The 101448-nt window shown below is 33.9% G+C and overlaps 16 protein-coding genes and 1 long non-coding RNA gene across 28 annotated transcripts in view; 8 read left to right on the forward strand and 9 right to left on the reverse strand.

Moving 5' to 3' along the window:
- Positions 1–256: 256 nt before the first annotated feature.
- On the forward strand, positions 257–3466 carry LOC123225115 (GDT1-like protein 5). The gene is made up of 12 exons (XM_044648982.1): positions 257–531; positions 636–704; positions 790–849; positions 942–989; positions 1240–1331; positions 1405–1441; positions 1547–1594; positions 1910–1978; positions 2153–2197; positions 2274–2335; positions 3016–3088; positions 3178–3466. Exons 1-12 carry the CDS (start codon positions 502–504, stop codon positions 3244–3246), a joined length of 702 nt encoding a protein of 233 aa, XP_044504917.1. The 5' UTR covers positions 257–501; the 3' UTR covers positions 3247–3466.
- A 177-nt stretch (positions 3467–3643) lies between these two features.
- On the reverse strand, positions 3644–5569 carry LOC123225113 (sugar carrier protein C-like). The gene is made up of 4 exons (XM_044648979.1): positions 5434–5569; positions 5010–5332; positions 4291–4926; positions 3644–4217 (listed from the first exon to the last, which is right to left on the reverse strand). The coding sequence occupies exons 1-4, from the start codon at positions 5567–5569 to the stop codon at positions 3783–3785; spliced, it is 1530 nt and encodes a 509-aa protein (XP_044504914.1). The 3' UTR covers positions 3644–3782.
- Positions 5570–6938: 1369 nt separating this feature from the next.
- On the reverse strand, positions 6939–9013 carry LOC123226347 (sugar carrier protein C-like). The gene is made up of 4 exons (XM_044650850.1): positions 8878–9013; positions 8464–8786; positions 7400–8009; positions 6939–7360 (listed from the first exon to the last, which is right to left on the reverse strand). Exons 1-4 carry the CDS (start codon positions 9011–9013, stop codon positions 6939–6941), a joined length of 1491 nt encoding a protein of 496 aa, XP_044506785.1.
- Positions 9014–9519: 506 nt separating this feature from the next.
- Positions 9520–15227, forward strand: LOC123226477 (thylakoid membrane protein slr0575-like). Its single transcript, XM_044651003.1, has 9 exons — positions 9520–9911; positions 10657–10703; positions 10779–10881; positions 11243–11329; positions 12649–12732; positions 13897–13950; positions 14622–14702; positions 14838–14883; positions 14995–15227. Exons 1-9 carry the CDS (start codon positions 9645–9647, stop codon positions 15066–15068), a joined length of 843 nt encoding a protein of 280 aa, XP_044506938.1. The 5' UTR covers positions 9520–9644; the 3' UTR covers positions 15069–15227.
- Positions 15228–16546: 1319 nt separating this feature from the next.
- On the reverse strand, positions 16547–19785 carry LOC123226476. 3 transcript variants are annotated; one of them, XM_044651000.1, is made up of 5 exons: positions 19442–19779; positions 19317–19364; positions 18922–19224; positions 18650–18831; positions 16547–16944 (listed from the first exon to the last, which is right to left on the reverse strand). In XM_044651000.1, the coding sequence occupies exons 1-5, from the start codon at positions 19665–19667 to the stop codon at positions 16741–16743; spliced, it is 963 nt and encodes a 320-aa protein (XP_044506935.1). In that variant the 5' UTR covers positions 19668–19779; the 3' UTR covers positions 16547–16740. The 3 variants fall into 3 exon arrangements, with proteins under 3 accessions (XP_044506935.1, XP_044506936.1, XP_044506937.1); XM_044651001.1 differs by having other exon boundaries at positions 19317–19361; positions 19442–19775; XM_044651002.1 differs by having other exon boundaries at positions 16905–17042; positions 19442–19785.
- Positions 19786–22012: 2227 nt separating this feature from the next.
- Positions 22013–27183, reverse strand: LOC123226481. Of its 4 annotated transcripts, none has more exons than XR_006504331.1 (4): positions 26823–27183; positions 23173–23348; positions 22926–23050; positions 22013–22737 (listed from the first exon to the last, which is right to left on the reverse strand). It is a non-coding gene; the product is annotated as an uncharacterized LOC123226481 (long non-coding RNA). The 4 variants fall into 4 exon arrangements; XR_006504332.1 differs by having other exon boundaries at positions 25989–27183; XR_006504330.1 differs by having other exon boundaries at positions 25567–27183.
- A 2346-nt stretch (positions 27184–29529) lies between these two features.
- On the forward strand, positions 29530–30980 carry LOC123226474 (protein rough sheath 2 homolog). The gene has a single exon (XM_044650997.1). It carries the CDS (start codon positions 29674–29676, stop codon positions 30778–30780), a length of 1107 nt encoding a protein of 368 aa, XP_044506932.1. The 5' UTR covers positions 29530–29673; the 3' UTR covers positions 30781–30980.
- Positions 30981–33389: 2409 nt separating this feature from the next.
- LOC123226480 (small polypeptide DEVIL 3-like) lies at positions 33390–33973 on the forward strand. The gene has a single exon (XM_044651008.1). It carries the CDS (start codon positions 33685–33687, stop codon positions 33835–33837), a length of 153 nt encoding a protein of 50 aa, XP_044506943.1. The 5' UTR covers positions 33390–33684; the 3' UTR covers positions 33838–33973.
- Positions 33974–41770: 7797 nt separating this feature from the next.
- LOC123226475 (transcription factor CYCLOIDEA-like) lies at positions 41771–43391 on the forward strand. The gene is made up of 2 exons (XM_044650999.1): positions 41771–43034; positions 43136–43391. Exons 1-2 carry the CDS (start codon positions 42008–42010, stop codon positions 43213–43215), a joined length of 1107 nt encoding a protein of 368 aa, XP_044506934.1. The 5' UTR covers positions 41771–42007; the 3' UTR covers positions 43216–43391.
- Positions 43392–53737: 10346 nt separating this feature from the next.
- LOC123226479 (cyclin-B1-2-like) lies at positions 53738–57025 on the forward strand. Of its 2 annotated transcripts, none has more exons than XM_044651006.1 (4): positions 53738–53983; positions 54299–54399; positions 55307–55404; positions 56332–56711. In XM_044651006.1, exons 1-4 carry the CDS (start codon positions 53858–53860, stop codon positions 56406–56408), a joined length of 402 nt encoding a protein of 133 aa, XP_044506941.1. In that variant the 5' UTR covers positions 53738–53857; the 3' UTR covers positions 56409–56711. The 2 variants fall into 2 exon arrangements, with proteins under 2 accessions (XP_044506941.1, XP_044506940.1); XM_044651005.1 differs by lacking the exon at positions 56332–56711 and adding an exon at positions 56753–57025 and having other exon boundaries at positions 53742–53983.
- An 885-nt stretch (positions 57026–57910) lies between these two features.
- Positions 57911–61379, forward strand: LOC123226473 (probable translation initiation factor eIF-2B subunit delta). Of its 2 annotated transcripts, none has more exons than XM_044650996.1 (7): positions 57911–58511; positions 58600–58734; positions 59112–59461; positions 59559–60303; positions 60403–60499; positions 60593–60647; positions 60912–61379. In XM_044650996.1, the coding sequence occupies exons 1-7, from the start codon at positions 58043–58045 to the stop codon at positions 60972–60974; spliced, it is 1914 nt and encodes a 637-aa protein (XP_044506931.1). In that variant the 5' UTR covers positions 57911–58042; the 3' UTR covers positions 60975–61379. The 2 variants fall into 2 exon arrangements, with proteins under 2 accessions (XP_044506931.1, XP_044506930.1); XM_044650995.1 differs by having other exon boundaries at positions 57913–58511; positions 59106–59461.
- A 492-nt stretch (positions 61380–61871) lies between these two features.
- LOC123226478 (transmembrane ascorbate ferrireductase 2-like) lies at positions 61872–64424 on the reverse strand. The gene is made up of 4 exons (XM_044651004.1): positions 64158–64424; positions 64016–64064; positions 62512–62711; positions 61872–62430 (listed from the first exon to the last, which is right to left on the reverse strand). The coding sequence occupies exons 1-4, from the start codon at positions 64299–64301 to the stop codon at positions 62128–62130; spliced, it is 696 nt and encodes a 231-aa protein (XP_044506939.1). The 5' UTR covers positions 64302–64424; the 3' UTR covers positions 61872–62127.
- Positions 64425–68326: 3902 nt separating this feature from the next.
- Positions 68327–74982, reverse strand: LOC123226482 (protein decapping 5-like). Its single transcript, XM_044651009.1, has 8 exons — positions 74649–74982; positions 73007–73107; positions 71848–71919; positions 70705–71619; positions 69660–69728; positions 69144–69314; positions 68916–69026; positions 68327–68745 (listed from the first exon to the last, which is right to left on the reverse strand). The coding sequence occupies exons 1-8, from the start codon at positions 74803–74805 to the stop codon at positions 68596–68598; spliced, it is 1746 nt and encodes a 581-aa protein (XP_044506944.1). The 5' UTR covers positions 74806–74982; the 3' UTR covers positions 68327–68595.
- A 4053-nt stretch (positions 74983–79035) lies between these two features.
- Positions 79036–86087, forward strand: LOC123225042 (protein CROWDED NUCLEI 1). The gene is made up of 8 exons (XM_044648890.1): positions 79036–79626; positions 80279–80488; positions 81421–81674; positions 81803–82073; positions 82165–82248; positions 82844–84948; positions 85180–85351; positions 85534–86087. The coding sequence occupies exons 1-8, from the start codon at positions 79399–79401 to the stop codon at positions 85762–85764; spliced, it is 3555 nt and encodes a 1184-aa protein (XP_044504825.1). The 5' UTR covers positions 79036–79398; the 3' UTR covers positions 85765–86087.
- A 3136-nt stretch (positions 86088–89223) lies between these two features.
- On the reverse strand, positions 89224–92326 carry LOC123226536. Of its 2 annotated transcripts, XM_044651061.1 has the most exons (4): positions 92000–92326; positions 90027–90454; positions 89744–89825; positions 89224–89602 (listed from the first exon to the last, which is right to left on the reverse strand). In XM_044651061.1, exons 2-4 carry the CDS (start codon positions 90394–90396, stop codon positions 89470–89472), a joined length of 585 nt encoding a protein of 194 aa, XP_044506996.1. In that variant the 5' UTR covers positions 90397–90454; positions 92000–92326; the 3' UTR covers positions 89224–89469. The 2 variants fall into 2 exon arrangements, with proteins under 2 accessions (XP_044506996.1, XP_044506998.1); XM_044651063.1 differs by lacking the exon at positions 92000–92326 and having other exon boundaries at positions 90027–90685.
- Positions 92327–93553: 1227 nt separating this feature from the next.
- On the reverse strand, positions 93554–99949 carry LOC123224845 (isoprenylcysteine alpha-carbonyl methylesterase ICME-like). 3 transcript variants are annotated; one of them, XM_044648571.1, is made up of 11 exons: positions 99171–99938; positions 98948–99019; positions 98507–98576; positions 98339–98419; positions 97586–97660; positions 97170–97271; positions 96948–97085; positions 95996–96061; positions 95742–95885; positions 94612–94702; positions 93554–94042 (listed from the first exon to the last, which is right to left on the reverse strand). In XM_044648571.1, exons 1-11 carry the CDS (start codon positions 99358–99360, stop codon positions 93881–93883), a joined length of 1191 nt encoding a protein of 396 aa, XP_044504506.1. In that variant the 5' UTR covers positions 99361–99938; the 3' UTR covers positions 93554–93880. The 3 variants fall into 3 exon arrangements, with proteins under 3 accessions (XP_044504506.1, XP_044504505.1, XP_044504507.1); XM_044648570.1 differs by having other exon boundaries at positions 98948–99024; positions 99171–99937; XM_044648572.1 differs by lacking the exons at positions 93554–94042; positions 94612–94702 and adding an exon at positions 94722–95260 and having other exon boundaries at positions 98948–99024; positions 99171–99949.
- A 1138-nt stretch (positions 99950–101087) lies between these two features.
- The window catches only part of LOC123226571, a 3828-nt gene continuing 3467 nt past the window's right edge, over positions 101088–101448 (reverse strand). The window contains exons 9-10 of one of the 2 annotated variants that reach the window (XR_006504348.1): positions 101327–101448; positions 101088–101292 (exon numbers count right to left, since the gene is read on the reverse strand). The exon at positions 101327–101448 is cut by the window's right edge and continues 125 nt beyond it. Coding sequence is in view for 1 of the 2 variants with exons in the window: in XM_044651116.1 (XP_044507051.1) it covers positions 101421–101448 (28 nt within the window). In the remaining variant the exon portion in view is untranslated. The other variant, XM_044651116.1, reaches the window with a different exon arrangement.

Here is a 101448-nt window from a genome sequence, read left to right on the forward strand (position 1 = left end):
AACTCTGGATTTATTTTCAGAAACCGGAGATGTTGGAAAGTGGGATTAGGTAGCCTTCCTCATATATTAACGCCCTTATATGAGCCTCAATCCACTTGTTAAACCCAAACTTGAAACGAGTAACATGCCTGTTCATTCCTTCCCTCACATACCAACGTCCTCAGATAAACCTCAATCTTTTTTTTAAACCTTTTACATGTCATATTTTTTTGGTCTTGCCTTCCAAGGTTTTGAATTCTGATATTTTGAAAGCATAAACAATTATATCCTGAAGTTTGATTCTCCCTTACAGCCATGTGAACGCTGACTTTGTCTTGACATTGACGTGTTGCTCCACTCATTCTCGTACTAACAATAAATAATGCTAATTTAGTATTTCAAGTGAATGGGTCTAAATTATATTTGTTGTCACATCCTCTATATAAAAAATCGGAATACATAGCTGAAGAAAAGGCTTCCAACAGGTGGGTGGGAAAATCCTCTTCTACATTCTGCTGCAACATGGAAGAGATGAATTTGTCAATGTTGCATGTATGCTGCTTTCAGAACTTGATTAGCTTCTATCTGAACTGATGACTGTTTAGTGTTTACCTCTTGATTTATATATTTGTTGTTATCTGTTTCTCTTTGCACAGGCTTTCACCAAGTCCCTTGCTATGACAGTGCTTTCTGAAGCTGGTGATCGCACATTTTGTATTTCTGCTGTGAGTTTGTTTTCTAATTCATTTAAATGCCATGTCTATACATTTCTGAACAATAGCTGACATTATGAGAATATTGTCTTGAAAGATCTTGGCCATGCGCTATCCGAGGAGGAGTGTGTTTCTGGGATGCCTGTTCTCTGATATAGTAAGAATATTGCATATGTATTTTGCAGTCAAACAAATAATAATCTTGATTTTCAAGCTTCTAACATGGTATATGATGTGACTGTCCTGTAGGCAATGACTATAGTCTCTGCACTAATCGGTTGGGCTGCTCCTAATCTGGTAATAAGTAAGAACAATGCTATTTGCATCTAATTTTAAGTACCTAAATAAAATATTATTATGTAAGTTGATTGGAGAGCACAAAATAAACTTTATGCCGAAAGCTTATACACATTATCTAGGTATCCAATTAGGTACTCAAAATTGGGTGCAAATAGATTTATTGAATATGTAATGGTAATCTATGTTTCTGTTATTCATTTGATTATGCCCATCTGGGAATTGAATCATTTGATATGGAACTATGCAGATTTCTAAGACTTTGACTCATCACATAACAACCTTTCTCTTCTTTGTCTTTGGACTCCAATCTCTCTGGGGAGGACTCACTGAAGATGATGAGTAAGTACATTCTGTTAAAATAAGGTTCCTGGTTCTGTGACAATATTGATCACAAATTTGTTTCCTTTAACAGTGACAATGAAGAATTGACTGAAGTTGAAAAGGAACTGGTTGGAGTTTTTTTTTTTTTTTTTTGTGCTTTTTTTTCTCTTAAAATTTATTGCATTGGCTCAATGTAGATGCCTTTTTTTTTTTTTTTTTCTGAGATGATCCAGGATGCCGATTTGAAGGCTAATACTGAGAAATCTAAAGCAGCCTCCACAGTAAGTCCCTTGTAAACTTCAAAATAACAATAATTTCATGAACTTGTTTAGTTGATTTTCTTGATTCATCATGCAACATGTTTTACTACATTGCCCAATAACACAAGATATATACCAGAAATTGCATATGACCTTTTTAATAAGAGAAATGTTATGTATATCTAGTTTTGAATACCCAATTAAAACATGATGATACATAATCTAGATGTCTAATTGAATAGTCGTAACTGGATGGAGATAGCATTGCCTTTTCAAGATACATAATAACCTATTTTGTGGTGTTGCTGCTGCTTATGAATTGAATATGTTTTCCAGGGAGATGAGGATCTGAAGAAGCACCAGAAGCCAATTCTCACTCATTTCTTCACACCTGTATTTTTGAAGGTTCTTCATTCTTTTCTCCATTTTTCTGTGCCAAGCCAATAAACTGATTTGTAATTACAATGGCAAGGCCCTGTACAGAATGATTTGCAACAGAATTGCGCAATGTGAAATACAGAATTATAATAGCAGAAAACTAAATAGATCAGTTACTAAATTTGGCCTTTTCTTACACAGGCCTTTTCCCTAACATTTTTTGCCGAGTGGGGTGACAAAAGCCAGGTTCTAGTCTTAACTGTTAAATCATGAATCATCTTTGCTTCAAGGCTAAATAAAAATATATTGGAATTTCTTGCAGTTAGCTACAATTGGATTGGCAGCACATGAGAATACTCTAGGAGTTGTTCTTGGAGGAATAACGTATGCTTTTTCATCTTGCTGAACCGTTTTTCCCTTTCTAGGGATGGCATAGGATCAAAATATCTATTTGACAGTAACTGCAAGCTATTCTTAAGATAGTTTTTGTGACATTCTGCTATGGAACCGGTTCCTGTCAAGATATAACATACGCTTTTTTCATCTTGCTGAAACTGTCTTTCCCTAGGAATGGCAACAATATCAAAATATCAATTTGATAGTAACTGCAAGCTATTCTTATGATCTATAATCCGTTTTGGACACAGTTTTACATTTTACAACCAAAAACACATATTTACAGTTTAAGATATTAGGACCATAGACTTAGATCTTAAGATCATATGCAAGATAAAAGATCTAAATTTCACATTAAAAACTCTAGTGTAAACTTTATATGATTTGTTTTTCAATCTTAATAATTAGTTTTTGAGTCAGTTGCAATCATGTAACATTACAATATTTGCACTGCCCTAAAAAGGAGCTAGAATACAATCTTAACCTTAAATCTTATATCAGAAAATATAAACTTTTAGTATAGGTTTATATTGAGTTTTGACTCTTCAACCTTAACAAAGTTCTTGAAGTGTAATGAAAGCGATTTAAATATTTAACTAATCTTATCTTAAAATTAAAAAAAAAAGGGTAAAATTCTTAATTATAATTATACTTGATTAATTTATCAGCGGACAAGCAATTTGTGTAGTGGCAGCTGTTCTTGGAGGAAAGACCTTAGCATCAAGGATTTCTGAGAGACTGGTAATTTTCTTCATTTTTACTCCCTCTTTATTCATCAGTTTTTACATGTAAAGAATTGCTGTTTGATGTCAGTTTTGTATTACTTGTAGGTCACTGTTTTAAGTGGAGGTCTCTTTCTGGTTTTTGGTATCACTAGTTATCTTTCTCCTCCTGCCTGATCCTCTCTATTCCCTCTTAAGTGCCGCAAAGAACTTCCTTCTGGGTTCAGATCAGTCTCAAAAGGGGAAATAAGCTAAACCATTCATTTCTTTATTTACTTGGTCTGAATTATACATCTGAAATTCTTGTGTGCTCTGGCTAAGTGACTGATTCTCATTATGCTTTTCAGTTTTTAGCGAGCAATTTTAAATATGTTGGAATTGGCCACCACTTTGTTTACAAGAAGATTTTTTATATGGTTTAGTTTTGTTATGTGAGTCTAATAGAATTTGAGTGATATTTTTGGTAATTTAAAATTCTTTATACACGTAATTGTGTAATAAAAAAATTTTGGGCAAATAATTTTATTGAAAACAAATTATGGGTAGTGGAATGAAAATGGAAAACTACCTCTAATTAATAATTAAAAAGAAACAATTACAGGAAAATATAAGGAACAGTGATTTTGTAAACTTGAGAAGAAGAGTCAAGCAGCTAGAACCAAAAAGTGACAAAATTATTCCTGAAATTACCAAATTAAAATTCTAGTTGAACTTCAGAGTTGAGTGGGCTCTTCAGGCACATAATGCTTCCAAAACCAGTGTTCTCTCCATACTCTCGACATCTCTTCAATGGGAATGTTCTTGGTCTCCGGCAGGAAGAGATAGATGTACAGAGTCATTATTCCGACGAAAAATGCGAAGAAGACGAACAGGCCGAACTTCATGTGACAAAGCATCAACAGGAACAGCTGCGCAATCAGAAATGTCATAAACATGTTTACACAAGCCACAATACTTTGCCCCGCCGATCGAATCTCCAGTGGAAAAATTTCGCTCGGCACCAGCCAGCCAAGCGGGCCCCATGACCACGCAAATGCAGAAACATATGCGCATATGAAGCTCACCAGAATAATTGCATACCATTTTGGTAAATCAGTTACTTGACCCGTTAACCCGAATTTCCATCCGATGAAACCTGCCACCAGGCCCTGCATATATGAATATGAACAAATGAAAACCTGTCGAACCCAGAAACAAGATGCAGTTTTTGTTTTTAATTACCTGGAATATGAACATTTGTAATCCGCCTTCAATAAAGAGAAATCTTCTGCCCCATTTATCAGTTCCATAGATGGAAACAAAAGTTGCCAACATGTTGACAATGCCAGTGATGACTGCGGAGAAAAGAGAGGCGTTGTCTCCAAACCCAATTGTTTTGAAGAGCACTGGAGCGTAAAACATGACGACATTGATTCCAGTTATTTGTTGGAAAAATGGAATCAGTACGGCCATGACTAAATGGGGTCGATAATGTCTCTTTCGAAGGTTCCTCCATGGATGTTTCACTTGCTTCGATGCTTCACTGGCTGCTAACAAATCGTTAAACTCAGCTTCGATTTCCTTGTCGGTTAAACCGCGGATGCGCCTGAGCATTGCCCGAGCTCTTTCTTTGTCGCCTTTTTCGAGCATGGAGTTTGGAGTATTGGGAAGACATAATGCTGAAACGAAAATAAATGCGGCAGGAACCATGGCTCCGCCTAAGCTGTAGCGCCATCCTTGACCGCCTTTGATCTTTTGACTGAAATAGTTAACCAAATTCGCCACAAAAATGCCTATCGTGATTGACAATTGGAAGACTATATTTAGAGATCCACGGTGCTTGTATGGAGCCATTTCTGAGACGTATAGCGGCACAGACTGAAACAATTTGCCAAGAAAATTAATCAACACCATTGAAATCATATATGAACTTTCAACGAGTTTGGAAGTAAAATATTTACCTGGATGGAAAAACCAACGCCAATGCCCAGTAAAATGCGACCCACAATGAGCATCCAAATGGCTTCAGCGAAGGCATTGATGGCTGCCCCGGCCAAAAAGATCAAACCGCCGAGCATCATGGAAATCTTTCGCCCCAACTGTCTGGTCACCCATGATGCAAAGAAAGACGCCACCAGCGCAGCCAAATACAAAGAAGAAGTAAACGAAGTCAAGTAGAAGTCATCAAATTTGCAGTATTGATTGGTCGATTTATCCAAGGCCTCCTTGTGGTAAACAGATGGGAAAAACTTCATCAGAAACGGCGCCATAGATGTCACCCCACCTAAAACCATCCAAATTAAAAGATACAAAAAACCAAAAGGTTTAAGTATAACACATCTTGACCCATGAACAACTAACAGTGATTGAAGAAATCTAGCTTACCAGAGATACCAATATCATATCCGAAGATCAAGCCACCAAAAGCAGCAACAATGCAGGTGACCAATACATAAGAAGTAACGTTACCAGGGTATTCTTTCCCATTCTTACTACTCTCAATACCGAAGCCTCCAGCCATATATATCAAAGGAAGCAATCCTTAAGCGAGAGAGTGGTGAAATAAGAGGGGGTTTGTGTTTATATAGATCCAGGGATTTTTAGATAAGATATGGGAAGTTCGTAATGAATTTTGAAAATGGTAGTTTCCTTAAATAATTCAACAGTTTGTTATTGATCATATTAACTAATTAGTTTGTGAAAATCTAGGGTTTGTAAATAATATATCATTGAAAATCTTTCTCCAAGATACATGGACAAGTTGGTAGAAGAACAAGTCAAGGATAAAGACTTGATATTCATGGATAACACTTAATAGATTTTATCCATATCTCTTAATTAAATTCATGGTTATGTAGAACACTTACCATAAGTCTTAAATTATTAATAATAAACAAAAGTGGGATGTTCCACTTAAATTTTAGTAAGCTTGCACTATCATTGAGTATTACATCCTTAAAATATTAAGTTTTTACTTAAACCTAAGATACATATTAACAGATTAACAGTTTGTTATTGATCATATTAACGTATCAGCTTATGAAAATCTAGGGTTTGCAAATAATATAAAACTAAAATTTTTTTTCCAAGATACACAAAAAAGTTGGTAGACGAACAAGCCAAGGATAAAGACTTAATATTAATTGATAACTTTTAATAGAGTTGATCCATGTTTCTGATTAAATTCACAGTTATATAGAACACTTATTATAAGTTTTGAATTATTAATAATAAAAGTGGAATGTTCTAATTAGGTTGTAAGTTTGAGTTTCTTTACCTTAGTGAGCTTGCACTCTAACCAGAGCATTGCATCTCTAAAATCTTAGGTTTTACTTAAACTTATGTGAGTATCCAATTATGGAGCCTAACATAATTTTTTAAACGAAACCAAGTTCAAATCAACTATTCCCATTTCAAGCTTACAACATTTTGATTCTTCAACCTCAAGCTTCGAATAAATCCTATTTCTTATTCTTCAGACTTGAACTTTATATTAATCTAATTAAACTAAACTTGAATCAAACAATACTATAACTCTAGTTCTAATAACATAAAATGTGGGCAGGGAATAATTGAAAGATTATTTTGACTACTAAAAAAATAAGTAATATTATGGCACATATGTTTCTTTAGTTTTAATTTAAAATCAAAAAATCACTCAATGGAATGATACTTATACATATATAATTTGAATTTTGTTTAAAAATATCAGCTCAAATTGAGGAATTTAGATAAGGCCTCAGCCTTAAGTTGAAGTAATCAAAATATATATAAAAATTATCAGCTCAAATTAAGGAATTTAGATAAGGCCTCAGTCTTTAATTAAAGTAAACAAAAAATGAAGAATGAAATTAACTACAAAAAGAAATTAATTAAAACTAAATTATCAGCTAAACTTGAGGATGTTCATCGGGAATGAATCTCTTCCAAAACCAGTGTTGTCTCCAAACCTGTTGCATCTCTTCAATGGGAATGTTCTTGGTCTCAGGCAAGAAGAAGTAGATGAAGAAAGTCATGACAGCGACAAAAAACGCGAAGAAGATGAACAAGCCGAACTTCATGTGGCAAAGCATGTTGAGGAACAGTTGAGCGACCAGGAAAGTCATCAGCATGTTTACAGTGACGACGACGGTTTGCCCGGCTGACCGAATCTCCAGTGGGAAAATTTCACTCGGCACTAGCCAACCCAGCGGCCCCCATGACCAGGCAAAGGCAGCGACGTAGCAGCAGATGAAGATCACCAAAAGAATTGCATACCATTTCGGCAGCTCGGTTACGTTTCCGGAGACTCCGAATTTCCATCCGATAAAAGCTGAAACCAGAACCTGGAAAATGAACAGTTGAATTCCACCTTCAAGGAACAAAGCCCTTCTGCCCCATTTATCTGTACCATAAACTGAAATTAGCGTTGCCAACATGTTGATGATACCAGTAATGAGGGCAGATCCGAGAGAGGCTTTGTCTCCGAAGCCGATTGTTTTGAACAGCACAGGGGCATAAAACATGACGACGTTGATTCCAGTTAGCTGTTGAAAGAAGGGAATGAGTACAGCCATGATCAATTGGGGTCTATATTTTCTTTTAAAAATGTTCCTCCATGGATGTTTCACTTGCTTTGAGGCTTCACTGGCAGCCAATATGTCGTCAAACTCGGCCTCGACTTCCTTGTCAGTGACGCCGCGGATGCGCTTAAGCATGGCTCTGGCCTTCTCTTTATCACCTTGCTCCAACATGGAGTTTGGAGTGTTGGGGAGAAATAATGCAGAGACGAAGATGAATGCGGCAGGAACCATGGCACCGCCCAGACTGTAACGCCATCCGTGGCCTCCTTTGATCTTGGAAGTGAAATAGTTAACCAAATTGGCAGCGAATATGCCTATTGTAATGGCTAACTGGAAGATAACATTCAGAGAACCACGATGCTTGGCTGGAGCCATTTCTGATACGTACAGTGGGATTGACTGCGATTGAAATTAATCAACAAGAGTAAGAGTTACCGATGTATATATACCTTCATGTATGTATATGTATACATATGTAAGCTCATGATGTAAATATCAATTCAGGATTTGAGTTAGAAATCTTCGACTCAAAACTGAATTTTATCAAAAAAATTTTGATAGCAACCCAATCTTTCAATTTTGTGGTTAACCAAACAAACCCAAATTGAACTTTAAAACATGTCAGTATATATGAAGGATGCAATTACACACAATCAGTAAGAATTTCAACTGAAACAAATTCTGTTGATTCGATTTAGTTTTGAATTGCGTTGGATTAACATAAAAAACTTATATAAAAAAAATTTAACCATAACCCGAATTTTCCCTTGTTTTTTTATATTGGATTAACGCATGGTATTGAAGATTGTCAATATCACATATTTGCAGTACACTGAGAGAGTTATAAATTTACCTGAATGGAGAAACCAACACCAATACCCAGCAAAAGTCTACCAACAATAAGCATCCAGATAGCCTGAGCAAGAGCATTGAGAAGAGCTCCAATGAAGAAGATCAAGCCGCCAAGAAGCATGGACATCCTTCTGCCCAATGTCCTTGTCACCCTTGAAGCAATAAAAGATGCAAAAAGGGCAGCCAAATATAGAGAAGAAGTAAACAGAGTCAAGTACTTATCATTAAACTTGCAGTATTGGTTGGTAGATTTATCTATGGCGTCCTTATGATACACAGACGGGAAGAACTTCTGCAAAAAGGGTGCCATAGATGTCACCCCACCTGATAAAACCAGAGAAAAAAAATTGTGGTTCGATTAAAATAGATTAAAAAAAAAATAGATTCATAATTTTTATTATAGTTGAGGCCTTACCAGAGATGCCAATATCATATCCGAAGATCAAGCCACCGAAAGCCGCAGCAAGGCAAGTTACCATTACATAAGGAGTGAGGTGGCCGGGGTATACTTTGTCAGCCTTACTGACGTCAATGCCAAAACCTCCTGCCATCGTTATGGAGACAGATGGGGAGAAGACGAAAAGGATGAAGAATTAAGTGATGGGAACATATACATCTATATATACGTGAGAGAAAGAGAGAAGTAAGCAGTGTTTTAGTAGGAGTTCAATGACTTTTTGGTCTCCAGGACAAATTCGAACTCTCTATTTGTGGCTTTTTTAGCCAAATCCAAAGTATTATCCATTGCATTTATGATTGAATATGTGTTGAACAAGAATTGAAATTATATTATAAATCTTTTTTATTCCGATTAAAAAATATTGTAGTTAGAAAAAGAATTGATAAGTTTCAGACTATTACGTTAAGACAATTAGACAAAGATTTCACCCTGTAAACTTCTGAAGATTGAAAAAAAAAAAAAAAGTTTGATGGGTGAATAATTAACTTTTTTAAAATTGAGGGGTGAGACTGTAATTTATTAAACCTTGGGTGGGACATGTATTTCGCCTTATATTAAATATTAATTTAATATTATTCTTAAATTTTTAGCATAAGCGCAGCGACACGTAATAAAAATTTTGGCGGTTGAGGGCTGCGAAACTGTAGCCTCTCATTCATTCGTCTTCTTCAAAGAGCTGAAGCTCATCATCATCACTCCACAGAGAAACAAAGAGGGAAGCAATGTCTACAAAAGCACTTCCATTAAGGATAGCATCAAGTACTTTATATATTCATCATCATAATCACGATCGTCGCTTTGGTCTTCTCAATCATCACCGTTGCTTCCTCTTTACACATCCCCCTTCTCCGCCTCCTCTTCTCGCTGGTAAACGACACCGTATTAAGCTCACTTTCGTCTCCACGGCTGCGGATTCAACTCAGCCTTCCTCAGCTCCAGCCTCTGCTGACAAAGCAATTGTTACCGATGATGAATTCTCCCTCGCTAAGGTATGCCTCCTGTGTGGGTAATGAACTCCTTTTTTAAAATTTTTAATATAGAACTTGAAAACTGTGAGAAGAAAAGAATGGCTTGTTTTTTAATCTGAAACTTTAATACTTGTTTTAACAACTTGAATGGTAACTCAGTAGAGAAAACTCGAAATATGGATATCTCATGTTATCAGTACGGAATGTCGATACTATAGAATGAACTTCATAGAATTTTAGAAGATCTTGTAGTTTGTGTTAGTGGTGTCTTTTCAACTGTAGGACTCTCCGGCGTACAGATTAAATAATTCTCTGCTTTGGAAAACAGAAATACAGAAAATCTTTTGAAAAACTTTTAACCTGAAGTTTGAAAACAAAATTTGAATATAATCGTAATTAATTAATTGAATTTTAAATTATAATAAAAAGTTGTTTTGGGGTTTTTCAAATACAATATTATCTCGTTTATAATAAGTTTGTTGTAAGTTCTTTGGAGGGATTGGTTTAAATTATATCCGTTGACATCTGGTTCGTTTGATATAAGTAGGTCTTTATGCCCAGAAGTTTGTAATAGATGATTAAAAATTCAAGTTTTATGACACTTTCCCATAATTCCGGGGAGGTTTTATATGGATATTCTGCTTGTATCTTTGTGAGTCTAATGACACTTTGCCTCATGGAAACTATCTGGTTGCCAAACTATTGAGAGTTTATTACACTGAATAATCGTTTCTCAAAATTTCTGGGTTTATGTAATACTTTGCAGGTTTCATTTGGTGTTGTTGGACTAGGTCTTGGAATCTCCCTCCTGTCGTAAGTGTTATTTTTTGGGAATTTTTTTTATTCCAAAGTCTGGGGATACTAAAATAGTCACTTTGTGACCAACAGGTATGGTTTTGGGGCATACTTTAATATCCTCCCTGGATCTGAGTGGTCAGCAATAATGTTGACATATGGCTTCCCCCTTGCCATTATCGGAATGGCACTTAAGGTAAAAGTTTCTAGCATATCTTTAAACACCCTATAGTTACTCATGATTCCTTGAGTTGCATTTAAGAGTATGCCAGTGTTCATAATATCATATATATTATCATCCTTATCAGTGAGGGTTAACTGTTGCAGTTAGTAACATTTTTCTGTATTGGCATATTTTGTTTAGACTTTGCATGTAATGCTAAATTGTTTTGTATGTAAGATTGGTTGTATCCATTTGTCTGTTCAATGTTAAAATGCACAAGAAAGGCTTCTTTCAAAGATTTAATAAGTATAACCAATTTTATGGAAGTCTACATCATTAAGGGTTATATTTTATTTTTTCTTATCAAAGTATAGCTCTTTTTAATTTTATGCAGTATGCGGAACTCAAGCCAGTCCCATGCTTAACTTATTCAGATGCCCAAATGTTAAGGGAAACATGTGCCACTCCCATCCTTAAGCAGGTAATTTTACCACTCCTGATTACTTCATCCATATCAATAATTTAAGCAAATAATGCCTGTGTTATCGTAATTAAATATTCTTTGAGTATGAGGCTATATTATTCCCATCTATGGACTTTTTCTAGTTTTATATACCACCTAACAGGATCTAGTGCTTCTCATGTACAGGTTGATATTGACATCCTTTAGCAATCTTTTGATTGTATGCTTGCTTCGTCATGGTTATTTTCTTCAGCACTTACATTTGTATAGCAATCTTTAATTTATGTGCTAAATACAACCTCATGTTTCCTTGTTTCTAGCCATGGAAAATTTGGAGAGCTGTAATTGATTGATGGAATTCAATGCCTTTATTCCTAGTTTACAAAGATAATATGCGAAGAGAAGAATTGCCCTACCCTTTTCTTGACAGATTTTGACCTCACAAACATTTAGGGTTAAGCATGATCAGTTTTCAGGATGGCTAGAGGTTATTTCACCTGGTTAAAATTACCTCATTTTTTTTGGTTGGGCCTTAGAAAAGTGATACTAAAATGTGTCTATTTTGAAACACAATTTTATACTTATTTACACCTGATATGCATTTGCCAAAAAACGTCTGTTGTACATTTCAATTTCTAAACCAAACTACAAGGTCATTAATTGCTTCCTTCATGTTTTTGAGCTCTGTAAATGAATGTTGCCTGCAGAGCCATTAATAAGTAGCTCTGTCCTTCCATGGATTTCCTCTGTCAAAGTGTGCTCTCTTTTTTTATAGTATTCCTTCATGATGCTAAATTCGAGAGGATAGCAGGGAGGAGTTGCTTGTGGAAAATTGAATCTTGCATATTTTAAGATACCTTTTGCTGAATGAATTTTTTCAAACAGAACAGTCTTGATGTTTAATGATGATTTAGAAAGGATAGAAGAAAAATAAAGAAACAATCTTCATAGCTTCACCTTGCCTTGTGTATCTGTTGATGTAAGATAATTTTGTGCCATTAATCATTTTGATCTCAAAGGTTCATGATGATCTTCCAGCAAAACCCATTGTATAAGTTGGATGAGTTTATTGATTCTCAATGACCGTTGTGCCTATGATGAATGATTGTCTATCTTGTCCATCCTTTTTTTTTTTTTAGTATTGTTATTACCTGTTGTCCATTCTCACTCATAAAAACATGTCTGATTATGTGTGTACTTATATGTACTATCACTAGATTGGGCAGGCTGCATGTTCTGATCTTGGTGTTTGTGATTTCAGATTCTCATTATCCTCAAATTTGCTTCATTACAGTTATGATGTTTGAATTAAATTAACTTTTGATATTTTTTATTAGGTTAGGAATGATGTTATAAGATTTCGTTATGGGGATGAGCAGCATCTAGATGAGGCATTGAAAAGGATATTCCAATTTGGTCTGGTATTATTTCAACACTACTTATGCTGCTTGATGTTTGTTTCTGGATTATACAATTTGCCAATAAACGAAGCTATTTAGACAGAAAATTTCTTAATAACAAAAATTTTCTATTCAATGACACTAGTTGACTCAGTAATCAACTACTGTCTTTTCTTTTGTGCTTCAAGTTCAATAATCTGGTTTTTACTGTCAATTCCTATTCTTGAAAGAAATAAGCAAAATAACCATCCTTTGTTAAATCCTGTGTTTGAGAGGATCAAGTTTTGATTTGAACTATGGAGAGAATTGAAATGAAAACGATTGAAAAGCACTGTCAACAAATTGGCATCAAGGGGTTGGGCCAAACCTAAAGAAAGCATGGCCTGCAATTTTGTGGGTCATTCCATAGGCCTATGGGGGTAAGGCTTATGAAAAAAATTAAAAAATCAAAATTATCTAATATAGCGAGTCAGCTCGCTAAAGGCCCATGGAGGCACGATCTAAGGGGCCCTGGGTTGTACCCTGCCCAGGCCTTGCTATCTTGGCAGGCTCACCACGGTCCATGAGCCTGGCGGCCGTGCCAAAAAGGACATGGCCCAGCCTGGCCCATCAACATCTCTAATCAACAAATAGGATGATCTAAATTGGATACCATGCATTTGAGAGGATCAAGCTCTGTTGAGAGACAAATTCCCATTGCATTTGAAATTGACTGAAAAGTATTTGCAGGAATCTAAATTTAATTCGATACGTTTTTAATGATGGGATGATTGTCTCTAATAAAAAAATATTTGCAATTTAGTGTAGTGTATATCTATCTTAAGGATGCACATAACTCCTGTTTACTGTCGATACTTTCTACTACTACTATAATAACCTTGGTGGATTTTATGATTTGAAATGAATGCATCATGACAAGTAGGTGGGGGTTAAGGAGGGGAGAGGGCCTTAATTAATTCACAGATTGATGTACCAAGTACAATGTTTTTTCCATTGACACAACTTTTTTGTTTGTGTTGTTAGTCAAGTCTTGCCCCAATGATCTGAAGTAAGACTGAGCCCTTGTAATACTTAATGACATATCATCTTTATGGCACATTCTGGTGTAAATTCCATCTCTCTTGCCATTTGAATAGTGATTTTGTGCTCTGACGCCAGGTTTTTACTTTAATCTTATTATTTTAGGGTCGAGGAATTCCCCGGAGGAATGCACCTATTCTACAAATGATTCGCGAGGAAGTACGTTAATTTAACTTGGATTTATTTTCAAACAGAGAATGTGGTGGTTGTCATTTCTCACAATAAAGCTGCAAAGTTGTTGATTTCTATGTGATCGTCGTTATATGCTTTTCATCAATGATATTGATATGTCTCTTCTCAAAAATAAAAATAAAATTCATTGTATTATTAGGAATATGTTATCAAGTACCACATGATATCTTATTATATTATCTTGTATGCAAGAAAAACTAATGAAGGATGTGCTTGCTTTTGGTCATTTAGTCATCTTCTATCTTAAAGCAATCATGCACTGGAGATAGATCGAGGTCCTCAAATGTAGAAGATGTCTTACGATATTTTTCCGTTTCTAGCACTAATCTCTCTACAATCTCACATGAGTTCATTTGAACAGTTGTCTTGATCTCTATGATTCCTTTTTAGACCATTCCAAAATACTCTATGGACAAGCCTTACTGAGTTCATTTAGGCATTTTCAATTATAGAGCAATCATGAGATGTAAACTTCTTGCACCTCGGACTTTTACATGCTATTGCTTCTACTTCTCTTATACTTCTACAATTGTCTCAACAAGAAACATGTGCAACTCACTTGAAGCCATTTGAAGCTCAAAAACTCTTTTCAAGGCTACTCTCTATTAGCTGTTTTCTTATTTTGTTACATGTCTTAGGTCACAGAAGATGGTAAATACTCTCTAGTCTTGGTGTTTGAGGCAAAGGCTCTGCAGCTGTCAGATTTTGAGCAAAGACAGGTAAAACACAGCACAAAGTTGCAGCAGCACTGCTTCAATTATTTGATGTGATCTTTATGTGAATGTTTTTCCCACCTTGCAATAGTGAATAATATAACTGCATACTAATTTGTTTATGCTATATAATGCATTTAGGCAAAATTTGCTTCATTCTTTGGGCCGGGGATTACAGCTGAAGTTGGTGAGTTTTAGATTTTAAGTATAATTTTTGAAGAGTAAAAACGTGAGAGGTTCTTAGAATTGCTAGAAGCCACATATTTTTGCGGTCATGCTGACTAACATTTTGATACAGGGAAGGGATCAGAGAATAACCTTTATGAAGTTAGACTTATTTCAAACACCAGCCCCAATGCATCACCTGCCTGATGTGCATGTTGTTTCGTCTATTCCTGCTACCTGTATTGTCTTTCATTCATTAACGTATGCTCCTATTGCAAAATTTTGTGTATGTATATATAGATTCAATGTGAAAGACATTTGGGTGTCGATATTAAATTTTGATTATTGAAAGATTAATTTGTTGAAGGTTTGATATGAACACTGAGGAAAGGGTTTTAGTCTCACTATCTTATGCAAAAGAAGTCAACTAGTTTCAGATTTATGTTTCATTTTATGGAAAGAACCCATTAGGATCTTTCAGCTTTATGAATAATTTTATTTAGTTTTATTAAACATTACTGATCAAAAACAGAAATATTTCAATAAGGTATTTTCACAGTATCAAGGTTATGCATAAACTTATCATTAGAGTGTATAGCTTACACAAAATATTGTGAAAATTAGTTGGTGTTTTTGTGCCAGGAATAAGATATGGACAACTGAACTCTTGATCCTTGGCTTAGGCAACTTAAGGGTCTAGGGTTGTAATCAAGCTGAGTTTTGCTAGGCTTGAGCTTAACAAACTAAAGAGTTGCAGGCTCAAGCTCAAAATAGTAACTGAGAAATTCGTCAAACTTCATAAGTTCTATATTTATTAATTATTCTCATTTTTAAAGTAAAGAAACATAATATTGAGGTGTTAAGTATAAGATATTTTTAGGGGTTTATTAATATTATAATTGGAGCCACAAGTTCGTAAACTCACCAAGTTGAACAACAATGAGTTCAAATTTAGTTTGAGTATAACACTTGAGTTACTTAATTCAATAATAATCGAGTTAAGTTGTAAGTAGTTCACAAGTTGTTTAGCTCATTTGTAACTCTAATTTTTTTGTAATTGTTTGTCTTATGACAATTGATAATTTGGTTGTTATTATTATACATCCCATTTGATTGATTAATTTGAAGTATATCCACAGAAATTAGTAGCTATGTTGATACTTTTATTACAGCGATTCTTGACAAGGGGTTTACATTATCATAAAGGAGTTTGTTATAATCTTAATTGTGTTTTTAATACTTTTTTCCAAACAATAAATGAAACTAAACAAACACATAGATGAACAATATCAATAGATGAACAATATCAATAGAGAGAAAATAGTATTATTAACAAAATAAATAATATTATGAATAAATAGATCAATCGCAGACCGAATTAGAGCTTCTATTCAAAATTAATTTGTTCGAACTGAGTCGTGGATTTGGGTTGAGCTTAGATTCACCCTGAGGTGAATTTGATTTTAGAGTGATTTTCCTTTAAAAAGCCTGAGAACCTTTCATTTTCTCTTTCCGGTACCACCATTTTGAGATACGATTATTTTTTTTTGGGGGGTGGGGGTGGGGTGGGGAATATGTGATGTGAGCAAGAAAGAGACCATGAAAGAAAGGGAAGAGAGCAATTAAAAATGGGGGTGGGGAGCAGGGACCTTTCTATTTCTAAAGCCAAGACAAAAGCATGCACGTGAAGCTAAAAAGTTGTCAGCCATTTTCACCATAACAGCAACAAAAACAATACAGAATATGCGTGCTACCTCTAATTAAACAACCACCACCATAGAAACAAAGTATCTTTCACCTCTGCCACATCATGATTGCTCTCATTCTCCCCAACAACACAATTCAATCTTGATTTTCTCTGATATTCGTTTAATTTTATTTAACACCCTTTAAGATGAGGAAGAAAGATACTATGTTTGTTTCTTCTTGGTTTGTGTTTTTCTCTATGCCTACTTCTCATCCATGACAAGCACCCTCCTTGCATACTGCTGCTGCACCTGCACCCAGCTCTTTTCTTTATCTGCATATCTTCTTTATGATCTGTTTTTGGTTCTTCTTTATCTCTTGTTTCTGTCACTTCAACCTGCACTCAGTAACCAACACTGACATCAATATCATGCTTGCTTCCTACCTTTATATGCTTTTTTCATATTTGAATGAATGTCTTCCCCACCTTATTTGCTGCATTAAGAAACTATAATTACTGATCATTTCATTGAAAATATATGCTAGAAACCATATTAAGACTCCATTAATCCATTGTAAATCTAGAACCACATCCCCCATTCCACCTTTGAATGACATGTGAACTGGTGAAGGAAGACTGGTAGTACAAGATCATTTTCATGATAGTTGTCATTTCTTTTTCTACATTTTCTGTTGTTGGGACTTTTAGTTCACACTATAGCTAGAAGAGTAGCCTTCTCTGTCTTTACAAGAAGCAAATTCACTTAAGTAGTGAGCACCTGAGAGTGCCTGAAGAGTTGTAGACAACTCCAATGGCAACTATTTTTGTTCTTCTTAATAAAAAATTGTACTATGTATCACACTACTGTATCTCAAAACCATGAAACAGCACTGTTACAAACATCTCATATTCTCCCTTTATCTACAGGCAGATATTACAGTGACTTAAATTATCAAGTGTCAGTGTACAGAATTGGTGTGTTTTCATTGTAAATGGCAAGTGTATGATGCAGCATCTTGTCTATTGCACGAAACCTTCGCCTAATGATCAGAGCAATTTGCCCTGGAAGACTTAACTATATATGTTGGAAATAATTCAGAACTCTAGGTAGTAATATCACTGATATGGCACTTCTGATGAGAACCCCAAAGAACAATAATGAAGCAACAGAAAAAGTGAAGAGTTACTTTGACCAATTTCAGGGGAGAATCATTTAGCTTCACATAAAACAAAGAGAAGGCAGATAACACATACATGGGTTTAGGGAAAGAAAAAGCAGGGGAATTCATAACTTGGTTTTGGTTTTTTTTTTTTTTAATTCTTCTTTTTATGGATCCCAAGTGGGTTTTGTATTATACACCTGTTTCTTTCATCTCTGAAGATTGCTTCATTGCCTGAAAATTTGATTTTCAAAAGCAGGGAGAAACAGAACTAGATGTGTTGGAAAATAGGCCACTTGGAGGGTGAAAACTTCGGCATTTTTTTAATTACAGAAACACTTGGGGCCCAGGTACGCATTAGGGAGTGTTAAATTTCTAGTCCCCACAAAGCAATACAGGTTCCATTATTTGTAATGCCTCATTTTGGCCTTGTTTTGGAACATTAGAAGGTAGAAATATCAGGATGTGCCCATAAAACATAGGGACCAAATTATCTACTATTGTTTATAGTCCCCCACCTCGGAAGGGTATTATCAGGATTGCCTGATTCACTATCTTGAGAAACGCATACCATTATCAATAAGAGAAATATCACCATATATTTAGCTAGATAGCAGGAAAATTATACAAGTACTAAGCATCTTCATGAACACAGGCAGTTCTGTCATTCATTGTTGCCTTAATGTTATGCATAGTCTAATCTAGTGGACAGAAGGCAGGCTTGTAATGTCTGGGAACTATAAATTTGACCTCTAAATTAAAACTTGCTTGAAAAGGGAACCTGCAGCAAGTTTCAGAATCTTGATTTTGCAACTAAAATGGGGTAAAAAGTACAAACCCATCTGAATATTTAATGATGAGGTGGTGTTTGCCTTGAGCTTGAATTTTTTGTTTTTTTAATTGCTTCATGTGAAATTGTTGATGAAAAAAAATATACATACCTCTTCTTCATATTTGATCTTTGCATTAGAATTAGTTGAATCTCCACTGGCTTCTGCTTCACAAGGCTTTAATGATTCTTCCATGATTGAAGGTATGGAAGCAGGACTTGCACTCACAGAACTGAGATCCTGTTGTATGCTCTGAGTCCCCACATCTCTAGTCATCCCCTCCATTTTGCTCTCTGAAAAACTAAATATTTTCTATATTTCAAGTTCTTGAAAAATTGAAAAAGAAGCACCAAAACACGCAAGTGTTTGGTTAAAATTATGACCTGGAATTGGAGACTGAGCAACATCTTCTTCTTGCACAGTGAAAGAAGAAGGCCTGTTATTAGTCTGCACAATTCGAGAATGATGAGTGGAATTATAAACAAGTGGAGCAGACATGGTAATTCTGTTAGTGAAATTTCGAGATGATCTTCCACTGAGTGTTTTTGCAGACAAACACTCCATTGGAAACTCTCCTGAAAGAGGGTTGCATATATACTTCTCAGCTTCATTCCACTTTGAGTTCAAAGCAAACCCATCAGGAGATAAACACTCCCAACTATTATAAACCGTCCTCGCCTGCAATGCTGCAAAAATCACCCAAAAAAAAAAATAAAAATCTCCATGATCATCATCCTGACTCATCCTTCTTAAAAGAGTTAAGATTTATGTTACGTACCTTTGAGAGCAGTGGTGAAAGAGTAGGTTGATGGATCAATTTCTTCTGCTAAAAAGAGAAAACAGAGGCTGAGAAAAGGATTGGAATAAAGAGAGAGAAGAGGAGCAGGAAGAGGAAGAGGGTACCTCTTAATGTGTAGCCGGGAGAAGAGGCAGTGCTAGAAATGGTGAAGTTTGATCTAAAAGAAGGGGCGTCTTCTCGAAAGCTTCTGATATGAGAAGCAGAAAACCTTCGAGAATTAGCGTTGTCGCGAGAGAGACGAGCCTTGAGAGCCCATTCTCTCAAGTTAAAGTCAGGAGGATCGTATTCGTGTCGGTGTTCATCTCGTCGTTGTTCCATGATAGAGCTCATGAATGAAGTTCTATCGACGCTTCTAAAGTTTTTTCACTGCTGTCCTCTGCTTTCTATTTATCGTCTCAAGATTGCGCTTTTCCCTTCTCACATAGGCAGGCAAGGACTCTTTCCCACCTCTCGCCTTGGTTCGAATAGATAGAGTGCCACTTAACTAACATAATAGTATTTAACCCAGTGATTTTAAATTTAAAAAATAATAATTATATTATTTAATTACAAAGTTATTATTTTAATTTATATATATAATTTTATTTAGTTTGATAAATCTAATTTTTTACCTATCATTTATTTTTATTAATAAAAATTTGTAAGTAAAAGTGTTATAACTTTTATATAATATTAATTATAAAAATAATATTTAATTAAATAAAATTTTATTATAATGGTGTGTGATGCAAATTCTTGCCAACTTTTACGGTTGTTAGGACTCGAAGGGATTGACTTGAGATGGCTAAAATGCCTAAAACATCGATCCGATATAGTTGGTTATTATAAACTGTTATTAATTTTATTTTTGAAAAACAAAAATAAAGAGAAAATTATATAATCAACCTTATATTTTATTTAACGTGAAGCTCTCTTAAAATTAGAAAATACGATGATCCATCTTTAATCATACACACAATCGTAAAATTTTGAGTATGAGGTTTGATTTCATAGATGTCATTGTAGAGTTGTTTTCAATATGGGTTTGATAGGAAACTAAACAAAAGCTTCCTTCAAACCCTAAAAAAAAAAAAAAATTGTTTGTGGATGGAAAATAATTTCTTTCTTAGCTTAAATAAATAAACTAAACTGAAATGATACTTTTGTAATTGACTCGAATCCATCCTTTTTCTTGACTTAAATAAATCAGATTTGATTTAAAACTCATTTATGACAACTTAATTCAAGTTTGAGGATTTAATTAACAATAAAACTATGTGTACCTATTTTTGGTATACAATTTGTGTACACAGATGAGGTGTTATCATGTGATTAGATGTTTCTTTATCATATGATGACACATGTTTTAAAATCACATAATTATATGATGACACATCACTGTGTACATGAATTGTATATCAAAAATGAGTACACATAGCATTGCTCATTTATGAATGACCCTTTATCGAAGTTATTTTCCTCTAAAAATTCATTTTTATTTTTTTAAATAATTTTTTTTCTCTAACAATTTATCATATTTTTCATTGATATTGTTTATTATCTGAGTTAATGTAAGCTCAAATTTAAACACATCATTTCAAATTCAAATCGAATTTAACTTATATTTTATTTAAACTTAGTTGGACTTAAATTCACCTTTAAGTTTAACAAGTATCAAATTACACATTTTTATAAATTTATAAACTTTTTGATTTCATTATATATACCTAGTTTCGTATAGATAGAAAACTTGTGGGCTTCAAAATAATTATCTAATATCTTTTAACGTAGACCAAACATTTGTAAATTAAAATTACTTTAAAAAAATATGGTTTGAAAAATAAGAAAGGAAAAAAAAAATAGAGTGGAGGGGGACCTCCTTTGCCAAGAAAGGCATACTCTTGCACATGCATAAATATCAATAAGACACGACAAGAGTTGTTTTTCTTTGTATCCTCTTGCAACAAATTAAAGTTTCACTCATTCTCAAAACCACTTGTCTTTGTCTATGGGCTCTTCTTCCTTTTCCTCTTCCTTTTGTAATGTTTTCCATCTTTGTATTTTTGTTTAAATCTATACTGTGATTCATGAAGCTAAAAATAAAATATCAACATCGAGAGAGAGAGAGAGTACTTATAGAAGTAAGGGTAGAAATGGGTTGATTCGAACAAGTCAATTTTGAATAAGAATTTCAATTCAATTTGATATCAACTCATTTATTTGATAATTATGTTTATTACATTGACAATATTGTTCATTTCGTTGAAGGACAATCCTTCGGTGATACTAAACACTAATATGAACAAACTCAAATTAGGATTATGGATTTAATTTAAGTTCGAACTGATTTTGAGTTTTGATAAAATCCACCCCAGTAAGTTGTCATAAATTAATCAAACTCATGAGATACTAAAAAAAAGTTGAGGCAGCTTTCAATGTTGAAGCATGTCCCACCAACTTGGAGAGTGTCAAAAATATACAGCAATGTGAATTCAAGGATAGATTCAAGTTTGAGCTGAGCCATATTAGGACCAATTCGAGCATAATTCAAATTTATAATATTTAATTTGAGTTCAAGCTAGTAAAAACTGTCATTAAAAGGTTGTTAACAGAGTAAGCATTATCATCATATGGGTAAACAGTATCACCAGAGGGATGAATAAATTAAACTTGAGCCGAGTTCAGAGTCTATCTCAGTTTGAAAGATCCAGATTCTGTCCCCAAAATTTCTATTTCTGCAAAATTTGGACTCAGAATACCTAAACCCCAACTGGGTAACAACAATAAAACTCCAGATATTTACTATGCTGACCAGTCAGTCTAAATCTCTTCTTGAACTTAATAAAGAGTGCTAAAAAATCCCACAATGTGGCAAGTTGGCACTTGGAGAATATGCGAATCCCAATCAACAATAGATTCAACAAAAAGAAATCAATGTTTGAACGCCGGAAGGTGGCAAACAGAATAAATAATTTTATTTCTTTTGGTTGAACTACTGTCAATTTGATTCTAATCCCAGTAACCCCATTTTAATGGACTTAATCGAAGTCAGAAAGGAAACACAAACATTACAATTTAGCAGAAATCAGTAGCAGAATAAATGTTGACGGAGTTTCAAACACTTAACTGGCAGCAGAACATTGTTTCAAGCTTGTCTAAAATCTTTATGACATTATGATTTAGCAGTTGGTGTCACGATCCTTTGACAGCCTAAAGATCATGGCACCTGCTCGCTCCAAAAAGACCAAAGAAACAGATGAACCAACAGCTGAAAAGTTCACAAGTCTACAGCAGGTTTGTCTTTTGACTCATAAAAGCCAGGCTGCTAAATGGAGGTACCAGGGTTGTTCAAGAAGTTAATCTTCAGGAATCGGAATTCCGTCATTTCCTGATTTGCACTCAACTTATCCAATGATTCCGTCTAAAAGACAAGGATTAAAGGTTCAATAAACTTGAATATGCAGTTAGATAATTGAAATTATAACTACCATACTCCATAATCTGCTCTGGTTTAACATATTTCCTTCATAGGAGGCTCGAATCTTGGGTCCAATTTAAAGATGCATAAAATAGTTTTCAACTAAATAAGAAATTAAGAACCATATATACCTCCAAGAGACCAGTGTGCTTGAAGCCTTTTTCACTATTCAACAAATAAGACATGTGCAGCTCAAAACTCAGAAACATAATAACAATCAATACCACTGTAGTCAGCATGAACATGTGATCGCCAACTGAAAGTCAGGCTATGATGAGTCAGGTTCAGTATATAGATAGATTTACACTGAAATAATAAAAATATAAAAGATTTCATAAAATACTCACAATGAAAAGAGAACATTCAATTAGGACTCACCCAAACTGTCATAATCATCCAATATCTCCAGGAACATAGATTTCCTGCTTGACAGAAATAAACAAAATCAAAAAACTTAGGCAAGGCAATGTGGTCAGCTTCCTTGCTCCTAAATGCCACAAAATATTCACTCCCTTCACTGGAGTCTTGTCTGCATTTAGTGGACCTCTGCATTACTGCAAGTTTGAATGAACAACCAACTTTAAAAGACAATGGAAAACCAGGATTTCATGGGTATACTAGCTGATATGACAGATGCATTTTTAGTTATGTAGTAATGACAGATCATGCAAATTTCTCTTAATTGTCTTTGCAGAAATGACAGAATAAAATTAGTCAGGAAACCAACTAACAAATAGAGAAGAAAACACATAAGCCAGCTTCTATCGAAAGAAATTTCTAATTAGTAATTTACCATCTAGAGGCATCCTTATGACTCAAACGAAATAACAACACCTCGCTTAAAATTAGTAGCACTCATTTACCAGTTCAAAAGAAATACCTATATACAAATTATCAGAGGAAACCACAATAAAAAATATATAATCTTGGCGCAAATAATGCAAAAATGTCTATTGAAGTATAAGTTAGTTTCCAAGGTTACAATAAGACAACATTGAGACAATTTTGTCACAAGACATGGAGATACTGATACTTAAAGATGCAACAAAGAGTTCCATGACTAGAGGCACTTATATTGATCATAAAGACATTAATTTGGCTAATCCAACAGCAAATATGGCAAGCACACAAAACAAGCAACAATTTTTACTTAAAGTGTTTTAGAACAGTTGAAATAAAATGGAAAGAGCTCTTGAGAGGTGATATGGAAAGGATTAACATTGGGGAGCATTGATGGTTGGAGGAGACACCTTTTTGTTTGTTATATCCTCATTACTTGGCTTAAAACCTTCCGCTGTCTTTCTATTAAAGTCAGGAACTTTTATTGCTTTACTCTAGGAGTAGGAAGTCGCACAACATTCTTCACTTATTAATCAGCTAATGTATCTATAAGCAGTTTGAACAGAGACAGCAACCTAAGGAAAGTTATTCCTTGGGAAACTTTTCATGCAAATCAACCAGCCAATCCTTTTGCTCAGTTGTCTAGAATGATTTGGAAAGAGAAGTTCCAAGCAATATTCAAATACTTTCTTGGGTAACAATTAATAAATGTGACCTAGTTTAATAAAGAAGTCTAATTATTTCCGTGCCCTCCTTGTTGAGTGCCATGCATAAGTGAAGAGGTAAGCATTATTCACCAATTCATCTTTTGCACTCTCTCTGAATTTGTGGTATAATCTTTTCTACACTGGCAGGCAATAAGCCTTACAGGTTGCTCCAAAGTTTTGTCCGTTTTGGTAACACATGGGAAACATGCACAGATAGTAAACTGGTTAGCCATTACATTCCTGCGACTGTCAAGTTATAGTTTCTCTAATTCAAGCATAGGTGCAGCTTATCACCCTAGTAAGTAAAGAAAAATTCTCCATTTCATTTTCAGATACCCAGTATCCACAATCAGTCATCTCTCACTCTCTAAAAATGTTTTCTGAAATTAGGCAGCAAGGTCATAGAAACCCAAGAGATTGCCCCTCCCTTCTCTGTCCTAATCCTTGTAAAGAGTTTTGGATCTCAGCTCTCCTTGTGCTCCCCACAGTCAACTCATAATTGGTTATTTTAACAGGTCATTATCATAGTATTCACTACATATGGTATGTTGGCCTGGAATACAGTATTGCAGAAGTGAAATTCCAACCTACATTATAGGAACTCAAGTATTAAATACTACTGCAGAACACAGTGAGACAAATGAATCTACATAACAAAAATTAGAAAACGGATATCTATGCATTTCAATATGGAAACTTAATTGTTGAGAGTAAGGGAAGAGGAAAAAGCATTATGAACCCTCATTAGAAACAAGTAAAAATCATGCAATAGACCAATGATCACCCTGTAACCTGAATTTCTAAGTTCTTAAGTCATAATTCTAAGTCCACAGGTGGACTGCAAAATTCCCAAGGCATATGCTAACATAAACTCAAGCAAGAATCTTGCAGAAAATAAAGTGTAAACATAAATTAAATTGCAGGAGCAAAACTCAAAGATACAGAGGACACCAAACCCTAAATTTATGATCTAGAGTAAGAAATTCATTCCACTCTTTTAATTGTTCACCTTTGTAAACTAAACTAATAGACAGATGATTATCACACAAGTCATCAAATTGCTGTGTTAAACATTAACATTGCTAGGTTCCTCACAACATATAGTTATGGCATTACAACTCTAATTCACCCAACATTAACTAATGATCTCAGAATGAAGTTTTTCTAGTAACATATATTTGAAAATAAATAAAGAACTAAAACTAAGGCATACACTAGAACTCACAAACTTAACAGAAACACAATGCTCTGATCAATCCTCCCCTCCACGCGACCATTGCAACCAATCTCTTGACTTGATCCACCAAAAGTACCATCCCCGATTACCCCATTTGGAAAACCTGATCCTTGAATATTCTTCACCCTCTTCACTTTCTCTCTAACTAAATTTCTCGAACTGAAAGCCCGAACTCCATTTTCCTCTCCCAAAATTATGAACCTAGACGACAAACACATAAACCGAATTGGCTTACAACACTCAATCACAGTGCACCTCATCTACTTCAATCTCAACCCATCATCAGCATCCATCAACTTCTCACCAAAAACCCAAATTCTAGAGCTTGAAAACAAGTACATTGCAAAGAATTTAACCACAACCATCAGAGACAACAACAGCAAAAATTGATATTATGGTAAGAAAAAAACCATTCAGTTTCATTTATGAAGATAGGAGGAGGAAGAGTTTCAGTCTGGTCCTTGTCTTTGGTTTCGTTTTTTAATTCCATGCAAGTCCTCAAGTTTTGTACTTTGACGATTGATCATTAAACTCAACTCAGGCTGAGTAGATCCGGTTCCAAGATCTGTTTTAAAGTGAATCTCATCCTTGATTTAAACCTCGACTGGTTCGATATATACTGTAATTCATATTAAGCGTTTGAATCAACTCCAACCTTAAACTCCCTCAGCTAAGGAATTTATGAGGAGCTGAGTTGGCTCCTACTTTAGAAGAAAGGAAAAAAAATAGTTAATTTGGCATCCAAAACTAAGAAAAGTTCACCAAAATGTCTCTTGCAAATGCATTTTAAGAGATTTTTTTTCTCATTTTAAAGGGAAAAAAAAAAGTTAATTTTACTTGCATAGTAATTTTGAAAGGAAAAGTTCACCAAAATCAGCATTCTTCCAAACACACTAACATGTTGCTAGTGATTTTTTCATGCATGCACTGCTTTCGAAGTGCTTTAAATGTTGCTAATTGCTATCACTCACACAATCTTCATCCTCCTAAATCAAAATATGGCAAAATACTTGCTCCATCCTCTATTTTTTCAAGTCACAGATACCCAAAACAAGCTATCATCTCACAATTTGATCAAGAAAAAAAAAAAATATGGCAAGAACCATTGACGTTGCTCATAGATTCATCAATCAATTCTACATGATGATCCAACCAGAAATACAAAGAAAATCTAGAATCCCAATCTGGGTCTTTTCTTCTTGGTGTTCCATTTGAATTAGTGTTGTCATGGGATAAGAAATTACATAAAGTCTAAGCGATTTGAACAGGAACATGCAGTTGAGTGTAGAAAAGTGGCGATTTGAGTGGTGGAACAGAAGTGGGTGGTGATTTGAGTGGAATAGAAGTGGGTGTCTGAGAGAATCGGGGTCCCACGGATAAAATAATTGAGGTGAGAATGGTGACAGTCAAAATCACAGAAATGGCCCAGTTTCAGTGTTTATTTATAACAGGCATGGCATACCATTACCACTAGCTTCTCCTCTTATTGATCATGGAATAATTTACTAAAAATTCCACAAATTCTTCCCCCCTCGCTCTGTGTCCAGTGAAATTAAGTAGTTCATATTTCAAACTAAATCTTTTGGGTTTACCTTCCACGAATTAAGTCTTGTCTGAGTTCTGCGAGGAAGGAACAGCCGGAAGATAAACCGACTTACGGATAGAGATGGCAATAGACCAAGGGACAAATGTCTTAATCCCAACTTTGTTTTTACCGGACCATTTCCTGTCCCACTCATAGGGATAATAGGAAATTCTTATCCCCTCTCTAAGGAGACATTTTCCCTCCCCATCTCCTCCCCTTTCCAATGAAAAAATTCCACTCTTTCATTTTTCGTTTTAAAAAAATAAATTATTTATTAAATATAATAATTTAAAATTTTAAAATGTAATTTATTATTTAAAAGTTTAAAACTCAAATAAAAAGAGATCAATTTAAAGAGGATAGACCAAAAAATGGGTTAAGTATATTTATCAACAAACTCATATGTATAATTTTTATATATAAATAATTAAATATTATTTTATTTTTAATTATTTAATTATATAATAATGTATTATTATTTTTATATATAATTGTGTGCTTAAATTACGCAAATAACACTGTCCTATCTATGTTTCTCATTGCGGGTAGAGTAGTCATTTCGATGTCGATTTCGGAGACCCGAATTAGAGGGCCTAGTTAGATGGTGGAGGCCCAACCAAGCCACAAACAAACACAATCCTCTGTTCCAGCAGATCCGATAATTGCGTTGAATGGTCTTCTTTCGATTGCCGCTTCTATTTCATAACCACGCTCGCAATGGGCAGTGTATGACACTTGCTTCACAAAAAATTGAGGACCACCTGGAAATGTACAAATAAAATAGAAAACCCAGTAACAAGATCCTCTCAAATCCCAACAAGTCGAAAATTTCCACTTCGATGTGTTTTTTTTTTCCCCCAGAGAGTGAAACAAGCAGCTAAACAAAAACCCAGTATTCGAGGCAAACAAAATTTCCTAATCATTGTACACGTACTATTCACTTTCCCTGGACTGTAATATTCTACATATACACAAGAGAAAATAAAAATAAAAATAAAAATAAAAACCCATTCTTTTATTTAAAATTTCTCTGCTGAATATGGCAGATTGGCATCTTTCTTGTCACAAGCCAAACTAACTAGCTTGGCTTAGCAGCAAGCATAGGCTGAGTGAGAGCCCTGTGTCCAACTTTGCTGCATTTTTTTCACATAATTGGGTGTTTTGATACAGTGTCCAGTCATGTCCACTCCACAATTTCTGACTCGTTTCTGATCCCACCAATGCAACTCACCTCACCTTTTTTTAAACCTTTCTCTGCCTCTCTCTCTTTCTCTCTCTCTATCTCTCTCTCTCTCTCTCTCTCTGCCAGCTTCATCACATTCACACCAAACAATGACAATTACAATCAAAATCAAATTGAAATAATACCCTTTTCTCTCAGTTTCTTACTCTCTTACCGAACAAGCTCAAACTAAAACCAGTCTCCCGTTCAAAGCTCTTATACCACTACCGGTTTCACCATTGACCATTCCCTAGTACCAAATAGTCCACCCTTAGGATAGTTTGAATGATAAGCTAAATGATACCTCATTTAAATTCTCAATTTATATAATATAATAATTATAAAATTAATCATTAAATTTAAAGTTTTACATGTGTTAGTGTAATCGGTTCAATAACATAAAAATAATGTGATTCAAATAACATTTTTCTATAATAATAAAAAAAGCTCAAGTTCAAATATGGGTCGAACTCAAATATGGGTTGGTTTAAACTCAATTTGAATTTATAATAACTAGCTCAAGTTCATTCACATGAGCTAAAAATATCATCAGGGATTCAAATCAAAATTTGACTCAAATAAAATAAATATCAAAATTAAATCGAATTAGTTTGATTTAGATCAAACCCTATACTCCGTTGTAAGTAAACTCATTAATGGTAGCTAAATAAACCCACTAAATTTTGTTAACATTATAGTAGATTAGGTTACAACAAACACAAGGCTTTTTATTTTGATTAAGGTTTTGTTTTATTTTTCTAAAAATTTATTTCATTTTTCTATTTAAGTTTGCTTAGTATTAATTAATTCATACTAGAAATCAAGTAAAGGAACAATGAAATAACCCCTAAAAAAACATATTCTTCTTTGTCATCTTCTTTGATGTCTGAGGTTATCATTTGAATCATTCTGAACTCAAAAAATTTGAGAGAATCCATCCGGATTTGAATTGAGTTTATTAATATTTGTTTGGATTCGGTTCAAATCCATCGCTATCAGAACTGTAGGTTTTTTTCAGTGAAAATTGTGACTCACGCGCGAAAAGAAGCGCGTTGGGTAACCATATTCCAAATGAAAGGACCTCAAGTGTGAGGGGGGATCTCCTCTCATCAGAACTTTAAAGCCAGCTATCGCCACAGCAAATCCGTCTTTAGATTGCAGAGAAACCTCTCTCTCTCTCTCTCTCTCTCTCTCCCCCTTAATCTTTAGTCTTGAAAATCCTAGTCTACTACACCAAAGATGGATCAGTAAGGATGCCAAAACCCCACAAGGAAATGATAACGATGAGATGAAGGAGAGGCAACGTTGGCAGCCAGAAGAAGACGCCATCTTGAGAGCATACGTGAAGCAATATGGCCCCAAAGAATGGAACCTGATTTCTCAACGCATGCCAAAGCCTCTCAATCGAGACCCCAAGTCCTGCCTCGAACGCTGGAAAAACTACCTCAAACCCGGCATAAAAAAGGGCTCTTTAACGCCGGAAGAACAGTCTCTGGTTATTTCTCTTCAAGCTAAGTACGGCAACAAGTGGAAAAAGATTGCCAGTGAAGTCCCCGGAAGAACCGCTAAGAGACTCGGCAAGTGGTGGGAAGTTTTTAAGGAGAAACAGTTGAAACAGTTGCATAAACAGAGACGAGAGTATTCGGATCAAGAAGGGAATGTTATTCAGGTTACTTCGGCGTCGGTTTCTTCGCCGGAAAAAGTTGCTCAGGGAAGGTACGATCATATTTTAGACACTTTTGCAGAGAAGTACGTTCAACCTAAGCTTTTTGCATTGCAGTCTTTGAATAATCTGAGTCCTGGTGGTATTATCATGCCTAATATGTCATTGCCGGATCCTGAACCGGTTCTTTCACTTGGATCGGGTCCTTCAGCAACTTCCACGAATGTGCTTCCTTTATGGATGAATAATCATAATACTTGTTCATCTTTGTCATCAACTTCTTCTACAACCACAGCTTCTCCTTCTGTGAGTTTATCCCTTTCTCCATCTGAACCTCCTGCTTTTGACCCGGTTGACATGATCCGGTTCTTTCCGGGTCAACAAGTGGGCACTCTGATACAGTACTGCAAGGAGCTTGAAGAGGGTAAACAAAGCTGGCTGCAACACAAGAAGGAAGCGACATGGAGACTGAGTAGATTGGAGCAACAACTGGAGTCAGAAAAGGCAAGAAAGAGAAGAGAAAAAATGGAGGAAGTTGAGGCAAAGATTAGATCTTTAAGAGAAGAAGAAATGGCGTTTCTGGGTAGGCTCGAGACTGAATATAAAGAACAGTTAACCAGTTTGCAGAGAGATGCCGAGAGCAAAGAATCAAAGTTTATGGAAGCTTGGTGTAATAAACATGTCAGACTGGTTAAACTCGTCGAGCAAATTGGGGCTCACACTGGCCAATGAAATGGATTCTGCATCCCATCAAAGGACATCGTTTAGTTAACCATAATTATATATAAATTAAACTATGAAGCTTATTATTGCATTTTGGTTCAACTTTTGACAAGGGTTTTATGTAAAAGAATGATCCTTGATTCTGAATCCTTTTATACTAGTACTACTGTTTGTCTTTATTTCACCATTAATGAACTTTTTTTTGTGAACTGTGACGCATTGTATGGATGAAAGTTAGATGAAACTTGAAATAAGCTCACAGAAGAGAAGAAGGTGAGGTGAGGGGTGTATAGTGTAGTGTCAAATCGTTGTTACATAAATGTTAGGGAAAGAAGGGTTTTGATTTGAAGTATGTATGGAAGACATTAATGGAGGAGAGAAGGTTTAAAAGTGAAAAAAAAAAACATAAAATAAAAGTTGTAAAGATGAAAGAAAAGGGGCTGAAAAAAGTGGAGGCAGGGAGGGGGAAGCGCAGACAAAGATGCTATGCAAAGGCAATGCAATGCTACGTCTCATGAAAATGACTAGTCACTGGACGTTGGGATAGACTGTCACCCCACACCACCCCCCCTCTTTCAAACCTTTCAGGCTTTCACTTCCTACGCGCATTTGACATTCCTCTCTCTTCCTCCAACTTTTTCACAATGTGCGGTACAAGACTTAATAAGAGGCGGATTCATGTCCAACCCTATCCCATGATTAATACGATCAAATTAAACTTGAACAGATGTTTTAGTTTTGTAGATCAAAATTTGGATTCAAAGACTAGCCAATGTTGCTATGGTGCAGTATTGGAATCATTTTCCAGCCATTCTTCTTTTAAGGGACTTTGTTTATCATTCAAGTAAACATGAGTTTGAATTCAAACTCAATGTTTGGATTTGAGTTGAGTTTGAATTAACTCTTGCACAATTTTAGTTTGGTTTAAATCCATTGAAATGTTTAGAAGATAGTTCGCTCAGGGTACGAATTTAATATCCCAATTTTGTCGTAGTCGTTGAGAAAGGTATTATTTAGTAAAATCTTTAAGTAAATCTGACAAAAGCCAGCATATCATTTAGTTTCAAATTGAACTTATTCAGACTCAATTATCTATTTGACTTAAGTTCATATAGATTGAGCTAGTGCCAAAATGGAACCATAGTTTATAAGTTTGGTTGGTAATTGAGTTGAACTCAAATTGAAGGATGTTCAATTCAATTTAGCTCGTAAGCCAAACAATTCATTCAAATTGGTTTGAGCTTGATTTGTAATACAAATCAAACCAGATTAATCGATTGTCAAAATAATGTCATTTTGATCATTATAAAAATCACATTATTTTCATAACGGAAGAAATGACATTACTTTGAAAATCAAATTGATATTTTTTAAAGTTTTAAAACTAAAATCACAATTGCAAACCAAGCCTTAAGCTTCAAACTTTTTCCCATAATTAAATTCTAGTTTTTCTTCGATATAATTCGATGAATTCAAATCAAACTATAACAAATTTATATTTCGAGCTCAGCTCATAGTAATTAAAATTTCAGCAATAAATTAGGTGAAGTCTTGATTAGCTAACATTAAATCTAAATAATACATGGACAGATTGGAGTCTTAAAAATGTATAAGAGAATTTTGTTGGTAAGACTTCGAATGGTACTCCTTTTTCATGAAAATCTCTTGAGGTTTGGAAATGAGAGCTCAGAACCAAGTACTTAATTTCTGAGGGGTCATTTTCTTCTAATTAATTGATTAATTAACTATTAATACGAAAAGTTTAGGCCAACCAAATTTGCACAACACAGAAGGACGGGAAAAAAAAGGAAAAAAGAAAAAACCACTCTCAAGACAATGTAACGAAAAAAAGGAAGAAAGCTGACAACAAATCTCTTTAAAAGAGGCAACATTCAACTCGATCTCTCCGTTACTAGCTATAAAAGCGCTCTATACGCAGGTCTAAAATTTCAATCTTCATCGCCAACACAGTTCTCAATGCTTGAAGATTCTGCTTAGTGAGCAAGCGGGGATGTAGAGGACAACTCCCTTATGCCCCTGGTTATTTATGTCCCTTATGCAAATTTTTTGAGTTTGAGCTTTTCTTATAAAGTATTCTTCATTGTCTCTTCCTTCTTCATTTTATGAACCTAGTCTATTCATATTCGAATCTATGTTTGCTTCAAATGAGCAAAATTTAAATTAGAACTTTATTTTGATAACTCAAAACGAATACGAGGGTTTTTCGGTAATTCTATTCTAAAACTTTTTTTTTTACCCTTTTTTTCCTTTTTTTTTTTTGTATCTTTCTCTTACATCACTGTTTATTTGGTTTGAACGGGTTTCAAACAACCCTTAGTCCACTCTTGCTTTACTCCAATAAACCCTTCTTTCCAAGACTCTACTATGTTTAAAAAGACTTAATCTTAAACGAAAACAACAATCCCAAATAGGAGATACAGTACGGTAAGTAGGAATTAAATAAGAATTCATGTGAGAAAATATTGAATTTGAGCTGTGGACCACCATTCAGAAATTTAGGCACGCACGATAGAAATTGGTTGGTAAATAATAAAAGCATCAAGGCAATTTTAAGAAGCAGTCAAACAATAAATGACAAGGAAACATCAGAGTTTCTTCGAGAAAATCTGATAAACTTGGTCAAGAAAACATGGCAGAAAGTTAACTATTTAATTTTGTTCACCATTTTCCATTAATGGCCGACCAACTCTCTTGCTGGGAGGGGGAAAAAAAAAAACCTCAGTAATTTTGCAGAAGACGGTTACGTGGCACTCTCTCATCACTACCACCACCATTCTCTCATTATATAAGGACCCTCTTCTCTTTATCTCCTTTCAAACATTTTCAGTTTCTCCTCAAGCTTTATTTCTATCTATAGAGCCAGCTCTGCATTCAAACTATATTTTCACAGAAATGGAGATGAAAGGAAGCAATGCGACGTCGTCCATGAAAGACTCGAAGAAGAAGGTGTCATGCAGGAGGCTCGGACGGTATCTTAAGCAACAGAAAGGAAGGATATACATTATCAGAAGATGTGTGGTCATGCTCCTTTGTTGGCATGACTAGTTCATTTTTATTCATCGATTTATTTTGAAGCTCTAGCTAGCTACCCCTTCTTCCTTTTGTCCTTTTGTAAATAGCAAAGAGAATTAATCAATTTGTTTTTACGGATGATTATTATTAATATATTAACTCTTTTCCAGCTTGAGCATTCGTTTCTTCCTTTTTTGTTTCTATAAATAGCTACCTCTTCTTCTCCCTCTTTTGTTTCTGCATGACTACTTTGCTTTAATTTCCAGCTTGAGCATTTGTTATATATGTACATGGAAATCTCAGTTAGAATCAAATGCTACTTTCTGGTTCTATCTTTGCGGTCTTTGACGCTTAATTTCTTTTTTCTTATGACCGGCCGTCCATATTTGTTGGAAAGGTAAGTAGACATACAGTAATTATACATCAAATAAATTATAATTATATAAATATAATAAAAATTTGAATTTAAATTTTTATCTTAAAAATTTTAAAATTTCATCAGTTTTGTTAATAAAAAAAATATATATATATATATATAAAAAGTAATATACAGTTAAAAAAATTGAGGATGAAGATGAAGATGAAGATAGAGATGAAGATGAAGGAGAGGTGGGGCTTGAAGATTAGAGAGGGTGGAGATACTTAATGGAGAAATAGAATTCAAAAGAAGAAAGGAAGATGGAGAGGGCTAAGAATGGTGATGATTGAAGTGTCTTTAATGTAGGAGGTCTTGTCAACTCACAGCTATGAAATTGCATGTTGAAAGTATTGGTCTTCACATGTGTGTCTGTACCAGATGATAAGACAGTTCCTTTTTTATTTTTATAAATTTTTTATTTGAATTGAAATATATAAAATTACAGTATATTTTTTAAAATTTCTTTGGATATAAGGGGAAAAAAAGAGACAGAGAATGGGTGATACATGGTCCACAAATTGCATACAAGTTTGACCACTTAAATTCACCTTACAATTTAAATTATAACATTGGTTGTCACAAGGGTTAAATTCAATTTGAATTAAATTAAGTTTTTTTAAGTTTAATTAAAATTAAAACTAAATTTATAATATTTAATTTAAATTTAAATTTAAATTAGTATAAAATAATAAAGAATTATCGTTGGAATAACGATATCATCAAATAGATAAATATTATCTTTAGTGAGATTAATAATATTATCAAATAAATAAATAAACTGATATTGAGTCAAATAATGAAATTGCAGATAAATTGGGTCTATGCATTATTGTTTATCTTATAGGATTCGGAAAGGCTTATAATTTGATGCGTGTATGAAGAATATCAAAATATAAAAAAGAGAGTTCATTGAACACTTAGATTCTTACTTAAAATTCATGAAATATAAAGACAAAACGCCCGCATGATCTTTGAAATTTGTTTTGGCTGCATTTCTACAAGGAAACAAACCTGCCTTGGAGATTTCTCCTGTTTGTCTAGGCATCGTTTGGCTAAATTTATGAATAAATTATATCAAAAACAATCTAATACAGTCCGATACGATCTATTGCCATGTTGAATCTGATCCATTCATATTGAAGCAAGATTTTATGAAATATCTTCAACATAATGAAATTTTCTTTTATTTTAAATTTATTAACTTTTCAGCAAATGTACTGTCAGGTCAAAACCAAACAACTGGGAACCACAGAATTTAAGCGAGGCGAACAAATGTGCACGTGCAACACGTGTGTAAAATTCACAGATAAGTCTGAAAGTAACAGTGTTCACATCTATTTGCTCTAAGAAAAACAGGGCAATAAGGATAAAGTAGGTGACGTCCGTGAATTTATTCACCGTACATTAAAATCAAAATTTTGATTTATTTTATATAATAATTTTTAAATTTAAATAAAGTTTTTTATTATAAAAAATAAATAAATAAAATAGGTGATAAGGGAAGTAATAATTTGGATTGAATTATATTTTCACCCTCAATATATGGAAATTATTTTTCTTCTTTGATTTAAATAACATTTAATATTACTTTTATCTTCGAAATTTAGACATTAAAACTTAATTATAAAAATATTTTTTGATTTATAATATTATTATATTAGAATTTCTATTTTCATAGTAATTATATGAGAAAATTTGATAGAATTATCCTTTTAAAATTAAATAATTTTATTTAATTTTAAAATATCAGGATAAGAACAAACTTGTTGCCTTCTTGTTTTTTTTCCCGCATTCAGATTCAGAAGAGACGTGGATAATTTGTAATCTACAAATATTGCCCTCTTTTTCTCATTCCTGATTCCACTAAAAAAAATCTGACACCTTTCTTTACAGTTGTCTTTGGTCAAACTGATTGCAGCCCACTGCAGCTTTAATAACTTTACAATGTCCACGTGCACGTGCACCCTCTAACACAAATCCGTAAATATTGATATTAAAAAATTAATAAAAAAATATTGATAAAAAAATTATAAAAAAAGAATTATTTAAAATAAAATGGCTTTAGAAAAGGAGTTTTAATATAATAATATCAATAAATCTTTAAATTTGAATCAAATTAAATATTTAAAGCAAGATTTATATAATATTTTTCTTTTATTTTTATTGTGTTTCTTGATTGTATGTCTCTTGAATAATGTGGGTCAGTATTTTTGGGCCACCTTGATGAGTTCAGCCCAAAGTAGGGATGTTTGATTCCAATTGCAGGCTTCACAAATCAGAAAGCGAAGGCCCGGAGAAATGTGAAAAAGGGGAAGAGCTGAATTTTTTATTTAATATATGAGTAGTGCTATGTGCATCATTTTTATATATAAATAATAATATATTATAATATAATTAAATTTAAAATTTTAAAAAAAATAATATTTAATCATATGATAATACTATTATTTATGCACAAAGTTGTAGACGAAAGTTGTGTATATAGTTTTATTATTCTAATGGTTGAATAGTCAGGTGGCGATGTTACGCATGAAAATCAAGTAAGGAGAGAATTCTATTCAAGTGAGTGGGCATGTTAACTTTGAAATTTTAGTTTTGTAATGTTATATCAGATGATATAAATAAGTTAATAAGATCAGTTTGTGTATATAATGTTACTCTTTAAGAATCAATGATCATTAATATTTAGTATCGTTATCTTCACAAAAGCTTACAACAAAAATAAATGGAGTCTTTTTTCCTCATCTTTCCAAACTTTCTTTAGAATAGGTGTGACAAGGATTGACAAATTAGTGCTTAAATGGTTGTGTTTTGGTTCTTTTATTTTGATGTTCATATTGCTCAATCATATTGCCCATCACTATATATTTTTAAGCGAGCTAGTATTTACCAATGTGTGTGTACGTACATATATATATATATATATAGAGAGAGAGAGAGAGAGAGAGAGAGAGAGAGAGAGAGCAATAATATATGTATTTATTTTGTATACACAATTTAAATATATAAATAATATATTATTATGCAATCTGGTATTATTAAATTTTTAATTCAATGTGTTATTATATGATTAACGAATTTAACTTATAAATAAAATAAATAATGCGATAACTCAAATATATAATAACATGTCAAAACATATTTACTATTAATTAATATTTGAATACCCAATTAAATATTTGAAATTAGGTATCCATAATTTTTATGATTGTTGTTCTTACTAATAAATAGTCAAGTGGGGATGTTATGCATGAAAGTCAAGTTAGGATAGGGTTCTATTCAAGTGGGTGGCCATGTTAACTTTGAATTTTTAATTTTATAATGTTACATTAAATTATATAAATAAATTAATAAAATAAGTTTATACATATAATATAGTATTATTCTCTGATAATTGAAGGATCATTAATATTTAGTATTGTCATCTTCACAAAAGCTTGTGACAAAAATAAATGGAGTCTTTTTCCTTATCTTTTCAAACAACTTTAGAATAGGCCTGATAAGGGTTGACAAATTAGTGTTTAAATGGTCATGTTTTGGTTCTATTAATGTCCATCATTATATTCTTTTAAGCGGCCAAAGACTTATTCCCGCCCAAGGTTTGACATGTATCTAAAATTTTATCCACAAAATTTTAAAAATCTAAATATTCACCTATAAACTATTACCTTTAACTAAAACTGATAATTATAGAAAGTAAAATTATCATTTATTACTAAACGCTAAAAATTTATATAATTTTTTCCTCACTTAAAAGTCAAATTTTTTTTTTCTAAGAGTTTTTCTTCATTATTCAGTGATCGAAATCCACTGTTACTGTCAACCACCCACTCAAGCATCTTCTTCTCCTATAAGAAGGCCAATGGCTGGAGAAGAAGATGCTAGGGTAGCTGACTAATGATAGTAGCGAATTCCGATTGTCGGAGAATGAAGAAAAAATCTTTAGGAAAAAGTGAAAATTTCAAACTTTTGAATGAGGGAAAATGTTTGTTTTCTAAACTATAAGGGAAAAATAATATATATTCGTAGAGTTTTAGGGTTTAATGATAAAATAACAATTTTATCTCTTATAAATAATTGTTTTAGTTAATATTAATAATTTATGAATAAGTATTTAAGTTTTTAAAACTTTGTAAATGAGACTTTAAGACTGCATCAAACTTGGGTGGGAAAAAGTTGTTTAGCCTTTTTAAATTAGCTAATATTCGGGGATGTGCGTGTTTATATATATAAAAATAAAAAATTGGTATATATCTAGTAATAATTAATGGTGGATGAAATGTGAATATATATATCAATAAAAAGAAATTATGATCTTCTATATAATCAAGAGTCTCATTCGGATCAAATTATTTATCTTAAAATGCCCTCGAAAAAATTTTGAATACTTATTTTTTTATACATAAAATATTTTTTTTAATTACTCATCCTTTTTTATTTATACATAAATAAGAGGAAAATATTGATATCTCCCCATTGTTAAAATGTAATTAGAATTTCAATATTTTATCAGCTGGAGTTTCATTTAATTGCACTCACCCTATAATAATGAGCTACATTAAACCATAGCTTGCTGCTCTCTTTGTCTCTCTGACTTGTTCCCTAAAAATCGTCTGGCAATTAAAGCCATGTGTGGTGCTGTGAATCTAAACCATATGTGTGCCACCCACATTATACAGATCCTGTGCCTCAGTGAGGACAACACTAGAGCAACTACCACCGCCTCCACCTTCACATTCAATTTCATTAATTTCATGTCTCAAGAGACAGATGTGATATTGTGCACTGTGCATGGATTAAACCAGCAGGGAGACATGGCCACGAAGGCGTGTCTCATGTGAAATATAAAGCAAAGGAGACCAATTGAAAATCTACATGTTTCACTGGATGTGACAGGTGAGATAAAAAAAACTTTCAAATATTGAATTTTTACCGAGTCTGACAGTGTGTCATTGCACTGAAAAGTAGGCGTGAACAAATATACCCATACAACAAAACTGGCATTTAGAAATCAACATGGATTTTGCATTGTTTTTAAAATCAGAATGGATAGTTGAATTGGATCCGTTGAATTATGATTTGATGTGATTTATATATATATATATATATATATATATATATATATAATTAATAATTTAAAATTAATTTTTTATTTATATAATAAAATATCAATTATTTGATTAATATACTTAAAATTATATTTTATATGTTTTATGTTTAAAAAATATAATAAATATTTGATATTATTTAAGCAATATATAATAATTTGATAATAAATTGTAAACTAATAAGATGATTGATCTGATTTTAAAAAAATTAGGATTTTGTAAATAGTCAATACCCAACTAGTTCATTTACATTTAGAGTTGAGTTCAAACCCAATTTATTTGAATTCGAGCTCAAACTCAGTTCAAACAAATTTGAAATAAATTCGATTCTAACAAGCTTAAGTTCGAACTCGAGTTTGAAAATTTAATATTTTCAAACTCAAAATTTAAGAGTATTTTATTCGTAAAGCTCACAAACTTAAAAATCTGATACAAATAAATTAAAACAACTTTGTTTTAACTAACATACATTTGAACAAAATTTTTTTTATTAATACACATTAAAATAATATTATTTTAAAATTAAACTGATCTCAAATCTCAATTTAAGTTTGAACTCAAATGAATCAAATTCGAATACTTTTAAAACAAACTTAACAAATTTAAACTATAACTCAACTTATCTCGGATCCAAGCTTATATACACAAGTATCTCTCCCCTGTATATTGAGTCCTCGACATGAAGGTGCAAACAAACTATTAGTTGCACCATCATGTCAACTAGTTACTCCCGTTGACTCAACTTCTATCAATATTAAATTACACATCTCATCAACAAATATTCCAACCGATTCAGTCAAAATGATCCAATTTCTACACAATTCAAATGCAACCCACCATATCTAATTTTCATTCCCAAAATTAGTTCTTGAACCTCGAGCCAGAATAAGTTCAAGAAGCACTATTTCTCCTCAGGGTTTGCTGCATGCAACTATAATAGAATCTAAAGCACTTCAGAAAAATCATACCTGGGAACTAATGTCACACACTACAAACATGAATCTCACAAGCTACAAAATGAGTCTATGGAGTTAAAGTATAAGACTGATGGTTCAGTAGAAAGATGCAAAGTTCAATTAGTAGTTAAAGGTATTCAACGAATCTCTAACTTGGATAATGATGAAATTTTCAATACTTTTTATTGTTAAACCTATTACTATATGAATTGTCCTTACTTTCTTAATAACCATATGTTATATTTTTTTGTTTATGTTAATTAACAGTATTTTAGTGATAGAAGATAAAACAAACCGATTGGGAAACCTAAAACATACCTAGATGAACAGTTCTCTTGAGGCACTTGGTGATTTACACTATTTCCTTGGCAATGAAGCTCTTCAAAATAGTGAAAGTCTTTGTCTTAATCAAACTAAGTACATAAAATAAAAAAAAACACAAGTTTGACTAATGGAAATGTGTGTCCAACACCAATGGTTTCTTCTAAGAAGTTGTTCAAGAATGACAGTGATTTGTTTTGTGATGGCAGTCTCTACCCAAAAAAAAACAGAAAGCCATTGATTCATTCCAATATCTCATGTACTTCGAAGGTACAACGCCTCATGGTTTATACTTTAAAGATGCTTTGCCTCTTAATAGTCCAATCGTCTAATATATTTTATATTAAAAATTTAATTTTTTTATATCTTTTATCAAGTATGTATAATATTATAAAATATATTTCTTTAAAAACAACAATAATAATTATTGCAATTATCATATCATTTTATTAAAAAATATTACAAACATTTTTAAATACGTAATTTTCTCAAGTTCCACTCCTATCACATCATCACATTTAAAAAAATGTATATCAATTTATATTAATAATATGTTATATTATACGATATATTCGTCATATTATACTATTTTTTAATATATTTTATGATATATATTATTTATATTATATTATATAATTCATATTAAATACTGACAGAATACTAATAAGCATGGTAATTACCCAAAGAATGCATTCAAGTAGTCTTTGCACAGCATCATGTTTGTCGGTTTAAACAGTTCAGTCTTTCAAGAATCCTCCTTCGTTTCACTTATCTTAAAGAGAAAATTTTTCTGTAGCAATTAAAGTAATGAGAATGCTATCTTTTTTATTTATTTATGTTTTTTGTTTTAAGTGGCCACAGCTTTGAACTCTACTGCCACAGCTTGCCACCACATAAACCTCACGGCTTTTGGAAATTACCTCAGTGAAAGCTAAGAAAACCTAGTTTTTAGGTCACCATGATGATCATCAAATTAATGGAAGCCTAAAACCCTAGCTCTTGTAGACACCAGATTTCTTGTCCAAATTAAGGGGTTTATTGAAAGATTTCCCATCAGGCCCTACTGCTCTTGTTGTGCTTTCACATTCACAAAGCTATGTCTTTCACCACACATTTAATTGAGTTTACGTGTAGTTTTCTATATAAATCATCCACTTTAGTTTTTCCGGCTCCTTCTCACTCTCTCTGTATGTTAATTTTGCCCAAAAAGTTAAAGAATGTAAAAAAAAAAAACAAAATTATTTTGTCCCCAACAAAAACCATGTAGCTGCTGTCTTTTAACGAATCGAATTCTTCAACTGTCTATGCCCTCTCTCTCTGGATCTTAATATTAATGGAGTTTTCTTCATCAGTTTAGAGAAGCTAGGGTTTGTACAGTCATTTTTTCTTTCTGGGTAAAAATGTTTTCTTCCACCACTAGCCTTGACCATTTTACAAACTTTTCTTCTTCTTACCACCATTTTCCTTCTCTATCTGCTGGGTCTGACTGCAACAACAACGTTGTACTCAACTACCAGCATGATCCACTCACTGGTGTACTGTTTCCGGCGACTCCTCGAATGGCTGAATCTTTCACTAACATGGCGCCCTTCTCAGCCAATGCTACGGTTGACTGCATCAACGGGGAGTGTTATGATCCTTCAAGTTTTGGTGGGGGCTGCAAGAGGCCGGCTGTGAGGAAAGATCGGCACAGCAAGATTTACACGGCACAAGGATATAGAGATCGGAGAGTGAGACTCTCCGTTGACATTGCTCGCGAGTTCTTTGATCTTCAAGACATGCTAGGGTTTGATAAAGCGAGCAAAACCCTCGGGTGGCTGCTGATGAAATCAAGGAAGGCCATTCATGAAGTTAAATTAATGCTGAAGCAAAAAAACAAAGGAAATCAGTGCGAAGAAGAACAGATGACAACTGAGGGAGATTCTGAAGAGAAAGAGGATGCTGAAAAGGCTCCTCAGAAAGATGCATTTCATCAACTTCTTGCGAAGGAAATCAGGGACAAGAAGAGGGCGAAAGCAAGGCAAAGGACTAAAGAAAAGATGTGCATTAGAACACTCCATGAGTTGAAAAGAGGGTCCAACACAAGCACACAAATCTTGACCCAACTGAGGTCCTTCACCCAATTCAAAGCTTGTCAATCAAACATGGAGTCTTCCTCCAAGGATACTGCATATGAAGCTGAAGAACCTACTCTTCGTGCATTCACCGATATTGTGCCGAGTGTAGCGGTTTTCGAAGACTCCATGGCGGTTAAAAGGAAGTTAAATTCATCGCCAATTGCGGCCTCTCAGCAGATTATTGGAATGTCAAAAGATGCAAGCTGCGGCACAAGCAACTATAGTCACAATCTACCTCAAAATCTGGACTCCAATAGTGCAATCCCTCACTCTACCTTTCTTGCTATTACCAACAAGAATGTGTCAGCAGGTATATATATGTTGAAAGACTGAGCTAGTGTAAATCCTTCTCAAATTTACAGATCATGTAATATTTTTTAGATAAGTATTCATTTCAATCTCAATTTTCAGGATTCCAAATTTATGGCAAAAACTGGGAGGCACCCAATAGAGAGTCAACACTAATCGGTGCAAGAACTTCAAAGATGTAAGCTGTAAGATTTTTTGTTTAAGTTTGTTGTAGGGAAATCAGGGTATCCATGGATACTAGCTGAAGTATGTCTTTTCGTTTCTCTGAACTTGTTTTGTGTTGGATTTAAAATGACTTTGTTTCGTGTTGGGATGATTGTTGATGGCAAGCAAATAGTAACTTCAAATTTGCATTAAATTTGGTTTAAGTAAACATGCTTCTGAGAGAACATTAGCCTAACTATGGGGCTCTAAGGAACTTACTTGCATTATTGATCCTTTGAGCCTCATTCTTTGATACTATATTGATGATAGTGAATTAAAATTATGGATTTCATGCATGGTTTATTATTATCTAAACATGACATTAGAGATTGCAAGTATGTATGGATATGATCACTATTGCACCGAATTATATATCAGATAATGTGTTATCATGTGATTGAGTATTGATTTATCCTTGTTTTAAAATTACTCAATTATATGATTATACATCATCTAAGTACCTAAATAAGTACTCAAACTAGGTGCATATAGTTTTATCCAACAATTAGTGAATAATTAAACTAACTAACTATGATTTATTTCTCTCATTTACCTTATAAGTTTTGGACCACTGCAATTTGTAGATTTTCATATGCTTGAGCTTGCCCTCTAAAGTTAAGCATATATATCATCACAAGGCCAGCAGAACGGTGTTCCTGTAAGCAATTTGAACATTGGATTCATTGGAAAATGAAATAAATCTAAGAAAAAAATAATATTTGAGCATAATTTTCACAGACAGACTGCACTCATTCACATTAATTTCTGTCTAATGCTGATAAATTTTCTATGAAAAAATGATTTCCCAATACAAAGTGTATGCTGCTATTGCAATTTATCATATATTTTTCTATCTTTATGTATTCCATTGGATGTTGAGGTAGGCCATCAAATTTATGAAAATTATTAGACACTGGGCAAATATCTTTTGAATTTTGAAACCAGCAAGATGTATTGGTCCAAGTCATAAGTTCACTATATATGCAGTGAAAACGTGGAATATGGTCCTTTAAAGTCTTGAAATTGACAGAAATATTTTATCAGTTTGTGTTTTAATGTTTAAGACCATTAATTAAACAGATTATGTATGTTTAAGTTAAACTTTATAATCTCTATTGTCCCTACTTCTACAGTACAAAAAAGTTAGATTCCCACCCTTAATCATGGTGGAGCATGATCATTCTTTTCTCTAATAATAAAACTATGTTTAACTAATTTTGAGTATTCAATTAGTTATTCAAATTATATGTCATTATATAATTGGATAACAGTATATTATCTAAATATTTCATTGAATATTCAAAACTACATACACATGACTTTGCTCTTTTTTCAAAGATGGTATAAAATACATTTTCATATGGTTTTGCGTATTAATGAAGTAGAAATATCACTAAAAAAATGAAATCTTACATGTTGGTTCTTCCAAAGATGCTCTGCTTATTCTCATCCCTTGGCTATAAGAAATTCTTACTAAATGATGAAGAGTCTTGAGATAAAGGATTAAAACATTACAAATTTATATACATTAAGCAGCATTAATTAAATTTGAGGAAGCCATTCAGATTTAAGTAATTTCGTAGATGCTTTTGTTTTGGCTTAATTTGCTTCCACACTAGAAGACAATAGAATTCTAATATGATTCTTCTAGTGCAATTCAATGTTTATACCTAGACCAAGTATTGGCCCAATCAAGGGGTTGGTCTGCATATTAATTGACCAATCAGATATATTAAATAACATTAGAATAATATTTAACCAAAACATATTTGAGGTTTGGTAGTATGTGTTGTATATTGAAAATTGAAAACAATGTGTTAACATTAGTACGATAGTTTGATCGATTGACCTAGTGGTTGATTTGCAATTTGGTGTAATTTGTCTAGTTCAACCTCGAATCAATTATGTTCGATGGCTAAAACACATTTCAGTATTGACCAGGACTAGTCTTTGAAGGACTATAGATAATGTAAAATTAGTTGAACTAATTAGGTTTCAGTGGATTCTTTAAAGACCAAAGGTGAAAGAAAAAAAAAAAGGTGAAGTAGGAGACAACAAAATTGACTAGATTGGAATCTAAATGGGTTGGCTCTATTTTGTCTCTCCGAAAGAAGAAAATGGTAATATTCATATATGGTTATCTCCTCCTACATATGGCATGCATATATATATGTATAAACAGTTAGATATTAATAAGTACTAATAAAAATAATGTTATATGTACCTACTTTAAGTATACAAATAAATACACACTTATATGTATCATTATGTGATTGAATATTATTTTATTTTTAATTCAAAATCACTAAATCGTACTACGACACATATAAGTGTGTACCTATATGTGTATTCGTACATAGTTTTTTTGGTACTAATAAAGGCCAAAGGACTATTTCCCACTTAAAGTATATTGATTTTTCAAGTTTCCCCTCATTAACTTTGAAAATCTCATTTATGCACTCATAGACGGTTAAACTTAACGATTTTAGAGGTAAAATCATCATTTTATCTATAATATTAAAAATAAACTTAAATTTAATTTTATTTTCCCCATAAACCCTAAAAACTAACCATTTTCTCCAACCCAAATTTTCAAAAACTGCATTTCCCCCCTAGGAACTTCAGATCCAATTTTTTTTACGATGATCAACAATCCCCAAACACTGTGTCTTCCTCTTTGACATCTCCTCTTTCAGGTCATGTAGTGTCTCCTCCTCCTTAGTGTCATGTTCAATAAAGATGACTCGTCTTCGTCAAGATGAAAATTAACCATCTTTATCTCTGGATGAAGACGATTCGTCTTTATCAAAGACGAAGATCCTAAGGAGGAGGAGGAGATGTTGCACGACCAAAAAGAGGAGATTCCAGAGAGGAAAACATGGTGCCTGGGGATTGTCTGACATTGTCAAAAAATTTGATTTGAAAGTTTGAAAACCCTGGAGGGGAAATGTAGTTTCTGAAAACTTGGGTTCAGAGAAATTATTAGTTTTTAGGGTTTAGGAGGGGAAATAATATAACTAACGGACTCAATTAATTTTAATCGTTTATAGGTGAGTAAATAAGATTTTCAAAGTTAATAGGGGAAAACTTGAGAAATTAGGGGTAAATAAGTCATTTGGCCACTAATAAACTAGAATATCATCATATGACTGAATGATTTTAAAGTAATTAATACTATATATATTAATAATAAGTAAAAAATAAATATAAATATTGACGTATTATAATACGGTAGAGTAATTCAAATTTACTCGATTACTTAATGATATACCAATGTGTTTAGATAAAGGTGGGAAATATTTATTGTTAAGCAAAATTGCCCAAAACTCTAATGTTTGAAAGAGGAGAAAGAGGACGAGACGTCAAAATTTTATATTTGATTTGAGGGAGATTTTGAGGTTTCAATGTTTAGGGTTCCGATTTTAAACAATGCATAAAATGTTTTGATTCTTGGTTATTTTGTATAATACCCTTAAGTATGTTCCAGGGGTAATTACATCTTTTGACCATGTTGAGAGATATTTCCAATTGTATGTGTGTATTTTTAGATATATAGATATATGTATATAAAAAAAAACACACACACACAGAGATATATATAATAATATATTGAAAAAGTATGAAGATATATATGTTTGAGGAGAAAAGTCAATAGAGAAAAAAACCTTTACCTTTTGCTTTTTCCATCATTCTCTCATCTCTTCCAGAAGAAGACAGTCTTCTTCCTTTCTTTGCTGCATTTTTAAGAACAGTGAGTGATTTTGGGAGGATTTTGGAAGATAAATAAGGAAGAAAAATAAGAGGAAGCACTTTGGGAGCCTTGATAACCAAAAAAATATCTCTTCTTTTTTCCTTTTCCTATGTTTATTTATATATTAGATGCATGTGATATGAATATGTTAGTATGTTTTGGTGTTGATGTAAGGTAACAAAACAAAGAGAAGGAAGTCAATTTGTAAATATTTAGCTTGAAACAAGGTAAGAGGTATCATCATTGATATATTGCATGTTTTAGGCTTTTGGTTCCTTGGATCTATGTTATAAATGATGATTTTGAAGTTGAGAAATGTTGTTTTGCCATTTGAGATGTCTATATGTGTGATTTTGTTCATGGCAGAAAGTTACATAATATTTACAATTTTTGCCACTGAGTTCGTCCTATGTTATGGTTGTCTTATCTAAGGATTTATGAGTGCTATTATATCTTGTTGGAAAGCTCTTTGAATTCTTTTTTTAGTTATATATAGCTTGTATGAATTGGGGATCGTTTGAATTGTTAAATATTGCATGAACCACAAGGACTGTTTTACCAAATAAATAGAGGAGGTAGTTTTTGCCACTGATTTTATCTCATGTTTTGACTATCTTATCTATTGAATTATGAGTGTTATTATAGCTTGTTGGAAAGATCTTTGAATCCTCTTTTCAACGATATATAACTTGTATGAATTAGAAACCGTTTGGGCTATTAAATTATATGAAAAAGAAGGTTGCCCTGCTAAATGACTGTTCTGTGAACAATATTTCGTAGTTTTGGGCAAGAAAGAAAAAAAGAGAAAGGAAGAAGAAAGAAAATAAAGGAAATGAGAGAAAAAAAAAAGAAAAAAAGAAAGAAAAGCAAGAAAAAGAATTTAGGGCTCAAGATTTAGGGGTCGTCCCAAGAGTAATATCTGGTGAGTTATAAATAAATTTAGATGGAAGCAAAATTAGTAAGATATAAGACCCGTATGCATGCTATAAATTATGAGGGGACACTTTATACTATACCGCCTGTAGTAGGGCACATCTGCAGTAGGACACGTTCGTAGTAGGACATAGACCCTTAGTAGGGTCCGCTCGCAGTAGAGCATGCTCGCAGTAAAGCTCAATTCAGATTCAGAAATAGTGTAGCGAAAGAAAGAAAGAGAGTTCGAGCTTAGAAAAGTATCAAATTCCTATAGTTAGCTTCCATAAAGTATCAAATAGATACCAGATGGGACAAAGTATGACTCAAATAGTAAAGAATAAACTAGATTATCCCCTCGATTTCTTATAGGGGTTGTGAGTAAGGTTGAGTCCCGAGAGTGAGTTAGAATAGGAAATTAGATAGTTTACCTAATTCTTTCCCCTTACTGAGTGTTATTATCACTCACTTCTTTTTCTTTCATGATTGTAGGTACAGGTGATCGGGGTAACTGCGAGGCAGGGTCAGGTCAGCGTAGGTAGATTCGGTTGGAGTAGGTTATCTCTGGTTTATATTACATATATACAGTCGCATGTTCTTGTTGATTTTGGAGTTTTTTGGGATGATTGTACAGTTGTATATGATTACTCCATGTTTTCATATGTTTTCAGATGAGTTTTTCATATGAGTATATACATATTTTGTTCACTTCCAAATTTTCAGTTTTCTTATAATACTTTCTAAATACTTTTAGTGTTGCGATCATTTTAAAATATTTTTAAAAAGAAAAAAAATGGACGTTCTGGATATTAATTCGTAACATTTCTCCTTCGGTGGGTAATACTTCTAGGGAGGGATGTTACATTTTGTTTGAATTTCTTGAGGAGTTTTATGTTATTAGATGTGTAGATTTGATTTTTGCTGAAATTAAAGACTGAAATAACGATTTTTGGTCAAAAAATGGGTTAGATCTGCTGATGTTGCGGTAATCTTCCACGAGCAGCCGTGGGATAGGGGGAAAAATTTAACATTTTCAAAATTTTAGGGGGAGGGGGAAGAGGGGGAGATCCACGGGGGTCCGTGGAAAATTTTACACTGAATCGTGGGACAGTGCATGAAAACCGTGGGTTGGGTGAAAATTGATTTTTTTAAAACTATAGCGTATATAGGAGACAAACTTTGAATGACCATAAGTTTTAATCCGGGAGGAGTTACGGGGCCTGTAATATACAACGCGAAGCTCGTTTCAAGCTCTATAACGACAACCTACTTTGCTGGTTGAACCAAATTTGGAGGCCAAAATAAAACTGTTTTAGTATGCATTATATATTTTTTTGTTTTATCAAATTTCGGATTTTCGGTTATTATGATTTTGAGTTTATTTGTGACTGGACTAGACTTTTTTTATATGTAATTTTCAAATTTAACATTTGTCTCTTTAGTTTTGTGTTTTTTAGATATGTTTTACGATATAATTATGAAATTTCAAATCAATTTTTTAGTTTTCTCGTTCCTAAGCTATTTGAACGTGTAATTTTTGAAATTCAAATATGTTTTTTTGGATTTTCGAGTAATTTTTTTATTATTGACATTCTAGAGTATTTCAATATTTTTATTTATTCTTAACATGTTATTTTCAATGTAGTTTTCACGAATTAATTTTTTCGATTCGAATTCAGAAATACAAATTTCTTCCTTCCGAATGAACTTGTAGTAATTAATATTAAGTAAAAATGAGAATAAAAATGAGTGTTTAAGTGATATAAGAAGTGTATGTAATGAGAGCAAGAGTGAAGGGTAATGTTGGTATTTTAAAAAAAATTATGGCATTTTGCTTAGGAATAAGAAAAATTGGCATTTTTGCTTAGGAATAGGAAAAATGGCTATTTTTGCTTAGGAATAGGAGAAATGAACATTTTTGCTTAATAAAATGGTAAAATGGGTATTTAATATAATTTTTCAATATTTATATATATTTAAAAATTTTGATGGAGTTAATTTAGAAATGGAGTTTGGTGCGATAAGTAGGGGCCAATACAAATCTTACATTTATTTTAATTATTTTTTTGCGTGTGGGAGAATTATATTACTTTAGGACAATTATGATTTTAGCTAAGGGGAATTATTTATTATTAACACTTAAAATTTTTTATTTAAAAAAAAAAAGCTTATATATTTATGTGTGGACGCAAAGCATGGGCACCGTGAGGCCCATGGATCATGTTCTAGCAGGCTTATTCTTAGGCCCACTGGAGTCTAGTAGCCAGCTATCAACATTATAGGCTGATTTTAGGTGGTTAGATAGTAGATACCACCTAAAATTTGAATTGAATCCAGCACAAATAGAATTAAATAGTAATCCGAACTCGAATCCATATCACTGAGGAGGAAGGGGAAAGGAAAGGATAGGAAATAACTAGCTAGTGGTTCTTGAAACTCAGAATTTAAACAATATTACTTGATTTAAATTGTGAAGAAAAAAGTGATGAAGTCTCTAGCTAGCAAAAGCATCATTATGTGAACATGCTTGGCCATTATTTTTTAATACCAGAATAAACGAATACCTGAGAAAGATCATAATCTTCGTAGAAATCATCTTCACTTTTGCCAAAAGATTGATAGAAAGCCAACAGAGAGCGAAAGTGAACTACAAAATGCAAACTTTTCCTGCAAACCAAACAGATTCAAGTAAGAATTCAAGGCACTAAACCCAGTTAGAGACGCTATATATGAAAATAGGAAGTAAAAATCCTTTAGTTTACAGAAGAAATGGATGTTACCAGTTAAATGATATGAAGGGTATTGATGATGAACATGAACAGAAAGAATATTTGGTGTTTAAACTCCTTTCTTCACAACAATGACATCAACCAGGCTTCCATGGAGACCATATGCGACAGCAAAAGAGGCCATTGTTGAAAAAGAGAGCATACAATAGAATATTATTTAGGACACTGAGAAAAGTTTGCGATAAAACTTATAGTGGTAATGATTATAATAAGCTTTTATTTTATTTTTTCCATAACCAGGCGTCTTCTTCTTGAACTAGTATGCAGTAATAGTTATGGTTACAAATTTCACCATATAAGCTGGAAGTGTACTGATAGAATCCCTTTTTACTCTTCATATTCTAAAATAAATTTCCATTCAAATCTATCCACTACACAGCCCATTATCTCCCTTGACCTGAATTTCACTATACAAGTTCAACTATTTTCACTAATAATAATATATGGCGTACCTGAGAAAATCGTCTCATTTATGTCCTCAGTTTCAATTTTTCCTCAGGATTATGTAGAATGCCAGCAACGGGATTCAAGGCTATAAACCCAGTTAGAGACTAAGAAAACAAAAAGGAAAAAACTTCGGTTTGCAGAGGAAAAGGATATTACCAGCTAAATGGTTAATGGTATATTGATGATGAACATGAACGAAGCAAGAACATTTTATGCTTAAACTCCTCACAGCAACCGGGCTTTCAAGGACCCGAAAGCAAATTAAGCCATTGTTGAAGTGAAGAATTTACTATGAATCTGATAGCATTGATGATTACAAAAGCTTGTGTTTTCTTTTCATCCTGCATGCTTTTTGTTAAAGAATACCCTAGCTACCCCTTAGAGGCCATCTTTCAGGCTTCTTAGTTCTTTCTTCTTCTTTAAGTAAAACTATGGGATTAAGTAGCTGTACTAATTAGAGCCTGCAGAAAAGTTTAGTTTGCAGTGATAGTTAGGGATGGCAAGAGGAGGAAAGGAGATCTCAATCCCATATTTATCGAGGATATTAATCTTTGTCCACATCACATCTTTGTTATGGGGCAATAAGGATTCTTTATTTTTTCTTTCTCTCCGTTTCTACAGAAATTTTTTTTCTCATACTACATTTTAAACTTAATATAAATATTTAAATAATAAAATTAAGTAAAATTAAAATTAATTTATTATTTCAAATATTATAAATATCATATATTAGTCAATTTAATATTTACATTAAAAAATATAAATAATCTAAAACTATTAAAATATATTAATATTTTAAATAAATATATTAATATAAAGGGACGAATATAAGAACGAAAACAGGAAAGTGAACAGAAACATGGGTGAGATAGCAAAGGAACACATACATTTTTATTTTCAATTGTGAGAATTTTTCTCATCTTTGCGTTTATCTTTTATATAATTTTTATTAAGAAATCTCATTTTCAATAAAATCAAAGAGGCTTGAAATCTTTAAAGGCCGTTTGGTTTGAGGGATTTAAAAATTACTTTGATACTCTATTTTTTATTATTTATATTACTTTGTTTAATTTGTCAATCTTAAAAGATCACGGTAATTTTTTTTTATTAATGTTGATGTGATAGGTAATATAAATGATAATCTAATTAATACTTTCATCTTAAGTATTAAAAGATTATCAAAATAATCTTGATTTTATTATAATTATATTATTATTTATTATTTTTTTGAAACAAAAATAAATTTATTTTTAATTAATATAACAAATAATATAAAAAATATTTAAAAATAATTATAATCAATGATATTTAAGTAAAACAATTTATTAATAATTTTGTATTATCTTTAATCAAATATAATAATTATTTATACTTATTAAATTTTATTACACATCATAATTATTTATATTAAATAATTTATTTTTATAATAATTTTTTTATTTTAATAATAAAATATTTCTTTAACTAAATATTTTACCGATTTAGATCGAGATTATTTTGTCCATAGCTGTGCACGCAAATCTCTCTGTAAAATCTATCAGTGCACTGACAAAATCCATTTTAAGTATTAATTATCCAATATAAAACCGAAAGGTGAGTTACTTGTGGCAGAAACTGTACGGTAAATCTAATATAATAACCCATGAAAATCTTCTTCAAGTAAATGAACTTTGACCCGGAAACAAAATAATAATAAGCCAGTCAAATCTTTCTTTCGCATTCCTGGTACCTCACGAAATAGAAGAGAAACTATTTCCTTCTGTATGGCTCTGCTGCAGATAAAAATGCAGGCGATTTGCTACTGATGGAGCGCTTCTGTTAAGAAACGAGAAGAAAATTTGACAGCGTGAGCTTTTGTGCATTTAGAACATTACCAAATAATGAAAAACGATTCATCAAACTAAGGTGAAAGTAGAACCGATGGGAGTTGGAGTACATTACAGTACTTTCAGATTCCATTAGAAAAGTACGGTGTGTCTTAAAAAGGGAAACAGAAAGCAAGAATTGGGGGATTTGGGAAGGCTGGAACTGAACCAAATCTCTGCAGAGGTGTATATAGCTAATGAAGAAGCTTGACAGAACTAGTGGGGAGTCCCGATACGCAAAGCCTCCAAAACAGCCAGTCAACCTAATAACGAACCCCCGTAATTCTAACAGTAACATAAGTACATTCAGCGTATACGTGTGTATAAATAAATAAATATACACGCAAACAATTCTACGTATATTAAAAAAAATATGGAGTAAATATCATTTTGCCACCTAAGGATTCGTTTAATAACACTTTTTTATCTAAAATGATATTAATAATATTTTCTCATCAAATTTTCTGGTTTTTATTTACCATACTGACTTGGAAACATGGTTAGATTGTGATACGGTTTAAGGCCTTTCAAGCATGCCTTCATAGACGCTTAATGAGTCAGCTTATTAATTTATATAATTTTATATTTTTTAATTTTAATTACTTTTTATATTTATATTTTTTTGGACCTACTCTAGGGCCTTCCAAGGTAAAAAAACAAAAGCCTTACCCAAGCCCCCGCCCGACCCTTGAAACGATGTCGTATTAAGTACAAGACTTCTGCTCTCGATTTGAATGTAACTACTAATTGATCCCTCTCTCTGCAGCTCACCTTCATAGCTTGTTCACAAAGCATCTGCAAAATCACTCTCAAACGCTTAAAAGAGTCACAGAGAACCCCCAAGGAGAAGACATTAATGGAGGCACAAAAGAACACTCCACACGAAATCGGAGGTATCCAAAACGACGCGCTTCGATTCGGTCTACATGGCGTCAAAAGTGACATCGTTGGATCTCACCCCCTCGAAATCTCCTATCAATCCGTAACTTTTCTTCTCTGTTATATCTATTTGTCTGTTCTCCGATTGATTCCTGAGAAAACATTGAAAAATATTAAATTGTTCGTTACCTGTCTTCCAAGACATTAATTTAATTACTCAAAGACTTAACTGTTGGTCTTGGTGCACTGTTGTTATTAATAATTCTTTCTTTATTTGAATTGGAAACTATATAGTGTGTGTATATATGATTATATTTTGTATGCGTAGTTATCATTTTTTATTACCTGAAATTTGAAAGAAAATTTTTAGGGTTTATGTCTAATTGAATTGATTATTATCTATTTATTGTGGTTTTAGGCAAGGAAGACACAAGAGGACATGAAGAGAAAAATCCTTGCGAATACATATGGGACAGCGTTCCCGTTGAAAATGGATCTTGATAGGCAAATTCTTTCGCGGTAGGAGTTTTAAGTGATTGAACCTATTGATTGATGGCTAATTGCTTTTTTTTTTTTTTGTATATATCAATATTATTTGTTCAAATTTCTGCAAATGATGAACATGTTTGTTTCGTTCTTCATAATATATATTCCATGGGTTTTACTCTGCAACGTTTCCTTGAATAATAGTATGTAACGCGGTTATTATGATTATAACCGGAATGTTGAGTTGTCATTAGGTAAAAGTACTTGTATGAAAAACACTTGTCCAACAACTAGTAACTCCAACTTATAAATGTGACGTAATTCCTTATGATATCTTATTTGCTGGACATAGTATGGTTGAGAATGAGCTGCGTATTTGGTAGAATCATGTGGCAGATCATCACCTGATTAATGCTTTAACATTTGATTTATGGGTCCTTTTCTTAGTTTCTGTTTGGCAGTATTTTTATTAATTGAACTGCTGTGAACTACGGATTTAGTATGTAGGTGTTAAATTTTCATTAAAGAAAAGATTAGTGGGATTTGTCCAAAGAAAACAACATAATTATTTTTTTGAAATCTTTGCTCCTGTATCAATATGTGTATGATGTGGGCAGAATGTAAGCGTTTTGTTGGACAAAGATCTGAATGCTTATGTAGAATTATATAGTTCTGTCTTTGAAAAGAAAATGGAAGTGGTGAGTATAGATGTGTTGCATGTTGATTCTGTTAGTTGTGATTGTTCTACACAATATTGTCTTTTGCTAGTTTTTCTGTAGAAAAAATATTGTACCAGTGGGTAGTAAATCATAAATTGAATTTTTAGTTTTGCATTTTTGCATGTGATTGTCGTTTTATAAGATATGGGTTAATAGTTTTTGTTTTATTTTTGAATGTACTCCTGCTGTACTGTAATCTGTACTTGTTTGAAAATGTGCAGATTTCAGAGGCCTCCAGGGGAAATTCCATCTTCAATGCTAGGTTTGGAGGCTTTGACAGGAAGCTTGGATGATTTTGGTTTTGAGGACTATCTGAATGGTAACTTTCTGCTGTTTGTCTTTTTGAGTTTGGTGGACCCTTATCTTTTTGGAAAACCCTCTATCCCCTATCTTTTGTTGCATATTAAGAACTATCATGATATGAATTTGAGCCACTTGAACCAAAGGCTTTAGAAAAAAAATCTTAAAGTCACCTAAGTGTTTGTCACTTGCATTCTTCAGATTCAATCATGTAACTGTTGGATTGTCTTCTTCCTCCATAGTTAGTAAAACTTGATCTGGAGTTTTGAAGTAGTAGAGATCTTTGGTCTTGATCATGTTTTTCTTTTTTTCTTGTCTATGTGGTTGGTAATGCAGGAGGTTATTAAAGATTTGAGTTATATCAATAAAATCTTCTCCCTGGTTTCTAAAATGGAATTCTGTTGGAATAATAAGATCAATTTGATCAGTTGTTATAGGAGACCCATCATTATATTGCTTGAGTTGTAATTGATTTATTGGGCTTGTGCCTATCAACTCAACAACCTAATGAATCATCAAATTAGAGATGGAGTTGTTAATTTCACCAACTGTATCCAACCTCTTCCGTACTTAACCACCGCATGAATCACCAAATTAGAGATTGAGTTGTTAATATCACCACTGTATCCAACCTATTCCATTGGAAGAACTCGGGATGATTGTTTCTTTTCTCCTCTTTTTGGTGCTTCAATTTCTTTCAGTTAATCATTCTTTTGTTTTTCTTTTTTAAAGAAAGGCTCTTGCTCCTAATTACTTTCGTACTATTGAAAAATTTTTGCTCAAGAATGATCATAATTTTCCATCACACCATCATAACTATTAAAATTCTCATTGGTTTGTTCCTTTTGCCCCTAATCTTCTATTTTTGGATCAATTTTAAATTGTAGTATTCAAAACAGTTGGTTAAGTTTTTTACAAGATCATCATTATCCTTGCTACATGTCAGAGAACTTTGGACTTTTGGGCGCTTCCGTCCAAACTAGCTTTCCTTTTGTTAGTGTCCTCATAGCAGTGCCATTTTAGAAATTTTCAGGCTGCTGTACCTATCATTAGATGACACACTTGGTTGCTGCTTCAACCACTAGTAGCATGGGAGACCTCCTGATATACGATGAGATAAAAAAGTGGGAATTTGAGAATTTATCATTGTTGAAGAAGTGACTTAGGATTGTGGATTTGATTTTGATGGTGAAACCCGGATTGTATTGTGCTTTCCAGTAAAATAATTCATAAAGCCTGCTATTTGGAAAGTGTTATGTATATGGTGTCTTTCATTAGATTGTCAGGAAGTTTATTGGATTTGAGTTTAGGAAATTACGTTCTGCATTTTGTTATGTGCTGCTAAGTTATGTAAAACTTGTTTGCAGATCCTCGAGAATCAGAAACTTTACGGCCACTGGACATGCATCATGGGATGGAAGCACACCTTGGACTTTCCAAGGGACCGGTTGCCCCAAGCTTCATATGATTTTAAGCAGCTACTGCCATTCAATATGCTCTTGAAGAATCTTAGAATTTGTGCTTGTACTTGGGGGTCATTACTTGAAATCTCAAGAACATTGAAGCCTCTGATTTTATGACAATGTACTCCTGCATCTGATCCTTCGAATTTATTCCAGTCAACTTTGCCTTTCTTATTATACCCTTTTCATATTTCATACTTTGCCTTGTAGCTGAGCTGAGTTGGCTTGAGCTCTACCATCAACTGGGCTCAAGCTTGTATGGTTTGAACTTGTGCCTAGGTTTTAGGTTTAGTTGGTGAATTGAGTTGGGGTATGTTTGGCTGGGTTCAGTTTGTGAGTTAATTGAACAATTCGAATTGATTTGAGCTCTGCTAGTAGCCCAAATTGAGTCAAGTTGTTTGATTGGCTAAACATTCTCTGTTTAGATGGAAATTGTGATTTCCTCCCCCATGAAAAAACATCTGGAGCTCTATTGCTCATCTCTTTAGTTTGGTAGTCATCCACTTATCTCACAGTTGCTTTTGTTGTGTAGGGCTTATCTCATGTTTGTCGACCGTTAAAATAGTTGCACAATTTGTTGTGACCACAATTTTGATTGCCAATCATCCTCTTTCTTCATTGCAGCCAGGATTCTGATTACCAAGAACTCAAGCCATACCAATGAACCACATGTACAAGCCCAGTTTCTAACTTCAAACTCTCACCTCGAGTAAAGCTTGGGCTTCTTCTCTAAATTCTAGTTAGGTCCATCCAAACTAAATTCAAGCCAACCGGCTTGTTTCCCGCGATTATTATTTATAAATCATATCCATAATCCATCAAAGGAATTTCAATATTATTCAAGAAGATTTATATATTTACAGTCAAGAAAAAAATAAAATAATGAAATTTGAAATTGTTGTGGAGCAACATTATATCTAATTCAATCATACACTTGCCCAATAATAATAGTAAAGTAATATTTTGTATATTTATTTTAAATATATAAATATATTTTTGTACGTTCATAATTTTATTCAATAATAATATGGAATAAATCCAAGAATTGAAAGAAAATAAATATAATATTACATTTGGCTGCGCAGCAAAATCTCTCTCTACTCACTCTGTCCCTTCTCTCTCTACATCAAGTGTTTATCTGGTACTTTAATGTCCGCTTGAAAAAAAATTCTCGCTAACCAAAATATCCACCCAATGGACTCACGGCGGGGCTCACGCGCCGTTATCGATCCTAAGGTCCGTCAAGTCGGCTTCTTTACTGTTCCTCAACCCGACCTGATCCGGACCTCGTCGTCTTCTCCTCCACCTATCACCAACATCTCTCCCTCCGGTAATTCACTGTCCCCCGTCATGATCCCTCCTCCGCTTCATTCCTCCGATGCTCTCCTTCCCCGCCGACCTCCCTCGTCCGTGTCGGGAGACTCTGATTTCTTCCCTCCGCCTTCCCCCACCGCCGCGCCGTCCCAGGCCGATTTCGGGGATGACGTGGCGGCGTCTCCGATGGCGAGGGCGAGTGGCAGAGGCGGCTCGGGGAAACTTCACGGCGCTTCGTCGCTCCCCGGTGGGGGGTTCGAGATGGCGGGAGCTATTAAAGGAGGTAGTAGTGTGCCGGCCAGTGGTTTAACCACCGTGTCGGTTGTCAATTTGCCACCGGGGATTTCCGGTGAGTGAAATTCTTAATCTTATTTTTTTTTTAAATCTCATATTTGCTTTGTTCATATTTATTATTATTTACATGTATTTGATTGTAGAAAAAAGTGGTGGAGCAGTATCAGTTGAAGTGCAAAATGAGCGAGGAAGTTCAAAGCCATTGAAAGAGAAAACCTCGAAAGCTGAGAGAAGGGCCCTTCAAGAGGCTCAACGTGCTGCAAAGGCTGCTGCCAAAGGTAAAATCTTTCTCAAGTAATGTATAAATGTATAAATAGTAATTTAAAAAAAAAAAACTCTCCTCGTTATGTTTTCTTAGCATAAGTATGAATTTTTTTGATGGAAATTGTTTAAAATGATGAGAATTGCGATGTTGCCTATCGTACGCTATTATGTGCTGTAGTTTAGGTGGGCTTTGAAAACTTTGTAACTCATTTTGAAAGAGCCTTCTTGGCAAAAATTTTGTTAATTTGATAATCTCACAGAAGTGACTTAGTATTTTTTTACAGATTGTTTATGTATATGTGCTTGAAGAAGTTTTGTATGATATTGTTTTTGATATCTTCTTAAGCTACATAAGTGAATAACAGTGTTAGTCATTTTATATTAGCTGAAGGAGGTAAGACAACCAGTGTGGGGGGATCGGCGAATGCAAAGCCAGCTAAAGCCACAAAACCAGCTCTGCAAAAGAATGAAGGTGGTGGGGCTGCTCTGCCTTCAGAGAAGAAGGGTAGTGATCGCCCTGTAGAAAAAGATAGGAAAAAAGATGTTCCTCATCCACGCATGCAGTATGATGATAAAAGCCGAGTGGAGAAGGCCAAAAAACGTTCTGTAGTAAAACCAACAGAAGCTAGAAACAGAGTTGAATTGTTCAGGCATTTGCCTCAGTATGAACATGGAACCCAGCTTCCTGATCTTGAATCCAAGTTTTTCCAACTTGACACAATGCACCCAACTGTTTACAAGGTATTGACATGAAGAAATATATTGGGTTGTTTGAGATGTTTACAAGTTGGTTATGCTAGAGTCCATTTGCCTGATCCTGGTCTTGTGTTGTTGTCAGGTTGGATTACAGTACTTATCTGGGGACATTTGTGGCAGCAATGCTCGGTGTATTGTGATGCTTGAAGCCTTCAAAGAAGCCATTAAAGATTACTCAACACCGCGTGAAAAAACACTTTGTAGAGACTTAACTGCAAAAATAAGTAGTTATGTTTCTTTTCTTAATGAGTGTCGGCCCATTTCGATTAGCATGGGGAATTCAATAAGGTTTTTAAAGAGTCGAATTGCCAAGTTATCTTTAAAGTTGTCTGAGTCAGAAGCAAAGACAACTCTTCTGTCAGATATTGATCGTTTTATAAATGAGAAGATTATAGTTGCAGACAAAGTGATAGTTAAGCATGCTGTTACAAAAATAAGAGATGGTGATGTTCTTCTAACATATGGTTCACCTTCTGCTGTTGAAATGATACTACTGCATGCCCACGAGCTGGGCAAACAGTTTCGGGTTGTGATAGTAGACTCTCGTCCAAAGCTGGAAGGGAAAATATTACTCCGTAGGTTGGTGGAAAAGGGACTTTGCTGTACATACACTCATATCAATTCTCTCTCATATATCATGCATGAAGTTACTCGAGTTTTTCTGGGTGCTTCATCAGTTTTGTCAAATGGGACGATTTTCTCAAGAGTTGGGACTGCATGTGTTGCTATGGTCGCCCATGCATTTCATGTACCAGTTTTAGTATGCTGTGAAGCATATAAGTTTCATGAAAGGGTGCAGCTTGATTCGATATGCTCTAATGAGCTTGGTATAGAATACAAATATTAGAGCACTTGCACTTTTTTCCTTTTTGAAAATGTGCTCTATGGTCTCTTACATGTTCAGATGTCTATTCCATTTTTGGCAGGTGATCCAGATGCTATTTCTAAAGTTCATGCTAGAGAGGATATCACCTACTTGGATGGCTGGACCAATAGGGAAAATCTTCAGCTTTTGAATTTAACGTAAGCATACCTAAATTCTGGAATTTGGCATTCACTACTGATTATTGCTTCTCCCCACTTATCAGTCTACATTGTTTTGAATTGCATTTACAGTTACGATGTGACTCCTTCAGATTATGTTTCTATGATAATCACTGATTATGGCATGGTAAGTCATAGCTGGTTTTCAAGTTAAAAATTTTATGCCATGTTGTGAGTGCATGTTGGCTCAATGCCTGTTGAGATATGAAAAGTTCATTGTGTTAGTTTCCATAATTGGATCAGACAGAGTTATTAATTTTTCACCTTCTAAAGAATTTTCAGTTGCATTTACATGATGACATCCTAGCAAAGCTGGTTTCGGCAATGTCTTCTTTCATTTTGATGTGGTTAATCATGACTGCCAAGTTTATGTGCTTCTGCATTATTTCAGGTCCCACCCACAAGCGTGCCTGTCATTGTGCGAGAATATGGAAGAGGACCCTTGTTGATATAGATGGTTATTGAATGATACAGGCCTCCCAAAATTTTGTCCATGTTGCAACCTGTCTTATCTGCCGCTATGGGAAGAATAAGATAAGAGACTTTTTCCTTGAATCTTTGGCCCTTTTTCACTCATCTGGAATAATGATATCCACAGTCATCCATGTCCCCGACATTTTGTGTTTTTGTTCTTTAACCTGACTCAGTGAAGAGTGCAACTGCTGTGCCTCTCCGGGCAGATTTAGTGATGCTATCCTGGTTATTGAGTTTTTTTCTCCTCCCTCATTTTTTTGTTTCCTGATAATCCGTCTGCTGTCAGTATCCAACCATGATTTTTTTGCAGACGTGACAATTTTGTTTGCAGGATTATGAAACATGAGTATCTCAATGGGGTTTTGATTTGTTCTTGGTTTTTAAACGATGTTTTAGTTTTTGTCTCTTTGTTTGTGATATTTATCTATATTCCTTTATAAATGAGTATTCATTCAAATCAACAATACAACTATGGATGGAGTTGAACTAAGCTAGGTCCAAACAAAGGTTTATTTGAACTTAGTTCAATTCTAAAAAGTCTAGTTCAAGCTCGTGATAAATTTATTTAAAAAGCCATAAAAAAATGTGGAAGAAGGAGAAGAAAGGTCATCCGAGATGAAAAAAATAATCATTAGAGATGGTAAAAAATCATAAAAGAAAATGAATTCATCAGCTACTTTTTGGCAACTTGCTTAGTTGAGTTAGGGTTTGACAACTTGCATAGTTGAGATAGGGTAATGACAATTCAAGTATAATTCATTTAAATTGAATACTAAAATAAGTTTGAATTAATTTTATTTGAATTCACCCGTATAAACAAGAAATAAACTAATAATAAAGGATATTGAAAGATTAATTGAAAGTGATAACGAGTATCTCATCCGAAGATCAAAGCACCAAGAAGGCAAGTTATCATTAAGCGGCGTGGCCAATCTTACAGCATTCTATAGTGCAACCACCCATGACTTTGAAAAGAAAATAATTGCCATCCACAAGGCTTTTCATATTCGTTAATGGTTATAAGTTTAAATCCTATAAATCAATAAACAGAAAGTCTAATTTTCCAAATCCAGCTCGAGACAATATAACCCTGTAAATTTTTCTTAGTACAAATAAACTGTCACTGCTGAGGCCTATTCTGATGATCTGAGAATTTCTGTTTTGCCATTTGTAGGAGCAACAAGTGCGAGAATAACAAATCCACCCAGTGCAACAACCAAAATACCCAAGGAGTTTACGAGCAAAGCCTCAGTGGAATAACGAGCTATAACATGGTTAGTTTGAAGGAATGTGGCTTTCTCTAAGATGCCGGTAGTGGCAGTAACCACAGCTAGGGCATATATGTAAACGCCAAAGAATACATGCCATGGCAGCAGAGTAGTTCTACTATTTCTCGACCCACCGGGGTACCAAAAGGTTACGAATCCAGCACCCCACTGTTCATAACAATTTTGAGTGGTAAGTTAGATAAAAATGGCATGAAAGTTAGGAAAAGAGAGCAGAAGAATGAAGAAGACCTGGATGCCGAATAAGAAAAGGCAAGCTAGGCCCAACCATGAGTGCAGGCTGTAGAAATTGTCAATGCCCTTATCATTGTGGAATTTTAGAGCAGCCCAAACACCAATCAAGCTTAAAAGAAAGGCAATAAATTGCAGGGCAAGATGAACTAATTTTTTTAAGCTTTTTGTCCCTGAAACTGTCTTGTAAGCTAGCATGGCTGCATCAATCAATACCAAACTTTAAAACCAAGATTCCTGTACACCAGCATGTTAGAAAGGGGATTTCATTCAATCACTAGGATCACATCCAGAAACGCATAAAAGTTCATGCCCAGAGGCCTATGCAAGAAAACAGGACCAGGAGAGTATTGTATAATTACTTAGTTAATGTCCACACAATGCTTTCTGAAGATGCAAAAGGAAACAATATCTAACTGCTCTCATACTTTTTAGAACAGGTGAAACATTCATAAATATTTAAATTCCTTTTATGTACCAATTGTTCCGCTATATCAGCTAGTAAATCAAAATGTCAGACAGAGAATGCCTATCATATAAAGGCATGTAAAAGATTACTTGATAAGAGAAACATACAACTCCACAACAAGCCTCGAATGGACAATCAACCTCCATTTCACTAAGACCCAGATCAAGGATAAAGATCCAATAATACTGCATCAACTGCCATGATGCTGGTTACAATGCAACAATCTTATTATGTTAATCACCAAGGTGGTAAAAAGGTAACACCTTTTTCTCCATCCACCAGAATCACAATACTAAGACACAAACTTGTTATATGATATGACAACGGCCAGAAAAATACAACTACAAGAGGTAGAAAGCCCATATATGTAAGATATTGAGCAGAATCTACAAGGAGCTGGTTTCTCTCCAATTTGAAATGTAAAGCAAATTATATAAGAAATTTAGGAACATGTTTCATCTGCTGAAATAAAACTAAATACAAAATATCAATCAATTCCCTAGTACAAATGTAAATTCCCACCAAAGAATCATGAGCAAAAACACTAATTCAAAGCTAAGAAATTTCCAAACATAAAGAACAAATTTCAGTCTCCTTCAAAAAAGCCAAACACTTCATTTGGTTGCCCAGATTATGTTTACTAAAGATGGACTTGGACATGCTTTGCGAAAGAACACATCAGAATAAAATCAGTTTCTCTATAATTCCGTAAAACTGAAAAAGCACATATTAACTGCACCCCGCAAAGCACTTAAATAAGCATAATACAGCTTCTGATTTAAGCACCCTAAATGCATTTAAAACAGTGATCTCAGGTAAATGCCACGAAATTAACAGGGAAGAACTTTAACTGCATTCCAACTCAAAACTGCTTTCCATAGAAGCATTATACATCACCCTCCAAAACCATTCTAACATTAAGCAGCCCAGACAAAAAATAAGTCTTCAAACCCAAGCAAGCAACCAAACAGAGCCTTACTAATACTGAATAACATTCAAAATAAAAAATAGAGCCACAAGAATCGAAGATTTTACCTTCGCCATTCAAAAGCACAAGACTAATAACCATGAGCACAGGATGAACCTATACAATGCACCAAGAAGCAACAAACACTAAATTCACAAATTACAAATTTCAACAAACAAAACGACAAAAGAAAAAATGGAAAAAACTTACATTGAAAATGAGATCTTTGTTATCGGAAACGAGAGCTAAGCCTCCTCGATAATGAACGGTCCAGGAGAGAACGAGAGTTGCCACAATCACTCCGATTGCTCGTATGAATAGGAAGATCGGAAACCTAACCGCAGGTACAGCCATTTGAGAACAGTAGAGAATCAGGAAACCGATGCCTGTTTAATGGGGTTTAATAGTTATTATTGAAAAGATAGAGTGAGAATCTGACTCTGAAATATTTGTGCGGTAAAGAAAAGAAAAGAAGCAAAAACTTTTTAAGTTTTAAATCTGTGTGCTGCGTGCGCGTTGATGGATTACTTTGACTTTTTAAGTAGACCATAATATTTTTCCAAAAGCCCAAATTTTGATGCCTTTCTAAGTCATACCTAAGGTTTAAAAAATTTGAAATCTTTTTTATAAATTAACTAATGTAAAAATAAAATTGTTATTTTATTAATAATATTAAAAAATATAATATTTATAATATTTTTCTTTTTAAATTTTAAAAACTAATAATTTTACTAGTTTTTTAAATTTGAAAATTTACATTTTCCTCTCTCAAATTTATAAGTTTTTTTTTTCTTCCCTTTGACCACTATCATTAGTGTCGATGACCTCTTATTTCCATTTTAAACCAGTGGCTAATATACAAGAAGTGATTTAAAGTAGATCTCTTCGTCAGAGATATATAGATCTGATAATGAAGAGATCTAAATCTTTTTGTCTCACCGTTGAAGTCAAGAGATCCAAATCTTCTCTTCAATAACAAGATGAAGAGATTTGGATATCTTCGATGATTAGACAAAGAGATGAAGAGATTCTAGATCTTTTTCATTGTCGGATCTCTTAGTTTTTAACAAAAAGATTTGTTTTAGATTGCTTTCCTACGTCAACCATCAATTTAAGGTAGAGAGAGGAGGTCATCGATATTAAAGATGGTAATTGAAGGGGTGAAAAAAAAATTAGGAGAGAAATATATGACTTTTCAAAGTTAGAAAACTTTGATAAAGTTGTTAGTTTTTAAAACTTAAGAAGAAAAATACAATAAATTTATATTTTTTAATATTATTAGTAAAATAACGATTTTACTCTTGTTTCTAACAGACAAATTTAACCACAATTGGCCTATGGGTGAAACTTTGAGTTTTTCAAATTTCGTGGGTGTGATTTTTGAAACACATTAAAACTTAGATGAAAAGTAGTTCTTTAACTTTATTATTATTATTATAAATTACCAAAAATTATGATAGACATTTGATAAATTATTATTGAGTGATTTAATTATTTATTTTATATTTAATTAAAAAAAGTAATATTGTATATAATAATAAAATAGGTGCTACTGAGTACTAATACTTGAGATTTTATACCAACTAAGATGGTTGGACTCAAGTTCTTAATTTAACTCAAATAAATTAAATTTGAATTAAAATTCTATTTTAATAGCTTGACTAATATGTCGCTTTAATAGTATTATTTATTTTACTAATGATCCTAATCATCCCCAATAATATTATTCATCTTATCAAAAATATTATTTACTTTATTTGTAACATTATTCATTTGGTTAACAACTATTCAAAGATCTTATGTCCGATAATATTATGTAACAACTTAAACAGAATATTATTGATTCAAACTTAGTTTAACTTTTATTCAAATTCATCACTACTAACATACACTTGTTATCATATAATTAAATAAATTAATTGGCTAATTATTTATAATTTCAAATTATTTAAGGAGATTATTTTACTAAAAGAAAATTATGAGTAACATGGAATGGAAGGGAAAACTTGTGTTGCTTGGAGGAAGTATAGATTATCATTCTTCGATATATCCGATACACTTCTCCCAGACAAAAAGGATTTGAAAAAGTGTAACATCCCTCCCTAGAAGTACTACCCATCGAAGGAGAAATGTTACGAATTAATATTCGAAGCGTTTATTTTTTTTCTTTTTAAAAATACTTTAAAATAAATGTATCATTAAAAGTGTTTAGGAAGCATTCCAAGAAAACTGAAAATCTGGAAGCGAACAAAAGATGTATATACTCATATAAAACTCATCTGAAAGCATTTGAAAACAGGGAGTAATCATATGCAACTGTACCATAATCTCAAAAAGTCAAAAGTCGATAAGAACATACCACTGTATGCATGTAATATAAACCAGAGATAACCTGCTCCAGCCGGATCTACCTACACTGACCTGACCCTGCCTTGCAGCTACCTCGATCACCTGTACCTACAATCAGGAAAGAAAAGGGAGTGAGTGATAAGAACACTCAGTAAGGGAAAAGAAAAGGATCTATTTTCCTGTTCTGTCTAACTCTCGGGATTTAACCTCACATTATAATCTCTATAAGAGATTGAGGGGGTAATCTAGTTCATTCTTTACTATTTGGGTCATACTTTGTCTCATCTGGTATCTATTTGATACTTTCTGGAAGCTAACTATAGGGATTTGACACTTTTCTAAGCTCGAGCTCGTTTCCTTTCTCTCACTACACCAATTGTGATATGAATTGTGCTCTACTACGAGCATGCTCTACTACGAGCGGACCCTACTGTGGGTCTATGTCCTACTACAGACGTGTTCTATTGCGGACGTGCCCTACTACGGGTGGTGTAGTATAAAGTGCCCCTTCATAGTTTATAACATGTATGCGGATCGTATATCTTACTAATTTTGCTTCCATTTAAATTTATTCATAACTTACCAGACATTACTCTTGGGACGACCCCTAAATCTTGAGCCTCAAATTCTTTTTCTTGCTTTTCTTTCTTTTTCTTTTCTTCTTTTCTTTCCTTTCCTTTCCTTCTTTTTTTTTTTCCTTTCCTTTCTTCTTCCTTTTCTCTCTTTCTTTCTTTCTTTCTTTCTTTCTTTCTTTCTTTCTTGCCCAAAATTACGAAACACTGTTCACAGAACAGTCATTTAGCAAGGCAACCTTCTTTTTCATACAATTTAACATCTCAAACGGTTTTCAATTCATATAAGCTATATATCGTTGAAAAGAGGATTCAAATATCTTTCCAACGAGCTATGATAGCACTCATTATTCAATAAATAAGACAGTCAAAACGTAAGCTAAATTCAGTGATAAAATTACGAAATACTATTCACAGAATAGACATTTAGCAGGGCAGCCTTCTTTTCATACAATTTAATAGCCCAAACGGTTTCTAATTCATACAAGCTATATATCATTGAAAAGAGAATTCAAAGAGCTTTCCAACAAGATATAATAGCACTCATAATTCATCAGATAAGGCAGCCAAAACATGGGACGAACTCAGTGGCAACAACTGTAAATATCATACAACTTTTTGCCTTGAACAAAATCACACACATAAATATCCCAGATGGCAAAACAACATTCCTCAACTTCAAAATCACCATTTATAACATAGATCCAAGGAATCAATAGCTTAAAACATGCAACATATCAATAATGATTTCCCTTACCTTGTTTCAAGTCAAATCTTTGCAAATTGACTTCTTTCTCTTTGTTTTGCTTCCTTTATCACCAAGACCACTTTAAATCAATACCAAAACACACTAACATATCCACATAACATGCATATAAACATAGATAAAAGGGAAAAGAAGGAGATCTTTGGTTACCAAAACTTCCAAGTGCTTCATTTTCTTTTTCTTTCCTTATTTATCTTCCAAAATCCCCTCAAAATCACTCACTGTTCTTAAAATACAACAAAGAAATGAAGAACACTGCCTTCTTCTCTAGGAGACGAGAAACTGCTGGAAAAATGATCGAAAAAGCAAAGGTAAAGTTTCTTTCTCTCTTCCTTCTTTCTTTTATTGACTTTTTTTTTTTATAAATATATATATCTATATATACTAAAACATACACATACAATTGGAAATATCTCCAAACAGGGTCAAAAAACATAATTACCCTTGACACATATCTGAGAGTATTACAAAAAATCCAACGCTATTTGTATTTAATTTCGAATATTTAATTAGATATTCGGATCATATATCATTATATATAATTAAATATTATTTTATCTTTAATTTAAAATTATTTAATTACATGATGACACATATTCTATATACCCAATTGAATATCCTAAGACTAAACATACATAGTTTTATTGTTGGAAATATAGTCAAGAAGGTAAGCCATGGCAAACTGAAAAAACTTGAACAAAATCCAAAATGGTCTTAAATAATCCACAAGCATACTTATTCAAATCATCCAAAAGATGGATGACATGTTCATACATCCCTCTGCCCTGGGGGTTTTTTTGTTTATTTTGAGCTGAATGCCAAAACTGGGAAACCACGACAGGAAATACAAACATACAAAGGAGCCCCATCACCACAGGTATCTCAGATCTTGGGGGGCAAACTTCACATCTCAAATTAAACCCTATTATTATTGGACTGGAAACGCCTGAGTGCTAACTAACTAGGAGACGCGGTCAGACATGCCATACCCCCGACCTCGAGAAGCATAGCCATAGCCCCTTCCATGATAAGAACCACGTGATCGTCCACCACCTCGATAAGGTCCACGACCACCTCGCCCACCATGATATCTATGGAAATTGCCAAATGTCTAACAAAAAGCGACAGATTTTGTGTAACGAATTAGAAATCCAGTGATTCAACTGATATGGAAACTGACAAACAAACTAGAAACTGCATAAGATACTGTTCATAAAATCATGAGCAAAAATTTGCTAGTAAAAATCCAGCAACACAGATATGGGAAATAGAAGATAATACCTCAGTATCTCTTTTAACTTGTTCGGAGAACCTGGGTCTTCCATTACGAGATCCACCATCAAGAGCATCACATGATAAGGAATCAAAAAAGTCATCCTTAACATAAACAGGCTGCATAGAGGGCAAGGAGGAGTGGAGCATTAATCAAACAACAAACTACTCTTTACTCTTTTGTTTGACAAAATTATGTTTATGTAAAAGAGACTACGAATAATGGAGAGCAATTACCTTGTTCTCATATATTGAAGATCCCACATTGTCTTCATCTGGTAAATCATCCTCATCTTCTTGAGCTTTGTTACTTTTTCCGAGATGGCCCCATACTTCATCCTTGTTAAATTTTTCATTCATTGCTGTAAAATCAAAATCCTCAGTGAATCTGGTTGCAGAGCGTGAAATCTGCAAAACCAAATGCTCACAATGTCAAATGCCAAGTTTAATGTAACCTATGAGATGCAGAAATAATGCAAAATCAGGAAGCACACTGACTGGCTATAATACAGACCCTACAAAACAAAACTGAACTAATTTGTTAGTGAAAGACAGATTGGTTAATGAGAGAGTATTGATTAATTTGATTTTGACTAGTAGCTCCAAGAACAAGATAAAAGTGATAATATTAGAGCAATAGTAGATGTTATTCATTTCAGGAAAATTAATCAGCTCATGTAAGATTCAGAATATTATAACAGCTAATGTCAGCATCATTGAAAAATACAGCAACGCAGAAAAAGCAAAAGATACCTCATTTCCTCTTCCGCTTCCACGTCCTCCCCTATAATTATGTTGATGATACATAGGAGGTCCATGTGTCTAAATTGGTTGATGAACACAGCAACAACAAGAGAACTAAGTCAGAATACAAAGTCACTTCACTCCATATCAATCTAGACAAATAAAGTGCAAAACCAAAGTGTCGGGAAGAAAAAAGAAACAAAAAACTAATGTTAAATTTTGTCACTCTGTCACAAAGCAAAATTTTCGATTGAGCGATGATTTGAAAAATGTAACATGGTAACAAAATTAGGTCAATCCACAGCAATTTTACATTGTATTATACAGGCTCCCAAAATTCAGTCAGACATACATTTTTTGGCAGGTCTATTAATAATTTGGTGCATCAGACAAGTGAGAACATGACACTCGGATCGATTCATTTCCAACACTCACATGTACAATTATCGACAATAAAGCTTAGCTTGTAGGAAAATCTCCATCCCTCCCATATTTACAGGGAATTTACTATATTTACACAAATTTTCTCATTGTGTTGACTTATTAATACATGACAGCCAATAAATGCAAGACATAATCAATTATGATATCAATAAGGAACAGGTGTGCATCTTACCATAACTTGGGAGTTGAAATAGTTGATGAAAAAAAAGCAATAGTTTCATGAGAGGTTACAAGAGAGAAGTTTGGTTTCATATATTATGACATGGTAATGTAATCTGTGCAGATTGTTCATAATTTAAACCATTCCAACTTCTATCCCCCCAGCAAAACCAGCAGTCCAAAATTTTTCACAAGTATCACTTTCCAGAAACAACTCACACACCAGTGATTTCAGATAAAGGAAAAAAGAACTAAATAATTTCATCAATAAAGGCCCTCCACGCTCTCCCCAGTAGACTATGCATCTGAGCAGAAGAGGAAAAAAGAAGAAAGAACATTGAAACTAAATGAATTCATAAGACCTAATTCCATATTGTAAAAGAAGGGGGGGGGGGGGGGGGGGGGGGGGGGGGGGGGGGGGGGGGAGGAAGGCCAGATACTGTCAGAATACCTTATGCTCAGGTGGTGAAGGTAGAGGTAATATTGGTTCCTGAGATTCTGCTACTGATGCTACTGCCAGTGGCGGTGTTTCTGTTGATGATAGATGCACAACCTCAACATCCTTCTGAGCTGTTTGTGAAGACTGGGATGAAGATACTGTGGGCAGTCCACGCTGCAAAAGCTGGTCAGGGGTTACCAAAGAAGGCATTTTCCCATCATTCAAGATAGAACTTGATGTCCCTACAATGGAAGAAGCAGATTCAGACATGCTTTGAAATGGCATAATGGGACCGGGGACTGTTTTGGGTTCAGAAATTGGTGGTAGTGCAATTGCAGCATTATCTAAGCCAGCAGTTAATAGAGGTACCAAAGGCACGCTTTTACTTGGAGCTGCAGGAGGAAGAGTTTTAGTAGAAGCCTTATCAGGAATCAGATTCATTGATGAGTCAGAAACTGTAACAGGAGCCTGTGCAGGAAGCATTGGAGAGTGTAAATTCAAGGTGCCTGTGCCGAAAGGTGGTAGCAAAGGAGGGCGTTGTTCTGACAACTGAGAAGCTGATAGGTTGGAAGCTCCCATAGGGAGTGATGGATTCATGGCTGGGTATTGCATAGATTGCTGCATTGAAGGCAGCATTGACAATCCCGGAGGTGGTTGAAGCAATGGTTGCTGCTGGTCCTGAAGCCCATTTGAGGACCCATAGAATCCTTGCCAATACATTGGCATGGCAAGTCCACTACCATTTGTTGTTGACAGAGGTGATGAACCCCATGCCCCTAAACTCCCACCTGGCTGATATAAGGAAGGGTTTCCTTGAAATGTTGGCCTGCTAAGTCCTAGCTGTGATGATTGGGAAGTCAGATCAGGTACAGATCCACTACCAGAAGGCAAGCTTGTAGAAGTAATTGCTGCTTGAGTATAGTGAGACTGCACAAGAAATTGAAATAAATATTATTGAATCTGGCCTGACTCTTTACACTTCAGCAAGAAAGATGATCAAATCCCACTTGAACCAAACCCAAAAAAAGCTGATTGGGTATAAGCGTCAAATCATAAACATCTATGGTGAAGTGCAAAAGAAATATAAATTCAACTTGGGCAGATATCCAGCACATTTAATAGTTCATTCACACAAATTTTATTGACACCCTTTACCTGTATAATAGCTGGATCATTGTGTATAGATGCTGTAGTCTGAACAGGTGGGGAAGATTTGACCTGCAAATCCTGCAACCAGATGCATGTAGAAAATGTTTTTAAAACATTATGACAATCATAATTAGATTAAATAAAAATCCCATGAGAGACAAAATAAAATAGAATTTTAATTTCTGAAAGGTAAACACAAACAGAAATTAATATGGCAGATGAAATATTCAATTTATAATGACTTAGGGTACTAGTTGAGTGATTATACTATTACCGTCTTAGCTTTGTATAAACAAAAGTATTACTAATGTCCAGTGCATAAGCATCCAGTATTCATATTAATCATGAGTCCTCCCACAAACATTCATTAATTTTTTTTTTAAAAGAAAAAAACTGAAGATTATTTGATTGTGGTGCTAAATCTGAATATGCAGAGAAGCCAGACATTCAAGGGAAATCACCATAAACCCTGATAAAACATGGCATGCTTGAGTGCAGCAACCTGAACCAAACATAGATTTTGGCTTAACACATCAGCCAAGGTAAAGCCAAAAATTGATGAATCAACATTCCAACAGAAGGCGTTTCCAATACCAAGGGCTACCAGGATTATGCACTTGCCAAACCAAGGCATTATGTTCTAGCCAAGAAATCTCTTCCTGATAATGATACAATTTACACCAAACTGTTTATACATCCATTAAGTCAATAGTTAGCAAATGATATAATGAAGATTAGCCATCATAAAAGAATGTCTACACGTAAATGTTTAGAACAAAGATATAACAATAGAAGAAAAAGGATAAGCCTCTGATATAAGCTAAAACTTATTTAAAAATTTCTAATCAGGCAGCAAAAGGGCAGCTGCATACAGTACATCATTATGTTTTTGAGTTGCTAGCCTTATGATCTTGAACACCAGGGCCAACAAAGGAGTGCACAATTAAAAGCGCCACAAATGATGATAAGAGAACTATGTCTATGCCAAACAATGAGATAACACTCAGTAAGAACCAACACAATTTATGCTCTATAAGACCTAAAATTCACACTTTAGCTTAATAGTCATAATTAGTGGCATAAAGTTTATGCTGGTAAATTATAACGATATAGCATTCTGTTACAAAATTGCAAAGCATGCAAACTTATAATGAATTTGGTGTACCTTGATGTCACTTCCTCGGAAGAGTATGTACTCATAAATTTTATCGCTTGGCGGAACTTGGGGACCATCCTTCCTTCGTCCTTCTGTTCCAAATGATCTCACTGCAAAGTCAAAAACATTAGTTAGGATCAACAAACAACATTTACATCTTTATAACACCATTTACAACAATGTGAAAAGAAATTAAAATCCACTGAGAGAAGAAAATTCTCCATTTTTCAAAGATGAGCAGTTCATTGCCACAAGCAACAGAAGGACATCCTATGCAGGAAAAATTCACTGCATTCTAGCCTAGGTTCCCTCATGATAAATGTTTGCTCTTCTGGTAGTGTGTAATAGGAGTAGCACACAAACATTAGATATAAGAGTGTTCACCTCACTGTACCAGCATATTGTGGTCCGAACAGAAAATTTTCCATTGATCATAAAACTAAGAAAAACATGGATCAAAAAATAGCCCCACAAGAAAGAAAAAGGAAACTGAATTCCCGGGAAACAAGAGGGAGAAAGGAAGATGCTACAGGCAGCTTTGTGATATTACAAATTCACCTCTCAGCTGGTGGAAGCTCCAGTTTCAAAAGCGAGTTTACTAAGTAGATTGGCAGAGATTTCTAGGATATCATTAAAAGAAAACAACAGTAAAGAATCCTGTTTGATCCAAATACGAGTTATATGACAGTTGTTCGATTCATTATTTACTAAGTTTATCCATAATAAGTCAATTTCCCCATGCCCCCAGCTCCAAAAGGGAGGGCACAACAGTAATCTTACATTCTCAACTAAGATGTCAACCAAATGTAACCTTCAGAGTAGCAAATGGACGTACCTGAACAACTTCTTTGGAGGCAAACTTTTGCTTGAACTTATGTTAAAAGAACTGCTTTATTTTTGGATCTTTATTATAGTCCATCAACATCATTCCATACAGACCAAACCACACTATCATCCCAAAATGTCACACAATATAAAAAACAATACACAGCCCATTCTCCAGGGGTTTGGTAAGATGCTTTTCTTTTATTATACCACTTACACCCGTCAGTAATGATTGGGGTAAGCTCAATTTTCTCAAAAGACAACAACATAGACAACTACCGATATTCTATAAATGTATCATTCTGTGACTTCCTAACATTTGAAGCTTTTAGTTGCCCCAATAGAGTCACAGCAAAGTTTGCAATCTTAACAGCCTTTCTCCACCTACCTTTAACAACCAAGCTTCGTCAATCCTACAACTAAATGAAACATTTCTCATCTACCGCCCATGTTTCTGTAGTACACTTTAATTAATAATTTTATTGTCTTTTAAATATAAAATTCACTGGTCACACTATTTATTAATGCAATATATCATGGTTAATCTTCAACTCACCCCATCGAACTTACATATTCCCTATATCCTTTCATTTTCGTCAAACAACAAGCGAATGCTTAAACACTGCACATTCGATAAACACAAATACACATTCCAAAATTCAAACCTCACAAAAATCTTCATCAAAATAGCACCAAAACAAAAAAACCCACATAAAATTTCTAAGAATCAAAATTTCTATTCATACCCAGAAGTCAAAACCCCCATAAAAAGTCAAAATAACACCCGAAATGGACAAAAAAGAAACTAAAAAGAAAAACCCATCACCGTTTCTCAGACCGATGCTAGATTCCTCAGTATTGATGTTGAAAAGAACACCCTCGTAACGAATCTCGGACTTAGAAGTCAAGCTGATCAAGCTACCGATGTAGGAATCAGCAGAGGCAGTAGAAGATCTGGTAGCTTCAGTGGCAGTGGCTGCCATTTGGGGTTGTCGGTTATGTGAAATTTCCGCTGAAAATTAGAGTAAAGTGACAATGAAGGTCGATGCACGTAAGAAAAATTCTGCTTACAAGAGTAGCGAGGTTAACTGAACCCCTTTGTCGTTTCTTCCCTCTGTTTTTCAAGTTTTGGAAACCTGGATTTGTTGAATAACTTCTATTTCCGTGTAACCAAACGCCCTGTTAGACAATAAATAGATACTAAAAAATATTAAAAATAAAGTGAAAAAACATTTCCCACACTAGCTTTGGGCCTCTGGCCTGTAAATTTTTCATCAAATGCATGCAAAAATTAAGATTTCCCACCCACAACCTAACTTTGTAAATGAAAATTTCACTCTAACATCAAAGACATATAGTATTTCCTTGTCAGAAAAGTATCCTCTCTACATCAAAATATGGTATTTGCAAGTCACCATTGTAATCCCCGGTTGGTTAGAGTATCAACACTCAAAGGCATTAAGTGAATAGTATCTACTAAATGTTAGGAAATGATATCCATTTGGTGCCACTCTAATTCTTGACATGGTAACCAAAGTTGTTTTGCCTTTCAAGACCAATTGTGGCATTGACACATGATGATGTCAAGTAGATGGGATCTCTTACATGAGAGGTGAACTCTTCATACTTGGAGATGGTATTCGCAAGCAACCACTGTAGTCAACATTCTTGATAATTGAAGTTATTTTATCGGTCGATTTAGGTGTCATTAACTCGGGCATAAAGCAAATGGTATCCCTTTGATGAAAAGTGTTCCCATGCACTCTAGGATGCTATCTAATTTTGTGCATTTAACCACTTTCTTAAGTCGATAGGTGTTTAGGTGGTTATAGATATGTACCTTATAAGTCTAGTCACCAAAGTTTATCCACCAATCGAAGTCAATTATAGCACCAACACGTAGGGGCACTAAGCAAAGGTTATCCTTTTGAATAGACATTTGTTCCATGTGTCTAGTGGTATTATTCTTTGATCGGCAATTGACCCTGATGGGTTAGGTTACCTTGCCTATTGCAATTGGATTAAGAATTTGCATGTGGTAATGATTTTTGGACGGTGTTCACCAGCTAAGAAACTTGTTTTATATGTCAAAAGATGTTATCTATTAAAGTATATTCGACTACCTTTTCCAAATAAGTTTAATTAGCATTTTGGTAGTATAAAATGATCTCAAATTAGGTTAGATTTTTTGAATGTTTGGTTATCAAGAGCTTTCCTATGTCATCTTTTGTGGCCATTAAGGAAGACTAATATACAAAAGATTTATGAGGTTTGCTCTCTCCCTTTTCTCTGTATTAATTTTTTATATTTATATAAAGAAAATAAAAAGTTACATTTGAATAATAGAATTTATGTGTTCATAATTTAACTATGATTCTTAACCTATATTTTTATTTTAAATGAATTAAAACAGAATAATTAGGTTAGCAAACATAATTTCAATTCGGTAGAAAAATGTATTTGTCTTCTATTGACACGAGAAAATATAGAAAAAAATTTATCTTATTGATATTAAAGAGATATATCACCTTACAAAATTTCTATTATTATTTTAAAGACAACAAACTAATAAGAACTGTAATTAATCGGTGCTTTAAATTTAGCCCAATAGGTTAAGTGCTCCCTCCTTGTCATTTAGCACAAAGTTTTCCATTTTTCTTGTTTTACCATAATGTTTGACTTGAATATAAAGCAAATAAGAGAATATGCCAATGTCACCTTTCACCAATCTACTATCTATTGATTCCATATACATGCCATATGATTTTCACATTATTAGGCAAAATAATAATAATAATAATAAAGTGAATTTTATTCAAAAAAAAACATGTTATATTTATACAATGTTTTAATTTAAAATAACGTTATACATACTAATAATAAAAAAAATATAGATATAAAAATCCATATATTATCTTGTTATTATATATTATTTTTATTTTAATTTAAAATTATTTAATCATATAATAATACGTTAATATTTACAGGTGTGCCCAACAAATAATTTTAGTGTTACTTTTTCTTTTTTTATTGTTTATTTTAAAATATATATTTTAACCCATTCAAAAAATACGCAAGGTAACTTGTAATTATGGCCACAAAGGCATGACTCAAAGGGTGAGCTTCGGTTTCCCGGCAGGCCAACATGGCTTGCAAAGGCCCGTCTTGTCCCTTGACACAACCAATTCGGCCAAATAAGGATGAAAAAGCTCGACCCGTGAATACGTCTAGTACATTAAAGAGTAGATCGTTTTCACAGAAACTAGATAAAGCCTGTAGGGAAAGTTATTCTACCGTATACAAGGAAACTAAGTTAAAAAAAAAAAAAAACAATTATAACTTGTTAACAAAAAAAAGTGAAACTCGAGTTTATAGACAAGGTAGTTTTGACGACCCTTAATTTATTAACTAAAACAATATAGCCCCCGAATTATTAGTTCTTTTGTTATTTACCCACAAAGAGTTACATGCCATCACATCCATAGAAGAATATTGTAACCAGGCCAGAAGACTTATTCCCACCCAAAGAATAGTAAAATCTCAAATTCTCATCCTCTAACTTTCAAAAATCTAAACACCCACCTATAAACTAAAATTGATCAAATTTTTTAGTTAAGATTAAGGGTAAAATCGTTATTTAATAATAATATTTAAAGTTTATATAATTTTATCCTTTTAATTTGAAAAACTAATAATTTTTTTTCAAAATTAAGTTTTGAAAAGTGACATTTCCCCCCATCTAGGGTTTCTAATTTTCTTAGCAAATTTTTAGCTAACAATGGTCGATCTCTCTCCCTCCCTGTGTCATCTCTCATTCTGGTATTCAATATTTGATCGATGACATTTGAATTCGACAGAATCCAGATGAAGAGTCAAACTCTTTGTCTAAATTTTTATCATTCAGACAAAGTTAACTTCATTTGGATGACAATGACGATCTAAACGAGGAGTCATCCTCCTCCAAACTAGATTGATCTCTTCATCTAAACCATCATTATCATTTAGATGAAGTTGACTTTTTGTCTAGATTTCATCGAATTCAAATGTCATCGATCGAATATTGAGGACAGAAGGGAGAGATGACACTAGGAGGGAGAGAGATCAACCATTGTTAGTCAGAAATTTGTTAACAAAATTGAAAACTCTAGGTAAGAGAAAAATACTACTTTTTAAAACTTAATTTTGAAAGAAATTATTAGTTTATCGAATTAAGGAGGTGAAATAATATAAACTTTAAATATTATTATTTAATAATAATTTTATCCTTAATTTTAATTAAAAAATTTAATAAATTTTAATTTATGATTAAGTATTTAAATTTTTAAAAATTAAAAATGAGAATTCGAAATTTTATTATACCTTTGGTGGGAATAAGTCTTTTCGCCTTATAATAATAGATAAAAGCAAGGTACAATGATGCCACGTAACCCACATGCCCACGAAAAGAATACGCTATCGTTTTTACTTTAAATCTCCAAGGCAGCTTCTTGACACCGTGGCATTGCAACACCTGAACGCGCCCAACTAATACTTTCCTTACATAAAACCCCTCATCTTTCTCACTTATTTTTTTCACCCTTCTCTATAATTCCTTTACCAACCAAGGGTACTTCCGTCCTTGTCCAAAGTACAGCCCAAACACCCATGTTCTTGACCCCTATCCAATGAAAGCCGCCAACTATCTTCCCATAATATCCTTATATTGACTATATTAGGCGACTCGCTTTGACTCCAATAAACCCACAAGCCATAATATAAATTAAATGAAACAAGGCAAATATTATGAAATTTCTCCATCTAAATTAATGTATATATCGCGTTAACAAATAAAAAAAATTTATTATTCAATAATATTTTATATTTTAATAATAACTATAAATAAATATGTTTAAATATGAGTTGATTCAAACTCAATTTATTAATGACATATTATTATATTTTTAAATTATTTTAAATTAAAAATAAATTAACAAATAATTAAATAATTATATGTCATTATACAAATTAATTCATTATTATTAATATATATAATTTTATTTATATTTATATTTATATTTATATTTGAGAAAAATTATGCCAAATGGGAAATAAGGGATAAAATATTAGTTTTTTTTTTTTTATAAATTAAAATGATGCAGGCGTAGAAAGGTAATTTAACAAGTCGATTCGTGTCGGGCCCAGAAATAAAAAAGGAAGGAACGTGAATTATCCGCGCAAGTCTCACAAAAGTGTGGGCTAGAAAAGAGATAGAAAGGTAGAGAGAGAAAGCTGTTTGGAGACGTTATCGGATTTCAAATCACTTTCTGGCCGGAATTTAATAGTTCCGTTCACATCCGTGCTTAGGGTTTTCAAATTTCTTACCAAACAAGAGAGAGAAAGGAAGAAACCAGAGTCTTTTTTATGTCAACACACTAACTTCTCGGATTCGAAAATCACCTTTCAGTTATCCCCAATTATTTTGCAATTCTCGTTCAAGTCCGTGAACGGGATTCAGTACGTCAGGGTTTAGGTTTTCTTATGAATTCACGATCTGTAAAATTCGGGTGTGTTGAGGGGCAATTGTGCCTAGTCAGATAATGTTTACTCCGCAGAAGAAGGTGTGGTCCGGTTGGTCGCTTACTCCAAGGACCGAGAAGAACGGCACTGGGTCAGGTTCCGACGGTCCGAATCTGAATTCTATTGATGGGACTGTTGGGAAGGGAAAGAGTGTGGCTATTGTAGAACCAGTCACTCCGCTGAATGGAGACGGGCCTGGCCAAGAAACGGAATCATTGGCCCAGAAGATTTCAAGGCTTGAAAATGAGGTGAAAAAATCTTTTATTTCTGTTTTTTTTTTCACTTTATATTTTTTTATTTTCTTTCTGGGTTCAGAAAATGTCTGATTAGGTGTTTGAAAGACTTGGTTGGGGCTTAGTTAATTATAGCATTTACAGCAACATAATAGGTTTAGTACAACTCAGAATTCTGTTTATTTCTTCCCGCTTGGAAGGGGCTAAAATTTTGAATACTTGAAGTTTGCCAAGGAGTAGCGTATAGTAGTTTTTTGCTTACGATCAGAAGGTAATTGAGCAAGATCTCTCTGTAGAAGTAAATCAAGTACATAGGTGATTTAACTTGTCTAACCGAAGTATAAGGATAAATTATGAAAAACCAGTGAAGTTTATAGTTGCGATAAAATTATAAAAATGATGGTATAACACTCAGCAATTTTGCCTTTCTTTTGTGACTGTATTGTTGTCAATATATATTGTGTAGGTTCTGAGTACATTTTTTTGTTATTTCTGTGTTTCCCATATCTTCATATGGCATGCTGTATCATTTCTGTTTGAGGTGTTGTGTGGGTGCTTGAAAATGTGTTATGGGGTAGATTCAATATCTATATCTTGGGTTTACTTTGTGATATGTAATGGTGTAAAATTTAGCATTTTGCTCTAATTTGGTCCGTCTATTTTCCAGCTCTTTGAATACCAATACAATATGGGGCTTCTCTTGATTGAGAAAAAGGAGTGGTCTTCTAAGTATGAAGATCTCAGCCAGGCGTTTGAAGATGCAAAGGATGCTCTCAAACGAGAACAGGCAGCCCATTTAATTGCAATAACTGATGTTGAGAAGCGGAAAGAAAATTTGAGGAAGGCTTTGGGTGTTGAAAAGCAGTGTGTGCTTGATGTAAGATTCCTTCTTCTTCTGCTAATATTATTATTTAATTTAACAGTTTATTTGAATTTTATATTTTGTTATTCTTTTTCTCATTTTATTACTGAATGGGATGAATTTTTTGATAAGTGGGAAATTATTGGTGGAATCAAAGGAATATGTTAAAAGAAAAAAAACTCTAATCAAATTCCCTTCTCTGTAGCTAAAAAAAAGCCTTGAATTCCTCCAGGATTATGTTTGTCAAATTGGCTTGTCCTTATCATGACTATGCATCTACCTAAGAGATAGCTAGAGCAGTCTGTAAGTGGGAATTTTCTGCCAAAATTCGCCACCCTAAATCTCTCAAACCTTTAGTTGTTACAAGCTAATTGTATTTTGACTTTAGAGCTCAAGTATTAGTCGTAAGTTGGAATTCTCTGCTAAAATTAGCCACCCCCTGAATCTCTCAACCTTGAGTTTATGAGCTAATTGTATTGTAAATTTAAAGCCCAGGGATTAGTTGTTATTACAACTAATGCATACATCTTTGAAGGAAAAGAAGGGAAGAGGACAATAATTTATGGGACAGTGTTCTTTTTCTGCCCTCTCCATGAGCCTTGGTTTCCTAGAAATTTCATAATTTTTTGCTTTGCTTTTTTAACAGCCCAACTGCAAGGAGGTTGCTTCTTGTGGCACTCTAGTGTTTTTTTTTTTTTATTTGGTGTAGAGAGGACTATACCCATGCCTGTATGATTACTTGTAATGGATTTACAAATGCTCATTTGTTTAGCTATTGCCTCTGCTTCAGTTCTTCTGCTCTTGCTTTTGTGGCCAATTGGCTCGCATCTTTAATTCGTTTTACTTATTAATACATTTTTCTTGTATTCTACTAAACAAATTACTATTATTTGAAGAAAGTGTAATGATTGGTCTTTTTAATTTTTTATTATTGTTGGTTTCTGCAGCTGGAGAAGGCTTTGCGTGATTTGCGTTCAGAGATTGCAGAAATCAAGTTTACGGCTGACTCAAAGTTGGCTGAAGCAAATGCTTTGGTAGCCAGCATTGAAGAAAAATCTTTGGAGGTGGATGTAAAGTTGCGTGCTGCTGATGCCAAGCTTGCCGAGGTGAGCAGGAAGAATTCAGAGATTGAAAGGAAGTCAAAAGAGGTGGAATCTCGGGAAAGTGCTCTCCGCATGGAGCGTTTATCCTTCGTTGGCGAGTATGCTCAAGTCACTTGACCATTACTAAATTTGTATTTTGAATCTATTGTCTCTCCCATTTCTACTAGAAGACATTGTTCAGATTTCAATTTGCATTCTAATATTTCATGTTGGTTCCATTAATCAGGCGAGAAGCGCATGAGACTACTTTTTCCCAGCAGAGGGAAGACTTACGAGAATGGGAAAGAAAATTACAAGAGGGAGAAGAGAGGGTGGCCAAAGGTCAAAGAATTGTTAACCAAAGAGAAGAAAGAGCAAATGAGAAGGATGTAATATTTAAGCAGAAAGAGAAGTACCTTGAAGAGGCACAAAAGAACATTGATGCAATGAACTTAGCTTTGAAGAGGAAGGAAGATGATATTGACAGCAGGCTAGCAAATCTTAGTTTAAAAGAGAAGGTAAATTCTTTTCTGTGCTGGCCTATGTTGACTATTGTTAATTGTAATTTAATTTAATTTATGCTAATATGCTTCTTTCATGTGGATGCAGGAATATGAGGCTATGAGAAATAATTTAGAGATAAAAGAGGAGGAGCTACTTAAACTGGAAGAAAAGCTGAAAGCTAGAGAAATGGTAAGTGCTTATATTTATTTATTTATTTATTTTTTGCAGTATAAGAAATGGTGATGGGAAAAATGCACTTGGTTAACTGATATTGTTTTGGTTTATCAGAAATTTAAGAAGCAACAAGAGTCTCACTATGGGTGTGATGGGTCAGATGAATGTAGCACATAACATGCTACCTTAATTTGGCATCTGGCTGGGCTTTGATTAATAAAATAAGCCAATGTGAGAATGTAATAGTTTATTTAGCAATAAGAGTTCTCCAAATTTAGGCCGGCTGTAACTGTAGATATTTATTCTATCATCTTTTTGGGTATGGGCTGACTGGGTGGTGGGAATTGTCCAGAGGATAGTGTCAGCCTTTTAGGAAAATCCCACTAATTTTCTTGCTTTCAGAATCATAATTATATCCTAGTACCCTATATTTTCTTTTCTTTGCCAAAATGAGAAATCATGTACTAACCACTAAATTTAAAGCATCTAGCATTATAAAATTGAATTTACCATTAGTTTATCTATTTTTGATTTCTTTTGTCCCTGAGATCAGTCTGTCATAAAAGATCGTGAATTTGAATTTTTTTATTCCTTGGTTAAATATTTGCAGCTTGAAACTGAGAAGCTGCTTGAAGAACACCAAGCCAGGTTAGATGCAAAGCAGCAGGAATTTGATTTAGAAATTGAACAAAAGAGGAAATCAGTGGATGATGATCTGAAAAGCAAGGTGATTGAAGTAGAAAAGAAGGAAAATGAAATCAATCACAAGGAGGAGAAAATTGCCAAAAGAGAGCTGGCATTGGATAAGAAATTAGAGAAGTTTAAGGAGAAAGAGAAGGATTTTGAATCAAAAATGAAAGCTTTGAAGGATAGGGAGAAGACTATCCGTTCCGAGGAGAAGAACTTGGAGACCGAGAAGAAACAACTGCTTGCTGATAAAGAGAGTTTTCTGACTCTTAAGGCTGAACTTGAAAAGTTGAGGGCTGAAAATGAACTAGAACTGTTGAAGATAAATGAAGCAAAGGATCAACTCAAGGTAAGCGAAGAAGAGAGGGCTGAATATCTTCGGTTGCAGTCAGAACTAAAAGAGGAAATAGAGAAGTGCAGGCTTCAGGAAGAACTTCTTTTGAAGGAAACTGAGGATTTAAAACAGCAGAAGGAGAGTTTTGAGAGAGAGTGGGAAGAGCTGGATGAGAAAAGAGCTAAGGTAGGGGAAGAATTGATGAAAGTTAATGAGCAGAAGGAAAAACTAGATAAAGAGAGACATTCTGAAGAAGAAAGGCTGAGAAAAGAAAAGCAGGTGGCTGAGGACTATATCAAAAGAGAGTTGGAAGCTCTTGAAATTTCTAAGGAATCATTTAAAGCCTCCATGGAGCATGAGCGATCTGTGATAATGGAGAAAGCGGAAAGTGAGAGAATGCAACTACTTCGTGATTTTGAGCTACGGAAAAGAGAACTTGAAACTGATATGCACAATAGGGAAGAGGAGTTGGAAAAAGATTTGCAACAGAAGGAGAAATTATTTGAGGAGGAAAAAGAGAGGGAACTAAGCAACATTAACTATTTGAGGGATGTAGCTGGAAAGGAGATGGAAGAAATGAAACTAGAAAGGGTTAAATTACAAAAAGAAAAGCAAGAAAATGAGGCTCACAGAAAGCACTTTGATGAAGAAAAAGTTGAAATTAGGAAAGACATTGACATGCTGGTTGACCTAACTGAGACATTGAAGAGGCAGCGGGAACAACTTGTGAAGGAGCGAGACCACTTCCTTACCTTTGTTGAGAAACACAAGAGTTGCAAGAACTGTGCTGATATAACTTCTGAATACAGTTTTTCTGATTTAGTCCAGGAAATTGGGAGTGCAGATGTCCCTCCTCTTCCAAGTTTGGCTAACGATTATGTCAATGAAGGTGTTCATGGAAATCTTGTTGCTACGGAGAGGAAAAATAATGAGAACACTCCCAATGTTGGTTCAGGATCCCCTGTTTCTGCTGGAGCTATGTCTTGGCTTCGTAAATGCACTTCAAAGATATTAAAGTTTTCTCCAACTAAGATGATTGACCATACTGCTGAGAAAGAGTTGACAGAGGAGGCACCTCCATCTGATGAGCACATGACTATAGAAGAACCATCAAATAGGTTAGGTTGCACTTCAAATGAGCCAGAGCTATCTTTTGCAATTGGTAATGATTCTTGTAATGTTCCGATGGTCCAATCTGAGACAAGCATCAGGGAGGTTGAAGTTGGCCAGGATAAGATGGTTAATGACCAGAGCAACATCAATGGTAAGGTAACAGAAGTTGCGGAAGATAGCCAGCCTTCTGATTTAAATGGTCGACAGCCTCGGAAGAGAGTCAGGGCCAGAGTTAGTAGAACACGCACTGTGAAGGCAGTTGTGCAAGATGCTAAGGCTTTACTTGGGGAAGGCTTTAACTTAGATGAGACTGAGCATCCAAATGGGAATGCTGAGAATTCTGGCCATGAGATTTCTGAAAGCCGGGGTGAATCCAGGCTTGCTGATAAAGGAACAAGAAATGCACGGAAGCGGAATCGTGCTCCGGCATCTCATACTACATTGAGTGAGCATGATGCTGATGATAGTGAAGGACAATCTGGTAGTGTTGTCGCCGGTCAGAACAAGAAAAGGCGCCAAAAAGTTTCTGCATCTGTGCAGGCTCCAGTTGTGACTCGATATAATCTCCGGCGTCCCAAAACGTAGGTTCTCAATTTTTGTTTCTTATGTGGTGGAATAACCTGCCCAGAGCAGTTTTTTGTGGCCATTACCATCCTCATTAGCACCTTCAATACATGAAAACTAAATATAACCATTTTTTTTTTAAATGCACTGTTATATTGCCTCTGTCCGATTCAAATTCAATTTTTTTATTTTTTTCTCAAATCCATTTCCAAGCCACTAACACTTGAATTCTGATGAATAATTGTCAGTGGAGCCACTGGTGCAACCGCTAAAACCTCATCTGTACTAAACAAAGGAAGGGAGGAAGGGTCTGAAGCTGTTGGGGGTGCACAGGAGGATGAAATTTCGTATTCCAGAGTTGCACCTTCTCCATCTGTTGAAGTCGTTAGTGAGTACGGCAAAAGCGTGCATCTAGAGAAGGTAAGCACACTATAATTGTTGTCTACTAAATCTGGTTATATAAGGTTGTTAGATTGTCATGGTGGACTATCTTCCTGTTTCTTTTTTACTTATATCCTAATTAATGCCATCTGTAGTAACTAGGAAGTTGCTAAAGATGTTTGATTCATAACTTGATATTGATGTAACTATAAATGTGACAGCGTGGCGAGGTGGACTCATCAAAAAAGTTAATTGAGAATATGGCATTGAGTGAAGAGGTGAATGGAACACCAGAGGGAGCGGGTGATTATGGTGACATGAATGAGTCCAAGAGTGAATCTCATAGAGAAGATGGAGAAGTTGGGTTTGACAGCGAGGGGGATGATGATGAGTATGAACATCCTGGCGAAGCCTCAATAGGGAAGAAGCTTTGGACTTTCTTCACAACTTAAAGGTACTATTGCTGACTTTATGTACTGCACTGTACCCCATTGGTGATGGCATAAACTTTGTTAGGTTTTGTGTTAGAGAGTTATTTGATGTGTAGTAGTTTGTATTAACAATTAAAACAAATGTAGTAATGGCCAGCCACGGAGGTCTGTAGTTGGAGACGGGGTTGGGATTTAGAAGCCCTCTTTTACTACTTTTTAAATTTTCTTTTGTTAGGATTCGGAATGTCTTTAGCGTATTTATTATCATTGGACTCGGCGTTTTCTGAGCAAATTGTCTGTATCAAATTGTATTTTTTCAGGATGCCGGAATGATTGTTTGATTAGTTTGCTCTTAATTTTTTTTTTTTCCTTTCCTTCAAGCCTTTTGGTGCTAAATAGAAAAAGACAGTAGATTATTGCCTGATGCCGGTGCATGTTTTTGCAAGTCCCTTGGAACTAGAATAAAGGTGCAGAATTCTTTGGCTATTCTTCCACTTTTCTAACCGCTTTTCTTTCAAATGGTATTGTTTATTATTTGAGTTGGTTCAAATTTGAATCTGAGCTCATCATTTTAAATTCGAATTGAGTTCGAGTTTATCTATATTTGAATTCTATTTAGTCCAAATTTAATCTCCAAGAAACATTATTATTCGGAATGGGATAAAACTGTGTATTTATTTTTGATACATAATTTATATAACATAATTGATGTGATATCATGTAATTGAATAATTTTAAATTAAAGATAATATATTTAATCACATAATGATATATTATTTGTATCTATAAATTTTGTAGTAGATGTGGGTACATAGAAAAAGTTAGGCCTGGCCACTTTTTGTTTTTTTGGTTTCTTCTCTGTTGAGTAGGCCTGGCCACTTTAGTTTTAACATAATTTTTTCATTAAAGGGTGTTAATCTTTAACTATTTCATAAATTAATTTACAAACAAATTGTTTTCAAGAATAATACGGATTTATACAAAATCACATAAAGTGGTTTTTACACATGAAAAACAATGTAAATGTACCCCGTGCGAAGCAATGCTAGGAAAATTGGATTAGGTCGAGTGGTTTGATTTGTTCCACTAGAAATCATGAGTTAATCCACTCCAATAATGTTATAAACTCGGTTTGGAGTTTAAGTCAAAATGAACCATAGTCAAACCAACCTAAACTTACCGGTTAATGGTTCATATAACGATTTACCACAATCAAATCTTTAAGCTAATGTCTACATAAAAAATGGACATATCTAGTCCAATTCAAATTTACCTTTATTACAATTCTTATAAATTTAATATAGTTACATCGTTAATTAGTCAACGAGTTTGGTTAAAAGTCTAAAATATCCATAACCTAATAATTTATTTTTCTTCAAATAATTAATATTAAGATTAATAGGAGAGTATTGTTACATATCATGTGATTGATTATTAATTTATTATTAATTTAAATTTATCTAATCATATTATAATATATTAACAATTATACTTATTATTAGTTTATAAAGTATTATCACTATCGAACCGACATGTACGAGAAGTTTGCAGTTTATTTGGTTGACATGACATGTGTGAGAAAAAAATAATATGGGGATTGGGCAACAAAAATTTCTTCGTTGGTAAATCAATGGGTGAATACATCCTTTTATCAGTTAATGCTATAAAAATGTTCAATGGTCGTCTACTGTAACATCTTCTTCGATGGTGATACCTGTCATAATCATCGAAGCCACGAGACGAATGGCCCAGGTCATAGTCGTCCCGATATCTATCAATGTCATTCTCATATCTGCCTAAACCGTAATCCGGTGGTGACATTCGTCTGTATGAACCATCAGTCACATAATAATCAAATACCAGAGGATGACTGCTAAATCTCTCCGAATGTGACCTCCCCAGGTTGGGGCTTCTACTGTGAGAACTATACCCAAAATCATGCCCACCATATGGCGGAGGATAACTAAACACCAGGTCACAACCAAGAGGTCCATTGTCACTGGAGTCCCAAGGCCACCTTTGATCAAAATGATGTCCTCTGCTGATTAATTCTGTATGATGGTTTATTCTGTGGTGAGATTGGTCCCTAGGTGGGTCAGAATTTAGAGGAACAGCTGCCTATAGTCTTTCATCTGCATTTTCTGGGATTAGAGCATTTATTCCAGGAAATTTGACAGTCATTTAAAGATGCTATCACAAAGACAACAAAATATATAAGAGAGAACGATGGCATGGATGGTTTAGGTTCTTTTGACAAAGTGCCAACCCCTAAAAACTGCTTGATGTTAGAGTCCGAGCCTCCAGTGCCCTCCCCTCTTCGGCTCCTTCCTATTGGTGTGTAGAAAATTTTGCATATGACAGAATGACATAAAAAAGACTGTTGAAAAATTGGAAAGATAATCCCAAACACCATGAAAATTAACCTGGATGCTCTGGTACGATATAAACACCACTCCGACATTCTAACCGCAACTAAACATGACCCATCTTTTATTCTTTTTCAAATACATAATGTCTACTAATAATTAAAGCCTAGATTTCCATGAACATCACAGTTTCATTGTCTCCCTAATAAACACAATTGACTTCAAGTCTTCTCTTGCCCTTAATGAGTGCTGCTTGTGCACTACTGTATGATGGACCAAATCTTAAACGAGCATGATTATTTCACATAATACCTATTTCACATGTTTGAGGTCCCCTTAACATGGAATGTTGAAATGTTAAAATCTGCCAAATCCAAAGTTCATTTGAAGATCCCATTTAATTAATTTTTCTTTGGCCAAAACATTTCTTTACCCCACAATTGTCAAAATATTCCCCAGCTTCTGCTTGCTAGACCCTATGACACATCTGAACACAAAAAGCAACAAAGCTAGGCCACTCCACTCTCACAGGCCTAAAAAGTCAACTATGAAAGCACATCCTTGTATACAGAACAATGACAAAAATGACAATACAAGCATTTCACAATCTAACTGATGAAAAATACAATCAAAGAAGTGATCATGCTTAATTTACTCACCTAGATATCCTGATGGGCACCCTACCACTCTGTCTATGTATTCCACATCGGTTAGTGGTGGGAGAATTTGACTGGTTAAATACTCTGTGAGCTCCTTAAACTGTTAAGATGCATTTTTGGTTGCAAAACCCAAAAGCAAAATCATAATAGACTATATATTTAAAGTGGACAATATTTTGATAATGAGCGGGGTTATTAGACCAGATATGTTATAAATGGTATCAGAGCAGCTCCGTGTGTCCTCTTGAACGATGGTGGGACAAACCTCAGCGAGGACGCTGAATCCTGTAAGGAGGGTGTATGTGATACCTTTAGGTAAATCTCACATCGATAAAGCACGAGAGAGATGTTGGGTCTGTCTATACTCTGTCTATGTATCCCACATCGGTTAGTGGTGGGAGAATTTAATTGGTTAAATAGCCTGTGAGTTCCTTAAACTGTTAAGATGCGTTTTGAGTTGTAAAGTCTAAAAGCAAAACCATGATAGACTGTGTGTTCAAAGTGGATAATATCTTGACAGTGAACTGGATTATTGGATCAGAGATGTTACATTTAGTCTCTTTCTATATTTTAGGTTCTATACTGTGTTGAACTATGTTTTCATTTTTGCTCCTAGGGTTACTTCTGGGACAGCTTTTGTCAACTTAGACTACAGCGCCTAGAATCATCGGGTAAATTGCAAATCATATAAGATAAAGTTTTTACAAGGAAAAACCAATGAAAAATAAAGAACTGCCATTTTTATCATCTTTACTTACATTTAATGAAGAACCATGCTGGCCTTGCCATTCTGACCACTGCTGTAATAATTCCTCAAGTTTCTGCTTACCAGCTCTGCAGAATGGACAAAGTTTAACTAATTAGAATTATCTCCGAAAAGAGCATATACAAGCTGCAAAAATCTGTGAAGAAATAAATAATCAACTTTTCCTCATTATTTATTTTTTAAGCAACATGACTATGCCCAACTCTAACCTTGTCAAGTAATTATAAGATATATGGACTGAAGGTTGATCTTCCTCAAATGTTATCCGGGCTCTCTTAACACCGGATATAGCTGCCATGTTATATTATGGAAATCATAAAATCAGGAGCTCACCATAAATTGCAAATAAAAAGTTGCTTAGAGTTCACTTATTAAGATAATATGCGGAAGCATATTCCTTGCATTAGTTTATTTTGAAATGTTTAGTCTATGCAAAATCAGAGAGATAACAAAAGAAGAAGAAGTTAGGATTCAAATGTTAAAACAGGATACATTTAACATCCATGACATGGGTGCAGATGGGACTTTCATTTGGAGAATTAAGGCAGCTATTCTGAACATGCGCTGTAGAGCCCGATTCTACGACTTTTTCAGCGAATTTGACAGCTTCAGTCAGCTCAACATTTACTTGCACAATAGATAAATCATTAGTGAAATCATTGTCTTGTTTTCGATCCTCTATGAACTGACCCTCTTCAGTTCTAGCATTGCATTCATCTAGCTCTATGCTCTCAGCCCTTGGCTCATCTTCTTTATCAACTGAATTATTATGACGAGAATCAACTTCAAAAATATTATAATCAAAATCATGACTTTCATTGTCCTTGTCTCCAGAAATTTTAAGTTTATCCTCCATTTCCATACTAATACCAAAAATTCAATAACTTTACGAGCTACAGTCATCGACCACTCAGATTATCCTGCAAAGGAAAAGATTTTTGAACTTGCAACAAATAACAAAACCTAGCATCTTAGATAAAGATACCGTATATATTTTTTCTCAGAAAAAAAATTACTGCACCATGAAATGCAAGTGAAATATACCTAGAATACCGAAAATCGAAACGAATCATATTTGTCACATTTCTCTATACTCCAAAATTTGGTCCAAGTAACATTTTTATATGATGGAGACTCAAATAAAAAGAAAAAAAAAAGTCTCATATCTAATAAGTAAAATATAAAAGAATTGTATATAAGTGTGTAGAGTAGACTTTAACACAAGTCAATTGATTTTGTGTAATATGAGTTTCAATTTTTACATTTGTAAGTCCAACATATATTTTCAATTTGGTATCAAAGCATGCCCCAAATGATAGATTTAACACTCTATTTGTTCATGGATACAAATAACAATATACCCAATGCTTACACTTAAACATGTTGGAGACTCAATATGAAATAGAACATAAAAGAATGGTATATAAGTGTGTGAATTGTACTTAGTATACCATTCCCACCTAGCACTTCTCTAAGGCTACTCGAAAAAATCAGAAATTCTTCACAGCATACACCACATTATTCATTTCAAGCTAAAGTCTTTAATGTAATTAAAATGCAATTTTAAGCTGACTTGCTTAAAGGTTTTGGCTTTAACCAGTAGTCCACAATTAAAATTTATTTATTCTCATTCAAGATTTTTCATGGTGACTAGGTTTAATTAATGCAAGTAAAGATAGGCACAGAAAGAACTATATTAAAAAAAAATTAGAAAGGAATCTGGTATTTAGCTTGAGCAGAGAGAATTTGAACAGTTGCACTGAAATAAGCTAAAAAATATGGATGTCAGTAAAGAAAAATAAAAGATAAAATGGTTACTCATTGTAATTCTTAAAGTTTCTCAGCAGCCAAACTAGGAGTGGATTCGGGCCGAGCCAAGCCTGAAGGCTCTAATTTGGCTTGTATTAAAAAAAGAGTTAAATCTTTTAGTTTAAGTCTTTTTTTAATTTTAATCAAACGAATTTAAGTTGAACTAAATTGAGCTGAATCAATTTTCAAGACTGAATCGACTCATATCATATCCAAACCGTATTAAACAATGGAGATCATCCCATCTCTCCATCTAATTGAAATATTCAAAAAATGACCTCCCTATTTAGAGTATGGTAAGATAGAAATAAAATCTAGAGAATATGAAAATATAAAAAATAAGTTTGAAGATAATTTGATGGAGTTCTTATTGTGGTGACAATTCAGTTCTTACAACTAGAGTAATAATATATGTACAAAAAACTATACCAGAACATTCTTCAATCGAGCTAATTCGAGCTAAATTGAACCGAATATCTTTTGACTCTAATTAAAAAATGAGGCAAATCTTTTAGATCGAATTTGATTTAAATTTTAATCAAATAAATTTGAGTTGAACTAAATCAAACTGAATCGACTTTCAAGAGTGAGCCAGTTTGAATCATCTCCAGGCCTAAGCCAAACAGAGAGGAGAAAGTTGAAATTAGGGTTTTTACCTTATTCTTTGAAACACCGTTCATGGCCCAACCGATCTCTGCTTCTCTCTTCCCTTTTACGTTTTATCGTATCGGGCAGGCGCCAAAGTTATCGGTTGTCTCGCGGAGCACAGCACACTTTTTCAGTTGACTCATGATATGACTTTTTTAGACTGCCACCACTTGTCGTGGAAGGCTACAATACAACCTTGACTTTAAAAACGACATTCCGGTCCACGTTTTCTGTCACCATCTTGCAACAGGTTAAAATGTATACATCAATACCATTGACGAGTAAGCTCTCAACTTTTGGGAAAAGTCTCTCGATTTTACCAACAAGAAGCCATCATCAAATTGGCAATACGTTTTGTGAAGATGACTAACTTTACATGATTTAATCCCATTGTTACGAAGTTTTTATCCTAAAATGGTCAAACGACTATTTTTCACCTAAATTTTAATGTGTTTTTAAAGTTATATATATTTTTTCACTTGTGGGTAATTGAAGTTAAAATTTTTTTTTAGAACTAAAAATAAAATCATCATTTTATTAATAATATTAAAAAAATATAAAATTTTTTATATTTTTCTCAATAAGTTTTAAAAACAAATAATTTCATTTTTATTCAAAGTTTTCTAACTTTGAAAAATCATATTTTTCCTTTTAAACCTAATGTTTTTTTTTTCTTCCCTTAGACCACTATCTCTAGCGCCGGTGAACTTCTTTCTTCACTTTAAAACATTGACTCACGCCTCCTCTCTCTAGATCTTTGAGATGAAGAGACCATCTCTTTGTCTCTTCTCTTTGTTGAAATGAAGAGATCTCCATATCTCTTTGTCAAAGACAAAGAGATTGTCTCTTCATCTCTTCATTAGGATAGAGAGGAGAAATCGTTGACACCAAAGATGGTGACGAGAGGGGTGAAAGGGTTTAGAAAAAAGGGGATTGCAACTTTTCAAAATTAAAAAACTTTTGAGAGAAATGAAATTATTAGTTTTTAGAAAAATATAATAAATTTTATATTTTTTTAATATTATCAATAAAATAACGATTTTATCTTTGTTTCTAATAAAAAATTTTAACGACAGTTGGCTCATAAATGAGACTTTGAATTTTTCAAACTTCATGAATGTGATTTTAGGAATGTATCAAAATTTGGATAACAATAAGTTTTTGGCCTTCTGAAACATACATTTCAAGTCAGTGTTGTATTCATTCTATCGAATATTTTAGAAACAAACTTAAAAATGAACTAACAAAACAATTTTGCAACCCCTAAGAAAGAAATCGATAATATTTTGCAAAACTTTCCCTAAGTTTTTGATTTGTGCATGCAGTTTTGTTTTTAGCTGTTCTTTGTTATCTGTTAGGTTATTCATCGGTTAAGTATTCTCTTTTGGTCAAATGAAACAAAGAGTAAGGCATATTTATTTTATTATATATATGAAAATTGAAATATGTAATACTGTAACTCCTGATCTATTTTCCAACATTTGTATCAGTTAATATGATGTTGGAGTCTTAGCAAGATACTGTATTCACACCCTGGAGAAGTTGACAGAAGATAGGAGCAATTTCCTCAAAACAAGTTCTTCTTAAAGCCTGGAACAATAAATTAAGAAATGTTTCATGTATTACAAAGGGAAGGTTGAAGGTGAGCTTCCTTCATTCAGGAAAGTCTATCTTGGCTTGTGGGTAGATCTGCTAAAGCTGGATAAGCTACAACAATTTCTCATTTTTCCACCATGGTTGTAAAGGACTTGGTAAACCTATTATCTCTCAAAATGATACTACCGAATGGAAGAAATTAATTAGCCTAGTAATCAATAAAAGATGAAGGTGCAGGAATTGGTCTTGGAAACACTGCCTGGAATGGTGATTGACCTTGAGAAGTATGAGGCTTAAAAGGGGCTGATATGGCTGGCAATTCTTAACAAAATTTCAGGAACAAGACGTTTCCTTGGAGGTGCCATGGCATCATTGGCAAGAGCTTCCTTATCCTCGGCATGTATCACAGAAACAATATGGTCGAATAGATCATCTTTACCACCTCTAAGAGGATCCTACATTGCATGACGAAAAGTTAGGCAAACCTTTCTCAATGCCACAGAAGGCATGCGATATCATGAAAATTTAACACCGGCAGATAAACAGTGCATAATTGGGAAACATTTGTAGTTGAATTTGATGGTGGAACTTGAAACCAACTCTTAAAACCAGACTTTGAAGTACCTTTCTGAATCATAGATAACCAAATTTTATCAGACCCCACAATCACTTCCTCTCACTATAAAGAAGATTTCAAAGTATTCCCAGATAAACTTAATCACACACATTTTTCTTAATTATTTAAGACAAATGAGAGCACTAGCCAGCCTCATATCAAGAATAAAAAAAGTGAACAACAGGAGAATTATGCCCAAGAGTGAAAATATTCAATCCAAGCACTTGCAGTTGCAGAAAGCTTTGGATAATTTGCAATAAACTAATCGCTAACCACCAACTTTGTAATAACAAAAGTGGGATCTGGGTACTCTAACCAAAAGATAGCAATAACAAAAAGCATTTTCACTTGGAAAATATAGTTAGGTAACTGATATGCATTACATTAAACATCAAAATTATAACTTACTTGCAGAAACAAATCTGTATGAGTTTTCCCTTTGTACAAAATTAGCTCAGCTTTGGCTCCCACCCCTTGAAGAGCATCCACAAAAGCTTTACTGCACACAAGAACAAATTTTTAGAAATCTGCATTAGAATGCATGATCTAATCAAACGCCAGGAGCAAGGTGGATTGGGTTGTATTTTAGTTTCCAATTTATCTGGTCTTCACAAATTCAAACAAAAAAGTCTCTATTTTATGCACATTTAGCATTCAAATCTTCGCTACAGTGCAGTTGTGGTAACATTTTGGGCAGGAAGGCAAGACATCTTCCAATTGACATGCAAAGTATCTCTGTATTTTTTTTTTTTTTTTGGAAAGTATCTCCATGATTTAATATTAAGAATATTACATCAGCTGATAGCTGGGCCAAAGTGGTCTTGGATGCCAGTGTGATCCATGAACAAGTTAGCAATTGTGCTGATAAAACAGAGCCGGAACAAGAAGCCCAAAATGCTAGAAAGGAGGTCCAAGTGAGAGCTGAGGTCGTAGGGAAGAATAAGCAAGAGTCTGCCACAAGGTATACTCAACCAACTCTTCACAAAGATGGGATCACTCTGGATCCTTCTTCCAGAGTGTGAAGAGAACCAACTTGGCTGAGGGATTATGTGACGAGCTGAAGACAATTAAGGGAATGCAGTTGGTTAGGGAATATCAATTCTATTATCATTTTCATTTTACAGTTTTGTAAACAGTTGTTTCTGTTCCTTACCATCATTTTAGCTTTCTGTTCATTATGGAAGCTGTAAATAGCTATGTAACAATCTGAGAATGATTTTATGAAAAATAGAAGCAGTTTTTTTCTAAAGGAGTTGGGCACGGACTTGAAAAGTGCATTCTTTTACAAACTGCATCATATTGTGAGGAAGTTTGTATCGTCAGCATTCATTCTATGAAAAGGATGATATGAAACTTAAGTTATCCAAACACATGCCTTCTATATTTTATTCCTTCTATGGTTCCATAACAAAAATTTCAGTATGGTATAGAATATGAGAAGGTAACTTTTTGATTGCTGCAAGTTCCATAAGTTATACTGTTGATAAAATCATTCGAAAAATTGCACCACATATGAATTTAAAGAAGAATATACTAACCTGGCATCGGATGGTATAGACTGATCTGAGGTTCCATGAAAAAGTATTATAGGAGGTAGAAGAGAAATAGCATCTCTAATTCTCGGATCCTTTACTCTAACTTCAGGAGAAAATTGTTTGAAGGACTCTTTTCCTTCCATGATGCTGTAATTGCGTATCAATATAAAACTTGTGTGAGGCAAAAAACATGACAGGGAAAAAAGTTGACAACAATATACTATTCCATAATCTACAAAAGTATCATTTGTAGGTACCTTAAAAAAATGGAACGATAGAGACCGCGACTGTGGAAGTGATCTACTAAATTAAACAAATTGTACCTGTTTATGAATTTTAAAGGGAAATAAATAAGCTTCAAACTACTGGGAAAATCAATCAATGTATATAGAAGCAAATTACAGCTTTTAGTTTGCTGCCCCTTTTTCAACACTATCAAGCCTAAAAACATGTTCCCCATTTTTTAAGATTTAGGAAAACTTCACATGTAAGAATCACAAATTGAAACTCATTTCTGTGGACAGCAATTGCTCTATATGATGAAATTCCCATATTGGCCTAACGGATTATGCTTCGAATCTTTGACTAATAACTTTTTCAAACTACTGCTGGTCAAAGTGTCCTTTGACCATTTGAGCGTCATGAGTCATGGACATAACAACGTAACACATTCTGATATATCCATAATGACCTTTATTTGCTAAAAAGAGGCTTCACATTAGAAACAATCAATGGACAAAAGAGCAGATAACTCAAACTGCCATTAATCAAAATAAAACAGAGTGATTAAACAATTTGTACATGCCTTTCAACAACTGGAACATTACTGATATGTCAACACCATTGTAATGGGAGAAACCAAAGAAATGCTGAATGTCAAAGTAAAACTCTTGTCCACACAACAAAAGAGACTTCAATGCATTTTTAGCATTGTGTTGTCAAAATGGTATTTACCACCACAGACAATCAAAAGATAATGACAACGAGTATTATTCCTCTGTCAACTTGAGCCTCACAAAGTAATTGTAAGCAAAAGCAGCCAACTAGATGAATCTCAACAAGGAGGTATTTTGCAAAACATTAACCTCCAGTGATTATTACCCATTATCAAAGGATTTTTTGGTATCAAACAAAGAGGAAAAATGATTTCCATAAGTTTAGTAAACAAATTTCAAAGAATGACAACAAAGTAACAGGTAAAAAAGTTACCCTCCAGATAAACCAAAATAAGCTTTTAACTGGGAAACACTCCACGAGGTGCTCTCTCCCGTAGATTCTTTAATTGCTTGTTCTAAGAGAACACAAGAAGAAATATGTGCACCAGCTGATTGCCCCATTAGATAAATCCTACTCAAAAATAAACATGAAGAAATTAGCTACAAAATTTGAAGATCAGATTGTGAATGGTGAAAAAGGGATATCATTGTTTACCTCTTAGGATCACCTCCATAATCATCAATGTTGTTGTAGACAAATGAGATCCCATTAGAAACATCGTTCACCATGTCACTGATAGTTCCCTGGGGAAAATTTCTGCAAACACATATTGGCCAAAGTAAGTTTTTGGAATGTAGAACACCAATAGCTCTTGTAATTTATTCTCATATAAAATTTCAGCATGCTCAAGTAGAGTAACTATTAAGACTAAACCAAGAACTACGTTTTCAAAAACTTGTTAAGTTGTTTTGATCATAACCAAAACAAGATTAAAGAATTTTGGGAAGCTCTATTATATTCACCAAAAGAATCAGATCCAATGAATCTCTTGAAATACTTGTATCTTCTGTTTCAGAAAAAAGCATGTCTGGATAATGTGCTCTGAGTACTGCTTGAACTAAACAAACTACCTGTAATCAATGCATGCAACTATGATATTTCTCTCTGCTAACTGCCTCCCCAGAAGCGAACCCCATGCTTTGTAACTAAAACAGCAAGAAATAGAGAACTTAACGTCAAATGAGTATATAAATAGCTTTATACAATGAAAATGGAACCAATGATATTAGTACGGTGCCTCAAAAAATAATAATAATAATAATTGGAATCAGCAAAAGACAAAAGGCTAAAATCTGTTGGATCAGCAAGTCTGTACCTTCAATTAACAACATAACCAAATCAATGCAGCCTCTTTTAAAAATCTTAAAAACACACACAGACAAACACACGAGAGAAAACATATTTTTTAGTGAGACATGGAATTGCCTGATTCCTGTCAGAAAATAAAGGAGTAATAACTGGCACCTCTTCTGAGTATGTTGTCATACATGTCTTGTCCAGATATTTACAAGCAAAATTCAACATCAAATGACTCAAACTAACTATAATTTGTTCTCTGTCCTGCCATTATATAAATGTGAACAGGCTGTCTTTATACCCTCCCAATGGAGCCATTGAATAGTTAGCGTTAAGTCCTGCTAGAACTCTTATAGTCAATTTGACAGCAATTTTCAAATCAAAATATAGGCATGGCTAAGTTTATAACATTTCTGTAGTCACCCTTGGTAGGCTAAATGATAAAATTAAATAAGTGAATAAATGTTAAATACATCAAATTTATCAAGAACAGTCAAGTGAAAGAGCGGCTGGTCCAAATTTCTCACCCAATGATCCATGCCCCACCAGTTACGAACACCACAACTGGCTTTTGTCCATCACTATTTGTTGGTAAAAATAGGTCCAACCTATTATTTAATGGCAGAAATAGCATTAGTTTTGCTATATTGACAAATAAAAGTTACACACATTATAGGCAAAAATATATGTCTTACCTATTTCTTGGTTGATCTCCATAAATGACACTCCGTTGGACTTGGCTTGAAAAAAAATAATGATAGGCAACTGCAAAAGATTAAAGGCAGATAATAAATCTGAAAGCATCTACATGAATCCTAAAAGATGATTAGTCATGTCACATGTCAAATAACAATAAGCTTAATTATAATCATATTTTTCTCATGGCATAGAAATTTCCAACCCAAAATTGTGCCAAAAACAGAATAATTCTTAATGACAGATACTAAGAAGAAAGACTTTCAGCATGAAAGGAATTAATGTCAAAAAGCATAAAAAAAGCAAAGGAGGCAAGTATAGGAGTAGCAGAGGGTTGTCAATAGCATTGTTTCAATATGTAAATGCCCCTTTTGGTTTTGCAAAACCGAACATTAACTACAGAAAGAAAAAAAAAAAAAACAGATGAAAAGAAATCATACCTTGAAGAAACCCGGGCATTAGTAAAATAGCATAACAAGCGAGGGCAAACAATCTATTGATCCATCGGTAACCTACCCTGAATCAAAATAAATGATTAAAAGGGCATTTATCTAACAATCAGAATTTCTAAAACAACTCATCACAAATAAAATAAATAACAATGAAATCGCCAAACAATCAATGAACTAATTTACTAAATGACAACAATAAAGAAAGAAGTACCCAAGATATCGAAGAAGAGTGAAGCTAAGGCGAGTGATAAGATAAGTCTCAGCAGCAGCGTGGCCAATATCCTGGCTGAAAGAATTCTGGCGACTTGGCGGCTGTTTTCCAGCCGTTCGACGTCGCCTCCGGTGGTTGGTACCACCATCAACACTGCTACTAGAACCCACGGTTTTAGTCTCCATAGCATTCATCATATTCATTAAGAAACAAAGAGAATCAAAACAACCAAGGCCGAAGTGATTGGATCGGGAGATTCTGTTTGTGTTACTGGGTAGCTCCGATAAGATAGATATGCATTTGCACGTAATAATGCAACGTGCAGCGATACTTTTTGAATTAATAGATATAATAAAATAAAAATGTCAGCTTTTGGTCTGGTTCAGAAACCAAGGTGGAGAAATGGAAGGGGAGAGGAAATGAATATGGGTTGTCAATTTAAAGTTATATTATTACACGACAGAACTGAAAAAACTAAACCCAATTGGCAGTTTCCCAGTTGCAAATACGCGGCTTAACATAGACAGGCGACCCGTCTACAGATTGGGTTCATGCATTGGGTCGTAATCTTTATTTTCCGCCACCTGTGCTAGCTCACCAGATTCTTCTTCATTCATCAAGTCACGGCTAATGACGGCTTCAACTTTCTACTTCAACAAAATGAGACGCCACCGTCACTTTTAGTGGAGTCGTGGAAACAATTTCATGATGCTTCTAAATAATAAGAAGCACAAAATTCTTAATACACATTTGAGTATCATCAGGTGAATTTTGAATAATCATGTTGCCCATATGGAATTGCTCTTTTAATAACAATAGTCAGTGGTTGTGTTGGAGACGTAATCAAATTTTAGTTCATAGCTTACTGCATTAAAATCCCGTGTAAGGTTGGTATGAAGTTTTGAAGCCCGAACTACCTTCCTTCATCCAATCAAAAGGCTGGTTGGATCCAATCTAATAGCATATGATACAAATTGATTTGATTTGAGTTTATGGTTTGATCAAATTAACTTAATGACTAAACCATGAATTGATATGATTAGATTCAACCATAAATCAAACTAATTTTTTTTTTAGCTTAAACTAGACAGGACATCATTAGTTTTCAATCAAACAAATTGATTTGATTTGAGTTTATGGTTTGATCAAATTAACTTAATGACTAAACCATGAATTGATATGAGTAGATTCAACCATAAATCAAACTAATTCTTCTTTTAGCTTAGACTAAACAGGACATCATTAGTTTTCAATCGAAAACTAATGATATCCTATCTAGTCTAAGCTAAGAGAAGAATTAGTTTAACTTGTGGTTGAATCTAATCGGTTTGATTGGCCAGCGTAAATTTTAAATCAATGGTTGGTATCATTAGAAATTATAAAACCTACTACTCAAAATCCAATAGCGCTTCACCACGCAAATTCTGCTCAAAAAGTGTATATTTCTTCTAGTACCCCATTAATTTAGTCAAGGGTAACTCGTGTTGAATCTTTTATTTCCGTGGTCAATTTGGACAAACTCACTAGCCTTTTACGTAGCAGCATCGCCATAAAGTTTGGTATGGTCAACTTTTCCTTTGTGCGCACCACTTCAAATGCCTCAATTCTGTAGGTATGTGGTTTGGACTGAAGCTAAATCAGCATAGACTGTGAATTGGAATCAAGTTATTTAGATCTGGTTAAGGAGAGAAGAACAAGGTATAGTCGGACGGCTGGCCATTTGTAAGCATTCTAACCTGTTATTAAGTGAAAATACACATCCAGGGCCATACAATAGCAGAAAGAAACAGAATCAATCTATAGCCAAATTCAACATATTGTGCTATAAAACAGTGGAAACTTTTAAAAAAGCGTCAAACCTTGGGAGAAAAAAATAATACAACACCAAGAAGTTGAGTCGCAACTGACAGTAGAAGATTGGAAGCTAAGCTTTGCAACAAGTTGAAGCGGGAGGAATATATCTTAATTTGTTTGCAAAATCAACAGTAGGTCATCAGCTGCTACAAACAATGACCATAAAACAACCAGGAAAGACACCAGGATTAAACATATCATATAAAGGAAGATTAAGCTGTGATTAATTTAACAATCCATCTAAAGTCAAGATGGTAGATTCATCACAATCCATCTGAAGTCAAGATGGTAGATTCATCGTATGAAAATTCTAAAATCAGTTTTTGTTCCATAAAACGGTGTTCAAACAAATCCCATGTAAAATCTTCTGCTCCTTACTCGTGTTCCTGAGCACTTCTATCTGAACCACCACCGCTGAATACCA

This window comes from Mangifera indica, chromosome 9 (genome assembly GCF_011075055.1).
Source record: "Mangifera indica cultivar Alphonso chromosome 9, CATAS_Mindica_2.1, whole genome shotgun sequence".
In the NCBI taxonomy this organism is placed as follows: Eukaryota; Viridiplantae; Streptophyta; class Magnoliopsida; order Sapindales; family Anacardiaceae; genus Mangifera; species Mangifera indica.

Excerpts from the sequence above, each read along its gene's own strand:
- LOC123225115 (XM_044648982.1), top strand. The coding sequence starts at position 502 with ATGGAAGAGATGAATTTGTCAATGTTGCAT. Across the intron at positions 1,442-1,546 it reads CTGAAGTTGAAAAGGAACTG|GATGCCGATTTGAAGGCTAA; the intron begins GTTGGAGTTTTT and ends GAGATGATCCAG. Across the intron at positions 3,089-3,177 it reads CAAGGATTTCTGAGAGACTG|GTCACTGTTTTAAGTGGAGG; the intron begins GTAATTTTCTTC and ends TATTACTTGTAG.
- LOC123225113 (XM_044648979.1), bottom strand. The coding sequence starts at position 5,569 with ATGGCTGGAGGCTTCGGTATTGAGAGTAGTAAGAATGGGAAAGAATAC. Across the intron at positions 5,333-5,433 it reads ATATGATATTGGTATCTCTG|GTGGGGTGACATCTATGGCG; the intron begins GTAAGCTAGATT and ends GGATGGTTTTAG. Across the intron at positions 4,927-5,009 it reads GCGTTGGTTTTTCCATCCAG|TCTGTGCCGCTATACGTCTC; the intron begins GTAAATATTTTA and ends AAATTGTTTCAG.
- LOC123226347 (XM_044650850.1), bottom strand. The coding sequence starts at position 9,013 with ATGGCAGGAGGTTTTGGCATTGACGTCAGTAAGGCTGACAAAGTATAC. Across the intron at positions 8,787-8,877 it reads ATATGATATTGGCATCTCTG|GTGGGGTGACATCTATGGCA; the intron begins GTAAGGCCTCAA and ends TGGTTTTATCAG. Across the intron at positions 7,361-7,399 it reads AAGGGCTTTGTTCCTTGAAG|CTTTTATCGGATGGAAATTC; the intron begins GTGGAATTCAAC and ends TTCTGGTTTCAG.
- LOC123226477 (XM_044651003.1), top strand. The coding sequence starts at position 9,645 with ATGTCTACAAAAGCACTTCCATTAAGGATAGCATCAAGTACTTTATAT. Across the intron at positions 10,704-10,778 it reads CTTGGAATCTCCCTCCTGTC|GTATGGTTTTGGGGCATACT; the intron begins GTAAGTGTTATT and ends TGTGACCAACAG. Across the intron at positions 11,330-12,648 it reads CCACTCCCATCCTTAAGCAG|GTTAGGAATGATGTTATAAG; the intron begins GTAATTTTACCA and ends ATTTTTTATTAG.
- LOC123226476 (XM_044651000.1), bottom strand. The coding sequence starts at position 19,667 with ATGAGCTCTATCATGGAACAACGACGAGATGAACACCGACACGAATAC. Across the intron at positions 19,365-19,441 it reads TCCCGGCTACACATTAAGAG|CAGAAGAAATTGATCCATCA; the intron begins GTACCCTCTTCC and ends TTCTCTTTTTAG. Across the intron at positions 18,832-18,921 it reads TGCTCAGTCTCCAATTCCAG|AGAGCAAAATGGAGGGGATG; the intron begins GTCATAATTTTA and ends TTAGTTTTTCAG.
- LOC123226474 (XM_044650997.1), top strand. The coding sequence starts at position 29,674 with ATGAAGGAGAGGCAACGTTGGCAGCCAGAAGAAGACGCCATCTTGAGA.
- LOC123226480 (XM_044651008.1), top strand. The coding sequence starts at position 33,685 with ATGGAGATGAAAGGAAGCAATGCGACGTCGTCCATGAAAGACTCGAAG.
- LOC123226475 (XM_044650999.1), top strand. The coding sequence starts at position 42,008 with ATGTTTTCTTCCACCACTAGCCTTGACCATTTTACAAACTTTTCTTCT. Across the intron at positions 43,035-43,135 it reads CAACAAGAATGTGTCAGCAG|GATTCCAAATTTATGGCAAA; the intron begins GTATATATATGT and ends CTCAATTTTCAG.
- LOC123226479 (XM_044651005.1), top strand. The coding sequence starts at position 53,858 with ATGGAGGCACAAAAGAACACTCCACACGAAATCGGAGGTATCCAAAAC. Across the intron at positions 53,984-54,298 it reads TCGAAATCTCCTATCAATCC|GCAAGGAAGACACAAGAGGA; the intron begins GTAACTTTTCTT and ends TTGTGGTTTTAG. Across the intron at positions 55,405-56,752 it reads TTTTGAGGACTATCTGAATG|ATCCTCGAGAATCAGAAACT; the intron begins GTAACTTTCTGC and ends ACTTGTTTGCAG.
- LOC123226473 (XM_044650995.1), top strand. The coding sequence starts at position 58,043 with ATGGACTCACGGCGGGGCTCACGCGCCGTTATCGATCCTAAGGTCCGT. Across the intron at positions 58,512-58,599 it reads TTTGCCACCGGGGATTTCCG|AAAAAAGTGGTGGAGCAGTA; the intron begins GTGAGTGAAATT and ends ATTTGATTGTAG. Across the intron at positions 59,462-59,558 it reads TGCACCCAACTGTTTACAAG|GTTGGATTACAGTACTTATC; the intron begins GTATTGACATGA and ends TGTTGTTGTCAG.
- LOC123226478 (XM_044651004.1), bottom strand. The coding sequence starts at position 64,301 with ATGGCTGTACCTGCGGTTAGGTTTCCGATCTTCCTATTCATACGAGCA. Across the intron at positions 64,065-64,157 it reads ACAAAGATCTCATTTTCAAT|GTTCATCCTGTGCTCATGGT; the intron begins GTAAGTTTTTTC and ends TGCATTGTATAG. Across the intron at positions 62,431-62,511 it reads TTTTCTTATTCGGCATCCAG|TGGGGTGCTGGATTCGTAAC; the intron begins GTCTTCTTCATT and ends TGTTATGAACAG.
- LOC123226482 (XM_044651009.1), bottom strand. The coding sequence starts at position 74,805 with ATGGCAGCCACTGCCACTGAAGCTACCAGATCTTCTACTGCCTCTGCT. Across the intron at positions 71,920-73,006 it reads TCCGAGGAAGTGACATCAAG|GATTTGCAGGTCAAATCTTC; the intron begins GTACACCAAATT and ends ATCTGGTTGCAG. Across the intron at positions 69,729-70,704 it reads CTTCACCACCTGAGCATAAG|ACACATGGACCTCCTATGTA; the intron begins GTATTCTGACAG and ends CAACCAATTTAG.
- LOC123225042 (XM_044648890.1), top strand. The coding sequence starts at position 79,399 with ATGTTTACTCCGCAGAAGAAGGTGTGGTCCGGTTGGTCGCTTACTCCA. Across the intron at positions 82,074-82,164 it reads ATCTTAGTTTAAAAGAGAAG|GAATATGAGGCTATGAGAAA; the intron begins GTAAATTCTTTT and ends ATGTGGATGCAG. Across the intron at positions 82,249-82,843 it reads AGCTGAAAGCTAGAGAAATG|CTTGAAACTGAGAAGCTGCT; the intron begins GTAAGTGCTTAT and ends AAATATTTGCAG.
- LOC123226536 (XM_044651061.1), bottom strand. The coding sequence starts at position 90,396 with ATGGAAATGGAGGATAAACTTAAAATTTCTGGAGACAAGGACAATGAA. Across the intron at positions 89,826-90,026 it reads CCATGTCATGGATGTTAAAT|CTATATCCGGTGTTAAGAGA; the intron begins GTATCCTGTTTT and ends ATAACATGGCAG. Across the intron at positions 89,603-89,743 it reads TCTTATAATTACTTGACAAG|AGCTGGTAAGCAGAAACTTG; the intron begins GTTAGAGTTGGG and ends TCCATTCTGCAG.
- LOC123224845 (XM_044648570.1), bottom strand. The coding sequence starts at position 99,373 with ATGAATATGATGAATGCTATGGAGACTAAAACCGTGGGTTCTAGTAGC. Across the intron at positions 99,025-99,170 it reads ACTCTTCTTCGATATCTTGG|GGTAGGTTACCGATGGATCA; the intron begins GTACTTCTTTCT and ends ATTTTGATTCAG. Across the intron at positions 94,703-95,741 it reads TCTATACCATCCGATGCCAG|TAAAGCTTTTGTGGATGCTC; the intron begins GTTAGTATATTC and ends TCTTGTGTGCAG.